This window comes from Abramis brama, assembly GCF_963993115.1.
Source record: "Abramis brama genome assembly, chromosome: 9".
NCBI lineage: Eukaryota > Metazoa > Chordata > Actinopteri > Cypriniformes > Leuciscidae > Abramis > Abramis brama.
Genome location: NC_139971.1, coordinates 1323069 through 1450000, shown reverse-complemented (window position 1 = coordinate 1450000; position 126932 = coordinate 1323069). Strand labels below are relative to the sequence as shown.

Genomic DNA, 126932 nt, shown 5'->3' with positions numbered 1-126932 from the left:
GATTCAGAATCAGAAAGAGCTTTAAAGAAAGAAAGAGCCATTTCATTTGTAAAAAAAAAAAATTATCTTACAAATTATCAAATGCATCACAATCTTATATATAAAATGTAATATATTATATAAAATTATTGTACATAATTTGCTGGGAAAAGAGATATATATATATATATATATATACACACACACTCACCTAAAGGATTATTAGGAACACCTGTTCAATTTCTCATTAATGCAATTATCTAATCAACCAATCACATGGCAGTTGCTTCAATGCATTTAGGGATGTGGTCCTGGTCAAGACAATCTCCTGAACTCCAAACTGAATGTCAGAATGGGAAAGAAAGGTGATTTAAGCAATTTTGAGCGTGGCATGGTTGTTGGTGCCAGACGGGCCGGTCTGAGTATTTCACAATCTGCTCAGTTACTGGGATTTTCACACACAACCATTTCTAGGGTTTACAAAGAATGGTGTGAAAAGGGAAAAACATCCAGTATGCGGCAGTCCTGTGGGCGAAAATGCCTTGTTGATGCTAGAGGTCAGAGGAGAATGGGCCGACTGATTCAAGCTGATAGAAGAGCAACTTTGACTGAAATAACCACTCGTTACAACCGAGGTATGCAGCAAAGCATTTGTGAAGCCACAACACGCACAACCTTGAGGCGGATGGGCTACAACAGCAGAAGACCCCACCGGGTACCACTCATCTCCACTACAAATAGGAAAAAGAGGCTACAATTTGCACGAGCTCACCAAAATTGGACAGTTGAAGACTGGAAAAATGTTGCCTGGTCTGATGAGTCTCGATTTCTGTTGAGACATTCAGATGGTAGAGTCAGAATTTGGCGTAAACAGAATGAGAACATGGATCCATCATGCCTTGTTACCACTGTGCAGGCTGGTGGTGGTGGTGTAATGGTGTGGGGGATGTTTTCTTGGCACACTTTAGGCCCCTTAGTGCCAATTGGGCATCGTTTAAATGCCACGGCCTACCTGAGCATTGTTTCTGACCATGTCCATCCCTTTATGACCACCATGTACCCATCCTCTGATGGCTACTTCCAGCAGGATAATGCACCATGTCACAAAGCTCGAATCATTTCAAATTGGTTTCTTGAACATGACGATGAGTTCACTGTACTAAAATGGCCCCCACAGTCACCAGATCTCAACCCAATAGAGCATCTTTGGGATGTGGTGGAACGGGAGCTTCGTGTCCTGGATGTGCATCCCACAAATCTCCATCAACTGCAAGATGCTATCCTATCAATATGGGCCAACATTTCTAAAGAATGCTTTCAGCACCTTGTTGAATCAATGCCACGTAGAATTAAGGCAGTTCTGAAGGCGAAAGGGGGTCAAACACAGTATTAGTATGGTGTTCCTAATAATCCTTTAGGTGAGTGTATATGCAGGGAGAGAGAGTTATTACTATGACTATTACTAAATTAATGCTATAAATTCAATAACATTTCATATATATATATATATATATATATATATATATATATATATATATATATATATATATATAAAATTGATCATTGATAAAGATGATAAAAACTAAGCAGGTCCTACTATAGCTACTGAACTTCTACATGTAATAAATGTTCAGTTCAGTAAATGTGTCAGGGTTTTACAGAGGATGCAGACAAGATGATAAAGTTAGTAGTTTATTTTCAGGAAGTGTGGAGATGCAGACAGATGGTGAGTAACAGAAACACAGAATAACAGTGGATGCTTAGCTGGTTGGTAATGTCCTTGTCTTTCTTTCTCTTTGCAGATGATGTCGGGCTGAAGGCAGAACAGGATGGCAGGCAGGACGGATTGGAGAGGATGAAATGACAGGTAGGAATCCAGGTAAGTGTTCAGAAGTCTGTGGGTCATGTTAAGGTGAACATCGACGAGACCAGACAAGGAGTGAAGGGAGAGTGCTGAATATAAAGGGTGGTTAATGAGGGAGTGCAGGTGATGATGATTGGTGATTGCGTGAGTGAGTGCAGGTGTGCGCCACGGAGGATTCTGGGGAATGAAGTGCACACACAGATGAAGGCAGAGGAACGTGACCGTGACAAAATGTTGCTCACTGAAATTAATTTTACTGTAGATTCTGATCCATCCAAAATAATTATTTGCCAAATAAAGTTTTATTATCATTTTATTTACTTTTTACAGCTTTGTAGCCCGTTTTGTACCCGTCCTCAAGTGTCACGCTGCGAATAATGATGTTCTTCCTCAGTGTTTCTGTCTTGTTTTCCAGCACATTAAATCAAGATACATTTACTGGAGAAGAAGAATGACTGAAGATATTAAGACTTGTTTTCTGAAACGTGTCAAAATTAATAGAGCAGTTGCTTAAAACAAGAACAAATATCTGAAAAATAATCTTGTTTTCCTTTGAATTAAGATTATTTGTCGTCACAGATTAGTTCCTTAGCACAAACTCCCACAGTTTTGATTATTAGTATTATTTTAAATAAAAGTAATAGTTCTCCTCATCTTCATTCAGGAATAGAGCGTGTTTTGCAGCGCAGTGTTAAGCCGAGCCTCGCCTGCGTGTGTGTGTCACTGCAGGACAGAAGTGAGCTCCTCAAGCCTTCAGTCTGAGGTTTGATCTCATCACTCGCTCAGCTCCGGCCGTGAGGAAGACTGGACTCGGTCCAGGAGCGGAGCAAACACGTAACTCACCTCAAGATTGGCAAGACAGTGGAGAGACGAGAAACACCGAGCCCGATCTGAAGGACGTTCCCTGACCCAGCGCTGAGCTTCATTACCGTCCCCTAATGAGATCCAGAAGTTCAAAATCAATTCAAGATCAAGACTGGCGTGAAATATGTTAATATCACATTAATATCTCTGGTGTATGACAGACCAAATCCTTCACAATCCCATTCCTTTAAAGGATTAGTTCACTTCAGAATTAATTCATTACTCTCCTCCTCGTCATCCAAGATGTTCATGTCTTTCTTTCTTCAGTGGAAAAGAAATGAAGTTTTTTGAGGAAAACATTCCAGGATTTTTCTCCATATAGTGTCTTCAATGGGGTCCAACGGGTCGAAGGTCCAGATGTGAGTTTCACCTTGACCTTTCAACCTGATTATGTAATGTGTGTCGCATCACAGCTAGTGCAAGATGAGCATTTGTAGATAAAAAGTATAAATGTTATGATTTTTATAAAATGTCCGCTGGTTTGTCTAGATAAGACTCTTATTCCTCGGCTGGATCGTGTCGAGACTTTGAAGCTGCACTGAAACTCACATCTGGACCTTCGACCCGTTGGACCCCATTGAAGACACTATATGGAGAAAATCATGGAATGATTTCCTCAAAAACCTTCATTTCTTTCCCACTGAAGAAAGAAAGACATGAACATCTTGGATGATGAGGGGGAGAGAACATTATCAGGAGATTTTTATTCTGAAGTGAACGACTCTTTAATCTCACTCTGTGTGATTCCTGTATTCTCTTCAGTCCATCAGTGAGACTCAAGAACCTCCCAGGATTGATAGGAAAAATACTGTGAGATTAAACCGGGAAACTTGACAGTTAACTGGCTAAAATGTTGCTACTTGTTTCAGAACGTTCAAAAGTAACATTCCCATAATGTTTGAAGAATGATACAATGTTCACATAACGTTCAGAGGACATTCAGAAACAACATTTAGATTCTTGGAACAAATATACAATAAATAAATAGAAATAATAGATTTTGGAAAAAGTTTGTAACCAAATAGTTTTAGTGCACATTGACTTCCACTGTATGGGGAATCAAAACTCTGAGACATTTCTCTAAATATCTTCTTTTGTCCTCCAGAGAAGAAAGAGGTTTGAATGGTTTGAGTTTGAGATGAAGGAGAACACAAGGAGAACTCAATCCGCTGGTCGGGATCGCGAGTGATTTACAGCCGTGACACTGAGATGTGCATGAGCTAATGTCAAAGTTCACGCAGGGTTCAACGGCCAAAAACTAAATCCATTTCCTTATTCAATTATGTTGCTTCTCCTTCATCCGCGTCTAAAACCCGTGATTGAGGTTTGGATTGTAATCATGTGTGAATGTTTTATGTTTTGTGATTAATTTACTAGCAGTTAAATTGTATAATTCATTCTTATAGATAATATTTTCCTTTTATTGTGCTGTAATATCAGCCGATATTAGACCGAACACTATAGAGAGAAAAGCCAGGCTTCGTCTGAGATGAACATTAATAAACATTCAGCGTGATCATTGATCCGTCGTCTGACTTACACAAGGACATGATGTGGCTGATCCAGAAACTCGTCAGACTCGTGTAAATCATTTTGTGCTTTGCCTTTATTCTCGGCTCCAGACAATTATGATTTTTTTATGTAGTGTTTTTAAGGCTTCTGTTCCCTGTCCTTGACCTCTGCTGTCCGCCGGCCCTGTAAAACTGCACTTACAACACTAACGGTCTCCATTCTGGCATTTCCACAGAGATAAATGCTCTCTATGAATCCAGCGGACTTGTAAAAATTTTACAGGTTGTATAAGAATGTGTAATAGGCCGATGCTAGAGCTCAGTTCTGCATGCTGTGAACATTAAACACGTTCTTTCACCTTCAGAACGGGACAACACAAGTCTTTCAGAACATCCTTAACCAAATGTTCAATGAGCACGTGACCCTTTGTGACAACATGCCCCAGTTGCAATAGGCTATAAGGGGTGCATTGTCAAAATAGAGATCTCAAACCACTATTTTGGCAAAAAAAAATATATATTGTAAAGGATAAACAAACTCGTGACACCCTAACCTGATCCTGCTGGTGTTTTACTGCAGGTGTGGGGTCAGGGCGGGTCAAAGGTCACGGCTCGGGTGGAAGGCAGGTCACTCGCTCTGACCTCTGACCTCCTCAGATGACGTTTCCTACATCACCTCTTCTCTTCTCTCTCCAGCTTCACATTTTGAGTTCAGGAACACAGTGAGACATTCTGAACGGGACATCGTGGCAGTTCTAGAATAAAAGTACGTGCCGCAGCGAACAGATGGACTTTAGTGTCAAAGTGACTTGTAATAAGGTGCATAAATCATATTAGTGGCAAAAATACCAGTTTTACTTGCAATATTGGGTAAAACTGAATAGACTAATTAATGTCCCTAATGCCCCAGACAGCAACACACTGTAGTCCGGCCCACATCTGGGACACATCTGGGACACGACACTCTGTTGCCGTCGGGGAAATCATAATGTAAAAAATATTTCCAGATAAATGGGGGCATCTGGAGGGTGTAGTTATTAATATCACATCATCAGCCGTTCATGTGTGTCATAATGACTTCAGATGAATGTCATGGAGCTGTGATTGATTTATAATTACTGTAAGAGAATGTTGCTGATTGCAGAGGAGATTCCGTCTCACGTTTCTGATGTTATAATGATCATTGGTCTCTGTAAAATATCTGTGAAATGTATAAATGTAAAATGCATTGCTTTTATAGTGTTATGAAACGATTGCTAGAAGGTTTACAAAGAAAATCACACAAACAGCCGTAGGCAAAGTAACTTATAATGAGGTCCATAAATCATCATAGTGGCAAAAATAACCGTTTTACTAACAGAACCCATGTGGAAGAATATATGTCCACGACGCAAATTATAATGTAAGTGGTTTAACAATATGTGTGTTCGGGCATCTGGAGGGTGTAGTGATTAATATTTAGCATTTTACAGACTAGGAAGAAGCATAGCAGTGTTTTCTCCAGTTAAGTCTCTATTGATTAGTGCAGTAAGGCTCTTTGGAAGACGCGTTCTCTTTATGTTCAGATCCCTAAACTAACACTATCAGTGTCCTCGTCTCTTCCCTCGCTCCGGTCAGAAGCCTGTCTTCTCCAGCAGATCTCCTCATGTAATCAGAGAGCTCGGGGTAAGGACACCCGTGAGGTTTGATGTGTGTGAGAGATTTAAACAGTCGTCTCCGGCTCCATCCAATCACACACACATGCTGATTTATCACTGAATGAACTCGAATCTCAGAGGATCTGACGTTGTGTTTGACATTATGTTGACATGCAGGAGAGTTTAGTTTTCTGCACAGCACAATATGACTGAAGCCCAGTTTATTTAATTGTGCCATCAATGGTCTGTTATTATATCAGCTGTAATCCTTATTGCAACAAATACAGTTACAATTACAAGAGCTATGTTGCATTGACAATGTATAAGAGCCTTAAGGTGACATATTATGCCCCTTTTCACAAGATGTAATATAAATCTATGGTGTCTGTGAAATTTCAGCTAAAAATTCCCCCCAGATCATTTATTACTGTATAGCTTGTCAAATGTACCCTTTATGTGCGTAAAAACGCGCTGTTTTTGTGTGTGTCCCTTTAAATGCAAATGAGCCGCTGCTCCGCCTCCGTTCAGAAGAGGGCGGAGCCTTCTTAGGAGTTTGGAGTATAGGTGTGACATCAGTAGCGAACAGCCAATCACATGCTGAGGAACAGTGAAATAGCTGTCTATGAAATAAGTCTTAGATGTGAAAAACTCAGAAAACCAACTTGAATGCGCAGTGTCACGGAGTCATCAGTAACACCTGCCACACCATCAGCGTCCAATCAGCCGACTCCGCCCATCCGCTCGTCATCACCAGAGTACTGACTCACCACACCTGCACCACCACCCATAAAAACCCACACATCCCTTCACTCATTGTCTGGTCTCGTCAGAGATACACCCGACTCTCTTTGCTCTTATATACTTATATACACCCGACTGTCTTTGCTCTTATATACTTATATACACCCGACTGTCTTTGTCTCATCTGAATACCCGAACTCTGATCTGTCTTCAGCCTACTGCCATCTGTCATCCGTGACCGGTCTGTTCCTCCTGAGTCCTCCCGTATTCAGTACAGCAAGTATCCCAGAAATACCATCTTTACATCCCTCTCAGAACAGCCATTTCTCTGCAAGCTTGTGCTCATCCATCTCCTGTCTTCTGTTTGCAAATAAATATCAACTGACCCTTTTATCCCGTTGTCTCTCTCTTCTGTCCGTGACACGCAGATTATATATCACATAATTCAGACTTTATAACTTGCAATTCTGATGGAAAAAGTCAGAACTGTGAGATGAAATGTCACAATAACCTTTTATCTTTTTATTCCATGGCAGAAGCAACACTGTAAAAGAAATTCCGGTATTTACGGTAAAAAACTGGCAGCTCAGGTCACCAGAAGTTTACCGTAAAAAATACGGTAGGAACATTTTAGATTTTACAGATTTAAGTTAAATTGACAGTAAAAAGGCGTATTTCATTATCTGATGTAATGTTAATTTACCAACCTACTGTAATACTTATATCTGTTTTGTACCACTGTAACACACTGACAACGACCAATCACAGCGATGATAAGAGTCACATGATCAATCAAAGCTCATCACAAGCAGCTTTTACACAACCTGAGAGGGACTATACTAATATATAGAAGCTGCACAGTGTCATTCACACACACACTAAACACTATCACGGTAACACACCTGACATTTAAAAAATGCAATAAACATTTAACAACATCAGATGTAACATAAAACTCTAATGTACACAACTGTTTAGAAAAAACTAAGAAGAAACATATTTTCAACAAAAATACATCAAATGTGACGTGTCACGCAGGGAATTCTGGGATTGTCAATTTACAGTTTTTACTGTAAATTATACAATTACTTGTTTTTACGTGCACTTACAAAAACAGTGTTTAACGGTGTTTTACTGTAAAATTACTGCAGCTATTACAGTTATTCACCGTAATACGGAAACTTTCTGTTTTAACCATTTAACAGTTTTTCACCATAGCATTCTTACAGTCTTTTACCGTTAAAATCACAATAATCTTTTACAGTGAAGCTTCTACAGTTTCATATTAGTAGAATATGCTGCAATGTGTGTGAGAGCTCATGCTCATATATACAGTAGTACAGTAATACAGTAAACACTTCTGTCCTGTGCTGATGATGAACATCCAGAACTGAGATATGAAGAACACTGCTAATGCTCTAATGCTTTTCAGGGACATTATCATTGTCCAGAGCATTTCATTGGACAAAAAGTCATCAATAGTTTCGGTGTTTATTTTGAGTCATCAGCCACGCTAAAGGTTTACATTTGCTAAAATTTGTAATGAACTTTCAGGAGTATTCCAGCGGACAGGGAATGTCCTCTCGAAGTTACGCTAGAAGAACTGAACACCGCAGATCTCGATGTTGAAGACCTGGCAGAGTTTAAGCAACAGGACGTTTAGCATGTGTTTCTCTCGTTCACAGAGCATGTGTGAGGCGACTGATCTGAGAACTGCTGCTGTTGCAGAGTGTGTTTCAGCGCTAGATATATCAACCGGGCAGTTCATTACCTCGAGTGCTCCTGATCCTGAGCTATTGATGAAAGCCTGAGATCTGACCCGGGACGGGAACATCCGCGCTCTCCCGCACTGTACAGTTCTCTCTGTGTGCACATGCATCTTTATGATTCGATCGGGGGACTGAAGTTAAAATAGATTATGTGATCAATAAAGACAATATGCATACTGGCGGATAAGCAGCATGTGTGTATGATTACAGTCAGATAATAATCGATGGACAGCAGCAGTGATGATCGAGTGAGGTGATGATGGTCTCTGGTGCTCTTCGCTCATTTTTGGCCGAAAAATATTACATTTGTTTTTTTTTTAGAAATTCTTTCTTCAACGGAATGGTACGAAACTTGGTAAAGGTTTTGGCGCTTGCTGTGTGAACACACAAAAAAATCATGGACATGATTCAAACAGGTTAAATGGTCCTGAAATAAATCGTCACACTTCTGAGATGAGTTTCCTCTAGTGGAAGCGTTTGGTACTGCAGCCGAACAAACTCACTGAGAGATCATTTACTGAGATATCAGGCTCAAAACACAAGTTGTTTTATGGCTTTGGTTTTCTCACAGTTTTAGAGTAAAACACAGTTTTGAAAATTTAGATTTCATAAAAAATTTAAAATAGTATTTTTCCAAATGTTTAATAACAATAAACATAAAATTATGTAACTTTTTTTAAGTTAACTTTTTACTTTTTTACTTCAGCAATAATCTGCCAAGTGTCATCTTTGAGAAGAGATCAAACTGAAGCCTGTGCTTTAAAGCATTCAAGATTTAACACAGTTTAAGTTGGAAATTTAATATGCCCAAAAAGTGAATAAATGGATTATAAATACAGCGTAAATATAATTTAGTATAATAAAATCCCCTAAAAATATTATATAAACAATAAATAAAAAACATTATCGAACTAAAATATAGTACATTAATTTTTATTGAAATAAAAATGTTAATTTGTGTAATTTCTGACCGACAGGCGACGAGGGTTCAGAGAGAGAGACATGCAGACAGACGTACAGAAGTGGTTCAGTATAACCAGTCAAACATTCTCATTCTGCTGGTAAAAGCGTGATTATCTATTCATTTCTTAACCCCAAACGTCTTACATTCCCCTTTAAATTTGAAGCGCACTGATCTGGTGAAGATTCACGCGGAGAGCTTTGGAAAGTTTGAGACGTAACGTGTGCAGAGACGCACTGAATGAACTGAGGTCGTAATCTCCTAATAACTCTTCTGCAAGTGTCCACTGAAGCCCACTTCATATTTCTTAAGGTCCACTATTACATCTGTTCTTCTCACCTGTCTGATCATGATTAAAGCCCTCATCTACATCTCTCCTCTGCGCCGGAGATGGATGGAGCCATTAGGCCTTTAACGGGTTTAAAGATTACGACTGAAACACACTGATGAGACGCTCCGTCTGATGAAGCTCTCATGACCCGAAGAACCTCCTGAGATTCTACGCGATGTGGACCTGCCGATGAATATAATGAAATTCACAATTTGCGCAATTAAAACATGAATAATTGTAATTATGTTCATGAGATCATGCATTCTCCTTTTGCCATTCTAATTGCATAATAATTAAAATATTTAATATAAGGTTATAGTATATTTTTAATCATGTTTTATTCATAATTAATAATATTTTTTATTTTATCTTATTTTATTTATTTTATTGCAGTAATACTGGAAAAGTCGTGAAACTGCAGATTCTATGAAACTGTTATGTGTGACATTTTAAAGTCATTTCAGAGGATTTTTATCCAGAGTTTCTGGCTAGAAGATCATGGTTTGTTCGAGGTCCTGATCCATAATCCTGTGTTGTGTTGTAATGGTCTGTGTGTGTGTTGTGTTGTAATGGTCTGTGTGTGTGTTGTGTTGTGTTGTAATGGTCTGTGTGTTGTAATGGTATGTGTGTTGTGTTGTGTTGTGTTGTGTGTGTGTGTGTGTGTGTGTGTGTGTGTTGTGTTGTGTTGTGTTGTGTTGTAATGGTCTGTGTGTTGTGTTGTGTTGTAATGGTCTCTGTGTTGTAATGGTATGTGTGTTGTGTTGTGTTGTGTTGTAATGGTGTGTTGTGTTGTGTTGTAATGGTCTGTGTGTTGTGTTGTGTTGTAATGGTCTGTGTGTGTGTTGTGTTGTGTTGTGTTGTGTTGTAATGGTCTGTGTGTTGTAATGGTCTGTGTGTTGTGTTGTGTTGTAATGGTCTGTGTGTGTGTTGTGTTGTGTTGTGTTGTAATGGTCTGTGTGTTGTAATGGTCTGTGTGGGTTGTGTTGTGTTGTAATGGTCTGTGTGTGTGTTGTGTTGTGTTGTGTTGTGTTGTGTTGTGTTGTAATGGTCTGTGTGTTGTAATGGTCTGTGTGTGTGTTGTGTTGTAATGGTCTGTGTGTGTTGTGTTGTAATTTTCTGTTATTAACAGGCCTGTAAAGTGTATTCTACTGGTCATAATTCTGTGCTGTTTTTTCATTGCTGCAGATTAACTGACACACTGAGCCTCAATCAATCTCTCAGCGCTGAAGTGTAAAACACACGCGTGTGTGTGTGTGTGTGTGTATTGGACCCTATACTGATTTTCACATTGACAGAGTTATGGACAGAAAACACTGAGTCTGAGATATTCTCCAAAGCTCTTCTTTTGTTGCTCACAGAAGAGAGAGTCACACTGGATCGACACTAGCGTGAATAAACGACTGATTTTTGGATAAACTGTCCTTTTAAAATTAAATAAGAATTGGCTTCTGTTTCTATTTTGTTCTAAATTAAATTAAGCTTTTATAGACCAAATCAGAAATGTCCCATAAAATCTTCAGTCTTTAGAAAATATGTATTTCTGCAGCCGATACTTCTAAGGCATGACCCTTAAACGCAAAACTGACTTTAAAAAATGAAGCTAAAAACTGACAGCTAGTATAGCCCCGGTGTCCTGAGCGGCGGAGACGCGCAGAGTGTGTGTGAGTGTGTGTGTGTGTGTGTGAGGCTGATGCAGGAGAGAGTCTCTGGATGCCTCGCACGAGACACACGCGCTGCCGGTTCCGTGGATCATCATCTTCATCATCTTCATCTTCATCAGTGTGTTTGCTCTGTGTTGTGAACTTCTGCTCCTGATCGCGATGTTTGAACGCGACGGAAGAGCCGCGACGCGTCAGGAAAACACGCGCTCGAGCATGACGCGCGCGCTGCCCGTTCTCCTGTGCGTGTTCACGCTCATCAGAAGTAAGTGCTTTACCTTCAGTTACTGTTAAACGCGCTTGCTTTGGCTTTAGAAATGTCTTTTTCCTGAGTTATTGCTGTTTGTAGAATTGTGTGACGACGTGATTGTTGATTTACTGGGATGCCAAGATCATTCAAATGATGCGCGTTCTGCTTAAAACACTACCATTCCTGTTTGCTTGTTTGTTTGACCGGATGCTTTTGAGCATGGCATCTTGCACTGTTTTTTATTTTTTTTTTATTATTTCTTTTTTTTTAATAATTTTTTTTTTTTTTTAGGTTTGTCATTAAAATGATGTGCACTCGCATGAGATGAAGACGAGATGAAGAGTTTTAGAAAAGTCTGTTTTTATTCTACACGGTCGCTCCCATATTGAGGTCACATGACATGACCATGCCATCCAGTTGAGTTACTAATATTCATGACAATCATAATGATGTTTATTTTACCGCACATTCAACTATAGTGTAGTAGCCTACAAGACACTTTACGAAAGGTCAAAGTAGCTACTTTATAAGTATAAATATAAAACCTAATGATTGACACAAAGTCCAGTGTTATGAAAACGTTATTACTGACCGTTTTTAAAACATTTTAAATGGTGTAGGATTTTGCACCAGTTGCATGGCCCTGATTATTAAATGAATATCAGCCATATATGAGTGAAACGCTTCAGGAACAAAAACAAATGTGGGCGGGGCTTGATTGTGTCTGTGGGGAATTGATTGGCTGGTTGGATGGTTGTGGTTTGCTATTGGCTGATCTCATGTGAGTGACAGGTTGCCCCGCCCTCGTCATCAGAAAAGAGATGCTGCTGTTATTCTGATTCAAGATTATTAACACAATAATCATGTGCACCAATAAATCATTTACAATAAACACTGCAATATTCCATAAAACGTGATTTCACAGTGACTTTAAGATGTCAGTCTGTTATAGTGATGAGAGTGAGGGCCGTTTGTCTGTTCGCTGCTCAGTTGTGTGTGTTCAGTCTCTTCTCTCGTAAAACACTTTCACACATCTGACATCCGTGTTCTCTGGCCTCATCACGGCCTGAACGGTGTATTAGCACTGGAGCGTTTGAGTGTTGGAGGATCAGTGCCGTCCTTCATGTTCGTCAGCAGAGCCGGCGTGGCTGGGCTTGGGCCGTGTTCCTCTGCTGTTGGGTTCTGGGTAAAGCTCACGCGAGAGGAGCAGTGAAGCCACGGCTCAGGGCGACTGCACTGTGAAAGATGTTAGGTGCTGTTTAGGCTACTTAAAAAATGATGGTAACACAATGAATTTAATATTTTTAGTGAAATTAGCTTTTTATATTATAAGTTGATTCTCAAAAGTATGTGATTTAGAGTGAATGGAAATGACTTGTTTATATTTGACTGAGTTATATTGTACATTTAATAGACTGCTAACACAGGTTCCTGCACTGGCATTAGCAACATGATTCACTGTATTATACATGAGTCATTCCACGAAACCGGTACGATTTGAGTCCCTCTGAAGTTTTTAAGTGTATTTTACCTATTGGGTCACCAAAATCTATTCTTAAAAGCTTTTTGTATCAATTGAAATGTCTCCTTTAATAAAGTTTAAAAATAATGACATACATATTATCTTTATATTAGAAATTATCTTGTTTTTCAGTTGACACCACCTATTTTGTCATGTCCCTCATGGCCTTCTTTGAAAGTGTACTTGGAATATGAATAATATAATTAGAAAAAAGTCCATACATTTTGCCATTCCCATGAATATCTATCTGTGCTTTTTTGCTGGTAATGTTTTTTTTCTAAGTAAATTCATGATTATTTATTAAAATCACATTATTTAGTTCCGTCCCTCAGTAATCCCTCAACCCCGTTACACAAACCATTCTCCCCCATAAAACTAATGAACAGATCCTTATATGTGACATCAATAACATGAATTAACATCATAGAAGTCTTCTGAACAACACTGTGTGTAGACACAGGCAAGTTACCACCTTCTTTTATAACTATAACTTATTTAGAATCTGATATTGTGGTCGTCAAGCTCAACGACTCAACCCCGTTACATCAAATAAAGATAGAATTCTATTACTTGTGAAAATTATCTTTGTTATTTCAAAAATATACATGATTTATTAATACAATGAATGCCATGTACTCTCTTGTTGTTCACTACATGTAGAGCAGTGGCCATTTTCAAGCAAAAAATCACAACCCCGTCACACTCAACCCCGTTACTTTTTTGCCACGAAGCGCGCGCACATGCAAAAAAACACACAAAAACATGTTCGCACAGACACACAAACACATCAAAAAAGCACACAAGTAATATGTTTTATTTTGATGACCTATTTAGTCAGTTTATAATGTTCTAATGTATTTAAAGTTATTGTTGTTTTTCCTGCAGTCGGGTTAATAAAACTGAGTTGCAATTGCAATTTATATGTTGTTTTTCTTGGTTACATAATGAAATACAGTGGTCATAGAAAATCTTTCAGTGAATTTGAGAAAAAAACAACGATGTATATGTTTAGCTGTATTTGTCTCTTCAACCCCGTTACCATCTTCAACCCTGTTAATCTTAGTCTCAACCCCGTCACACCTACATTTCTATTAATTTTTTTTTAAGTTTATGAATAAGTAATTTAATGTTTGTTGAACTTAGTCAGAAATGTTCAGAGCAATCATAAGAATACTGATTTTAGTTAAAATTCTGAAGTTAAGCCACATCTTTGATCAAAAATGATGAGGTTGCTGTCACAAAAAGTGCCCATTTCAGGCTTTAGTATAGCATAAGTGTAAAATTATATGTAAATTTTACATTTACAATTACTGAATTAGTGTGAGGGACATATGATTAGGAAAATGTTGATTTCATTACAAATATATTTTATAATCATATTCAGAGAGCTCCCATAGTGTCCATAACGGGGTTGAAGACTAATAGTGCCCATATCTTAAAATAATTACCAATAATAATAGGGATTTGATGCCTGAGGTGGGAAAATATGATTTTCTGGAAGTTAAACATGTAATTAATATTGTGGGTTGTTCAGAAAAGTAATACATAAAAGTAAAAAATCCAAAAATGTGTTTGTCCAAATCGTACCGGTTTCGTGGAATGACTCACATGCAGTTATTCACAATCTGACCATAAGTTCTATGGTTACAATCAAAACTTCAACATAGCAGAAACTCTTCCAAATGTCAAAAATAACTGAGCATTAAACATTAACTGGTGTTTCCCTTGACTCAAAAACACATAAAATAACACTTAATATCAATATTTACTCTCCATTTCCAGCCATATGCAAAGCATGCTGGGAACTAACAACGGTGTCTCTAATTAAAACCACATAATTGAAGTAATTCTCTTAAAATAAATAGGTAGCCTTTTTTCCTTAATTTTATCAGCTTAATCGGTTCCTCAATTCAAGCCTCAAAACTGCAAAACAGATTTCTTGAAGAAATTAGGAAAATGTATCTCTTGGTTTATTAGTGAAATGTTCTCGATATTTTCTGAACCAACATTTTCTTAATAAAATATACACAATATTTTTAATTATCACCTTAATGTTTTTTATGAAAATTACAAGACCCATGTTTCAATTTTCACAGTGTGTGTGTTACTGAGCGGCGTGAGAAGTGTGATCACACACTGATGCTCAAACACACACTGATAAACACACACTGATGCTCAAACACACACTGATGCTCAAACACACACTGATAAACACACACTGATGCTCAAACACACACTGATGTTCAAACACACACTGATGTTCAAACACACACACACACACACACACACACAGCTCATCACTCTTTCGGAATGACAGTGTTGCCGGAGTTTATATGACTTTTTATCTCTAAATATTGGATAAGATAAACATGGTAAAAAGAGTTGAGGATCTGGTATTTTGTATGCTTCTAGTTTTAGTCGTATAATAACTCTGCTTGGTAGTTGTGAAAAGTATAACACACAAAATATGTGACCATTATAGTGGCTTGGGTTACAGCACTTTAAAGTCACCATGTGATCAAAATGTTCAATTTATGTTTTTTTTATGGAATACTGCAGTGTTTAATGTAAATGATTTATCGGTGCACATGATTATTAAGTTAATAATCTTGAATCAGAATAACAGCTGCATCTCTTCTCTTCTCTGATGACGAGGGCGGGGCAACCTGTCACTCACATGAGATCAGCCAATAGCAAACCAGAGCCATCCAATCATCCAATCAGTTCCCCACAGACACAATCAAGCCCCGCCCATATTTGTTCTTGTTCCTGAAGCGTTTCACTCGGAAATATTATATAACATATATTATAATGAATAATTAGGGACCCTATGAAGGATCCAGTGTTTCTGCATCTGGTTTTGCTGGTTCTGTCACTGTAAACCAGCGTCAACGTTTATTCCTGTTTGTTCCTTTGGGCCTGCGGTTCCTTTCTCCTGCTGTGTTTCATCAATCACATTACAACGAGAGTGCTTACAGTGTAGCTCTGGGTGTTTCTAATTAATGCAGATCACTGCTCATTAATATTAATTCATCATGATTAAAGCTTCAAGACTCAGCAATACACACGTGTGTTTTATACCGCATTAACCGAGCGAGTTACACACACACTCTTTAGAGCCGCGTGATCCACAAGTGTAAAGCGCATCAGAAACTTCAGGGATCTGTAATAAATATTCATTTTATTAGAAGCCAATAAAAGCTCATTTGAGTGTTCCTGCAGTGCCAATCAGACGTGCCAAACAGAACACTGCGTCAGCATTATTTATATCAGTGCATATTTACAAAGAATCTGTTTGCACATGAGTTTTCAACTACTAATTAATTGTTACAGTGATACACTGGATGCATGAAAGAAGATTCATTATTTTCAGTTATTTTAGGGCTTTTTTTGCTTTATTCAGAATCAGATTGCAGACAATATATATACAGTGAGGAAAATAAATTTGAACACCCTGCTATTTTGCAAGTTCTCCCTCTTAGAAATCATGGAGGGGTCTGAAATTGTCATCGTAGGTGCATGTCCACTGTGAGAGACATAATCTAAAAAATAAAAATCCAGAAATCACAATGTATGATTTTTTAACTATTTATTTGTATGATACAGCTGCAAATAAGTATTTGAACACCTGAGAAAATCAATGTTAATATTTGGTACAGTAGCCTTTGTTTGCAATTACAGAGGTCAAACGTTTCCTGTAGTTTTTCACCAGGTTTGCACACACTGCAGGAGGGATTTTGGCCCACTCCTCCACACAGATCTTCTCTAGATCAGTCAGGTTTCTGGGCTGTCGCTGAGAAACACGGAGTTTGAGCTCCCTCCAAAGATTCTCTATTGGGTTTAGGTCTGGAGACTGGCTAGGCCACGCCAGAACCTTGATATGCTTCTTACAGAGCCACTCCTTGGTTATCCTGGCTGTGTGCTTCGGGTCATTGTCATGTTGGAAGACCCAGCCTCGACCCATCTTCAATGCTCTAACTGAGGGAAGGAGGTTGTTCCCCAAAATCTCGCAATACATGGCCCCGGTCATCCTCTCCTTAATACAGTGCAGTCGCCCTGTCCCATGTGCAGAAAAACACCCCCAAAGCATGATGCTACCACCCCCATGCTTCACAGTAGGGATGGTGTTCTTGGGATGGTACTCATCATTCTTCTTCCTCCAAACACGTTTAGTGGAATTATGACCAAAAAGTTCTATTTTGGTCTCATCTGACCACATGACTTTCTCCCATGACTCCTCTGGATCATCCAAATGGTCATTGGCAAACTTAAGACGAGCCTTGACATGTGCTGGTTTAAGCAGGGGAACCTTCCGTGCCATGCATGATTTCAAACCATGACGTCTTAGTGTATTACCAACAGTAACCTTGGAAACGGTGGTCCCAGCTCTTTTCAGGTCATTGACCAGCTCCTCCCGTGTAGTTCTGGGCTGATTTCTCACCTTTCTTAGGATCATTGAGACCCCACGAGGTGAGATCTTGCATGGAGCCCCAGTCCGAGGGAGATTGACAGTCATGTTTAGCTTCTTCCATTTTCTAATGATTGCTCCAACAATGGACCTTTTTTCACCAAGCTGCTTGGCAATTTCCCCGTAGCCCTTTCCAGGCTTGTGGAGGTGTACAATTTTGTCTCTAGTGTCTTTGGACAGCTCTTTGGTCTTGGCCATGTTAGTAGTTGGATTCTTACTGATTGTATGGGGTGGACAGGTGTCTTTATGCAGCTAACGACCTCAAACAGGTGCATCTAATTTAGGATAATAAATGGAGTGGAGGTGGACATTTTAAAGGCAGACTAACAGGTCTTTGAGGGTCAGAATTCTAGCTGATAGACAGGTGTTCAAATACTTATTTGCAGCTGTATCATACAAATAAATAGTTAAAAAATCATATATTGTGATTTCTGGATTTTTTTTTTTAGATTATGTCTCTCACAGTGGACATGCACCTACGATGACAATTTCAGACCCCTCCATGATTTCCAAGTGGGAGAACTTGCAAAATAGCAGGGTGTTCAAATACTTATTTTCCTCACTGTATATATCTATCTATATCTATATCTATATCTATATCTATATCTATCTATATCTATCTATATCTATATCTATATCTATATCTATATCTATATCTATATCTATATATACAGTGCAATGCATAAGTTAATACACCCATGCTAAAGTTGACTAAAAAGAGGAATAAAAAATCATATTTTGGAAATTGAACTTAATGCCTTAATTTAAAAAATTAGGAAAAATCCAACCTTTTAGGACACCAATTTTCTTTGTGAATGAATAATGTATCGTAAATAAATAAATGTTCTTCCTTAAAATACATGGTGCATAAGTGTGTACACCCCTATGTTAAATTCCCATAGAGGCAGGCAGATTTTTATTTTTAAGTATTTTTTTTTAAATTAATTTTTAGGATACTATGCATCCTGATAAAGTTCCCTTGGCCTTTGGAATTAAAATAGCCCCACATCATCACATAGCATTCACCATACCTAGAGATTGGCATGGGGTACTTTCCATAAGATCATCTCTCAATGCAAATCAAACTAGCTTTTAGGCTAACTGAAATAAAATCATGCCAATCTCTAGGTATGGTGAATGCTATGTGATGATGTGGGGCTATTTTAATTCCAGAGGCCAAGGGAACTTTTTCAACTTTAGCATGGGTGCATTAACTTATGCATTGCACTGTATATCTCTATATATCTATATATATATATATCAAATCAAATCAAATCAAGTATATTTGTATAGCGCTTTTCACAATACAGATTGTATCAAAGCAGCTTCACAGTATTAAATTAAAATAAAATAATACAACAAGGTTTGTTTCTAGTGGAATTTATTGATTGATAGAATAAAATTAAATATCCCCAAAATATCCCCAACTGAGCAAGCCAAAGGCAACAGTGGCAAGGAACCGAAAAAACTCCATCAAGTGACCTAATGGTGTCCTAAAACTCCATCAGGTGACCCAATGGAGAAAAAAAAAAACCTTGGGAGAACCCAGGCTCAGTCGGGGGCCAGTTCTCCTCTGGCATTTATGAACTAGAGGCCGGATTGTAGTTTGAACTGTAAGATTAACAATATTATATGAATGCCTGGCCGAAAAGATGCGTCTTTAATCTAGTTTTAAACTGGGAGAGCGAGTCTGAGCAACGAACAGTATCAGGAAGACTATTCCAGAGTTTCGGAGCCAAATGTGAAAATGCTCTCCCTCCTTTGGTGGATCTGGATATCCTAGGTATGACCAAAAGCCTCGAATTTATTGATCTTAAAGAGCGCGATGGATTATAGGGCGATAGAAGATCCGTTAAATAGACTGGAGCTAAACCATTTAGGGCTTTATAAGTCAGTAGCAATAACTTATAATTAATACGGAACTTTATAGGTAGCCAATGTAGTGATGATAAAATCGGTGTTATATGATCATATATTTATATTTTATATAGAGAGAGCGGCAGTGGCTCAGTGGTTCATGTAGGTTGTCTACAAACCGAAAGGTTGGTGGTTCAATCCCCGGTTCCACTTGACCAAGTGTCGAGGTGTCCATGAGCAAGACACCTAACCCCAGCAGCTCCCGACGAGCTGGATGGCGCCTTGCATGGCTGACACTGCCGTCGGTGTATGAATGGGTGAATGTGAGGCAATGTAAAGCGCATAGGTCTGTGAAAGCGCTATATAAATGCAGTCCATTTACCATATATATATATATACACATATTATTAATAATTTATTTTATATATATTTTTATTCATGTCCATTATCCCAACAGGAACGTTCTGTCAAGGTTCTCTCAAAGTTATGAACAAACGTTATTCCAATAACGTTAATAGAACATTGATTCAGAATTATATAGTCTTTAATAATGTTCTCTAAACATTTGCACAAAAACATTTATACATCGTTCATGCAACATTTTTTATAAATAATTTTAGTTGGATGTTCGTCTAACGTTTTTTTAAATGTTTCTACGTGTTTTCAAAAGTAACGTTCCATAATGTTTGAAGAATGATAAAGTGGAATGTTTGTTACAGTTTTTTTTATTCGCTTTGGTACTATTTTCACAAGTTAGGTGTACATTTTCAAAACTCTTGGTACAAAAATCCAAACTGATCACACTTGTAACACAGCTAGTCATTCTTTCAAAACCTGATGTAATGCTTTCATTCAGTTGCACATGTTTTCAGTCCACATAATCATTGTTTCAAACACAAGATTATTGTAATATGTAATGAGAACATTTGGTTTAATCACAGAAACACAACAGTATGATCTTCTTTCAATTTAGTACTTTTAACAATCAGCTCATTCAACAGCAAACAATGCAAGATACATGTTTCAAATCACGGTTGTTGCTGAATTAATTACAGTAATACAGGCTACAGTTGCCACATTAGAAAATACACGTGCATAAACTTATGAACTGAATCCATAATGTTTGTAATAGTATCTATCCAGTGTGTTATCAAAAGCTGTGATGAAGCACAGCAATGATGTTCTGTGCTAGAACAGAGTTTGCTGGCAATGAATACAGTAAATGATTTTGACTATTTGACTGAATACTGTAATGGACATTTACAGATGAAGGTTGAGTTACAGTAATGTAACAGCCATGTCTCCACCATGTTTACAGTATCACATAGCATACATACTGTAATGTAAAATACTGTATTTGATGCCATCTTTCTCCCTTCTACTGATATATCTCTGATCAATCTGATGTTTTACAGTCATTGACTGTTTCCTCTCCCTTATACTCTATTCTGCTTTACAGTATTTGCACAAATGGCAAATTTCTCTGTATCTTTCGCTCTCACACACACACAGAGACACACACACACACACACACACACATGCGTGTCCTTTGAACATCATGGTGGTCATTATCTATAAATCACTTATGTAAAAATAATTCATTACATTTGGTTATCCATATCAGAAAATGCAAACAAGTTCTATAGAGATTGTGTATTGAATCAATATCTATAGAAATCTATAGGTGTACCAAATGATTCATTGATTAACCATTAAGATCGTTTGGATTAAATCATAGACAAATGTATTAAACTGAACAAGAAGAGATGCAAATCAAAAGTTTGATAGTAGGAGCTTTATGAAGGGGAGTTAGTGTGAATGAAACATTTATGTAGATGAAACACTTATTTTGTGTTGTGAAAAGAATACTTTGTGATTTTGAGTATTGTACTAACACAACTGAAAACATGATGAAATGTTTGAAAAAAGTGCACTTTTGATGATCTGTTGTGATATTAGCACTAGGAGTTTTGAAAATGTACACCTAACTTGTGAAAATAGTACCAAAGCGAATAAAAAAAACGCCTCGGTTACGACTGTAACCTCGGTTCCCTGAAGAGGGAACGAGCGTTGCGTCGAGTTTGACGCTATGGGAACGCTTTGCGTGATGACGTCTTGAAGCACATGTAAAATCAGTCCAATGGTGTGGCGGAACGTCAGAGGCGGGTGACGTCACGTACCAGGAAGCTATAAAAGCCGGCCCGAAACAGAAAACGAAAGCTTCGTAAAGTCTGAAGTCGTGTTGACAGGCATGAAGGAGATATGGCAAGGTGACGCAACGCTCGTTCCCTCTTCAGGGAACCGAGGTTACAGTCGTAACCGAGGCGTTCCCTTTCAAGGGAACTCGCGTTGCGTCGAGTTTGACGCTATGGGAACGTCTATACCAACGCCTCCATAGCTACAAATGTCTGTCCTGTGTGAAATCTGGTGAGCAGCACTAGGAAGACAAAACATGAGACCCTGGAGCAGAGTCTAGATCCAGAGAGTAGAACCTGACGAAAGTGTGCGGTGAGGACCAGCCTGCCGCATCACAAACGTCCTGTAACGAAACTCCTGATATAAGGGCCTTAGAGGCCGCCATACTCCTCGTAGAGTGCGACCGGACAGCCAAAGGAGAAGGCTGTCCAGCCGCCTCATAAGCAAGTGAGATAGTCTCAACCACCCACTGCTCATCCTTTGCTTAGACACTGGACCTCCCTTGTTAGGGGAGCAAATGTCACTTTTACGCCACAGGGCAGCTCTGTGGACATACGCGTCTAACGCCCGAACAGGGCAAAGCAAATTATTAGCCTCCTGGTCTGATTTCGAAAGGGAGGAGGACCTCCAAGTGCCACGAGGGAAACGAGATACCAAAGGGGTCTTTCCCCACAGACATTCCACCCAAAGGACTGTGGTAAGCACCTACGGCCGCCACATAAACCTTTAAAGTGGACGGGGTCAGACCTGCAGTGAACCGGTCCTGCAGGAACTCCAGAACTGTACCAATTGGGCAGTTGACTGGATCCAACCGACGGTCACTACACAAAGAGGTGAATACTCTCCAGTTCAGGGCATAAAGTTTCCTCGTGGAGGGAGCTCTGGACTGTAGAATGGTCTCAACAACCTCAGTTGAGAGACCTGACTCTATGAGCTGGGCCCCCTCAGAGGCCAAGCCCATAGGTTCCACAGTTCTGGGCGGGGGTGAAATATCGAGCCCTCCGCCTGGGACAGAAGGTCCCTCCTGACGGGTAGCTCCAGAGGAGGCCCGTCGAGGAGCGACACAAGATCGGGAAACCATACTCTGCCCGGCCAGCGCGGGGCTATAAGAAGCAGGCAAACCCGGTCCCTGCGAACTCTCTCCAGAACTCCCGGGAGCAGAGCAACTGGGGGAAAAGCGTACAGACGTAGCCTCGGCCACGTCTGCACCATAGCATCCAGTCCAAAGGAGCTGGATGCGTGAGGGAGAACCAAAGTGGACAGTGAGACGTCTCTCGAGACGCAAACAGACCCACTTATAATTTCCATATCAGCTCCACCACCTCGGGGGTGGAGCCACCATTCCCCGGGCCTCGGCCCCTGTCTCGACAGAGTGTCTGCTCCTATATTCTGGACCCCGGGGATGTAGGCTGCCTTGAGTGACAGCAACTTCCCCTGGGACCACAAGAGGATATGGCGTGCCAGCGCAAACCCCCTTGATATAGGCGACTACCGACGTGTTGTCCGTATGTACTACACATGGTGTCCCCTGAGACCTGTGATAAAGCTCCTCAGAGCCCGGAAGACAGCTAACATCTCTAGGCTATAGAATGCCAGGAACGATGATGGTCTTCCCACAGACCTTGAGATGAGCGACCCTCAGGATCGCTCCCCAACCCGTGAGGGAAGCATCCGTCGTTAGCAGTTTGCGACGACAAGGAGCTCCCAGCACTGGGCCCTGGGACAGGAACCAAGGTTTCTTCCACATAACCAAGGCACGTAGGCATCACCGCGTGACCTTGATTGTGCGAAATGGGTTGCCCCTCGGGAAAAAACCCTCTGGTCCTGAGCCACCACTGCAGGGGCCTCATGTGCAGCAGTCCAAAAGGTATCCCGTTGGAAGCTGCTGCCATGAGACCCAACAGTCTCTGGAACTGTTTGACAGTGAGTAGCTGGCCTAGCTTTACACTTCTCACAGCTGCCAGGATCGAAGCGTGGCGATGACAGGCGCGCCTGCATCGACACTGAATCCCAAACCACGCCTAAAAAAGTGGTCCTCTAAAATAGAGAAGCACACTCTTCTTGGCGTTCAGCCGTAACCCCAACTCTTTCATATGGGCGAGAACAACATCTCGATGTTGAACCGCCATCTAATGCGACTGAGCTAAAATCAACCAATCGTCAATGTAGTTCGTGATGCGAATACCAGAGGCGCCAGAGCTGCATCCACGCATTTGGTGAAAGTGCGGGGTGATAAAGCCAGGCCGAATGGAAGAACTCGATATTGGTATGCTTTGCCCCCGAAAGCAAACCTCAGGAACTTCCAATGACACGGACGGATGGAAATATGCGTCCTTGAGGTCTATCGTGACAAACCAGTCCTCGGACTAATCTGTGGCACGATTGTCTCAATGTTAACATTTTGAACTTGAGCTGCATGACAACTCGAAGACCTAAAATGGGACGCAATCCCCCGTCCTACTTTGGAACTATGAAGTACCGGCTGTAAAACCCGGTTTCCCTGTTGGAGGGAGGTACATATTCTATGGCCCCTTTCTCTAACAGAGTGTTTACTTCCTGTTCCATAACCAGAACCTGCTCGGGGCCCACCATTGTGGGCAGGACCCCCATAAACCGCGGTGGGCGTTACTAGAATTGTATCTAATACCCTTTTTCCACGGTCTGCAGGACCCAACGAGAAACATTTGACAGTAGCTTCCACGCTGTCAAAGATTCTACTAGAGGTACCAGTCTCTCGAGACTGGTTTCTGGATTTTGTTGCTGTTGAGTTGTCGGTTCGTCGCCCTGTAACGGCGCACCGGCAGGGAACGACCGAACAGACTGCTCTAGCACCCTCCTCAGAGGGGGCGGGCATCCCGAGGCCACTACGTTTCCGGGTGGACCTTGAGATATGTGCTCGCCGGAGACCGCTGCGCCCTGTAACACCGGAGGCGGCAGGGTTGGCAGAACGGTCCCCTGAGGGCACCGAAGAGAGACGGCACCGTATTTTTCTCCTGCTGTTGAGCAGTCGGTTCGTCGCCCTGTAACGGCGCACCGGCAGGGAACGACCAAACAGACTGCTCTAGCACCCTCCTCAGAGGGGGCGGGCATCCCGAGGCCACTACGTTTCCGGGTGGACCTTGAGATATGTGCTCGCCGGAGACCGCTGCGCCCTGTAACGCCGGAGGCGGCAGGGTTGGCAGAACGGTCCCCTGAGGGCACCGAAGAGAGACGGGCACCGTGAAAAGAGGTGTTAACCGCTCTGCTTCGGGGGGACTACCCTCATTTGTCCTGAGCCCTCAGACATCAGGACTTTTTCCCAGCAGCCTTCTTGGCGGTAATAACGGTCCGCAGATCCGTTTTACCCCTCGAAGACTGCTGGGTTTGAGAGCGCCCTCCGTGTCCCCGAGATTTTTGTGGGGGAGCACGGGAGGAAACGCTCTGTTTCTGAGTGGCGCGGTGCTCAGCGCTCTTTTTAGAGGAGTGAGGCTGCTCCCGCTCAGCAGCCTCATAGAAAGAACGGCGGGGGAGAAGTTTCTGAAGTGCAGCTGCCTGTTTTGAAGCTTCTTGTGACTTCGCTACAGCACTATTAACTGCGTCTCCAAATAACCCTTGCGTGGATACTGGTGCATCTAAAAGAACATGTTTTTCTTTGTCCTTTATGTCACTTAAGTTGAGCCACAGATGCCTCTCAGTGGCCACCAGGGCTGCCATAGAGCGGCCGATGGATTTAGCCGTCTCCTTGGTGGCCCTGAGAGACAAATCCGTGGCTCTACGCAGTTCAGACACCGTATCAGCACTAATACCCCCGCCCTCCTCAAAATCACCCAATAACTCAGCCTGGTAAGCCTGCATTATGGACATTGTATGTAAACACGCTGCAGCTTGACCGGCGGCGGCATAAGCTTTATGAACCAGGGAAGAAGTAACTTTTACTGGCTTGGATGGAAGTGCAGGAGCCTTCAGAGAAGATGCCGTTGCTGGAGAGAGATAGCTCGCGAGCGTCTCTTCCACCTTCGGCATCTCCCCATAACCATGCTCTTTATAATTGTGAATGGATGAATAGTGTGATGTTTGTGCAGTATACACTCGATATGACACTGGTTTCGCCCACGATCTCGACACCTCGGTGTGGAGATCGGGGAAAAACGGCAGGCTCCTGCGCTGGGGCTGCGCACGAGATGGCAGGAAGCGTTCGTCGAGCTTACTTTTCGAACGAACGTCCTGCCTATCTTCTGGCCACTCAATAGACAGTCTGTCAACAGCTCTAGTAATGACATCGAGCAGTTCCTCAAACGCATGAGACTGAGGTGGCGAATCCTCAGACTCAGCTACAATACTCACAACATCCAACTCCTCAGAGCTGGATAGTTGCAGTACTGGTACCTCTATCGGGGGGGAAGAAACCGCAGCGCGTGCTTCCACACCCTGATAAGAGGCACTGGATCTATCAGACGGATGCTGAGATAAGGCAGAGCTCGTCTCAACATCCACTGATAAATCCATCTGTGAACCCCAGGTCTGAGATCGACGCCGTGCCTCGGCAGCGGCGGGACCCGAGCCCTGGGGAGCGTGGTCGGGATTGAACCGAGCCAAGCGGGATCGGAGCGTACGCAATGGAAGCGCACAGCAATGCACACAGTCACCACCCTCGAGTGCTGACTGGGCATGCTCCTCTCCCAAACAAACAACACAAAGAGTGTGTGTGTCACCTCCCGTTAAATAACGCGGGCAGGGATGGACACACACTCTAAACTGCTGCTCGCTCGCCATACTGAATATATATATATATGATATAGACAGACAACACCAAATATACAGACAGATTTCACACAGAGCGCAACTGAAGACTCAGAAAGCTTTCGTTTTCTGTTTCGGGCCGGCTTTTATAGCTTCCTGGTACGTGACGTCACCCGCCTCTGACGTTCCGCCACACCATTGGACTGATTTTACATGTGCTTCAAGACGTCATCACGCAAAGCGTTCCCATAGCGTCAAACTCGACGCAACGCGAGTTCCCTTGAAAGGGAACTAATATTTTCTCTCATGTTCACATAACCAGAAAAAACATTTTCAAAACATTTAAAAAAAACTGGATGTTTTTGTGATGAGAAATAAGCAGAAGTGGTTTCTTTGCATTGCTGAGAGAGAGAGAGCATCATGATCCCACAGAACACACATCTGGCTTTTACAGTTTGCTTTGAGAATCTTCTTGTTATTTGATGTGTGATGATGATGATGATGATGATGATGACGATGGCGATGATGATGATGATGATGATGATGAAGAAGATGATGACCGTCGACTCGTTGATTGTTTTATGTTCTTCATATATATGTGTGTGAAGTTTGCCAGCTGATTCGGTTCTGCTGACTCGGGTCATAAACTATCGGCTGTTACAGTTTTTTTCAACTGTTTACTCACATTTTCAAAACTTTGCCTCTTTTTATCAAAACTTTACACACAAATCCAAGAATTGCACACACAAAATGTAAATTGCCTCACATCTCTTGCAAAATGAAGCACTTGCAAACACCTTTGCCATAATATTATATTTTTGGATATGTCATATACACACAGTTATTCAAAACCTAAAGCTCTTCTTTCATGAGCTCATATATACATTTACAAGATTGAAAGTAATTGGCTGAGAGATGTTGAAAAAGTTCTGTTGACTCGGCGGGTAATAAACTATCGGCTGTTAAAAACACCTTCTCAAGCCTGTGTGTGTGTGCGTGCGTGTGTGTGTGTGTGTGCAGGTGGAGCGTGTGCAGACTCAGAGGAGCGTCTGATGAACTGTGTGTGTGTGTGTGTGTGTGTGTGTGTGTGTCAAGTCAAGTCACCTTTATTTATATAGCGCTTTTTACAATACAGATTGTCTCAAAGCAGCTGCACATTGATACCATGAAAATAATACAACAAAGTTTGTTTCTAGAATAAAATTGTGTCATCGTCCACCTTAAGTAAGGCAGATCAATAATATTGTTGAATATTAAATGTCCCCAACTACGCAAGCCAAAAGCCAAGGCAACAGTGGCAAGGAACCAAAACTCCATCAGTGACAGAATGGAGAAAAAAACCTTGGGAGAACCCAGACTCAGTCGCTCAGTTCTCCTCTGGCCAACGAGCGAACAGTGTATGATTATGATCCAGGCAGCGTTACAGGTCAGAGGTCAGATTGGTCGTGTCGATAAGGCCTTCACAGGGCTGATGAGGCTGGCACTTCAGGATGCGTCATGGATGGGTCCGGGCGCAGGTCCTTCATCAGATCTGGATACGGCCTGGATCCGGCGGACTGCGGTAAACCTCGGATAAACAGAGAGACTAATATTAGCGTAGATGCCATTCTTCTTATGATGTAACGAGTACATCAGGATTTATGGGAAGTGTTCCCGGTTCCGGCTGATCTAATCTATGCAGCCTAACATTGAATTATAGAAGTCTATAATGTGTTATGTGAATGCTAGGTCAAAGAGATGTGTCTTTAGTCTAGCTTTGAACTGACAGAGTGTGTCTGCTTCCCGGACAATGTTAGGAAGACTGTTCCAAAGTTTTGGTGCTAAATAGGAGAAGGATCTACCGCCAGCAGTCGATTTAGATATTCTAGGTATTATCAACTGGCCGGAATTTTGAGATCGCAATAGACGTGAAGGACTATAATGCGATAAGAGCTCGCTCAAGCACTGCGGAGCTAAGCCATTTAGTGCTTTGTAAGTAATCAGCAATATTTTAAAATTTATACGATGTTTAATAGGGAGCCAGTGCAGTGTTGACAGAACCGGGCTAATATGGTCATACTTCCTGGTTCTGGTAAGAACTCGAGCTGCTGCGTTTTGGACCAGCTGTAGTTTGTTTATTAAGCGTGCAGGGCAACCACCCAGTAGAGCATTACAATAATCTAGCCTTGATGTCATGAACTCATGGACTAATTGTTCTGCATTTGTCGATGAGAGAATATGACGTAATTTAGATATATTTTTAAGATGGAAAAATGCAGTTTTACAGATACTAGACATGTGACTTTCAAATGAAAGATTGGTATCAAAGAGCACACACACACACACACCCAGGTTCCTAACCGACGACGAAGACTTAACAGAGCAGCCATCAAGTGTTAGACAGTATTCTAGGTTATTACGTGAGGAAGTTTTTTGTCCCATAATTAGAATCTCTGTTTTTTTTTCAGAATTCAGTAGTAGGAAATTACTAGTCATCCAATTTTTTATATCAGCTTTGCATTCCGTTAATTTTGTGAAATATAGAAATATAGAGCTGAGTATCATCAGCATAACAGTGAAAACTAATGCCATGCTTCCTAATGATATCTCCTAATGGTAGCATGTACAGAGTGAACAGCAGCGGTCCTAGTACTGAGCCTTGAGGTACGCCATACTGAACTTGTGATCGATGAGACATCTCTTCATTTACTGCTACAAACTGATAACGGTCAGATAAGTGTGATTTAAACCATGCTAATGCAATAATGCCACTAATGCCAACATCATGTTCGAGTCTATTTAAAAGAATGTTGTGGTCAATGGTGTCAAATGCAGCACTAAGATCGAGTAACACTAATAGAGAGATACAACCACGATCGAATGATTAGAGCAAATCATTTGTGACTCTAATGAGAGCTGTCTCAGTACTATGGTACGGTCTAAATCCTGACTGGAAATCCTCACAGATATCATTTCTTTCTAGAAAGGAACATAGTTGTGAGGATACCGCCTTTTCTAGTATCTTTGACAGAAAAGGTAGATTCGAGATCGGCCTGTAATTGACTAATTCTGAACGATCAAGTTGTGTTTTTTTTAACAAGCGGTTTAATCATAGCCAGCTTAAAAGTTTTTGGTACGTATCCTAGAGACAAAGATGAATTAATGATATTAAGAAGAGGATCTATGACCTCTGGGAGCATCTCTTTCAGTAGCTTAGTCGGTATAGGGTCTAACATACATGTTGTTGATTTAGATGATATAACGAGTTTAACAAATTCTTCCTCTCCTATAGCAATGAATGAATCATTTTTTTCCTCAGGGAGACTACAATGCACTGCCTGATGCAATACTGTAGTAGACGGTTGCATAGTTATAATTTTGTCCTTGATATTATCAATCTTATAAGTGAAGAAGTTCATAAAGTCATTACTGCTGTGTTGCTTGGAAACGTCTGGGCTTGAAGCTTTATTTTTAGCCACTGTTTCAAATAAATAAATAGGGTTTTGTTTATTTTCTTCTAATAGGGTTGAAAAATAAGCAGATCTAGCAGCTTTTAAAGCCTCTCTGTATGCAATCGAACTCTCTTTCCATGAAATCCGAAATACCTCTAGTTTTGTTTTCTATCAGTTTTTTCTTCCAATTTTTCTGGCTCCTCTCTTAAGGGCCCGAGTGTGCTCGTTGTACCACGGCCAAGGGCGTAGATTTGGTTTGAACATTGGGGGGGTTGAAGTTTGGGTATGCCTCCTGATGCCTCCTTTTCATGTGATCATGGTATAAATATTGGGGGGGTTGTAATGCATATTTTTAAATATTGGGGGGTTTATCTCCCCCCCAACCCCCCCACAAATTACGCCCCTGACCACGGCGTTGGACTATTTTCTTTAATCTTCTTTAAGCGCAACGGATCAACTGTGTCTAAAGTGCTGGAAAAGAGAGAGTTAAAAGTTTCTGTCGCAATATCGAGTTCTTCTAAGCTATCTGGGATGCTGAGATGATGAAACTGATCAGGAAGATTATTAATAAAGCAATCTTTAGTGGCAGAAGTGATAGGTCTAACATATTTGTAACACGGAGTCGGCTTTGCAGCCTTGGCTAAATGAAGTTTACATGAGACTAGATAATGATCTGAGATGTCATCGCTCTGCTGCAGAATTTCAACAGCATCAGCATTGATTCCGTGTGATAATATTAGATCTAGAGTATGATTACGACAATGAGTAGGTCCTGACACATGTTGTCTAACTCCAGTAGAGTTCAGAATGTCTTTAAATGCCAATCCCAATGCATCTTTTTCGTTATCTACATGTATATTAAAATCACCAACAATTAGTACTTTATCTGCAGCCAGAACTAACTCTGATAGAAAGTCAGCAAATTCTTTGATACAATCTATAAAAATATATAGTGTAAACGATAAATCACATTTGAGATTTGTGCTGGCTACTGTATACAGGCCACCTGTATACAGTAGCCAGCACAAATCTCAACTGTGATTTATCACTTACACTATATATTGCTATATTAAGCACCAACACTTCAAAATAATTATATTTGAAACTAGACTTCTTAGTAATTCTAAAAATATTACTATAAATTACAGCAACACCTCCCCCTTTGCCTTTCAGATGAGGTTCATGTTTATAACAGTAATCTTGCGGGGTTGACTCATTTAAAGTAATGTAATCGTTTGGTTTCTTTTTTTTTTCTTTTTTTTTGGTGTCCTGTCCAGCATTAAAGCAAGCAGAATGGTGGTCTGTATGCCATGTTGTGCTAAGCAGATTTGTTTTGCCAAGAGTAGCTTTATGAATGATAAGGCTCCCCTTGATGTTAAGTCTATTTTATTTTATTTTTGATGCTTGTTTGTAGATAAGCTTTACATAATATTGCTGGACCTGACGGAAAGATAAAGTGAAAAGAAGATAGAAAGTGGACAGGGATTGAAAGAGAAAGGGGGAGTAGAGAGACAAAAGGGAGGGATACACCAAGCGGCCAACTACTACACCTGTTGAGACACACAAAAAAAAGACCAACGCCCGGCCCCGGCCGGAGAGTAGGCTCACAATCCTAAGATGCACACAAAGATCGTTTGGTTTTAGCCAGGTTTCTGTCAAACACAGCACATCTAGATTATAGTCTGTAATCATATCATTAACAATAAGTGCTTTTGGAGTAAGCGATCGAATATTCAGCAACCCAAGCTTTATCATTTGCTCATTTGAATTATATCTGTTTTTAATTTGTTGAACATCAAATAAATTTTTACCCTTAGATGGGTTTGGAAGTTTTTTGTATTTCCTAATTCGAGGAACAGACACAGTCTCTATATGATGATATCTAGGTGAAAGAGGCTCTATGTGATGGGATTTATCTGACCTTGGTGACGTGAGGCCGCTAGCAGACGGTCGGTTTAGCCAGTCTGTCTCCTTCCTGACCTGAGCCCCAGATTGTCATGTTTGAGCTCTAAGACTATGTGCCATATTACTAGAGAGAAGAGCAGCACCATCCCAGGACGGATGAATACCATCTCTTTTCAACAGGTCAGGTCTGCCCCAAAAACTTTTCCAATTGTCTATGAATTCTATGTTATTTTGCGGACACCACTTAGACAACCAGCCATTGAGTGAGGACAATCTACTAACTATCTCATCACTCCTGCAAATAGGAAGGGGGCCAGAGCAAATTACAGTGCCTGACATCGTACTTGCGAGTTCACACACCTCTTTAACATTAATTTTGGTGATCTCCGACTGGCGGAGTCAAACATCATTAGTGCCGACGTGAATAATAATCTTAGAGAATTTACGATTAGCATTAGCCAGCACTTAGTCAGGCGCTCTGGCTCCTGGCAAACATGTGACTATGGTGGCTGTTGCCTCTATTTTCACGTTCCGTGTAATAGAATCGCCAATAACTAGGGCACAATCAACAGGATTCTCAATGGGTGTTTCACTGAGAGGGGAGAATCTATTTGAAGTTGCAATAGGAACGGAAGAGCGATGTTTTGTCCCGTGACTACAGCGCCTCACGTAAAAATAAGAGGAGAATAAGAATATGTAACAATAAGAATATGTAACAATAAAAAGTGCAAGTAACAATAAGATGTGTGTGTGTGTGTGTGTGTGTGTGTGTGTGTGCAGGTGGAGCGTGTGCAGACTCAGAGGAGCGTCTGATGAACTGGCTGCTGGGTAAAGAGCGCTATAACAAGCTGATCCGGCCGGCGCTGAACCGCAGCGAGAGAGTGACGGTGGTCCTGCAGGTTTCTCTGGCGCAGCTCATCAGTGTGGTGAACTAACACTCCCTCACTCACTCCACAGCACGACACAGGGAGATCTGTGTGTTTCAGTGTGGTGAACTAACACTCCCTCACTCACTCCACAGCACGACACAGGGAGATCTGTGTGTTTCAGTGTGGTGAACTAACACTCCCTCACTCACTCCACAGCATGACACAGGGAGATCTGTGTGTTATAGTGTGTTACAGAGTCAAGTTTTAATCATCAGTGTGGTGAACTAACACTCCCTCACTCCACACATGGACATCTGTGTGTTTCAGTGTGTTTCAGTGTGTTACAGTGTGTTTCAGTGTGTTACAGTGTGTTTCAGTGTTACAGTGTGTTACAGTGTGTTTCAGTGTGTTACAGTGTGTTACAGTTTCAGTGTGTTACAGTGTTACAGTGTGTTACAGTGTGTTTCAGTGTTACAGTGTGTTTCAGTGTGTTACAGTGTGTTACAGTGTGTTTCAGTGTGTTACAGTGTTACAGTGTTACAGTGTGTTACAGTGTGTTTCAGTGTGTTACAGTGTGTTTCAGTGTGTGTCAGTGTGTTTCAGTGTGTTTCAGTGTGTTTCAGTGTTACAGTGTGTTTCAGTGTGTTACAGAGTGTTTCAGAGTGTTACAGTGTGTTGCAGTGTGTTACAGTGTGTTGCAGTGTGTTACAGTGTGTTGCAGTGTGTTACAGTGTGTTTCAGTGTGTTTCAGTGTGTTACAGTGTGTTTGTGTGTTTCAGTGTGTTACAGTGTGTTACAGTGTGTTCAGTGTGTTCAGTGTTACAGTGTGTTTCAGTGTTACAGTGTGTTTCAGTGTGTTACAGTGTGTGTCAGTGTGTTACAGTGTGTGTCAGTGTGTTTCAGTGTTACAGTGTGTTTCAGTGTGTTACAGAGTGTTTCAGAGTGTTACAGTGTGTTTCAGTGTGTTACAGTGGCCCTCATTTATCAAAAGTGCGTACACCAAATTTCCAGCGTACACCTGGCGTACACCCAAAACCACGGTGACTCTGAGATTTATCAATATGGACGTTGGCGTACGGCACGCTCAAATCCTACGCCAGCTCAGGAGGTGGTGTACGCACGTTTTGAGTGCGGGAATGCGCAGAAAAACAATTCCTAACACTACAAAACGCACTGACAAACTAAAAGATATGATATATTATGACCCACTGTAAAAAACAACAACAACATAGTAATTATAAATGTCAGTGTTTATTTTTGTGCAACATGGACTTCAATGTTTAATTTGTGTGACTTTACCAAAGCATTTGAATTGTAGGCATATGTATTCCTTCAGTTGCGAGCCTGTGCGCTTTACCTGACGTTTCAAACCTTGTTTATACTTTCGCCTGGCTCCGCAGCGCGAGTCTCCGCAGACTGCGCGCGCACCTCCCCAAACGGACGAGGCGTTTATACTCGACGCGCTCGCCATTGTACTATTCTTTGAAACGATTGTTAGGCCAGGGTTAGGCTCGGCCGGTATGCACGGACTGGGTTTAGTAATGAAAGGCTTTCAATGACCAAAAAAATAATTCAGACTGACAAAATAATAAAAATGAAATTCTTCTTTTAAATAATAATAATAATAATACAAATAATAATAATAACGACATTCTTCTTCTAAATAACAATAAGCGTCATTTTTAATAAAAATCTAGAAATCAATTTAGTTTCTTTCCACTTCCCTGGTTTCGCTTTCTCTTTCTCAAAGAAGTTTCTCTTCTTTGCCGTCTTCCGTGTGTCCATGGCGTAAAATGAGGGCGTGGGGGGAGCGGAGACTTGAATATATAGGGGCGTGTTATTCTAATGACGATCGTTTTCAGCCGCGGCATTTATCAAGGGCAGGTATTGCGTACACCTGGATTTCAAAGGTACGCACAGCTTCATAAATCAGGCGATGAGAGAAGTGTAAGCATAATCTTACGCCAATATATACGCCCGTTTCTACGCAAGATTGATAAATGAGGGCCAGTGTGTTTCAATGTGTTTCAGTGTGTTTCAGTGTGTTTGTGTGTTACAGTGTGTTTCAGTGTGTTACAGTGTGTTACATTGTTACAGTGTGTTTCAGTGTGTTACAGTGTGTTTCAGTGTGTTTCAGTGTGTTACAGTGTGTTTCAGTGTGTTACAGTGTGTTTCAGTGTGTTTCAGTGTTACAGTGTGTTTCAGTGTGTTACAGAGTGTTTCAGAGTGTTACAGTGTGTTTCAGTGTGTTACAGTGTGTTACAGTGTGTTTCAGTGTGTTACAGTGTGTTTCAGTGTGTTACAGTGTGTTACAGTGTGTTTGTTTCAGTGTGTTACAGTGTGTTTCAGTGTGTTACAGTGTGTTTGTGTGTTTCAGTGTGTTACAGTGTGTTTCAGTGTATTACAGTGTTACAGTGTGTTTCAGTGTGTTTGTGTGTTTCAGTGTGTTACAGTGTGTTACAGTGTGTTTCAGTGTGTTACAGTGTGTTTCAGTGTGTGTGTGTGTGTGTGTGTGTGTGTGTGTGCGTGCGTGTGTGTGTGTGTGTGTGTGTGTGTGTGTGTGTGTGTTACAGTGTGTTTCAGTGTGTTTCAGTGTGTTACAGTGTGTTTCAATGTGTTACAGTGTGTTACAGTGTGTTACATAGTGTTTCAGTGTGTTACAGTGTGTTTCAGTGTGTTTCAGAGTGTTAAGCCCAATTTATACTTCTGCGTCGAACTCACGCCGTAGCTACGTCGTAGGCTGTGTGTAGCGCGCGTACCCTTCGGCGTACCCTGACGTGCACCTCTCCAAAAATGTAACAACGCGTCAAGTCTACGCGGACGCAAGCGCTGTGATTGGTCTGCTAGGACCGCTCCCTCGGGTTTCACATGCTCCCTCTGCGCGCGTGAACGCGGACAACGACGCAGAAGTATAAATGAAAACCAACGCGTTGCCTACAGCGTAGAGGCTCCGGCGTAGGTCCGACGCAGAAGTATAAATCAGCCTTTACAGTGTTACAGTGTGTTTCAGTGTGTTACAGTGTGTTACATTGTTACAGTGTGTTTCAGTGTGTTACAGTGTGTTTCAGTGTGTTTCAGTGTGTTACAGTGTGTTTCAGTGTGTTACAGTGTGTTTCAGTGTGTTACAGTGTGTTACAGTGTGTTTCAGTGTTACAGTGTGTTTCAGTGTGTTACAGAGTGTTTCAGAGTGTTACAGTGTGTTTCAGTGTGTTACAGTGTGTTACAGTGTGTTTCAGTGTGTTACAGTGTGTTTCAGTGTGTTACAGTGTGTTACAGTGTGTTTGTTTCAGTGTGTTACAGTGTGTTTGTGTGTTTCAGTGTGTTACAGTGTGTTTCAGTGTATTACAGTATGTTACAGTGTGTTTCAGTGTGTTTGTGTGTTACAGTGTGTTTCAGTGTGTTTCAGTGTGTTACAGTGTGTTACAGTGTGTTTCAGTGTGTTACAGTGTGTTACAGTGTTACAGTGTGTTTCAGTGTGTGTGTGTGTGTGTGTGTGTTACAGTGTGTGTGTGTGTTACAGTGTGTTTCAGTGTGTTTCAGAGTGTTTCAGTGTGTTTCAGTGTGTTTCAGTGTGTTACAGTGTGTTACAGTGTGTTTCAGAGTGTTACAGTGTGTTTCAGTGTGTTACAGAGTGTTACAGTGTGTTTCAGTGTGTTTCAGTGTGTTACAGTGTGTTTCAGTGTTACAGTGTGTTGCAGTATGTTTCAGAGTGTTACAGTGTTACAGTGTGTTACAGTGTGTTTCAGTGTGTTACAGAGTGTTTCAGAGTGTTTCGGTGTTACAGTGTGTTTCAGAGTGTTTCAGAGTCAACTGTTAATCAGTCGTGAGCTCATACAGACACAGATACTGATACTTTCATTCACGAAACATTTGAGGTCTGGCAAATAAAGAACATTTCTTTGAGCACACCAGTAATATTGAATATGTCCTGATGAAATATCTAATTGTGTTTACAGTAGACTTATTTTAGCATCAATGATGTGGTATCATAGTTTTGGTTTTTAATATTGCCTGTTTTCACTTTAATTTGAGTTATTTTTAGTAAATTTTGTTGTGTTTATTAGTTTTGTTATTAAACGTGTCTATAGTTTTTATTAATTGTTATTTATTAGTTTTAGAAGTTTAACAGTGTTTTTTTATACTATTGTAGTTTTTATTAATATTTTTTTATACATTTTTATTTTAATATTCTCTAAAATACAAAAAAAAATCGTTTTTAACAATTTGTATTTCAGTTTTCATTTTAGTTATTTTAGTACATCAGGTTAAACTCAATTAAAATATATTAATTAATTATGATAAATTAAGTTTTTATATTTTATTTTATTTCAAGTAACAGTTTTAGTTAACTATAACTATCACAACCCATTAGTTGCAATCCAGGTTTAAATGTACGGTAATGATTTTGATCAAATAATGATTATGTCTAAAGACATTTCTGTGTCACTTCAAAATCACTGCATCTTCACTCTCAAAAGTCCTCTTTCTGCTTTCTTTGCTTTCAGAATGAAAGGGAGCAGATCATGACGACGAACGTCTGGCTCACTCAGGTCAGTGTCGATCATTCCTCAGGTCTCGTGAGCTCAGTGTCCTTCAGCCGGTCCCGGATCCGTCCTCTGTGTTCACTCACGTCCGCTCGGCACACTCATAACACACTGTGTAATTATGGCTAGTCTGAGCCAGGGAAAGCTCATATATGAAGTAATAAGACTTATTATCAATGTAATGTGCAGAACTGGAATGATTACCGTCTGTCGTGGGACCCGGCTGAGTACGAGGGAATCGACAAGCTCCGGATCCCGTCAAGACACATCTGGCTCCCGGATATCGTTCTGTACAACAAGTGAGTGAACGCCTGAAGGTTATCAATCAGAGAAAGATCCTTACTGTCACTTTACATCCGTTTACTGCGTCCTTGCTGAATAAAAGTATTATTATTATTATGCCCGTTCACTGAATCGTTCTGCAATCATGAGACATTTATCCATATATAGGTCCTTTTTGACACAAAGTGTTCTTTAAAATTGAGCCAAGAGTTCTATATAGAACGTTTTCCCTAAGAGTGTATATAATGCTCTAGAACATTAAACATGATTCATTATCAAATGAATCGCATGTGTTGTTTGATGTTCACTGTCATGTATGAAAGGCACAATATGTCAGTTTTCGCCACTAGATGTCTGATGTTTTTGATCAAATAAATGCAGAAGAGACTTACTTGTTGATTATTCCAAACGTTTGACCGCAAGAGTATATGTATTTTAATATATGTAATAATAAATTGTTATTTTATATATAAATAATGATTTTGTTTTAAATATATAGCCTACATGCATATGTATACAACATTATTATACACAGCACACACACATATATTTTGTAAACACAAACTTTTATTTTGGATGCAATTAATCGCGATTAATCATTGCGCAGCACTAATTTCAATATATGTAATAATAATTGCAAGTAGAATGCCCGTTCAGTAGTAACACATGTAATGTGTTGTGTGTGTTCCCCAGTGCTGACGGCACGTACGAGGTGACGGTCTTCACCAACGCAATCGTCCTGTTTAACGGCAGCATCGCATGGCTCCCCCCCGCCATATACAAGAGCGCCTGTAAGATCGAGGTCAAGCACTTTCCCTTCGACCAGCAGAACTGCACTCTGAAGTTCCGGTCCTGGACGTACGATCACACTGAGATCGACCTGGTCCTGAAGACCGCGGTGGCCAGTATGGACGACTTCACTCCCAGTGGAGAGTGGGATATTCTGGCTCTGCCGGGCCGGAGGACGGTCAGCGATCTGGACCCGACCTACGTGGACCTGACCTACGACTTCATCATCAAGCGCAAGCCTCTGTTCTACACGATTAACCTGATCATCCCGTGCGTGCTCATCACCTCGCTGGCCATCCTGGTGTTTTACCTTCCCTCGGACTGTGGAGAAAAGATGACGCTGTGCATCTCAGTTCTGCTGGCGCTCACCGTATTCCTCCTGCTGATCTCCAAGATCGTGCCGCCCACTTCACTAGACGTTCCTTTGATTGGGAAGTACCTGATGTTCACCATGGTGCTGGTCACGTTCTCCATCATCACGAGTGTGTGTGTGTTGAACGTGCACCATCGTTCCCCGAGCACACACAGCATGCCGGCGTGGGTCAAGCTGGTGTTCCTGGTCCGGCTCCCGGCGCTGCTGTTCATGCAGAGACCCCGAGGGAACTCGACTCGTGGGAACCGGCGTCTGCCTGACCACACCCTGGTAAAAACAGAAATATGCTAAATATACTTGCAGGCAGACTAATTCTGTATACTTCAAGATATGATGCCTATCACTGTATTCATATATAAGCTCCTTCAGTATTATCAACAGCTATCGTGTTTCTCAGGAACTAATTACCCTCCTCTATACTAGCGGCCAGACTAATTCAGTATACTTCAAGTGTGTTAATCAGGGTTTGAAAATAACAGCCGCCAAATGCGGGTAAAAATCAACAGTGGCGGCTAACGCTGTCAAATCACGAGCCAATTTGGCGTGTTACTTATTATATTTACTCACTTTTCTGGGGAAGTTCGTGTAAGCCAAATCTGCGCAGATTTAGCACAAATACTCGTGAGTCATCATGATATATTAAATACAGCAAATTGTGCAGAATCTGCTCAGATCTGGCTTACTTGAACACACACGTCACTACACAACAAATAACGGCGAATAACATTGAAGCAATAGCGAAAATTTATAAAATTTGGTAAACAGAAAAGACATTGTTATTTTCCAACATCCTAAAAAATGTATGTTCTTTGTACTATATTGATCTGTCCACCTAAAACACTTTTTTGGTGATGAGGATGAAAGAAGAAGAGGAAGAGGAGATGCTGGATGACAGGATTTTCTTTGAATAAGAAATGAATGTATGAAATCCAAATTTTATTATATATATATATAAGCTGTGACGTAGTTAATCTGCTTGATTTCTTTATTTTATTTTATTTTTTATTGTTTGGCTAGTAGAGGTTCTGAATGGCCGGTAACTTAAGAATTTAGAAGCCAAATTGGCCAGTGAGTGAAAAAGTTAATTTCAAACCCTGGTGTTAATGATTAGTTAAATTTAAGTGTGCTATTTTGGAACAACTAATTTTGTACTAAGTATATTCTAGTTGTAATTAAATTGTAGTAAAGCATAACTTTAAGTGTATTTAGTGTACTTTTTTGTGCTAAATTGGAACAATTCAAGTATACTTAGTATACTTTAAGTAAAAGCCTGTGTAGGGACCAGTGGCGGACTGGGACAATAATTCAGGCCGGGAATTTGACTCCACTGCCAGGCCACCTCTGCTGCTGCAGTCACCACCACCCTATTCATGTAATCTACTGGACTGATAAACTTGTAGGCTAACCCTATTAATGTACCAGGTAGACTACCAGATGCAATATAAATGAATAAAAAAATAACCCTTAAAAACTCACTAGGAATACACCATTTATACTACCAAACCAATGACAAATAGAAAATTGGCTTTTTAAAAGAGATAATAAGAGACACATTCACATGTTGAAATATTTACATTTTATGTATTTTCAGTGCTCAAAAGGGGTGGGCGATATGGCAAAAATATAATATCACAATTTTTTTCAGAAAAATCACGATTCACGATTTTATCACGATTCTTTTTTTAATGTTGGTTTTACTATTTTGTGACTGAGCATTACAGCCAAACTAATGTCCATATTTTAAAAACAAAGCCTTAGGTAACAAAATATAAAATAAAAAAGAATAGCAGACAGGGGCGAAGATATTTTTTTGTCATTTTCTTTGTTATTAAATATTAAGATCAAAGATACACATTACTCATACACAACTTAATATACAAATTAAATAAACATTTGCTTTATGTTTTCAGCTACAGTAGGTGTATTTAACAGTAGCATTGAAGAAAATAATTAAAATAACAAAAATAACAAATATGAAAATAAAACAAAACATAGACTTCACTGTATAAATTATACATTGATACTTATTAAAGCTACTATTAAAAATTATCAGTCAGGAGCAGTGAGTGATTTTCTCTTTGCATTTTGTTGTTTTTTAACATTAAAGGGATAGTTCTCCTAAAAATGCTATTTGTCATAAGTTACTCTCTCAAGTTGTTTTAAACTCGAATAAGTTTCTTTCTTTTGTTGAAAATAAAAGTTATTTGGAAGAATGTGGGTAACCAAACAGTTGATGTACCCCAGTGACTTCCATAGTATATTTTTCTCCTATGGAAGTCAATGGGGACCAGCTACTGTTTGGATAGCCACATTCTTCAAAATATTAATATTAGAAAAATATTAGAAAATATTAAAAGGAAATTAATACAGGTTTGGAATAACATTAGAGTGCGTAAATAATGAGAGAATTTTTATTTTGGGGTGAACTATCCCTTTAAGGAGAAGCGGCATCGTGTTTACTATTACTACTGTCTCTTTAAGAGTTGCGCGCGACGCGTCTATTATACACGCATTTGACAAGCAGATTTTCTCTAAATTTTCTCAAGTTTGCGTTCACTTTAGACATAACCGACTTTGTTTATGTAAACCTTGTGTGTATTTGACAGTATTAGCACAATAAGACTCAAAGGATAACTTTGTCCAGTATCCAGGCGCTGGTAGACAGGCTTTTAGTGCATGTGAACTTCACATGTACGCGCTGAGAAACGCACACGTTAGAACAGCGCATCAGCACGCGAATTAAATGTTTAACCGACAAGGCATTAAAGCACATGCAAATTATGAACTTTTGTAAACTGCAGTGTCCCGTTCCGCAGCGTGTACGTCGCGTTGTTCAGGATGTTGGGACAGAGGCGCCAGAACAGCAACTGATAGAATGCACCACGATTCTACGATATTTCTTCAAAAGCAGATCATGGAGACATTTTAATCGTCCACGATCAAAAATCGTCATATCGCACACCCCAATGCCAAATTATTATAAATATAATGTAAATGTAATCTTGACCGACCTGTTCCCTTACTGGCGAACATGGCTGGGATTTTGCAGCAGCTTGCTGCGTCTGCATTCGTAGTTGCACACCAGCCTATCACATGCCAGGCTGATGGTCTGCACAGCGGCAGCCGGCAGGCCAGAACGACCGTCAGGCCACCGGGAAATGTCCCGGTGCTCCCGATGGCCAGTCCGCCCCTGGTAGGGACTAATTACATGCTTGATTAGTGATATTAAAGTGTACTTTATTTGAGTTACAAGTACATTACAAATTCATTACGAGTGTCTTCGAAACATTCAAGCAATATACCATAAGTGTATTATATTTGAGTAAAAAGTACATGCTCAGTAATACCTCTGACTTACTCCAAACACTACAAATTGCACTTTGTCTTCAATAACAAATGCACATTAATAAACAAATAATACTTAGCTGTACTTTGTACAATATACTATCGTATACTATAATGTATTCTGATATATACTTTCAATGCATTGTTACAATGATCATTTCCAGCACACAGTTAAAAATATACCTAAGATATGCAAATAAATACACTTTTTAAAAAATAAACAGAATTTTCACTTCAAGTGTATTTTTCTCAAATATATTTTTAGAAAATATGCTAAAGTAAAATTATGTTAAAGTGTGTTAAAAGTTGTATTGTGGAAATATGTAAAAGCATGATGCTAATATACTATTCTAGCTTGATATCATGAATACATGAACTAACTGTTCCGCATTTGTCATCGAAAGCATATGACATCATATAGATATATTTTCAAGATGGAAGAATGTGGTTTTATAGATACTAGAAACGTGACTTTCAAACGAAAGATTGGTAACAAACAGCACACCCATTTGCGACCCAATGTACTATTGAAAAAGGGAGTTATTTCAAATACAGTAAAGTATACTTTTTTTCTCCAGGGCAGGTCTCTGTTGGGTCTCAGATGCGTAGCTCCTGGTAAATCCAGCATGTCCTCGTCTGCGTCTGCGCTGCTGGCTTCGACTCTCTCGTCACCGGGACACTTTTACAACAAGGGCCCTCAAACGCACTACAGCTCCGGCTCTCGGAGAGGAGACCCACGGGCCTGTGGCTCACAGGACCTGAGAGGGAACAGGCCGGCTGCAGACTGGGGATCTGAGGTTCAGGAGGCTGTCGATGGCGTTCGCTACGTGGCCGATCACATGATGGGAAATGATGATGATCAAAGCGTGAGTGACTTTATCTTCCCAGATACATTATTGTTTAAAGAAAGTCTCTTCTGCTCACCAAGGCTGCATTTATTTGATCAAATGTAAATCAGCTGTTTTCTATGTGAGTATATAGTAAATTATATAGAATTTATAGTAAATAGTAAATATATAGTCCAGTCTTCAGTGTCACATCCTTCAGAAATCATTCTAATATGATGATTTGATGCTCAAGAAACATTTATGATTATTATCAATGTTGAGAACTATGGAAGCTTGTTTCCGCCACAGAATGAAAAAATTAAAAAGGTAATTACGACTTTTTTTCTCGAAATTGTGAGTTATAAAGTTAGAATTGCGTGATATAAAGGCGCAATTGCGAGTTATAAAGGTAGAATTGTGTGATATAAAGGCGCAATTGTGAGTTACAAAGTTAGAATTGCGTGATATAAAGGCGCAATTGTGAGTTACAAAGTTAGAATTGCGTGATATAAAGGCGCAATTGTGAGTTACAAAGTTAGAATTGCGTGATATAAAGTTGCAATTGTGAGTTACAAAGTTAGAATTGCGTGATATAAAGTTGCAATTGCGAGTTACAAAGTTAGAATTGCGTGATATAAAGGTGCAATTGTGAGTTACAAAGTTAGAATTGCGTGATATAAAGTTGCAATTGTGAGTTATAAAGTTAGAATTGCGTGATATAAAGGCGCAATTGTGAGTTACAAAGTTAGAGTTGCGTGATATAAAGGTGCAATTGTGAGTTACAAAGTTAGAGTTGCGTGATATAAAGGGGCAATTGTGAGTTATAAAGTCAGAATTGCGTGATATAAAGGCGCCATTGCGAGTTATAACGTTAGAATTGCGTGATATAAAGGTGCAATTGTGAGTTACAAAGTTAGAATTGCGTGATATAAAGGCGCAATTGCGAGTTATAAAGTTAGAATTGCGTGATATAAAGGTGCAATTGCGAGTTACAAAGTTAGAATTGCGTGATATAAAGGCGCAATTGCGAGTTACAAAGTTAGAATTGCGTGATATAAAGGCGCAATTGCGAGTTACAAAGTTAGAGTTGCGTGATATAAAGGCGCAATTGTGAGTTATAAAGTCAGAATTGCGTGATATAAAGGCGCCATTGCGAGTTATAACGTTAGAATTGCGTGATATAAAGGTGCAATTGTGAGTTACAAAGTTAGAATTGCGTGATATAAAGGCGCAATTGCGAGTTATAAAGTTAGAATTGCGTGATATAAAGGTGCAATTGCGAGTTACAAAGTTAGAATTGCGTGATATAAAGGCGCAATTGTGAGTTATAAAGTTAGAATTGCGTGATATAAAGGCGCAATTGCGAGTTATAAAGGTAGAATTGTGTGATATAAAGGCGCAATTGTGAGTTACAAAGTTAGAATTGCGTGATATAAAGGTGCAATTGTGAGTTACAAAGTTAGAATTGCGTGATATAAAGGTGCAATTGCGAGTTACAAAGTTAGAATTGCGTGATATAAAGGCGCAATTGCGAGTTACAAAGTTAGAATTGCGTGATATAAAGGTGCAATTGTGAGTTATAAAGTTAGAATTGCGTGATATAAAGGCGCAATTGTGAAGTTATAAAGTTAGAATTGCGTGATATAAAGGCGCAATTGCGAGTTATAAAGTTAGAATTGCGTGATATAAAGGTGCAATTGTGAGTTACAAAGTTAGAATTGCGTGATATAAAGGCGCAATTGCGAGTTACAAAGTTAGAATTGCGTGATATAAAGGTGCAATTGCGAGTTATAAAGTCAGAATTGCGTAATATAAAGGTGCAATTGTGAGTTACAAAGTTAGAATTGCGTGATATAAAGGCGCAATTGTGAAGTTATAAAGTCAGAATTGCGTGATATAAAGGTGCAATTGTGAGTTACAAAGTTAGAATTGCGTGATATAAAGGCGCAATTGCGAGTTACAAAGTTAGAATTGCGTGATATAAAGGTGCAATTGTGAGTTACAAAGTTAGAATTGCGTGATATAAAGGTGCAATTGCGAGTTATAAAGTTAGAATTGCGTGATATAAAGGTGTAATTGCGAGTTATAAAGTTAGAATTGCGTGATATAAAGGTGCAATTGTGAGTTACAAAGTTAGAATTGCGTGATATAAAGGTGCAATTGCGAGTTATGAAGTTAGAATTGCGTGATATAAAGGTGCAATTGTGAGTTACGAAGTCAGAATTGCGTGATATAAAGGCGCAATTGCGAGTTACAAAGTCAGAATTGCATGATATAAAGGTGCAATTGCGAGTTACAAAGTCAGAATAGCGTGATATAAAGGCGCAATTGTGAGTTACGAAGTCAGAATTGCGTAATATAAAGGTGCAATTGTGAGTTACGAAGTTAGAATTGCGTGATATAAAGGCGCAATTGTGAAGTTATAAAGTCAGAATTGCGTGATATAAAGGTGCAATTGTGAGTTATAAAGTTAGAATTGCGTGATATAAAGGCGCAATTGCGAGTTACAAAGTTAGAATTGCGTGATATAAAGGCGCAATTGCGAGTTACAAAGTTAGAATTGCGTGATATAAAGGTGCAATTGTGAGTTACAAAGTTAGAATTGCGTGATATAAAGGTGCAATTGCGAGTTATAAAGTTAGAATTGCGTGATATAAAGGTGTAATTGCGAGTTATAAAGTTAGAATTGCGTGATATAAAGGTGCAATTGCGAGTTATAAAGTTAGAATTGCGTGATATAAAGGTGCAATTGTGAGTTACGAAGTCAGAATTGCGTGATATAAAGGCGCAATTGCGAGTTACAAAGTCAGAATTGCATGATATAAAGTCGCAATTGTGAGTTACAAAGTTAGAATTGCGTGATATAAAGGTGCAATTGCGAGTTATAAAGTTAGAATTGCGTGATATAAAGGTGTAATTGCGAGTTATAAAGTTAGAATTGCGTGATATAAAGGTGCAATTGCGAGTTATAAAGTTAGAATTGCGTGATATAAAGGTGCAATTGTGAGTTACGAAGTCAGAATTGCGTGATATAAAGGCGCAATTGCGAGTTACAAAGTCAGAATTGCATGATATAAAGGTGCAATTGCGAGTTACAAAGTCAGAATTGCGTGATATAAAGGCGCAATTGTGAGTTACGAAGTCAGAATTGCGTGATATAAAGGCGCAATTGCGAGTTATAAAGTTAGAATTGCGTTGTAACGAGTTCAAATAATAAGGAAGGAAGAGGACAGGGTCGGCTTAACTGAGACTCGTGTTTTATTCTCTTTTTCCACAATCAAAACAAAAGTCACGCGTTACAGCGCATCAAAATACTCAGTCCAACACAATAAATGATACTGCTCTCCAGAGCATTCACACACACAAGTCCTCAGTTCATCTCTCTCTCTCTTGGTCTCGTTTCCCGGTGGCTTTATCTCTCCATGTCTCTCCATGCCAATTACTGAAACAAGACACAGGTGTTTGTCATATACACTTGACCCACTTACAAGCCGCTTGTCTCCCGGCTCTCTCTCCTGTCACAGACCTCTCTAAACCACGCCCCCCTCGCCACATCCCCCTTTGGATACTTTGGATACAGGCTATAAGGGGATCTGCCAGTACCCTTTCGTTAAATCCAGTGTCAAATAAAACTCAGCGGTGCCTAGCTGATCAAGCAATTCATCAACCCGCGGCATTGGATATGCGTTGAATTTCGACACAGCATTTACTTTGCGATAATCCACGCAGAATTGGACAGAGCCGTCCGTTTTAGGCACTAAAACTATCGGGCTCGCCCAATCACTGTCGGATTCTTCTACTACCCCCATATCGAGCATCGCCTCTAGTTCGGTCTGAACCGCCTTTTTCTTGTGTTCAGGTAAGCGATACGGCTGGATACTGCGCACCACCATGCCCGACTCGGTCTCAGTATGGTGCTGAATGAGATTCGTTCGACCGGGTAGCGGCGGGAACATGTCGGCAAACTCTGCCTGCAACCTGAATATGATCTCCTCCAGGGGCCAGAGATTGAACCTTGGTGCTCACTTCTGGCCCGACATTCTCCACTAACTGTCGTCGCCAGCATCGCCGACTCCGCCTCTCTCCATTTTTTAAGGAGGTTGAGGTGATAAATTTGACATGCTCCGCTCCTATCCAACCGAACTACCTCATAATTATGAATACCTCATAATACCTCTCCAATTCGCTGAGGGTTCTTGCCACTTCGCAAGTAATTTAGAACTCGAAGTTGGAAGCAATACAAGGACTTACATTTTTAATGTGCGATTAAATCGTTCCACCAGGCCGTCAGTTTGTGGTTGATAGACGAATAGGCGAATTGATTTAATTCCCAATAATTCGTAAAGTTTGCGTAATGTATGTGACATAAACGCCGTGCCCTGATCAGTGAGGATCTCTTTCGGGGTCTATACTCGGGAGATTAAACGAACACTCTTGGCAGTCTTCTGCGGAGCGCCACTGCCTCGGGGTATCATGTTGCATAGTCCACTATCACTAATGCAAAGCGATGCCCACGTGCCGATCATTCTAATGGCCCGATGAGGTCCATCCCAATTCTTTTGAAGGGGTCCTGCATTAGAGGAAGAGATCGCAAAGGCGCTTTTGGGGAGGCCGGGCGGATTTACCAGATGACACTCATGCCATGCCGCGCACGACCTGCGCACGCTCTCGTGAATGCCCGGCCAAAATAATCGGGTCATGAGACGATTTAGTGTCGTTGCTTGTCCTTAATGTCCAGCCATGGAATAACAATGAGCCGCCTGGGAAAGCATTTCCCGACAGCTTTTTGGCACTAATAACTGGGTTGTATTTTGTTTGGTCTGAGTGTCTTTGAAAATAGCAAAATATGGATAGGAAAGCGGACAAGCAGAATGGAGAGGTTGACCGTCGATAGAACGGACCTGTTCAATAAAAAAAATGTACGACTAATCCTGATATTGTTCCAGGGGAAAATCATCGCGCTCAGAGAGGATCAGCCTCTCAGTTGTTCTCTGTTCCCCTGGTTCAACTCTCGGAGGTCCCGGTTCAGCCTCTCCCACCTGCACAGACGACCCCTTTTCCTGCTTTTTCTTCCCACAATAGACATCCGCACATAAATATCCCAGTAATTCAGTAAAAGCAGGCCAATTTGTTCCCAAAATTAGCGGATGTCAGAGGTGCGGGTTAACTGCCACCTCTACACTGTGCTTTTGTTGCCATCTTTTCAGTGGAAACACAATTAGCAAACAGAGGTTACATTCATGCTTTAGCCAAAGCACATCGATCGTGTCCTTAAATCAATGCTGGAGGAGTGAGAGAGAGAGAGAGAGAGAGAGAGAGAGAGAGAGAGAGAGAGAGAGAGAGAGAGAGAGAGAGAGAGATATGCTTGTTCAATAGCAGTTGCTCAGCACTTGTTGACACTCGCATTCTCATTCTCCCTTGTTCTGTTTCCTCGTCGCTCATTAGTGGTCATTAACTGTATTAATGAGGTTTTCTCTGTCTAGGTCATCGAGGACTGGAAGTATGTGGCCATGGTGGTGGATCGCTTGTTTCTGTGGATCTTCGTGATCGTGTGTGTGGTGGGAACTCTGGGTCTGTTCCTCCAGCCGCTCTTCCAGAACCAGGGCGTTCCCATCCAGGAGAACCCCAAACGGGACGGCATATGAGGAACTCACACTCTCTGTGACACAACTCTGAGACTTTATTCTGACTGAGTGTCTGAGAGTGAACTGATTTCCACTATTGTAATCTGTAGAGTGTTTTCCTCAGATCGGGAATCATCTGACCCAGAAGACGACAGTATTGAAGCTCAGATGCACTAGTGGCACTAAATGGAATTGCAGAAATTATGATTGTTTTCATACAGGTTTCACTCCCCTTGTCTGCCATTGGTCAGATAAAGCAGTTAACCCCACCCACCGACTCACACTACTGGTTGAGCCATTGTTGGTCACTTTTTTTCACTTTCAAGGAAATAAGCCTACAAATGGCCCATTTAGTCTCTGCATATTAAAATGGGATAAGATTATTTTGATGTGAACAGAAATTAAACACTTTTAATGATCCTAAATGTGTTTACACTGAAACAAATGGGTGTTTTGGTGATTTACTTTACTAAGAAATTACTAGTTAATTTCACAAATAATTACAAAGAAACGGCAAGCAAGACATTGAATTAAATTGGCTTTTTTTAAGTAGACTGAAATCGTATTTTCCAATAGTCTTAATAGTCTTTAATTTACAATTTTGAAAAATCATTTTACAGTGTTGCACCTTGTAACTCCTTCTGTTCTATCAGGGCTCCTTTAGGCTTGAAATTAATTGTAGAAGTAACAAAACACCTGAATCTCATCAATAAGACCATATATTCACTGGGTTTATGAGACAAGTGGTGTGTATTAAACAACCACACACACACACACACACACACACACACACACACACACAGACAGACACACACACACACACACACACACACACACACACACACACACAGGTTCTGAGAATGTTTTTTGGGGGCAGGTTTACATACAATGTTTTCTCTTTCTGGGATCTCTTCTTGTTTTCAGAGTTAAGACTGTGCTTTGTTTTTTCTTTCCACTTTTTGTGCATCTACAGACTTTTCATTTACTGTAATACCACACATTTTGTCTTATGGACCGAGTTATTCTTTATTTATAATGAGATGAAGGATGTGCACTGTTTGAATTTTGTTGTGTCCATAATGCATGCTGTTAATGATGAGATTCATGTGTTCTGTCAGATTTATTTGTGGAATGTAACTTGTGCAATCCATTATAAACTGAAAAGAAGCCTGTGGAAACGGTAAAACTTGCATCTGATACAAGTGTTCTTTATAGAAAAACAAGACTGTCCATGTCCATTATGGGAAAGTCTTATTTAAATAAAACTAAAATCTTATATAGGCTATGTGTGTATGCTTTAGTTGGAAAGGAAGGAAGACCTACTCACCATCATTTAATTTCCGATGTCAGCGGGAGTGTGTTCTGCACACAAGCTTTATCAGTTTTATTCCTCTTCTTCTGTATTTGAGAGCTGACCTGAAATGGACTCATGAAGTGAACAGTGTTGCAACATCAGTGTGTACAGCGCCACCTGTTGGCCATAGCAGATCTCTGGACAGAATGCTGTGTTTGAGGGTCATAACCCAGACAGACTGCAATGCATCATTCATAGTGCAAAATACCTCATCTTTTCATACAGTGCAAATCACCAGCGCTTACTCTTAAGTGTAGGAGATTTTATATTTCCCGCAGCTCTTTGAAACACAAGGATGGAGAAGATTAGGATAACGATGATAGGGACGTTATCTCATATAATACTAGACTGAGACTGAGACAGAGCAAAGTGAATGTAGTTGTGACACCGCTATAGGAGATTAGCTTTATACATGTGTTCAGCTATTCTTTGCTTTGCAGGATCATCTTCTGTTGGATTAGAGCCATTCCAAGTTTTTTGATATATCAGTTGGACTTTAATATAAAAAGGTTAAAAAAAACAAACGTTCTCAAACAATATTAAATGTTCTCTCCATGGTAAACTTATATAAAATCCTCCTGTACTTTCTCTTGTAAGTCATAGTCTGATGCGTTGCGTTTTTGGCTTATCAAGTTAAATTTAGTTTTAAAAACGCGAATTTTCGTCTCAACGAATATAATTGCTACTGGTGAATATAATAATATAAACTTATCTTTACCATGCTGGACAAACCTGAAGTTACACCCAAAGAAAGAACTCGTTTCCATCCTGGAGAGTGACTGACAGCTGCTCTCTCTCTCTCTCTCTCTCTCTCTATCTCTCTCTCTCTCACACACACACACACGCACGCACACACACACTATCTCTCTCTCTCTCACACACACACACACACGCACACTCTCTCTCTCTCCCTCTCTCTCTCTCTCTCTCTCTCCCTCTTTCTCTCTCTGCGCGCTCACGCTGCGCGCGCACTGGACTCTCCTGATTATTATCAGCATTATTCTCCGGACTGTACAATGAAAGCCAGAGCGATCCTACTTTTCCACACTTGCTACTTTCTATTTTTTCTTCTGTCAGGTGAGTAAAACACACCTAATGCCCTAACCCGAATGTTCGGATACTTGTTGCTGTTTATTGGGATATTTTGTGTATGCTGTCTGTGAGCGACTCAAGTGTAATTTTCAAGAGAGCACATGAGACAGAGAATGGCAACAGACGAGTCAGCTTATTTACTGAGCGTCATGCCCAAAATGTGTGTGTTTCGTGTAGTTTGGATTTTTAACCATTAAACATTTCCACTGGTCGTTTCTCGAAATACACGTTAACCTTTTTTGTGACAACAACATTCCCCAATATGTTTTCACACTGTATGCGGTAAATTGTCACAATAAAAACAGATTTTTTTTTTTTTTTTTGGGAACATCTTTTCGGCTTAATAAAGATACTAAACTGGAAAATTATCTTTCTTCATCATCAGATTATTATTATTTTTTTAAAATTCTTTATCATTCACTATTCATAGTGCAGTTTGACATTAGTAAAATTCAAAAAATATTTATGCATGCATTTACGTCTCACAACAAATCAAATCTGAAGTTTTCACAACATTTGATTACTTGTAATCAGGGTTATATGATCTTCAAGATAAAGGTTTCAAGACGATTTCTACAATGTTTGAAACTTTGTTACTGCTTCCACAATATCGAGCGCTTTGCTGCATTCCTCATTTGAGTCAGATCTGCTAAATGAATGTAAGTTGAGTAGTGCGTGTTCAGCAGCCTCAGATCCTACAAGTAAAGCACTGTAGTTTATTATCCTCTGCTGGCTCATCATGTGCTGTAATGAAGTCTGTCTCTGGCCAGATTCAGGGGTCTCCAGCTCTGATCATGAGCACAGGCTGTTCTCCATCATCTTCTCCAGTTATAACCAGTACATCAGACCAGTGGAGAACGTGTCCGACCCGGTCGTGGTTCAGTTTGAGGTGTCCATGTCACAGCTAGTCAAAGTGGTGAGTATCTGCTTCTGTTCGTGTCTTTCAGGGAAGAGTTTCCATCAGTCATGATGAGTCTGCGTCTAATTCAAAGAGCAAGTGCTTTTCACTCCAGAAGCCTTGACCTCTGACCTCTGACCTCAGGCATGCATGAATCTGTCAGTGTGAGCGAGCTCGTGATTTAATCTCCTCATCTAACCTGCAGTGTGACCCCCACATCTCACTTCTTTTAATACAGTTTCTATCAAGCTGTTTTTCCTTCTTTCTTTTCTCTAGATCGTGTAATTCGACTTGATGATGCATCTGTAATGTAGAATGGAGTGAGCTAGCCAAAAAAAGAGGCATTTTCACAATTTCTGTGAATCCAGTCATGTCTGTTTGTTTTGCTTTAAGGTTTTTAGGGAGGAAATTTCATGCATTTTGGGTTTGAAGCACAAACAACAACACAAATAACAACGAATGAGTTAAGTGTTATATCGCAGAGGACGTCTGCCAGCAACATTAGTGGACTGATTTTTTATTTTGACGTTCGATTGGATGAAACATTTTGGCTCTTATTGTAATAGATGATGTATCATGTAATGCACAAGTTGTCCGTTTTATTGGTCATAAATTAAGTTTCAACAAATCAAAATGGTTTCATTATCTGTGTTTCCATCCAAAGTTGTGAATTTAACTTGTGCACAATATTGGAATATTGCAAAACCACCAAACCAACATTTGAGATGCTGCGATGCGATTGGTCCGCTGGTTTGTCCAATTATCCAATCACAGCCTCGGCTGAGTTTCCTGTTGCACATTGAGGGATTTATTCAGTAGTATTTCCATTGCAGTTTATGTGCATGTCTTCTTATCAGATTAAAAACTGATCTGCCTCAATTGTGTGTGTACATGTATTATGGGCATTTATGCACATCTTGGCATTTCCATCCAGTGTTTTTTTTAGGCAATATCCCAAAATGTGCATTAAAATAGGTGGATGGAAACATAGCTTTTGATTGTGAGTGTCCAGCTTATTTGAGCATTAAAAACAATCCCGTGGAAACATGATTTGCTCTGCACAGCCAGCGTGTGTTCTCCGACAGCTGGGGGTCTCGTGTGCATCATGAAGCACCTCGAGGCGAAGGGACTCAGGTGTTCCTCGAAGAGCAGCCCGTCTGTGAGACACGCCTGGAGAATGATTGCTTATGACAGCATGTGTCTTCTTTAAGCTCTGAAATATTAATCTAGAGCCGTCTTGTATTTCCCGCAGGTGATTTCTCTGAGACTCTCTGTTCCTCTTTCCACAGGATGAGGTGAACCAGATTATGGAGACCAATCTTTGGCTGAGACATGTAAGCTCATGCTTTATTCATGCACATCCAATGGCCATTGATTCATTTAGATCACTCAACACAGTTTCATTCGCTGTCTTTGGGGTCACTGTTTAAAATGATTGGTACAGGAATAAAGATGTGAGCTTCTCCTGTAAAAATGACTGTTCAAATATGAATCATGAACAGATCTTTTAATAGATAATAATAGGTAAAACCCAAGTTAATGGTGCTCAAAAGTTCCATTAAGGCAAGTCTGTCCACTTTATTGATAATTCAGATTCAGACTGATAATGCATTTCAGATCAGCAATACAATGTGTTCGATTTACAAACCATGCATAAATAGTAAAAACCGGAAATCTGTTTTTAAAAGTCCAAATGATGTTATTTGAATAAATAGGGAAAAGAGGCTGGAGTCACTTTAAGAAGTGAGCGGTGATGTCAACAAGCAAAGTTGGCCGAAAACTATGACTATGATTACCTAATGATGATCAACCTAAAATTCTAGCATAGTTCCTGACAATACATGTGTTCTGTGGCTTGCTTTAAAACACTGAAGATTGTGTATAATGAAACCGAGTTGATTGGGATCTTATAAAGTGTTGAGCTTGAGCTCTGAAAGCTTTGGACATTTTCTTTGTGTTGAAGTGCATCTTAAATATTGCGCATCAGTTTGTAGATTGGCATAAAAAAGGCTGCTGCTGCTGATGATGATGATGATGATGATGATGATTTTGCATCTTAGCTCATTTGGTGATTGCAGAAAATCGGAACTTAAATTGATTACATTTACTCTGAATGTGTTTAAAGAAAATATTTTTTTATTTTAGTATGATTGTTGCAATGAATGTCTTTAATACATTTTTCAATTATATTATAATTCTAACCACTATTAAATTTGAAATATGCAAATATATTAGTCCAAACTCATTATTACTGCTTTATAAGTTTCTTTATAAGAATTCATCCTTCTGTCAGAAGATTAATAATGGTTTACATAGACAGATAGACACCAGGGGCCGTATTCACAAAGCATTTTATCTTACCACTAGGAGTACTCCTAAATCGCACTAAAAGATTTTAGTCCATTCGTATTTCACTTTCAAAATAGAGCTAAGAGTATCTTCAGAGCCTGAGTTTTGATATTCCTTCTCCAGATTAGCTAGTTCAGCCTCAATATCAGTGTGATGCCTGATCCTGGCCCTTTTGCGAGAAGACTGATACGAGATAATGTGCCCTCTTATCACGGCTTTAAACGACTCCCACAAAGTAGAATCAGAGACAGCGCCGTTGTCATTAGTGAGCATAAAATCAACAATTTTGGTTGATATATAGCCACTGAACGTGTCATCTAGATATAGAGAAGGGTTGAATTTCCAGCTATATTGAGGGGCATAAAGTTTAAAGTCAATCACCAATGAAAGGGGCGCATGGTCGGAAATTAAGATACTGTGGTAAGTTGAGCTTATTACATTTGAAATAAGTCTGGAGTCAACCAGCATATAATCAATTCTAGTGAAACTGCCATGCACGGGGGAGAAAAAAGAACATTTCTTTTCTAGGGGCTGCTGGTGCCTCCATATGTCAACCAAATCTAAAGAATTGGCAAGGTTATTGAGAACAGAGACCGATTTCAATAATGGGGCCACGGATGAGGAGGACCTATCCAATAGCAGATCAAAATAGCAATTAAAGTCGCCGCCGATAATTATGTTGAAATCATTGTATTCTGTGACAAGGTTGAATATTTTACAGAAAAAATCGGGGTTATCGAAATTTGGGGGATAAATGTTTAAGAGGACTAAAGGGACTAAGTTAACCGTACCCGTAACAAGTATGAACCTCCCACCTGGATCGGTAGTCTGGGATTTGAATACAAATGGGATGGTTCTGCGAACAAGAATGGCAACTCCCCTCGCCTTGGAGGAAAAGGTGGACTGGTACACCTGTGACACCCACGCAGATCTTAAGCGCCTCTGCTCTGAAGGCTGAATATGGGTCTCCTGTAAAAATACAATATCAGACGACAGGGACTTCAAATGTGAAAATACTTTACCTCGTTTAAGAGCCCTGCCCATACCCCTACAATTCCAAGTGGTAAAAGTGATGTGACTCATCCCTGATCTAAGTGAATAAATGACATATATCTATGCGGAGGGACATAGGGTGAAGTTGGACACGTGACATACAAAGGGCTGGCAAAACAAAGCATAATAAAAAAAAGACAGATAAAGAAAAACAAATAAAAACCCCAAAAGACCCAAACCCGCTAAAAGAACTAAGCGGTACATCCCACTAACTAACAAGGAGGCAGCCGGGTAACAGAGCCCGCCAAATTACACACAAAAAAAGGCCCACTTACCACGGGGCCCTGTGCGCATCTCCAACACATTAACAAGTGGTTAAATTGCACCCACAAATAGTACTCAGTAAGCGATATTCAGAACACACGCTTGGTGAGATGTAAATAACAAGAGGAAGGGTATAAACGGTTCAGCATAGAACATCAAACTTAAGAAAATAAGGAGAAAATACCACAGAGAAGTGTGTGTATATAAGAAAAGATAAGCGCATAAATTAATAAACATAGCTGGGAGTGTCAATCAGTAAAATCGAAGGTAAAAAAAATAAAAAATAAAATTATAGTAACAATTTTAAAAAAAAATATCATAATAAAATAAAAAAATAAAAAATGAATGAAATTGTCCCAGACTCCCAGATATAGATTTGTGTACCCGAAAAGGACACTGTGTGAAACGCTATTTAAATACATGACGTTACTATGCTGCATCAACGACCAACTGAAAGTAAAAGTTAAACCTGAACCTTTATCAATACGTGGAATAGGAAAATATCCAGAGCGAGAAAAAATATATATATGTGCATATAACCTATGTATAACGATAGATATACATATATATATACATACACAATAATAATAACCTATGATATATAGGATTTAAGAGTCATTCGCTGGGCCTAAAGAGTTGGCAAACCGTTCAGCATCAGCTGGAGACGCAAACATCTTCGTTGTGTTATTGTAGTCGACGTGGAGCTTGGCTGGAAAACGCAGGGAACATTTAGCACCAGCTTCGGTTAGCCGCTTCCTCACGCTTGTATAGGCTTGCCGCTGTGCCGAGACCTCCGCCGTGTAGTCAGGGAAGATAGAGACTCTCTCACCGTGATAGTACAGGGGTGCTTGTTGACGGCTGAGTCGCAGTATGTCGAGCACGTCCCGATCGTTGTGGACCTTGGCGATGATAATCCGGGGTCGCTCGTTAGGTTGAGGCTTCGGTCTCAGGCTACGGTGGGCGCGGTCTATTTTTACAGGTCTGCTAAAGTTATCCTGGCCGAGTAACTCTGGAATCAGCTTAGAAACAAAGTCAGTAGGGCTGCCTTTCTCTTCCCCTTCTTTAATGCCCACAATCCTAACATTGAGTCTGCGAGAGCGACCCTCCAAGTCGTTCACTTTCGCCCTGAGGAGACCGTTAGCCACCTGTAGCTCGCTGCACGTAACTTCCAGAGCTGTTATGCGGCTGTCACTGGCTGACAAGGCTTCGTCGAAATCATCAAAGCGGCGCTCGGTTTCCTGGTTTTTTTTCTGAAGCGATGATAGCGTTACTTCAATTGCGTCGAGAAGGCCCTCCAGAGATTTCTTTAGGGCATCCATGAGAGAGGTGATTTTCGCTAGCTCAGCCCCATGGCTAGCAATACCAGCTAGTATCGCATCGTTGCTAGCGGCCGACGAGCTCGTCTTGGATGTATCCCTCTGACTATCGTCTTTCTTAGGCATGTTGGCATAAAACCACTCCGACAGGTTACAGCACAGTTTAAGGGCAAATCAGCGTAAAATAGAGTTAAAGTGCAATAATATGAAAGTAAAATTAAGGAGATGTCACGGAGCACTCCGAAAACACGTCTACTCCGTTACTGCGCACGAGCGCCCCCCCGAGAAGAACATTTTAATTTGATTCACAATGAAACGTTACAATTAGTTTACATGCAATGAGTAGCCTAGTTTTGGTTGTTGTTGGTGGCGTTATTGCATCCCTAGTTATGCCTACAATGCAAAATTGTTCCCTCGCGATTGGAAGCTCCTGTAGCCGCCGCATACGCATTTCAAAACATCGCAACGTGAAATGCCACAAAAAGCGGTTTGTGAAGGTCTTAGTGAGTTAGGAGTCCTCTCGACTTCTTTTAAGCTGTCCCAGGCTTAGGTGCTACTTTTAGGGCTAAAATGCTTCGTGAATTACTCTTTAGAAAAAAAAAATTAGGAGTCCTAAAGTTACGAGTGACACGCCCATTATTTTAAGGAGTTGCTCCTAAATTCGCCAGTTAGGAGCTACTTTTAGCCTTAAAATTCTTTGTGAATACGGCCCCAGGTGAAGAAGTAAACATTCTCCAGGACACGATGACGAGAGGATTGTGATCTCAGTAATGTTGATTCCCAGATGTCTAATTGTCTAATATTTTAATTAAATGAAGACTGGAAATGCTCTACTTAAACAAGACAGCTTAAGATTGCCAGAAATGAAGGAAGTGCATCTCATAATTTGTTGAGTGATTATGCGAAGAGGATTTTTGAAAAATCTCTGTCCAAGAAAAAACTACGACAGCGAAGATGGCCAACTCAAATTAAGCAAGATCGACCTCATGTTAAATCTTCTGGAGATAATCGTGCCGGTCATTAACGTCTGATTGGTCAAGATAATCTAATTTAATACATAGTTCATTCTCCTGGGTGGAAAGTCTTACAAAATATTTTAGCAACTGACCTAGACAATAGAAATAACTATAAAACTCTGCATCGATTAACAGTGTCAGACATATTAAAAGTGGCAAACGGGATCGTCTATCCTTTTCTTTTATTACTGTATGTCCTTTCTGCAAAGACAGGGTTTTGCTGTTGCTCTGAAACGACCTGGAGAATAACAAATGAGAGGATGGCTTATAGCCATGTCTTTGAAACACACTTAATATCTTAATGTCAAACGATCCGCCGCTGTTCCTCGGCCAGAACCCAGCAGTCCTTCAGCAAACTCCGCTGGTTTAAGTTCTCTGGGGAAACGATATTACTCAGCAAATACTTTGGAAGGAATTTAAAATGCATGCTTTAAAATATAAAACATACTTTAAAAAAAAAACAAAAAAACTTGTATATAGGTTTTTAAATTGCTATTTTATACTATTTCAACTTGTTACTTGCCATGAAAATAGCCAAGGATCTTCCTGAACATCTGTAGTGATTTATTTAGTCTGTGAGTTTGCTGTTGCCTTGGAATACTAAATGTAAATCAGCATTATACACTAGTCTGATGCACATATAATGTTCTCAAATGTTCAAAACATGCTTTTTCTTGGTTATATGAAACATTCCATTGTATCATTCTTCAATCATTATGGGAACGTCACTTTTGAATGTGAACGTTCTGAAACAAGTAACATTTAGAAATAAACTATAAGATGAAGATCCAACTAAAATGTTTCAGGAAAAAACCTTCCATGAACGATGTATAAATAATGTTTTTGTTCTAACGTTTTGAGAACGTTATTAAAGACCAGATAACTTGTATTAATGTTACTGGAAGAATGTTTGATCATAACTTTGAGAGAACATTTCCTGATATTGTGTGCATAAAAAACCCTCTGAACTCTTTCTAATCTCCATAGATTTGGAATGATTATAAGCTGAGGTGGAATCCCAAGGATTTCGGAGGGGTCGAGTTTATCCGTGTTCCCTCCAAGAAGATTTGGAAGCCGGACATTGTGTTGTACAACAAGTAAGTGTGCCGGATCCGTTCTGCTCCTCGTTTCATTATTACGGATTTCAGTCCTTCATAGGGGTGTAACGAGACCCTCATGATCACGATTCCATACATATCACGATATTATTGCGATACTCTAAGACATATGCTGAAAGGTTAACAAAAGAATAACTGTGGATTAAAATGCTAAATTTAATATTACATTGTGTGTGTAAATGAATATTCTTGGACTTGGTGCTGAAACCCAAAGCACAGGACATTAGAGACTCCAGAATAACAATATTCATGATTCTGAAGCTGAAAACACAGAATTATTTTAGATGAATATGCTTGATCTCTGTCACTGACTAGATATATTTGAAATTATGTAGGACACTTTTTACTGGTAACATCAGACATTTGGCATTTTCAGGACCCACAAATATTGCATTATTCTACATTATACTCTACATTATTTATAGTAGTTTAATGTAGTACTGACACTAAAACTCTGAAAACTTGAATTTTTTCTCACACAGTAATGTTCATTTTGGGTGAACTATACACAATACATATAGTTGCATTTCAGTATTGCGATATACTGCGACACCCCTCGTCCTTCACGGTGTGTCTCTGTTTCCGAAACCGCAGTGCAGTGGGAGATTTCCAGGTGGACGATAAAACGAAAGCTCTTCTGCGCTACAACGGAGACGTGACCTGGATCCCACCGGCCATCTTTAAAAGCTCCTGCAAGATCGACGTCACATACTTCCCGTTCGACTACCAGAACTGCACCATGAAGTTCGGCTCGTGGACCTACGACAAGGCCAAGATCGACCTGGTGCTCATCGGATCCACCATCAACCTGAATGATTTCTGGGAAAGCGGAGAGTGGACGATCATCGACGCGCCCGGATACAAACACGACATCAAGTATAACTGCTGCGAGGAGATCTACACGGACATCACGTACTCGCTCTACATCCGCCGCCTGCCTCTGTTCTACACCATCAACATGATCATTCCCTGTTTGCTCATCTCCTTCCTCACGGTCCTGGTGTTCTACCTTCCCTCGGACTGCGGCGAGAAGATCACGCTGTGCATCTCCGTCCTGCTCTCGCTCACGGTGTTCCTGCTGGTGATCACCGAAACCATCCCGTCCACGTCTCTCGTCATCCCTCTGATCGGAGAGTACCTTCTGTTCACCATGATCTTCGTCACGCTCTCCATCGTGATCACGGTGTTCGTGCTGAACGTGCACTACCGCACGCCGAAGACACACACCATGCCGGGTTGGGTGAGGCGGGTCTTCCTGGGTTTGCTCCCGCGGGTCATGTTCATGACGAGGCCTGGGATAGACCCGGAGAGACCCGGGAGACCCGAGAGACCCGAGAGACCCGGTGCTCTTCACGCTCCAGCTTCCCCTGGTGAAAAACATATATGCTAAGTATACTTGCAGTCAGATTAATTTAGTATACTTCAAGTGTGTTAATGATTAGTTAAATTGAAGTGTGCTCTTTTGAAACAACTAATTTTGTACTAAGTATATTTTAGTTGTAATTAAATTGTAGCAAAGCATAACTTTAAGTGTACTTTTGTGTGCCAAACTGGAACAATTTCAAGTATACTTAGTATACTTTAAGTAAAAGCCTGTGTAGGGACTAATTACATGCTTGATTAGTGAAATTAAAGTGTACTTTATTTGAGTTACAAGTACATTACAAATTCATTACGAGTGTCTTCGAAACATTCAAGCAATATACCATAAGTGTATTATATTTGAGTAAAAAGTACATGCTCATTAATACCTTTGGCTTATTCCAAACACTACAAATTGCACTTTGTCTTCAATAACAAATGCACATTAATAAACAAATATTAATTAGCTGTACTTTGTACAATATACTATTGTATACTATAATGTATTTTGGAATATACTTTCAATACATTGTTACAATGATCATTTCCAGCACCGATAAAATATATTTTTAAGTAAAGTTTAAATAAATACACTTTTAAAAAATAAACAGAATTTTCATTTCAAGTAATATTTTTCTAAAATATATTGGTTTAGAAAATGTACTAAAGTACAATTATTTTAAAGTGTGTTAAAAGTTGTATTTTGAAAACAGATAAAAGCATGATGCTAATATACTTTTAATATATTTAAAGATAGCACCAATTTTTGTTAGTATATTTGCAATGTACTATTGAAAAGGGGAATATATTTCAAATACAATAAAGCAAGCTTTAATTTGTGGCTCGCATGGCGGTGAATAACACGTGACATGATCATGCAGTCAATATAAAGATCTTTCATAAAAACATTAAAAACAAGTAGGGTTATATATTCTGGGATGAATATATTCTAGAAATCCTGCTTTTTTTGTCATTAAGGGAAGCATCATGTCTCAGTAACAAATCTGACCTAAATCATAAAGAATGATTTTTTCTGCCCTTTTGTATTTACTGCATTGCATATTGTATGTTCAGGGATGACAGATTGATAAGCAGAAATGGTATTTATGTCTGGATGTAACTTTTGACACTTTGCGATGAAAATGTCTCTCCTACTGACAGTAGGTGAAGAATAATGAAGACCACTGCAATAAAGTATACCTTTCCGTCACTAGGGTCCACCAAAGCTCGCCGTCCTCATCTGCTCCTGTGCTCCACTGAGCTCCACAACCTGGCCGAGGCGTCTGGGTTTCTGCGTGGAGAATGCAGATGTACGTGTTGCTGGAATCATCACGGCACCAGCGAAGCGGGAGAAGATGCCGGAGCGAGTCCCGGTTCCAGCTCCCAGTCCTCGGATGGGTTTCTGTGCGCGTCGACTCTCTCGCCACGGGTCCGAGACGCCATCGAGAGCGTCAAGTATATCGCAGAATACATGAGGCTTCAGAACGAGGCCAAGGAGGTGAGAGAACTGCTGCTGAACCATGTACATTCAGCCAAGCGAGGCGTCTTTTGACTAGTTTTAACCCTGGAAAATATTTGCATTTATGCATTTGACATTATATTTCATTAAAGGTATCATTTTAATGCATTCCATGGAAGTTAAACAAACTTGCCGTCACTAACACCTAGGGCTGCACGATTATGACAAAAATCTAAATTGTTGATTATTCCTTTGAAATTGTAATTATGATTATCACAATTTACATTGACTGATGTTTTGAATAGCTTTATACCAGTGGTTCTCAACTGGTTTGGCTATGGGACCCACATTTTCCCATGGTCATCAAGCCAAGACCCCCTTTATTAGGAATTATATATATATATATATATCTACAGTTGTCAACATTTGAAGTGGACCAAAAAGGTTCATCACAGTTGTCCTAAGGCATGAACGGGTATTGTTCAAAATTCATGTATAACTTTGATGAAAGGACTTCAAATGTTGACTACTGTATATATATATATATATATATATATATATATATATATATATATATATATATATATATATATATATATAGGCCTATTATAATAAATTTGTTTACACAAAAATTGTTGACACACACACACACAAGTACTGTCCCCCTTTACTGAACATACACATCCATTTTAAGAATATGACTAATACTGATAAATAAACAGCAGGCCTGTTGTTGTGTTGTTTGTCTTTATTGCTGTTATATCCACTTTATTAACAACTCTCTCAACTACAGGATCGCTCTCCTGACTCTCGCGATCACTCCTCTCTTCCCAACCCCGTTCTCACGATATCACTACACTACATCCCTCCCTTTGTTAATATTAGAGAACTTAAATACTACAAAATAACAAATTACCCTTTGTTTTAACAGCTTTGTTACTCTGAATACTGCTATATTGTTTCAAGCCAAACTGACTAACCTGTCAACAAACATACTCAAACATTTACATAATCATGTCCTTGAAACGAGAGGTTTCTTAACCACTCGAAGGCTTGCTACAGGTGTCTGGCACTGAAACAGAAGAACTCTGAGGCTCTTTTGAGAAATCTGACTTGATCGCTGTCTCTTGAGTTCCTTGATTGCTTTGTTTTTCTCCAGCTGACTGGGAACATGACGAATGTGCTTCACATTTCTCACAATCCTATAGAGCCATCCTCTACATTGACCATTTCAAAGGAATTGCCCGATGTGTGCTTCAAAATGAGTTTCTCTATACTCAGAGTCCAGCTTACCTTCTTCCATACTCGCCACATATACAATGTCTCCCAACTTAAAGTTGTGTTCCTTGGCTCATCTTGTCACGTCTGCGTACTGTTTCATTTTCTCATTGTACCTTTTATGATGACTTTCAGTGTCTTTTGTTTCTCTTTTGTCTGTGATGAGACTAGGCAATTTCGTACGCACATCTCGCCCAAACATCAGATAAGCCGGTGTCTCACCCGATCCTCTATGTGGTGTAGATCGACAGGCAAGAAGAATCTTTGAGAGATCTTCACTCCAATTCCTTCCCTCACTTTTAGCTGCTTTGAAGGCTTTCTTCAAGTAACGATGAAATCTTTCTATTTTACCATTAGTTTTGGGGTAGAAAGGTGAGGCCTTGATGTGCTTGACTCCACTAGTTCTCAGAAATGCCTCGAAGATGTTTCCGACAAACTGCTTCCCGTTGTCAGTCACTACTTCCAAAGGATACCCAAAGCGGGCAAATATTTTCATCATTTCCTTGGTAACGGTCTTGGAAGTTATATCAACAATGATTACTGCTTCAGGGTATGACGTGTAGTAGTCTATAACAGTAAGTATATAGACATTCTGAATAGGACCCACCAAATCAACACCTATCTTGGTCCTCGGTCTAGGTGGTAGTTCTAATGGATGCAGTGGGTGATCTTCATGCAAGGGTTGATTCAGAACACATGCATTACAGTTTTTGACCATTCTTTTGACCTCCATGTCCATATCAGGCCAATAGAATTTGCTTCTCAAGAATAGCCTTATGCGAATTACACCTTGATGTGTCTCGTGTGCAATTTTCAAAGCTTGCTGGACCAGTGCGGAAGGAAGAACTATCCTCTGTTCCCGCAGCAGAAGACCATCATGGGTTGACAACTCGTCCGAGCAGCGTTTGTATGAATGTAGGCTTTCAGGAATTGTAGTGGGCCATTGTCCTGTCTCCACTATGGAAATCAGTTGCGTCAAGGTAGTATCATTCATTGTAGCTCTTTTAAGTTCCTCAAGAGTCAAGGATGGTACATCCATCATATTTACAGACAACACTATGTCCATATACGTGTCCATGTAACTGTTGTCCTCAGTTTCCGGTAAAGGAAGTCTAGAAAGTGAGTCTGCATCCTTGTCTTTACCTGCAATGTGTTCAATCTTGTAGTCATATGGATACGGTCTCAGTCCAAGTCTTTGTATTCTAGGAGGCAGAAACTTTGACTTCTCTGGATTGAGCATATAAATGAGAGGTCGATGATCCGTTTGAAGAGTAAATCTGCCTCCCCACAAATACACTCGCACCCAAACGCCCCCTAGGGCTTCCCGCTCTATCTGAGAGTAACGTCTTTCTGTGGGTGTTGGAGAGCGGCTCGCATATGCTACAGGTTTCTTAGCTCCATCTTCTTGTGTCTGAAGCAAAACTGCTCCAAGTCCGACTGGACTTGCATCACTGATCACAACTGTTGGAGCATTTATGTTGAAGTATGCTAGGCCTGGCTCACTAGTTAATTCTTTTTTCAGTCTTTTAAATGCATTTTCTGCTTCAGATGACCACTGCCACTCTTGTCCTTGTCTGGTCAATTTTCGGAGAGGCTCAGACAGATTTGCATAATTGAGAACAAGCATAATCAAAAATCCACAAGTGCCTAGGAATGAAGGTCTGGGAGCGTTACAAACTGCTTCAACCTTTTGTGGATCTGGTTTTCTGGTATGCTTCAGGAGCACTGGACAATCCTTTACGGGCATCCAGTTTTGCGAACACCTTTGCTCCCTGCATTACTTGCCGTATACTGTCTATTGTTGGTACTGGGTGTCTTTCTCTTACCTTAAAGCTCTTACCTTAAAGCTTGAGCTACAGGTTCATTTACAGATATTTTATGGCTGTAATCTTTGATTTGTCCCAGTCCTTTAAACAGACACTGATATTCAGCTTCAAGTTTCAAAAATCTCTCTGACGAATTTTCAGTTGCACTGTCCTGGTCTGTGGTATTCAGGATCTTTAAGTCAAAGCATGACCGCCATCCTAACAGTGGCTCTACATTTCCTTTTATTACAAAAATGTCATCCTTCATGACATTATCCTTCCATTGGAAATGTGCTCCAAAAAATCCCCCACAGTGGAGAGAGTGCATCTGTGCATAAGCGTAACATTTTCTCTTGGTTTGTTTAAGGCGAGACACGGCAGGCAAAAACATTGTTGTTTTTTTCACTGGTCAATTTTGAGATTTTGGACTATTTGTCTTCAATAACATGTCTTCTTTCAGACTGGTGGTGAAAAAAGTCAGAAATACACATTTAGGAATTTATTTTACTACACTTTGTCTATTTGCGTCTGTAGATTTCTCCTAAATTCAACAAAAGTTGGCGTAAATCCTCCCGCTGCTCCGCCATCGCTGTCTGCACACTGTCATCACACACACCGTTGGAAAGCTCTCTCTCTCCTGTACAATGCTGTCAGATCCAAATATGGTCATTTCCTTTTTATCAGCAACCAATCGTGAAAGTACAATGGGGCATTTTACTCTAAAAGCGAAATCTCATTGGCTGATGTCAATTTCTGACAACGTGATTCGTTCAGATGCATCACGTGACGTGCTCTGACATTTCCACAGTGTGTTTTTGACTGTTTTTCACTGGGGTTCTGTTCAGTTGAAGGCCATAAATGCTATGTTATATAAGTTTTGATGTGTTTTAGGTGGTTTGTATTGTTGATTGCTAATGATTTGATAAGATATTTTCTCTGTAAATAGTTGTTTCCACTAAAAAAGTATGAATTTTTACAATACAAATCTTTAAAGGCCGTTTTCTCAAAATGTTTTTTTTCTCATACTCTGAGCCAGAAATCTCCACTTCAGCAGCACTTACATAAACCAAACTTTCCAGTTGTATTCCTATCTATATTCTTAAGGTTTTTACAGAGGGGTTTGTTCATATATCGTTCAGATTCTGATTTATACAACATTTTATACCTACAAACGGGGCGAAACTGGATTTGTTTGGCTGTTGACAGTCTTTTCTGAATTGAATTGTCATTTACAGCTCTGACCTGTCTTTGGCCTTTTATCTGTCATTTTTATGCTCCTGTGAGTTATTTTTCTTTCTGCAAACATGTGCATGATAACCGGTTTTTCTGCATACAGGCAGATTGCTGATTTTGCCCCACAGTCTTTATGTGTTGTCATCCACATCTATAACACTTGGCGTCACTGCTGTTCTTTTCAGATCGCCCTCTGCTGGCATTTTGCGGTTTCGCTTTTGCATTAGGAGCTCTTGTACCCTTCGTGAAATGAACGTGATTGTCTTTTTCTTTGGTGTTGTTTTCTGAAAGAACTTTAGACTCCGCTTGGGCTGATTCAGAAATTCTAGCAACAGTTAATGCTCTTTCCAACGTAAGCCCTTCTTCCTGCAACAGTTTATCTCTTAATCGTCTATGTGCACATTTCTCTACGAGTTGATCTCGTATCATATCATGTTCTGAGGCTCCGAACTTACAAGATTTGTCCAGTTCCCTTAACGTGTTCACAAATGTGTCAATCGTTTCATCCTGTAGTTGAGATCTCAGTCTGAATTTGTGTCTTTCTAGCTCAACATTTTTCCGTGGAGTAAAGTAAGCATCCAGTGCAGCTGCAGTCTCCGCTCATGAATCTTTAGGACCCGGGAGATCCCAGAGAAAACTCCTCTGCACTGGAGCACCAATGCAATGCAAAAAAGTAGTGCGTCTTACCTCATCAGCAGCATTGATGGTTCCACTGGCCAACTCAAAGAAACTATAAGAGTCTTTCCACGTTACATGCTCGTAGTTTCTTTTGTGCTTTATATTTAGTGAAGTGATATACAGCGTGTGCAATTGAAGAGTGTGTGCTACTAGCGCAGGATAACGACTGACAGGACAGTTAAGCTCGTTTTTCTGAGGTGAGAGACTCTTTATTTCAGCGAACACTAACGTCACCGGTAGTTCCTATTGTGCTGGTTCTCTGAAGTAATCGTGGTTTGCCTCTCACAATGTAACATGCTCTAAACACACACACATGCTCTAAACACACATGCTCTAAACACACATGCTCTAAACACACACACATGCTCTAAACACACATGCTCTAAACACACACACATGCTCTAAACACACATGCTCTAAACACACACACATGCTCTAAACACACACACATGCTCTAAACACACATGCTCTAAACACAAACACATGCTCTAAACACACATGCTCTAAACACACACACATGCTCTAAACACACACACACATGCTCTAAACACACACACATGCTCTAAACACACATGCTCTAAACACACACACATGCTCTAAACACACACACATGCTCTAAACACACACACATGCTCTAAACACACACACATGCTCTAAACACACATGCTCTAAACACACACACATGCTCTAAACACACACACGCTCTAAACACACATGCTCTAAACACACACATGCTCTAAACACACACACATGCTCTAAACACACATGCTCTAAACACACACACATGCTCTAAACACACACACATGCTCTAAACACACATGCTCTAAACACACACACATGCTCTAAACACACACACACACACACACATGCTCTAAACACACACACATGCTCTAAACACACATGCTCTAAACACACACACATGCTCTAAACACACACACACATGCTCTAAACACACACACATGCTCTAAACACACACATGCTTTAAACACACATGCTCTAAACACACACACATGCTCTAAACACACACACATGCTTTAAACACACACACATGCTCTAAACACACATCCTCTAAACACATACACATGCTCTAAACACACACACATGCTCTAAACACACACATGCTCTAAACACACACACATGCTCTAAACACACATGCTCTAAACACACACACATGCTCTAAACACACACACATGCTCTAAACACACATGCTCTAAACACACACACATGCTCTAAACACACACACACACACACATGCTCTAAACACACACACATGCTCTAAACACACATGCTCTAAACACACACACATGCTCTAAACACACACACACATGCTCTAAACACACACACATGCTCTAAACACACACATGCTTTAAACACACATGCTCTAAACACACACACATGCTCTAAACACACACACATGCTTTAAACACACACACATGCTCTAAACACACATCCTCTAAACACATACACATGCTCTAAACACACACACATGCTCTAAACACACACATGCTCTAAACACACACACATGCTCTAAACACACATCCTCTAAACACACACACATGCTCTAAACACACATCCTCTAAACACATCCTCTAAACACACACACATGCTCTAAACACACATCCTCTAAACACACACACATGCTCTAAACACACACACATGCTCTAAACACACATGCTCTAAACACACACACATGCTCTAAACACACACACATGCTTTAAACACACACACATGCTCTAAACACACATCCTCTAAACACATACACATGCTCTAAACACACACACATGCTCTAAACACACACATGCTCTAAACACACACACATGCTCTAAACACACATCCTCTAAACACACACACATGCTCTAAACACACATCCTCTAAACACATCCTCTAAACACACACACATGCTCTAAACACACATCCTCTAAACACACACACATGCTCTAAACACACACACATGCTCTAAACACACATGCTCTAAACACACACACATGCTCTAAACACACACACATGCTTTAAACACACACACATGCTCTAAACACACATCCTCTAAACACATACACATGCTCTAAACACACACACATGCTCTAAACACACACATGCTCTAAACACACACACATGCTCTAAACACACATCCTCTAAACACACACACATGCTCTAAACACACATCCTCTAAACACATCCTCTAAACACACACACATGCTCTAAACACACATCCTCTAAACACACACACATGCTCTAAACACACACACATGCTCTAAACACACATGCTCTAAACACACACACATGCTTTAAACACACATGGCTATGAATGATTATGTAATCGTGGCATCCGTTCTCATAATCACGATTAGAAATTCGATTAATTGTGCAGCTCTACTAACACCATGTTTTATTGTTTGAGCCACTGGAACATATGAAATGGAATAATAGTCAGTTTATTGAACTTTTAGACAATATAAAAAAAAAAAAAAAATATCTAAAAATGTACAGATGCGTTTTGTGTTGAGTATCATATTTGATGCATCAGGCTTTTATGGCTCATATAGTCTGATATAGTGAGAATATGGAGGAAGAAAACCCAAGTTTTATTCAAAAGCCCAAACTGAGCAACAATATGCAATTTTGCAACAATATGCAGATGCTGATATTTATATGAAATTCTGATGCTTGTAAATCAAGGAGATCCTTATAACAGTTACAGCAGATGCTGACATAAAATGCATATAAATATCAATATTTGCCAGTAAGATGATATTTAATGCTTAATTTTATGTTCAAAGCTCTGTAGTTTTAAAACATATAATGCAATGATGATTGAGAGATGAACTAATTCCTCAAAAGCCTGATTATCATATTTTAGATACTCATGATTTTTATAAGAAATGATGATGGATAATCAAGTAAACCTCAGTTGCTTCCGTCCAGTTGAAATATTACTAACAATATCAGTCATTCTTACTTTTACAGTGCAGTTTTGACAGCAGAAAGACACGTGCAGCACAAGCTGAAGGAGGACGTTTTGTACAATTATATTAAAATACTTTAACTTGATAAAAAAAGTCTAAATAATCAGACGACAGAAGGACTATGAGATTGTGTGCGACAGGTTTTCCTGAGGCCTTGGAGTTTTGATTATCAAATATGATGCATTACTTTAATGTCCTGCTCTTCCGACTCTGGTCTCCACAGGTCCAGGATGACTGGAAGTATGTTGCCATGGTGATTGACCGGATCTTCCTGTGGGTGTTCGTGCTGGTGTGTATTCTGGGAACGGCCGGACTCTTTCTCCAGCCGCTCCTGTTGGCCGAGGACATGTGACGCAGACTTTACATCGCAACATTTTGATAGTCGGAATCTAATTTTAGCAACCCTAGCAATGCATTTTTTACATATTTATATCATGCTTCGTTTAGAGCTGAATGAAAGGACAGTTTGCTGGACCTCTAAGGGTTAAATGGATCTACATCATGGACTTCAGGAAGGTTTCTCTGCACCCACCCCAAAGTCATGCAACCCTGTTACCTTAAACAAGGCTAAAAACAGTGTCTTAAAAGAATAATTCACCCAAAAATGGACATTTATTTGCCCTCGAGTTGTTCATAACACACGTCAGCATTTTTTCTTTTGTGGTTCCAGAAATTTTGTATTTACAAAAATTCTCACAGTTTTTTCCATAGTTCATATACCTGCAAAATACGGAAGCTCGTTTCCACCACGAAATAAAAAATAATTGCAACTTTTTATCTGACAATTCTGACTTTTTTTTTTTCTCTTGATTGTTTTCTCAGAATTGTTTTTGTGTGTGTGTTTTGTATTTTAAGTCAGAATTGCCAGATAAAAATTCATATTTTTTATTTTATTTTGTGGTAATGGGTTTCCACACCAAAATAGCATAAAGGTAGTCTGTACAACTTGTGCTGTGTTAAACAGTGTCATGATGAAAAGTCATGATGAACAGACTAAATCTGAAGCTGTAATCGAGGACCGTCCGCTCCGGTTAGAGATTCGTGTCCTCGTGATGAAACGAGCTGTGAAGATTCCTCAGAGATTCTGTTTTGGTCTTCCAGGGAAAATTAACAGCATACAGGGTTTTTTTAATATATATTTATTATCCCTTTAAAGTGTATTCAAATGTGACAACTCGAGATATGGCTGCTGTTTTTTGTCATTTATGATCATTTTGTTACATTATTAAAAAAAAATAATCTAACAAAAAAAACCTGTCAGACTTTTTTTACTTTTTTTTTTATTTTTACTTTTTTTATAGACTTAGAAAAAGTCAAATCTCTTTGTATTCACACTTACTTTCAGCGCCACCTAGTGGTTACTTTGAGCAAGTCCCAGGGAACTAGTCCATATGACTTGGCCATTACTGATAAAGTCAGTGAATAAATATGTTGCAATTCAGTAATGGGTATCTAAAACTATCAATGCAATCCTATGTTGTTTTCCCAACATGTAATAATTGCCTGTTCACTGTACATGTTAATATATTCTTAATGTATAATGTAAAACTTTGATGCACATTTCCAACAATCCTGCAAATAAAGAAACACTGAGAACTATGAACATCATCTGTTCTTCTGTCAACGAAGTTGTTCTTGTGAGAATTATGTATTTCACACTCATATCTGCCTTTGGCTGCATTGATATCGACCACATCTTTCTAACGCAACCTATTAATAATAGCAGCAGTGTGTTGTATTGAATTACATCTTCATATGTACATCCCTACCGAGGATAATTCAAGGGTTTCTCAGTTTACAAGGTTTTTTTTCAACTGTTTACACACATTTTCAAAACTTTGCCTGTTTTTTTTCCTCAAAACTTTACACACATACAAGAATTGCACACACAGAATGCAAAATGCCTCACATCTCTTGCAAAATGAAGCACTGCATTCAGAATATCACAAACTCATCTCAAAAGCAAATATTTGTCGTACGTTCCACCTTTGCCGTAATATTATATTTCTGGATATATCATTTACACACACAGTTATTCAAAACCTAAAGCTCTTCTTTCATGAGCTCCTATTTCTGTACAAGATTGAAAGTATCTGACAGAGAGATGCTGAAAAATTAATGGTAAACACAAAAGCAAGATTGAAACCAAACTTCTTCTTTTTTTTCTTTTTTTTTACTGTAAGCATTTGTGGTTGTGAATATGATATTACACAGTCCGAAAAACCTATAACTAGACCTTTGACCTGTTTATAGGCCTATTCTAAAGCCATGGCTGGTGTTCAGTAAAGCAGTGAGTGTTTGTTTGTGTGTGTGTGTGTGTGTGTGTGTGTGTGTGTGTGTGTGTGTGTGTCTGCAAAAAGTGTTTTATGAAATTGAAAACTGAGTCGAAGGCCGAGAATGAGTGTATGGTTTTGCAGATTTGGTGTGTGGATCTGGTGTTTGAGTGTCAGGTTTCAGAAATTGTGTGACAAGTGAGGATTTTGTGTTTAAGCAGTTGAAAAAAACCTGTTAAAAGGGGGTTATGATCCACCTTCAGGCCCTTCATGATAAACGCAAATGTTCAGCAAGATGAAGATTTTACATGAAAACATTCACATGTTAACATTTGCACACCGACAAAACAGGTTTTTCCCTCCCTTCAGTTGCTAACTTTATTACACATCTTAGTATACTTATGTTGACAACATTTGACTAAATAACCGAGATCATGCTTGCGATGTAAATGACATAATAAGTTTATGCAGGGCACTAGAGGGAAGACCATCGGCTCTCGAAGTCAGTCGAGTCTCCTTCATTTATACAGCGCTTTAACAATATAGATGTTTCACAGCAGCTTTACAGTGATAATAGGAGATTACAGTAACAGAGATAGTTTTGGCTTTACAGCAGCTCTAGAATAAAGTTATTGTCCAGATAAAGTTAGTTTTTGATCTAAGGCCTCGTTTACACAGCAGGTCTTTATGCCCAATTTTGATTTGTTACCTTTATCCGATTTTTTTGACCATCCGTTTACACGTTCTTTCAACTGTGACCCACATCCGATTCATGCGTTTACACTTGCCATACTATCTGAAACATCGCGCATGCTTAAAGGGTTAAATTCTCTTGCACAGATGGGCGGACGCAAGTTCGCCAAACATCACCATGATTTTGAGGCGAAGGAGGACGAAAAGTGCCATTATTGCACATATGCTTTAGTTATTGTGTGTGAGAGAGATCTCAGGACTGGTGGGAGCATTCTGTGTTTAAATATTGGCTTTAACGAGGAGCAGTGGGTTCGAAATTTTGTTGTGTACAACAATATGTTGTGTCAACGTTTTTTCACATTCCTCTCCTACGACGACACAATGTTTCGTCGGGACATCCGTCCCTTTGCAGACGCACGTCGGGGGTCTCTTACGAGAGGTCTCTCGTACTGCGTTGAAAACGCTAGGGGAAAAACTCTTTTTCACGAAATACTGAAGCAAAAAATTATCCTTTAATTTTGAAATAATGTAAAGCGCATTGCAGCAGCACGCAGCCATGGGCGAGACGGCTCGCTCGCTCATTGGCTGCTCTGCGGCAACTGCATAAGCCTATCGAGCGAGGCCTGTGGTGACGTCCTTCGACTGCCGTTCCTGCTGCGCTTTCCGGCGCCCATATCCTTTTTCTGTTTACTCTCTGTGTGTGTGTGTGTTCGCCTGCGACATACACTCGTAAAAGAGCTCGCGTCTTTTTCAAGATGCCTTCAAAATGCGGCTCGTGCCGAGCCCCACTCAGCGAGGGAGACCGTCACGTCATCTGTGTCTCCTGCCTGGGTGAAGACCATGCAGCGCTCGCGCTCGCTGACGGCGGCTGCCCTCACTGCGAGCTTATGCCTATGGTGACTCTGAGGACTCGCCTGGCAGTATTCTCCGAGCCTGCATCTCCCGCTGTACTGCCGCGCCGTAAGAAGCGCCGCTCTCAGCGGGTCCCGGAGCCTTCTCCAACCCGACTAAGCTCGCCGGTTCGCCCGCCTGCTTCACCGGTTTCGCCTGGATCACTTCCTGGTGCTCAGCGACCGCTGTCTGCCGCCGCTTCAGCAGAGGAAGCTGATTCTAAAGCCGCGTCGGGGGATGATGACTCGTGCTCTCTGTTAGCCTCGGGCAGTGAAGACTGGGCGAGCTCTGCGGATCTCGCGCTTCCTGCCCATACACCTAGCAGAAGAGCTAACATCGAGAGGGAGCTGATGCGTGTACTCTCGCTGGCCGCGGCGAGCCTCGGCCTTGAGTGGTCCGCTCCGGAGCCCCCTTCTCGGACTCGACTGGATGGTAGCTTTCTCCCTGGTGAGCGCACTTCTCCGGAATCCAAGCCTGCCCCCTTTCTTCCTGAGCTTCATGAAGAAGTTGCGAAGGCTTGGAGCGCTCCCTTCTCAGCTCGAACACGTTCGTCTGTCTCACCAGCATTCGCTACGCTAGACGATGCTAAAAACAGAGGCTACCATTCGCTTCCGCCGGTGGAACAGGCGATAGCGACCCATCTTTGCCCGCCCTCTGCTGGACGGCGGACGAAACCGGTGTTGCCATCCAAAGCCTGCCGCATGACGTCGACGCTGCTCGCGCGAATCTTCTCCGCCGCTGGGCAAGCCGCGTCTGCACTACACACCATGGCTACACTGCAGATCTTTCAGGGAGATCTTCTCCGTCGACTGGATGAGATGGGACCTGACGCGATCTGCCTCTCGGACTTAAGGAGCGCTTCGGATCTTTCTCTCCGCGCTACTAAGTCCGCTGCACAGGCCATGGGACGGTGTATGGCTTCCGCCACTGTAGCTGAGAGACATCTGTGGCTAACGCTCTCAGATATGGCTGATTCTGAGCGCACCGCGTTCCTCGACGCCCCACTATCTTCTGCCGGCCTCTTCGGATCCTCTGTCAACGAGTTCGTAGAGAGATTCGCCGAGGTCCAGAAAGCGTCTCAAGCCTTTAAGCACTTCCTCCCGAAGCGCTCTAGCTCTTCAGCGAGCCGTGCTAAACCGGCCCCACGGAGCTCTCAGCCACAGCCTCCCCCTCCTGCTGCTTCGTCGCAACACCGACAGCAACGCAGCTCGAGGCCCCGCTCTCGCTCTGCCAACCGTCGCCCCGCTCCCCGTGGGCCGCGGCCGAGGATTGTGGTGAAACCGGAAGCCCCGAAGACATCCTAGCGTGCCTAGGAAAGCGCCGGTGTGTGAGTCCCGCTGCGGCCGGACTCTCACCCAAGCGCGCCGCTGTTTCAGTCCCAGGAATTGCAACTGTCTCAGCGTCTTCTGCAACGCGCAAGCCCGTACAGTTGCCCGCTTGCCTGCACACAAAAGCCGTTTTTACGGCTACCCAGATAAATCCTGTAAAGAGTGTATTTTCTGGTATTCCGGCCACGGCCGATGGTGCAATAAATGTAGCGCTGATGTCCACTCCTATGTGCCCATCCCTACACACAAGCACAGCCCTTCACACAGGGCGCGCACCCATAAAATCGACTCAGGTCGATCGCGCAAACAACATAGTAAACGTGCCCACTTCCCAGTGCCCACAAACACTATGTCACACATGTCACAGGGTTTCTGTAAAAACGAAACCTGTGCGCGCTCGCTCTGCCCAGGCAGACAGCGCATCCAAAGCAGTAAATGTGCCCGCTTCCCCGTGCCCACACTTACTCACAGACACCATGAGTCCTCCGGGACCCGCTCAGCCCTCCCTCACTCGGTTAAGCACCGTAGTCGGGTTGAGGACGAGCGCTCTGCCCGCTGTGATCAGCGCGCCCCCCGCCCCGAGTCTCGCGGGCATCCCGCCTATGCTGCAGCACACCGAAGCACCTCTGTCGCCCAGCGAACAGAGCGCGCTTCGCATCCAGCCCTTAGCCATCCATGCGGACGCATGGGCAGTGCTTCCAGGGGTTTCGGAATGGGTGCTAGGCATTATAAAGAAAGGCTACTCGCTACAGTTTTATCGACGTCTTCGCCGCTTCACAGCGCGCGTCGAGACTACGGTGAATTCAGAAGTAGCACACCTACTTCGCGCCGAAATATCAAAACTGTTGAGCAAAGGGGCTATAGAGCCTGTGTCTCAGGCTCAAAGCGAAGAGGGGCTGTACAGCAGATATTTTCTGGTTCCCAAGAAAGACGGGGGTTTCAGACCCATACTGGATCTAAGACGGCTGAACAAAGCATTAATGAAACGCAGTTTCAGAATGCTCACGACCAGGAAAATCCTCGCGCAAATTCGCAGAGGAGACTGGTTCATGTCGATAGATCTGAAGGACGCGTATTTTCAAATACAGATAGCGTCGCGTCACAGGCGATACTTGAGGTTCGCTTTCGAGGGCCAGGCATACCAGTATACAGTCCTGCCGTTCGGCTTATCCCTGGCACCCCGTACATTTACGAAGTGCATGGACGCAGCGCTCGCGCCTCTCAGACTCAGAGGCATGCGAGTTCTGAACTATTTGGACGACTGGCTGATTCTAGCTCAATCGCGATCAGAGCTCGTGGAGCACAGGACCATTTTACTCGATCACCTCGAGAATCTTGGTCTCAGAGTCAACTGGACGAAGAGTTCGCTGAACCCCAGTCAAACGACTTCGTTTCTGGGCACAGTTCTGGACTCACAGTCTATGATAGCGCGGCTGTCACCACAGCGCGTGCTAGACATTCAGCGCACGGCGAAACTTTTTCGCTGCGGCGCGACCGTCACGCTCAGGAAATTTCAGAGGATGCTAGGTCTTATGGCCTCAGCATCATCAGTTCTCCAGCTGGGCTTGCTCCGCATGCGCCCTCTGCAGTTCTGGTTGAAAGAGCGGGTACCGCGCAGAGCGTGGGCATCCGGTTGGCTGCGTCTCAGGGTCAATCAGAGCTGTGTGAAAGCTCTAAAGCCTTGGAAGTCGAGCGACTGGTACCAATCAGGTGTAAGCCTGGGGACTTCCTCGAGAGTGTTAGTGGTGTCGACAGACGCCTCCACATCGGGATGGGGAGCGCTGCTCGAGGGCAGAGCGTTTTTCGGCCTATGGTCAGAACGCGAAAAGCTCCAACATATCAACTGCCTGGAAAGGATGGCAGTGGACAACGCGCTGACGCGTTTTCGTCCCCAAATCAAGGACCAACACGTCTTAGTCCGTTCGGACAACATGTCTGTGGTGTCCTATATAAATCGCCAGGGCGGTCTCACATCCTTAAACCTGTACAGGCTGGCGGAACGCCTCCTTTTATGGGCTCAGCGCAACTTGCGCTCGCTGAGAGCAGTGCATGTGCCAGGGATCCAGAATCTGGGTCCAGACAGACTGTCCAGGAACAACATTCCTACGAGCGAATGGTCTCTACACCCGCAAACAGTCCGCTGTTGTGGGAGAGATTCGGCAGAGCGGAGGTGGACCTGTTCGCGTCCCACGAAAACGCTCACTGCCCCGCGTTCTTTTCCAAGAGGGAGAGCGCGCTGTCCCGAACGTGGCCGCGCTGTCCGCTCTATGCTTTTCCCCCCGTCTCCCTCCTGCCTCAGGTGTTAGAACGGATCAGGGAAACGAAATGCTCAGTGCTGCTCGTAGCGCCGCTCTGGATGAACCAGCCGTGGTTTCCAGTCCTGATGCAGCTAGCAGACACTGCCCCGTGGCCAGTGCCATTGAGGAGGGACCTCCTCTCGCAGGCCAGGGGTTCGATTTGGCATCCTCACCCGGAGTTGTGGTCCCTCCACGTGTGGGCGCTCAACGGATACCCGCTGATCTCTCAGTAAGGGTGCTAGACACTATCACTCAGGCTAGAGCACCGTCAACCAGACGGCTTTACGCCTCAAAGTGGTCAGTATTCTCCAGCTGGTGCACAGCTCGGGGTTTTTCACCCCTCGATTGTGAGGTGACGGAGGTTCTCTCCTTCCTACAGGAGCTGTTGGATAAGGGCAGAGCCCCTTCCACGCTCAAAGTCTATGTGGCGGCTATTACAGCGTTCTCTGAAACAACGCTTGGTCAGTCATTAGGGAGGAACGATCTAGTCATCCGCTTCCTCAGGGGAGCGAGGAGGCTGAATCCTCCCAGACCTCCTTCAGTCCCTATGTGGGACCTCTCTACAGTTTTGGAGGCCATGAAAGGTGCCCCTTTCGAGCCCATCCAAACGGCTAGCCTCAAACATCTGTCATTCAAGACAGTGTTTCTGTTGGCTCTCGCTTCAGTTAAGCGCGTAGGTGACCTGCACGCGCTCTCAGTGAGCGCGCCGTGCTTAGAGTTTGGGCCAGGTGACTCGAGAGTCATACTCAAACCTAGGCATGGTTATGTGCCAAAATCCCTCAACACACCGTTTCGGGCTCAGGTTATCTCCCTGTCTGCCCTGCCGGTGTCAGACGAGGAAGGGGACTCAAGTTTTCTCTGCCCTGTAAGGACCCTGAGAGCTTATGTGTCTCGCTCTTCTGTCTTTAGACAGACTGAGCAGCTATTTGTCTCGTTCAGTGGACGTTCCAAGGGAATGGCTGTTTCGAAACAAAGCCTGTCCAGATGGATAGTCGATGCTATAGCGCTAGCTTACACTGCCAAGGGTCTTCAATGCCCGTTGGGTGTCAGAGCGCATTCCACGAGAGGCGTTGCCTCATCGTGGGCTTGGTCTAGTGGGATTTCCTTACAAGACATATGTATGGCGGCAGGCTGGGCCTCGCCGTCTACATTTATTAGGTTTTATAACCTAGAGGTCCCCGCTCTACAGGCTAAGCTATTGTCAGTTTAATCAAATCAGTGGTCTGATTAGGTCGCTGAGGCCGCGAGCGCAGTGCGCTACCGGCTATCATTTGGGCAGTATTGCGTAAGACCCACATATTCCCACATTAGTTCAGGCTCCCCGCCTTGTCTATGTGATGTCATGTTACTGCGTCAGTGGACGTCACCATATAAGGGCAGAAGGGTTCCCTTTTCTGTTCCAGGACTTTCTGTGAGTCCCTCTAGTGATTTATGCTTGATAAATCCTGGGTTCCAGGTTTATGGGTGATTAATCACAGTACGCACGGCGTTTTGCACTGGTTCCCCTAGCGTTTTCAACGCAGTACGAGAGACCTCTCGTAAGAGAACGTACTCGGTTACTAACGTAACCTCGGTTCTCTCTAGAAGAGGGAACGAGTACTGCGTTTTCTGGCCGTGCGTACGGTTCACTCTGGTTCGCTTCGGCGATGAATAAAATCAGTGAATCAGCCTTTTCGAGCTCCTTTTATAGGACTAAGCCACGCCCGTTTCGGCGGGAAGTGGCGAGGAGGGCGCGAAGCGCCCTCATTGGCCTGACGTCACCACAGGCCTCGCTCGATAGGCTTATGCAGTTGCCGCAGAGCAGCCAATGAGCGAGCGAGCCGTCTCGCCCATGGCTGCGTGCTGCTGCAATGCGCTTTACATTATTTCAAAATTAAAGGATAATTTTTTGCTTAAGTATTTCGTGAAAAAGAGTTTTTCCCCTAGCGTTTTCAACGCAGTACTCGTTCCCTCTTCTAGAGAGAACCGAGGTTACGTTAGTAACCGAGTACGTTTCTCTCGTCATTACACCGCGGAGACGTTGCCTAATGCCTCAGAAAAAACGATCTGCCTGTTTACATGACAGTCGCTTTGGCACATATCCGATTTATTTCCATATATGAATGAGGCCTGAAACCGATCTCGAAATATCCGAATGCATGCGTTTTTTTCCTGTTTACACTGTCATAGAACACATCGGATCTGTGTCACATATGAGCGAAAAATCGGAATTGGGTCACATTTCACTGACAGTGTAAACGAGGCCTATGTCACATCAGATGTACTTTGAAATAGGCATTAAAGTACAAAAACTTATGCAATAATGTTGAAGCTGTTTTCAGTCTGTCCTGCCCAAGCATAACTAACAGCGCAACTTGTGCTGCCTCCCAATTCGCCTACATACATTACGCCCTAAAAGTATAAACGCAAATGTTCGGCAAGATGAAGATTTTACATGGAAACATTGAATATGCCTTTTAACATCAGATGTGAACATTTGCACACCGACAAAACAAGTTTTTCCCTCCCTTCAGTTGCTAATTTTAGTACTCATCTTAGTATACTTATACTGGCATGTTGACAAAATTTGACTTAATAACCGAGATCATGCTTGCGATGTAAATTACATAATAAGTTTATGCTATAATAAGCATGTACTCGTTTTGTGAAGAAAAAGTACATACTTTTGAGTGTAGCAAAAGAGTAGGCAAGCTTTGGGACACACTACTTCATCATCTTTAACGGACAGATCTGTCGCCGTAAACTGCCCTGTCAATCATCTTATCACAGTTAAAATCCTCCATTCAATCTAATTTAATTTCCTACCGTTTCGGAGATAAATGTAGTTGCACGTTCATCTGCAGTCGTGGGTCTTTCATGCGGAGACTCTCCTCGTGTGTTTGCAATTTGAATATAATGATACATTTAAAAGTTAATGGCTAAAAGTCATATGCAAATTCATTAACTGAAACTAAATAGTCATAAACTGTTTGTGATATGGAGGAACTATATTGGACTGCAAATTTTGTTAAAACACAAATTTAGTTAATTCTGCAACTTCATATTTAGCCAAATGTATTGCTTGATTCTTATTAAGAAACATTCTTTGATAGAACTGTACATTAAGTGCCTCAAACCACATAATAGTTTACAGAGGTTTTTAGTCAAGGAGTTTTATTGGAAATCTTTCCTTTCAGAGATGTGTATGCATGTAAAGCTTTAAGAAAGAACAGTATTGTGTTCTGATCCTGGATGCTGCCTTTTGTGATTTTCACTTTATGAACTTTATCAAATGCTTTGCTCAGTCAGCAGAATTCTCTTAATCAGAATCCCAGCGTCTGCCCTCAGGCTGGAACCGGTCTGATGAGGATTTCACAATGTGCTATAAATTATACAACTGTCGCACTCCTTCTTGAGATCATGAAACAACATTAATGAGCTGAACTAATCAATACATCGTTAACAACAATGAGGAGACACAACCTTGAAAAAATTTAACAATACTATTGTTTAGTAAAAAAAAGAAGTAAATGCACACTGTAGTAGATTAACATTAGATGACTTGGAACCTTTAAGCATAATCAAACATGGATTTTTGCTTGATTATTAAGCTTAAACATTGAATGATTGATGCATAATTCTAGGTTGGTGTGTAAAACAATAAGATCATGCATTATGATTGTTTTTATATTCTAACTTGCCAACCAGGAGCTCAGCTGTACAAGCTCAAAATGTTGGATTTGTGCGTCAGTCCTGGCATGGACCTGACAATGTCTATCATGAACTGCTCTTGATTTGGTTCATTTAGTAGTTTAATACAATTTAACAAAATGAAAAAAAAAAAAAAAAAAAAAATAGAAACTACAGCTCCTGATTGCAGGAATGCTTATAATCAATTCTTGGTAGTAACTGATTACATGTAATCTATATTACGTGATCAGATTACAGAAATTAAGCACTTGTAATTAGAGTATATTGCATTTTAAAATACTCATAAATCAGACTACAGTTACTTTTTTATTGATTACATGATAACTTAATATTAGCAAAATGAAAATATTTATTAAGAATACTTTTATTCTCCCTAATTATTTTTTTATCATTACATTTTCCTTTCTTAAAAAGAAAAAGCCTATACATGTTCAGAAAGCCTTTCAGTTTTGTGCAATTCAGGGGACTTTAATTATATACAGTTCCTTTCCAAACACTAGTTTGAGAAATCCTGACATAATGTACTGTTTAATGCACTTGTTATTATTTTTTTCCCCCAATAATTTTAGATATTATTCAAGTTAATGCTAGAAACAAGTTAGGTCAAAAGTAATCTAAAAGTAATAAAAGTAGTCAGATTATATTACCTAAAATGTGTAATGTAATAGATTTTTATCATGTAATTTGTTTTCAGTAATGGACTACAATTTGTAAGTAATCTACCAAGAACTGCTTGTAACTAAAACTCTGACAGCAGGCGAAATATCATTTTTTATGCAGAACGCCGATGCACAATGTGGCTTTGGGCAAAACTGTTGCAAAAACGCAAATAATACTATCCATCATAGCTTGAAATTTTTGCTAAGCTGAAATGAACCCATTATGCAATTTTGAAATGCCTTGTGGCTAAAAGTGCCCTGAAGACTGAACCACTCCCACCCACAGAGAGTATAAAACCCAAGACCACCACCTACACTCATCCCGAATCGAGAAGATCCACCAGTGCATCAGTTCATCTTCCTGAATGGCCGACAACATGAGCTTTGAGTTTCATTCAACGTTCCAGTCAAGCTTCCAGACTTTCTCCGGCTTTGTGAGTGATCCCTCAGACTTTCATGCACTCCTGACTTATACTAGCCTTTCTGCATTGTTTTATACTAACCTTTCTACATTGTTTTCTTTTGTGCATTTTCATTGTATATTTGAGTCAGTTGTACATTGTGAACTTTACCATAACATACAGAATACTTTTTTTACTATGCAGAGCGTCCCCTACGAGAGTCCTATCTCTGGAGGACTGAAAGCTGGGAAAGCCATCTGCATTCAGGGAACTGTTCCCTCTGGAACTGATAGGTGAATCTTTCTTTTCAAGACTAGAGAAAAGAAATGCAATTTTGTTTGAGTAACTAGTTCACTTCACACTGTTTATAATCATTGCAGCTTTGAGGTGAATCTGAAGTGTGGGAAGTCTGAAAGAGATGACATTGCCTTTCAAATCAGACCCCAGTTTAGAAGCAACTGCATAGTCCTAAACAGCCAGCAAAATGGATCTTGGGGAAAAGAGGAGAAACTGGGATTACCTTTAAAGCAGGGGAGCAGCTTTGATCTGGTCATTGCCGTAAATTCTGAAAATTATCAGGTTTGTTTTAATGTTTTGAATCTATTCAATGGGTACATTGTGCAAAGGCTAAAAGAAATAGGATAAGAAATCTGAACATAGTAATTTTCAATCTGAAGGTGTATTTGAGTGGATGTGAAGTTGGCCGATTTCAGCATCGTATATCTCTGGAACGCGTCATCGCTCTGAGTGTTGCAGGAAAGGTTTCTTTAACCAACGTGGTGTTCACTGAGGTGAGTGAGTGATCCTCCTCTTTTTACAGAATTTAGTTGTCATTACTCAAGCACAGGCTTTCCTGTTATTTTGGCATTAGGCTATAATACCGAAGACAGATAAATGCTTCAGTATGCTGATTGTGTCCTCAAGTACGTGACTGTTGCAGCAATCCTGCAGTATGCGATACAAAATAAAAAAAATATTATAAATTGATTTGCAATATGCAAGAGTACTCTATAACTACAATTGGAAGAGTACCTGGAATATTTTTTCAAAAATTCATGTCACTGTAGGACCACTTGAATAAGAGAAAGCAATGGATTTTAAAGTGTGTGAAAAAAAAAAAAAATATCACGTGACATTATACAAATGTTTGTGTTATTCAACTCTTACAATCTAGCTTTTAGAGAGCTGGGCTGGATCCTCCATATTTCGGCAGGGCGGAGGTTTGATCAACTTGCAGGATGAGACTATGACTTTTGATGAACAATCATTTGTGCTAAATGGAAGCTCGGCTTTGATGGGCACCAAATACAATCAGTCATCTTTCCAAACAACGACTGAACATTCATTAAGCAACCCAGTCCAAAATCCTGTGAGTAGTAGAAACTTTACAGAACTAAGTAACACAATAAAGTGCAAGCACTAAAAGAGACATCGGTGAATAAAAATTGTCAATCTCCCAAGACAAACTTTTACATTGCAGTTTCGTTATTTTTGATGCCTCTTTAAAGGGGGGGTGAAATGCTCATTTTCATTCAATCTCCTGTTAATCTTGAGTACCTATAGAGTAGTATTGCATCCTTCATATTTCCAAAAAGTCTTTAGTTTTATTATATTTATAAAAGAAAGATAGGCTGTACCGAGTCTTTCCGGAAAAAAACGAGCGGCTGGAGGCGGGCCGTGTGGGCGAAGCTAAAGCTGTGCTGACGCACCGATAGCTAACAACACACAGAGACATTTGAAGCAGTTTTACTCACCGCCTGCGACAGTGAACCTTTATCATTGCGACTGCTCGATCCTTAAGCATTAGACGATCTGCAAATCCGTCGATCTGGGCTTTGTTTATAAAACAATCATCGTCGAAATGCAGGGAACAAACAGTCTTAAACAACTCCGTTGATGCTCAGGAAAAACAAACTCATCCACTGGTCCCTTAACGCCGGGTTCTTTGGGAATCTGTGCAGGGTTGTCTTGCCCTGGCAACCAAAAACACACTTCTTTGGTGACACTGACTTCCCAAAAGCCGAGCAGAGCGCTTTGATGGCGTACTGCTTTCGCTCTCTTGCTCTGGTCTACGCGCGTGCGCGCCCACGCTCTTCCGGGAGAAGTGCCCTTAGGACCCATATAAGGAAATTCCGCCCCAGCTGACGTCACACAGACCCATACTGGAAAAAATGGAAAAAACACTGGACAAACCGGAAGGACCATTTTTGGCACAGAAATACTCCTTCAAACGTACAATTTAATTTTTGAAACTTTGTCCATGTTTAGCATGGGAATCCAACTCTTTAACAGTGTAAAAAACTCAGTATGCATGAAATAGCATTTCACCCCCCCTTTAAAGGTTCAAAACCTGCCATTAGATTCTAGTCAATATAGTATATTTTCTTGTTCTTACTGCAGAGCCTTCCTTATGTGGGTCCAATTTCAGGAGGACTGAGAGAAGGAATGGCCTTCTACTTGCAGGGAGTTGTTCACACTAATGCTGCCGGGTAAAGAATCGTTTTGCTGGATAATTTGGACAAAACCAATCACTGTTATTTGGAATCAGTTGCTTTAACGCTTCAACTTCAATGCAGGTTTGGAATCAATTTTAAGACCGGGAAGTCTGACACTGATGACACTGCTTTCCACTTCAACCCTCAAATGGGCCGGAACGTGGCCATGAACAGCTTCAGGAACCGAGCATGGGAAAGTGAGGAAAGTTTCTCTGACAACCCCTTTAAAAAGGGAGAAGCTTTTGAGATGTTCACTGTCATCAAATCCGAAGGATATCAGGTATGTGCTTTGAAACACAAAACTCATTGCGCACCCCTAAAAGAAATCTAGGAACTTGTCCTCACACAGGTTGTGTTGTTTTGGATCATCAGATATACGTGAATGGCAAGGAGCAGCACACATTCAAGCACCGTATACCGCTGGGAAAAGTGTCAGCATTAAAGATCAATGGAGATGTTTCCGTGAACCTTTTTGGCTTCATACAAGTAAGTTACTTTTTCATCAGCTGATATAATATTGCAGAATGAATGATACTGTGTCAGAATCCAGTAAGAATGAAGTGGAAAGTAAAGAGCTTTCTAAATACACTCTCTCTTTAGGACTGGAGTACATCCTCATTTGTTACTAAAGTCAAGTCAAAAATCATCAGTTTGGGCAGCTCATGTGGGGAACGTTCCACCATACAGTCAGAGATCTTGCAGCCAGTCCAAAACCCTGTGAGTGACCGTTCCATTCCAGTGACTTCTGAATGCACAACAAAGTGCAAGCACTTAATGAAACAACAGTGCATGAGAACTGCTTCTCCCAAGAGAAATTGTCTCACCATAGTTTCAGGATTATGATGATCACTTTTTAAACAATGAAATTCGAAATGTCCCATTTCAGTGAGTTTAAAAACCTGCCAGAAGAATCTAGTCAATATAGGATAATGCCTATTTTCTTGTTCTTACTGCAGAGCCTTCCTTATGTGGGTCCAATTTCAGGAGGACTGAGAGAAGGAATGGCCTTCTACTTGCAGGGAGTTGTTCACACTAATGCTGCCGGGTAAAGAATCGTTTTGCTGGATAATTTGGACAAAACCAATCACTGTTATTTGGAATCAGTTTCTTTAACGCTTCAACTTCAATGCAGGTTTGGAATCAATTTTAAGACCGGGAAGTCTGACACTGATGACATTGCTTTCCACTTCAACCCTCAAATGGGCCGGAACGTGGCCATGAACAGCTTCAGGAACCGAGCATGGGAAAGTGAGGAAAGTTTCTCTGACAACCCCTTTAAAAAGGGAGAAGCTTTTGAGATGTTCACTGTCATCAAATCCGAAGGATATCAGGTATGTGCTTTGAAACACAAAACTCATTGCGCACCCCTAAAAGAAATCTAGGAACTTGTCCTCACACAGGTTGTGTTGTTTTGGATCATCAGATATACGTGAATGGCAAGGAGCAGCACACATTCAAGCACCGTATACCGCTGGGAAAAGTGTCAGCATTAAAGATCAATGGAGATGTTTCTGTGAACCTTTTTGGCTTCCTACAAGTAAGTTACTTTTTCATCAGCTGATATAATATTGCAGAATGAATGATACTGTGTCAGAATCCAGTAAGAATGAAGTGGAAAGTAAAGAGCTTTCTAAATACACTCTCTCTTTAGGACTGGAGTACATCCTCATTTGTTACTAAAGTCAAGTCAAAAATCATCAGTTTGGGCAGCTCATGTGGGGAACGTTCCACCATACAGTCAGAGATCTTGCAGCCAGTCCAAAACCCTGTGAGTGACCGTTCCATTCCAGTGACTTCTGAATGCACAACAAAGTGCAAGCACTTAATGAAACAACAGTGCATGAGAACTGCTTCTCCCAAGAGAAATTGTCTCACCATAGTTTCAGGATTATGATGATCACTTTTTAAACAATGAAATTCTAAATGTCCCATTTCAGTGAGTTTAAAAACCTGCCAGAAGAATCTAGTCAATAAAGGATAATGCCTATTTTCTTGTTCTTACTGCAGAGCCTTCCTTATGTGGGTCCAATTTCAGGAGGACTGAGAGAAGGAATGGCCTTCTACTTGCAGGGAGTTGTTCACACTAATGCTGCCGGGTAAAGAATCGTTTTGCTGGATAATTTGGACAAAACTAATCACTGTTATTTGGAATCAGTTGCTTTAACGCTTCAACTTCAATGCAGGTTTGTAATCAATTTCAAGACCGGGCAGTCTGACACTGATGACACTGCTTTCCACTTCAACCCTCAAATGGGCCGGAAAGTGGCCATGAACAGCTTCAGGAACGGAGGATGGGAAAGTGAGGAAAGTTTCTCTGACAACCCCTTTAAAAAGGGAGAAGCTTTTGAGATGTTGACTGTCATCAAATCCGAAGGATATCAGGTATGTGCTTTGAAACACAAAACTCATTGCGCACCCCTAAAAGAAATCTAGGAACTTGTCCTCACACAGGTTGTGTTGTTTTGGATCATCAGATATACGTGAATGGCAAGGAGCAGCACACATTCAAGCACCGTATACCGCTGGGAAAAGTGTCAGCATTAAAGATCAATGGAGATGTTTCCGTGAAACTTTTGGGCTTCATACAAGTAAGTTACATTTCCTACAGCTGTGGAAATATTGCAGCATTACTGAAACTTTGTCAGAATCCAGTGAGAATGACGTGAAAAGTAAAGAGCTTTCTAAATACACTCTCTCTGTTCCCTCATTAGAACTGGAGCACATCTTCATTTCCTACAGAAGTTACAACAAAAATCATCAGTTTGGGCAGCTCACGTGGGGAACGTTTCACCGTACAGTCAGAGATCTTGCAGCCAGTCCAAAACCCTGTGAGTGACCGTACCATTCCAGTGACTTCTGAATGCACAACAAAGTGCAAGCACTTAATGAAACAACAGTGCATGAGAACTGCTTCTCCCAAGAGAAATTGTCTCACTATAGTTTCAGGATTACGATGATCACTTTTTAAACAATGAAATTCTAAATGTCCCATTTTAGTGAGTTTAAAAACCTGCCAGAAGAATCTAGTCAATATAGGATAATGCCTATTTTCTTGTTCTTACTGCAGAGCCTTCCTTATGTGGGTCCAATTTCAGGAGGACTGAGAGAAGGAATGGCCTTCTACTTGCAGGGAGTTGTTCACACTAATGCTGCCGGGTAAAGAATCGTTTTGCTGGATAATTTGTACAAAACCAATCACTGTTATTTGGAATCAGTTGCTTTAACGCTTCAACTTCAATGCAGGTTTGTAATCAATTTTAAGACCGGGCAGTCTGACACTGATGACACTGCTTTCCACTTCAACACTCGAATGGGCCAGAACGTGGCCATAAACAGCTTCAGGAACGGAGGATGGGATAGTGAGGAAAGTTTCTCTGACAACCCCTTTAAAAAGGGAGAAGCTTTTGAGATGCTCACTGTCATCAAATCCGAAGGATATCAGGTATGTGCTTTGAAACACAAAACTCATTGCGCACCCCTAAAAGAAATCTGGGAACTTGTCCTCACACAGGTTGTGTTGTTTTGGATCATCAGATATATGTGAATGGCAAGGAGCAGCACACATTCAAGCACCGTATACCGCTGGGAAAAGTGTCAGCATTAAAGATCAATGGAGATGTTTCCGTGAAACTTTTTGGCTTCATACAAGTAAGTTACATTTCCTACAGCTGTGGAAATATTGCAGCATTACTGAAACTTTGTCAGAATCCAGTGAGAATGACGTGAAAAGTAAAGAGCTTTCTAAATACACTCTCTCTGTTCCCTCATTAGAACTGGAGCACATCTTCATTTCCTACAGAAGTTACAACAAAAATCATCAGTTTGGGCAGCTCACGTGGGGAACGTTTCACCGTACAGTCAGAGATCTTGCAGCCAGTCCAAAACCCTGTGAGTGACCGTACCATTCCAGTGACTTCTGAATGCAATACAAAGTGCAAGCACTTAACGAAACAACAGTGCATGAGAACTGCTTCTCCCAAGAGAAATTGTCTCACCATAGTTTCAGGATTACGATGATCACTTTTTAAACAATGAAATTCGAAATGTCCCATTTCAGTGAGTTTAAAAACCTGCCAGAAGAATCTAGTCAATATAGGATAATGCCTATTTTCTTGTTCTTACTGCAGAGCCTTCCGTATGTGGGTCCAATTTCAGGAGGACTGAGAGAAGGAATGGCCTTCTACTTGCAGGGAGTTGTTCACACTAATGCTGCCGGGTAAAGAATCGTTTTGCTGGATAATTTGGACAAAACCAATCACTGTTATTTGGAATCAGTTGCTTTAACGCTTCAACTTCAATGCAGGTTTGTAATCAATTTTAAGACCGGGCAGTCTGACACTGATGACACTGCTTTCCACTTCAACACTCGAATGGGCCAGAAAGTGGCCATAAACAGCTTCAGGAACGGAGGATGGGAAAGTGAGGAAAGTTTCTCTGACAACCCCTTTAAAAAGGGAGAAGCTTTTGAGATGTTCACTGTCATCAAATCCGAAGGATATCAGGTATGTGCTTTGAAACACAAAACTCATTGCGCACCCCTAAAAGAAATCTAGGAACTTGTCCTCACACAGGTTGTGTTGTTTTGGATCATCAGATATACGTGAATGGCAAGGAGCAGCACACATTCAAGCACCGTATACCGCTGGGAAAAGTGTCAGCATTAAAGATCAATGGAGATGTTTCCGTAAAACTTTTTGGCTTCATACAAGTAAGTTACATTTCCTACAGCTGTGGAAATATTGCAGCATTACTGAAACTTTGTCAGAATCCAGTGAGAATGACGTGAAAAGTAAAGAGCTTTCTAAATACACTCTCTCTGTTCCCTCATTAGAACTGGAGCACATCTTCATTTCCTACAGAAGTTACAACAAAAATCATCAGTTTGGGCAGCTCACGTGGGGAACGTTTCACCGTACAGTCAGAGATCTTGCAGCCAGTCCAAAACCCTGTGAGTGACCGTACCATTCCAGTGACTTCTGAATGCACAACAAAGTGCAAGCACTTAATGAAACAACAGTGCATGAGAACTGCTTCTCCCAAGAGAAATTGTCTTACCATAGTTTCAGGATTACGATGATCACTTTTTAAACAATGAAATTCGAAATGTCCCATTTCAGTGAGTTTAAAAACCTGCCAGAAGAATCTAGTCAATATAGGATAATGCCTATTTTCTTGTTCTTACTGCAGAGCCTTCCTTATGTGGGTCCAATTTCAGGAGGACTGAGAGAAGGAATGGCCTTCTACTTGCAGGGAGTTGTTCACACTAATGCTGCCGGGTAAAGAATCGTTTTGCTGGATAATTTGGACAAAACCAATCACTGTTATTTGGAATCAGTTGCTTTAACGCTTCACAACTTCAATGCAGGTTTGTAATCAATTTTAAGACCGGGCAGTCTGACACTGATGACACTGCTTTCCACTTCAACACTCGAATGGGCCAGAACGTGGCCATAAACAGCTTCAGGAATGGAGGATGGGAAAGTGAGGAAAGTTTCTCTGACAACCCCTTTAAAAAGGGAGAAGCTTTTGAGATGTTCACTGTCATCAAATCCGAAGGATATCAGGTATGTGCTTTGAAACACAAAACTCATTGCGCACCCCTAAAAGAAATCTAGGAACTTGTCCTCACACAGGTTGTGTTGTTTTGGATCATCAGATATATGTGAATGGCAAGGAGCAGCACACATTCAAGCACCGTATACCGCTGGGAAAAGTGTCAGCATTAAAGATCAATGGAGATGTTTCCGTGAAACTTTTTGGCTTCATACAAGTAAGTTACATTTCCTACAGCTGTGGAAATATTGCAGCATTACTGAAACTTTGTCAGAATCCAGTGAGAATGACGTGAAAAGTAAAGAGCTTTCTAAATACACTCTCTCTGTTCCCTCATTAGAACTGGAGCACATCTTCATTTCCTACAGAAGTTACAACAAAAATCATCAGTTTGGGCAGCTCACGTGGGGAACGTTTCACCGTACAGTCAGAGATCTTGCAGCCAGTCCAAAACCCTGTGAGTGACCGTACCATTCCAGTGACTTCTGAATGCAATACAAAGTGCAAGCACTTAACGAAACAACAGTGCATGAGAACTGCTTCTCCCAAGAGAAATTGTCTCACCATAGTTTCAGGATTACGATGATCACTTTTTAAACAATGAAATTCGAAATGTCCCATTTCAGTGAGTTTAAAAACCTGCCAGAAGAATCTAGTCAATATAGGATAATGCCTATTTTCTTGTTCTTACTGCAGAGCCTTCCGTATGTGGGTCCAATTTCAGGAGGACTGAGAGAAGGAATGGCCTTCTACTTGCAGGGAGTTGTTCACACTAATGCTGCCGGGTAAAGAATCGTTTTGCTGGATAATTTGGACAAAACCAATCACTGTTATTTGGAATCAGTTGCTTTAACGCTTCAACTTCAATGCAGGTTTGTAATCAATTTCAAGACCGGGCAGTCTGACACTGATGACACTGCTTTCCACTTCAACACTCGAATGGGCCAGAAAGTGGCCATAAACAGCTTCAGGAACGGAGGATGGGAAAGTGAGGAAAGTTTCTCTGACAACCCCTTTAAAAAGGGAGAAGCTTTTGAGATGTTCACTGTCATCAAATCCGAAGGATATCAGGTATGTGCTTTGAAACACAAAACTCATTGCGCACCCCTAAAAGAAATCTAGGAACTTGTCCTCACACAGGTTGTGTTGTTTTGGATCATCAGATATACGTGAATGGCAAGGAGCAGCACACATTCAAGCACCGTATACCGCTGGGAAAAGTGTCAGCATTAAAGATCAATGGAGATGTTTCCGTGAACCTTTTTGGCTTCATACAAGTAAGTTACATTTCCTACAGCTGTGGAAATATTGCAGTATTACTTTGAAACTTTGTCAGAATCCAGTGAGAATGACGTGAAAAGTAAAGAGCTTTCTAAATACACTCTCTCTGTTCCCTCATTAGAACTGGAGCACATCTTCATTTCCTACAGAAGTTACAACAAAAATCATCAGTTTGGGCAGCTCATGTGGGGAACGTTTCACCGTACAGTCAGAGATCTTGCAGCCAGTCCAAAACCCTGTGAGTGACCGTACCATTCCAGTGACTTCTGAATGCAATACAAAGTGCAAGCACTTAACGAAACAACAGTGCATGAGAACTGTTTCTCCCAAGAGAAATTGTCTCACCATAGTTTCAGGATTATGATGATCACTTTTTAAACAATGAAATTCGAAATGTCCCATTTCAGTGAGTTTAAAAACCTGCCAGAAGAATCTAGTCAATATAGGATAATGCCTATTTTCTTGTTCTTACTGCAGAGCCTTCCGTATGTGGGTCCAATTTCAGGAGGACTGAGAGAAGGAATGGCCTTCTACTTGCAGGGAGTTGTTCACACTAATGCTGCCGGGTAAAGAATCGTTTTGCTGGATAATTTGGACAAAACCAATCACTGTTATTTGGAATCAGTTGCTTTAACGCTTCAACTTCAATGCAGGTTTGTAATCAATTTTAAGACCGGGCAGTCTGACACTGATGACACTGCTTTCCACTTCAACACTCGAATGGGCCAGAAAGTGGCCATAAACAGCTTCAGGAACGGAGGATGGGAAAGTGAGGAAAGTTTCTCTGACAACCCCTTTAAAAAGGGAGAAGCTTTTGAGATGTTCACTGTCATCAAATCCGAAGGATATCAGGTATGTGCTTTGAAACACAAAACTCATTGCGCACCCCTAAAAGAAATCTAGGAACTTGTCCTCACACAGGTTGTGTTGTTTTGGATCATCAGATATACGTGAATGGCAAGGAGCAGCACACATTCAAGCACCGTATACCGCTGGGAAAAGTGTCAGCATTAAAGATCAATGGAGATGTTTCCGTGAAACTTTTTGGCTTCATACAAGTAAGTTACATTTCCTACAGCTGTGGAAATATTGCAGCATTACTGAAACTTTGTCAGAATCCAGTGAGAATGACGTGAAAAGTAAAGAGCTTTCTAAATACATCCTCTCTGTTCCCTCATTAGAACTGGAGCACATCTTCATTTCCTACAGAAGTTACAACAAAAATCATCAGTTTGGGCAGCTCACGTGGGGAACGTTTCACCGTACAGTCAGAGATCTTGCAGCCAGTCCAAAACCCTGTGAGTGACCGTACCATTCCAGTGACTTCTGAATGCACAACAAAGTGCAAGCACTTAATGAAACAACAGTGCATGAGAACTGCTTCTCCCAAGAGAAATTGTCTCACTATAGTTTCAGGATTACGATGATCACTTTTTAAACAATGAAATTCTAAATGTCCCATTTTAGTGAGTTTAAAAACCTGCCAGAAGAATCTAGTCAATATAGGATAATTCCTATTTTCTTGTTCTTACTGCAGAGCCTTCCTTATGTGGGTCCAATTTCAGGAGGACTGAGAGAAGGAATGGCCTTCTACTTGCAGGGAGTTGTTCACACTAATGCTGCCGGGTAAAGAATCGTTTTGCTGGATAATTTGGACAAAACCAATCACTGTTATTTGGAATCAGTTGCTTTAACGCTTCAACTTCAATGCAGGTTTGTAATCAATTTCAAGACCGGGCAGTCTGACACTGATGACACTGCTTTCCACTTCAACCCTCGAATGGGCCAGAAAGTGGCCATAAACAGCTTCAGGAACGGAGGATGGGAAAGTGAGGAAAGTTTCTCTGACAACCCCTTTAAAAAGGGAGAAGCTTTTGAGATGTTGACTGTCATCAAATCCGAAGGATATCAGGTATGTGCTTTGAAACACAAAACTCATTGCGCACCCCTAAAAAAAATCTAGGAACTTGTCCTCACACAGGTTGTGTTGTTTTGGATCATCAGATATACGTGAATGGCAAGGAGCAGCACACATTCAAGCACCGTATACCGCTGGGAAAAGTGTCAGCATTAAAGATCAATGGAGATGTTTCCGTGAACCTTTTTGGCTTCATACAAGTAAGTTACATTTCCTACAGCTGTGGAAATATTGCAGTATTACTTTGAAACTTTGTCAGAATCCAGTGAGAATGACGTGAAAAGTAAAGAGCTTTCTAAATACACTCTCTCTGTTCCCTCATTAGAACTGGAGCACATCTTCATTTCCTACAGAAGTTACAACAAAAATCATCAGTTTGGGCAGCTCACGTGGGGAACGTTTCACCGTACAGTCAGAGATCTTGCAGCCAGTCCAAAACCCTGTGAGTGACCGTACCATTCCAGTGACTTCTGAATGCAATACAAAGTGCAAGTACTTAACGAAACAACAGTGCATGAGAACTGCTTCTCCCAAGAGAAATTGTCTCACCATAGTTTCAGGATTACGATGATCACTTTTTAAACAATGAAATTCGAAATGTCCCATTTCAGTGAGTTTAAGAACCTGCCAGAAGAATCTAGTCAATATAGGATAATGCCTATTTTCTTGTTCTTACTGCAGAGCCTTCCTTATGTGGGTCCAATTTCAGGAGGACTGAGAGAAGGAATGGCCTTCTACTTGCAGGGAGTTGTTCACACTAATGCTGCCGGGTAAAGAATCGTTTTGCTGGATAATTTGGACAAAACCAATCACTGTTATTTGGAATCAGTTGCTTTAACGCTTCAACTTCAATGCAGGTTTGTAATCAATTTTAAGACCGGGCAGTCTGACACTGATGACACTGCTTTCCACTTCAACACTCGAATGGGCCAGAAAGTGGCCATAAACAGCTTCAGGAATGGAGGATGGGAAAGTGAGGAAAGTTTCTCTGACAACCCCTTTAAAAAGGGAGAAGCTTTTGAGATGTTCACTGTCATCAAATCCGAAGGATATCAGGTATGTGCTTTGAAACACAAAACTCATTGCGCACCCCTAAAAGAAATCTAGGAACTTGTCCTCACACAGGTTGTGTTGTTTTGGATCATCAGATATACGTGAATGGCAAGGAGCAGCACACATTCAAGCACCGTATACCGCTGGGAAAAGTGTCAGCATTAAAGATCAATGGAGATGTTTCCGTGAAACTTTTTGGCTTCATACAAGTAAGTTACATTTCCTACAGCTGTGGAAATATTGCAGCATTACTGAAACTTTGTCAGAATCCAGTGAGAATGACGTGAAAAGAGCTTTCTAAATACACTCTCTCTGTTCCCTCATTAGAACTGGAGCACATCTTCATTTCCTACAGAAGTTACAACAAAAATCATCAGTTTGGGCAGCTCACGTGGGGAACGTTTCACCGTACAGTCAGAGATCTTGCAGCCAGTCCAAAACCCTGTGAGTGACCGTACCATTCCAGTGACTTCTGAATGCACAACAAAGTGCAAGCACTTAACGAAACAACAGTGCATGAGAACTGCTTCTCCCAAGAGAAATTGTCTCACTATAGTTTCAGGATTACGATGATCACTTTTTAAACAATGAAATTCTAAATGTCCCATTTTAGTGAGTTTAAAAACCTGCCAGAAGAATCTAGTCAATATAGGATAATGCCTATTTTCTTGTTCTTACTGCAGAGCCTTCCTTATGTGGGTCCAATTTCAGGAGGACTGAAAGAAGGAATGGCCTTCTACTTGCAGGGAGTTGTTCACACTAATGCTGCCGGGTAAAGAATCGTTTTGCTGGATAATTTGGACAAAACCAATCACTGTTATTTGGAATCAGTTGCTCTAACACTTCAACTTCAATGCAGGTTTGTAATCAATTTCAAGACCGGGCAGTCTGACACTGATGACACTGCTTTCCACTTCAACCCTCGAATGGGCCAGAAAGTGGCCATAAACAGCTTCAGGAACGGAGGATGGGAAAGTGAGGAAAGTTTCTCTGACAACCCCTTTAAAAAGGGAGAAGCTTTTGAGATGTTCACTGTCATCAAATCCGAAGGATATCAGGTATGTGCTTTGAAACACAAAACTCATTGCGCACCCCTAAAAGAAATCTAGGAACTTGTCCTCACACAGGTTGTGTTGTTTTGGATCATCAGATATACGTGAATGGCAAGGAGCAGCACACATTCAAGCACCGTATACCGCTGGGAAAAGTGTCAGCATTAAAGATCAATGGAGATGTTTCCGTGAAACTTTTTGGCTTCATACAAGTAAGTTACATTTCCTACAGCTGTGGAAATATTGCAGTATTACTTTGAAACTTTGTCAGAATCCAGTGAGAATGACGTGAAAAGTAAAGAGCTTTCTAAATACACTCTCTCTGTTCCCTCATTAGAACTGGAGCACATCTTCATTTCCTACAGAAGTTACAACAAAAATCATCAGTTTGGGCAGCTCACGTGGGGAACGTTTCACCGTACAGTCAGAGATCTTGCAGCCAGTCCAAAACCCTGTGAGTGACCGTACCATTCCAGTGACTTCTGAATGCACAACAAAGTGCAAGCACTTAATGAAACAACAGTGCATGAGAACTGCTTCTCCCAAGAGAAATTGTCTTACCATAGTTTCAGGATTATGATGATCACATTTTAAACAATGAAATTCTAAATGTCCCATTTCAGTGAGTTTAAAAACCTGCCAGAAGAATCTAGTCAATATAGGATAATGCCTATTTTCTTGTTCTTACTGCAGAGCCTTCCTTATGTGGGTCCAATTTCAGGAGGACTGAGAGAAGGAATGGCCTTCTACTTGCAGGGAGTTGTTCACACTAATGCTGCCGGGTAAAGAATCGTTTTGCTGGATAATTTGGACAAAACCAATCACTGTTATTTGGAATCAGTTGCTTTAACGCTTCAACTTCAATGCAGGTTTGGAATCAATTTCAAGACCGGGCAGTCTGACACTGATGACATTGCTTTCCACTTCAACACTCGAATGGGCCAGAAAGTGGCCATAAACAGCTTCAGGAACGGAGGATGGGAAAGTGAGGAAAGTTTCTCTGACAACCCCTTTAAAAAGGGAGAAGCTTTTGAGATGTTCACTGTCATCAAATCCGAAGGATATCAGGTATGTGCTTTGAAACACAAAACTCATTGCGCACCCCTAAAAGAAATCTAGGAACTTGTCCTCACACAGGTTGTGTTGTTTTGGATCATCAGATATACGTGAATGGCAAGGAGCAGCACACATTCAAGCACCGTATACCGCTGGGAAAAGTGTCAACATTAAAGATCAATGGAGATGTTTCCGTGAACCTTTTTGGCTTCATACAAGTAAGTTACATTTCCTACAGCTGTGGAAATATTGCAGCATTACTGAAACTTTGTCAGAATCCAGTGAGAATGACGTGAAAAGTAAAGAGCTTTCTAAATACACTCTCTCTGTTCCCTCATTAGAACTGGAGCACATCTTCATTTCCTACAGAAGTTACAACAAAAATCATCAGTTTGGGCAGCTCACGTGGGGAACGTTTCACCGTACAGTCAGAGATCTTGCAGCCAGTCCAAAACCCTGTGAGTGACCGTACCATTCCAGTGACTTCTGAATGCACAACAAAGTGCAAGCACTTAATGAAACAACAGTGCATGAGAACTGCTTCTCCCAAGAGAAATTGTCTTACCATAGTTTCAGGATTATGATGATCACTTTTTAAACAATGAAATTCTAAATGTCCCATTTCAGTGAGCAGGCTCGGGGTGGGTAATCGAGAGAATAGGGAGAATTCCCGGTGGGCCGCTTCACTTTTGGGCCGGTCGAGGATTTTATTTTATTTTTTTTCACATTTGTCACGTTAGTTACATCAAGCTACAAATGTTCCGCATTCTGACACCGCAGCGCGCAGCCTCTGCATGGGTTGTACCATGTGAGGGAGTTCTCCCCTCCCCTCCTATAGAGTTGGTTGGGTCCATAGCCCGTCTTTTCCAAAACGTTTTCTCAGGTAGGCTACCGCGGCACCGCCTATACCGATAGCTGGGCCGGCCCTACCGTAACGGTACGCGTCAGGGAGGATGGATGGGAGGAAGAGGCCAGGAGGTATGGAAGCTTGTTTCCGCCACAGAATAAAACATTTTAAAAGATAATTGCGACTTTTTATCTCACAATTGCGAGTTTACATCTCGCAATTCTGAATTTATTTCTCAGAATTGCGAGATATAAAGTCAGAATTGCGTGTTATAAAGTCAGAATTGCGTGTTATAAAGTCAGAATTGCGAGAAATAAAGTCAGAATTGCGTGAAATAAAGTCGCAATTGCGTGTTATAAAGTCAGAATTGCAAGATATAAAGTCAGAATTGCGTGAAATAAAGTCGCAATTGCTTCTTATAAAGTCTAAGTGAATTATTATTTAACCTTTACATTATTTGTTGAACCATGGTATTAATACAAACTACACAATAGTAAGAGCTGAACTGTTGCTTCATTTATCCAATTTGGAAAAAGTGCTAATTTGGAATTCCACCATGGAAAAAGTGGGCCGGTCTTGGGCCTGAAACTCCCAGGCTGAAAAGTGGCCCCACTCCGGCCCTGTCAGTGAGTTTAAAAACCTGCCAGAAGAATCTAGTCAATATAGGATAATGCCCATTTTCTTGTTCTTACTGCAGAGCCTTCCATATGTGGGTCCAATTTCAGGAGGACTGAGAGAAGGAATGGCCTTCTACTTGCAGGGAGTTGTTCACACTAATGCTGCCGGGTAAAGAATCGTTTTGCTGGATAATTTGGACAAAACCAATCACTGTTATTTGGAATCAGTTGCTTTAACGCTTCAACTTCAATGCAGGTTTGGAATCAATTTCAAGACCGGGCAGTCTGACACTGATGACACTGCTTTCCACTTCAACCCTCGAATGGGCCAGAAAGTGGCCATAAACAGCTTCAGGAACGGAGGATGGGAAAGTGAGGAAAGTTTCTCTGACAACCCCTTTAAAAAGGGAGAAGCTTTTGAGATGTTGACTGTCATCAAATCCGAAGGATATCAGGTATGTGCTTTGAAACACAAAACTCATTGCGCACCCCTAAAAGAAATCTAGGAACTTGTCCTCACACAGGTTGTGTTGTTTTGGATCATCAGATATACGTGAATGGCAAGGAGCAGCACACATTCAAGCACCGTATACCGCTGGGAAAAGTGTCAGCATTAAAGATTAATGGAGATGTTTCCGTGAACCTTTTTGGCTTCATACAAGTAAGTTACATTTCCTACAGCTGTGGAAATATTGCAGTATTACTGAAACTTTGTCAGAATCCAGTGAGAATGACGTGAAAAGTAAAGAGCTTTCTAAATACACTCTCTCTGTTCCCTCATTAGAACTGGAGCACATCTTCATTTCCTACAGAAGTTATAACAAAAATCATCAGTTTGGGCAGCTCACGTGGGGAACGTTTCACCGTACAGTCAGAGATCTTGCAGCCAGTCCAAAACCCTGTGAGTGACCGTACCATTCCAGTGACTTCTGAATGCAATACAAAGTGCAAGCACTTAATGAAACAACAGTGCATGAGAACTGCTTCTCCCAAGAGAAATTGTCTCACCATAGTTTCAGGATTACGATGATCACTTTTTAAACAATGAAATTCTAAATGTCCCATTTCAGTGAGTTTAAAAACCTGCCAGAAGAATCTAGTCAATATAGGATAATGCCTATTTTCTTGTTCTTACTGCAGAGCCTTCCATATGTGGGTCCAATTTCAGGAGGACTGAGAGAAGGAATGGCCTTCTACTTGCAGGGAGTTGTTCACACTAATGCTGCCGGGTAAAGAATCGTTTTGCTGGATAATTTGGACAAAACCAATCACTGTTATTTGGAATCAGTTGCTTTAACGCTTCAACTTCAATGCAGGTTTGGAATCAATTTCAAGACCGGGCAGTCTGACACTGATGACACTGCTTTCCACTTCAACACTCGAATGGGCCAGAAAGTGGCCATAAACAGCTTCAGGAACGGAGGATGGGAAAGTGAGGAAAGTTTCTCTGACAACCCCTTTAAAAAGGGAGAAGCTTTTGAGATGTTGACTGTCATCAAATCCGAAGGATATCAGGTATGTGCTTTGAAACACAAAACTCATTGCGCACCCCTAAAAGAAATCTAGGAACTTGTCCTCACACAGGTTGTGTTGTTTTGGATCATCAGATATACGTGAATGGCAAGGAGCAGCACACATTCAAGCACCGTATACCGCTGGGAAAAGTGTCAGCATTAAAGATCAATGGAGATGTTTCCGTGAACCTTTTTGGCTTCATACAAGTAAGTTACATTTCCTACAGCTGTGGAAATATTGCAGTATTACTTTGAAACTTTGTCAGAATCCAGTGAGAATGACGTGAAAAGAGCTTTCTAAATACACTCTCTCTGTTCCCTCATTAGAACTGGAGCACATCTTCATTTCCTACAGAAGTTACAACAAAAATCATCAGTTTGGGCAGCTCACGTGGGGAACGTTTCACCGTACAGTCAGAGATCTTGCAGCCAGTCCAAAACCCTGTGAGTGACCGTACCATTCCAGTGACTTCTGAATGCAATACAAAGTGCAAGCACTTAATGAAACAACAGTGCATGAGAACTGCTTCTCCCAAGAGAAATTGTCTCACTATAGTTTCAGGATTACGATGATCACTTTTTAAACAATGAAATTCTAAATGTCCCATTTTAATGAGTTTAAAAACCTGCCAGAAGAATCTAGTCAATATAGGATAATGCCTATTTTCTTGTTCTTACTGCAGAGCCTTCCGTATGTGGGTCCAATTTCAGGAGGACTGAGAGAAGGAATGGCCTTCTACTTGCAGGGAGTTGTTCACACTAATGCTGCCGGGTAAAGAATCGTTTTGCTGGATAATTTGGACAAAACCAATCACTGTTATTTGGAATCAGTTGCTTTAACGCTTCAACTTCAATGCAGGTTTGTAATCAATTTCAAGACCGGGCAGTCTGACACTGATGACACTGCTTTCCACTTCAACCCTCGAATGGGCCAGAAAGTGGCCATAAACAGCTTCAGGAACGGAGGATGGGAAAGTGAGGAAAGTTTCTCTGACAACCCCTTTAAAAAGGGAGAAGCTTTTGAGATGTTCACTGTCATCAAATCCGAAGGATATCAGGTATGTGCTTTGAAACACAAAACTCATTGCGCACCCCTAAAAGAAATCTAGGAACTTGTCCTCACACAGGTTGTGTTGTTTTGGATCATCAGATATACGTGAATGGCAAGGAGCAGCACACATTCAAGCACCGTATACCGCTGGGAAAAGTGTCAGCATTAAAGATCAATGGAGATGTTTCCGTGAAACTTTTTGGCTTCATACAAGTAAGTTACATTTCCTACAGCTGTGGAAATATTGCAGCATTACTGAAACTTTGTCAGAATCCAGTGAGAATGACGTGAAAAGTAAAGAGCTTTCTAAATACATCCTCTCTGTTCCCTCATTAGAACTGGAGCACATCTTCATTTCCTACAGAAGTTACAACAAAAATCATCAGTTTGGGCAGCTCACGTGGGGAACGTTTCACCGTACAGTCAGAGATCTTGCAGCCAGTCCAAAACCCTGTGAGTGACCGTACCATTCCAGTGACTTCTGAATGCACAACAAAGTGCAAGCACTTAATGAAACAACAGTGCATGAGAACTGCTTCTCCCAAGAGAAATTGTCTTACCATAGTTTCAGGATTATGATGATCACTTTTTAAACAATGAAATTCTAAATGTCCCATTTCAGTGAGCAGGCTCGGGGTGGGTAATCGAGAGAATAGGGAGAATTCCCGGTGGGCCGCTTCACTTTTGGGCCGGTCGAGGATTTTTTTTTTTTTTTTTTTACATTTGTCACGTTAGTTACATCAAGCTACAAATGTTCCGCATTCTGACACCGCAGCGCGCAGCCTCTGCATGGGTTGTACCATGTGAGGGAGTTCTCCCCTCCCCTCCTATAGAGTTGGTTGGGTCCATAGCCCGTCTTTTCCAAAACGTTTTCTCAGGTAGGCTACCGCGGCACCGCCTATACCGATAGCTGGGCCGGCCCTACCGTAACGGTACGCGTCAGGGAGGATGGATGGGAGGAAGAGGCCAGGAGGTATGGAAGCTTGTTTCCGCCACAGAATAAAACATTTTAAAAGATAATTGCGACTTTTTATCTCACAATTGCGAGTTTACATCTCGCAATTCTGAATTTATTTCTCAGAATTGCGAGATATAAAGTCAGAATTGCGTGAAATAAAGTCGCAATTGCGTGTTATAAAGTCAGAATTGCGTGTTATAAAGTCAGAATTGCGAGAAATAAAGTCAGAATTGCGTGAAATAAAGTCGCAATTGCGTGTTATAAAGTCAGAATTGCAAGATATAAAGTCAGAATTGCGTGAAATAAAGTCACAATTGCTTCTTATAAAGTCTAAGTGAATTATTATTTAACCTTTACATTATTTGTTGAACCATGGTATTAATACAAACTACACAATAGTAAGAGCTGAACTGTTGCTTCATTTATCCAATTTGGAAAAAGTGCTAATTTGGAATTCCACCATGGAAAAAGTGGGCCGGTCTTGGGCCTGAAACTCCCGGGCTGAAAAGTGGCCCCACTCCGGCCCTGTCAGTGAGTTTAAAAACCTGCCAGAAGAATCTAGTCAATATAGGATAATGCCTATTTTCTTGTTCTTACTGCAGAGCCTTCCTTATGTGGGTCCAATTTCAGGAGGACTGAGAGAAGGAATGGCCTTCTACTTGCAGGGAGTTGTTCACACTAATGCTGCCGGGTAAAGAATCGTTTTGCTGGATAATTTGGACAAAACCAATCACTGTTATTTGGAATCAGTTGCTTTAACGCTTCAACTTCAATGCAGGTTTGGAATCAATTTCAAGACCGGGCAGTCTGACACTGATGACACTGCTTTCCACTTCAACCCTCGAATGGGCCAGAAAGTGGCCATAAACAGCTTCAGGAACGGAGGATGGGAAAGTGAGGAAAGTTTCTCTGACAACCCCTTTAAAAAGGGAGAAGCTTTTGAGATGTTGACTGTCATCAAATCCGAAGGATATCAGGTATGTGCTTTGAAACACAAAACTCATTGCGCACCCCTAAAAGAAATCTAGGAACTTGTCCTCACACAGGTTGTGTTGTTTTGGATCATCAGATATACGTGAATGGCAAGGAGCAGCACACATTCAAGCACCGTATACCGCTGGGAAAAGTGTCAGCATTAAAGATTAATGGAGATGTTTCCGTGAACCTTTTTGGCTTCATACAAGTAAGTTACATTTCCTACAGCTGTGGAAATATTGCAGTATTACTGAAACTTTGTCAGAATCCAGTGAGAATGACGTGAAAAGTAAAGAGCTTTCTAAATACACTCTCTCTGTTCCCTCATTAGAACTGGAGCACATCTTCATTTCCTACAGAAGTTACAACAAAAATCATCAGTTTGGGCAGCTCACGTGGGGAACGTTTCACCGTACAGTCAGAGATCTTGCAGCCAGTCCAAAACCCTGTGAGTGACCGTACCATTCCAGTGACTTCTGAATGCAATACAAAGTGCAAGCACTTAATGAAACAACAGTGCATGAGAACTGCTTCTCCCAAGAGAAATTGTCTCACCATAGTTTCAGGATTACGATGATCACTTTTTAAACAATGAAATTCTAAATGTCCCATTTCAGTGAGTTTAAAAACCTGCCAGAAGAATCTAGTCAATATAGGATAATGCCTATTTTCTTGTTCTTACTGCAGAGCCTTCCTTATGTGGGTCCAATTTCAGGAGGACTGAGAGAAGGAATGGCCTTCTACTTGCAGGGAGTTGTTCACACTAATGCTGCCGGGTAAAGAATCGTTTTGCTGGATAATTTGGACAAAACCAATCACTGTTATTTGGAATCAGTTGCTTTAACGCTTCAACTTCAATGCAGGTTTGTAATCAATTTCAAGACCGGGCAGTCTGACACTGATGACACTGCTTTCCACTTCAACACTCGAATGGGCCAGAAAGTGGCCATAAACAGCTTCAGGAACGGAGGATGGGAAAGTGAGGAAAGTTTCTCTGACAACCCCTTTAAAAAGGGAGAAGCTTTTGAGATGTTGACTGTCATCAAATCCGAAGGATATCAGGTATGTGCTTTGAAACACAAAACTCATTGCGCACCCCTAAAAGAAATCTAGGAACTTGTCCTCACACAGGTTGTGTTGTTTTGGATCATCAGATATACGTGAATGGCAAGGAGCAGCACACATTCAAGCACCGTATACCGCTGGGAAAAGTGTCAGCATTAAAGATCAATGGAGATGTTTCCGTGAACCTTTTTGGCTTCATACAAGTAAGTTACATTTCCTACAGCTGTGGAAATATTGCAGTATTACTTTGAAACTTTGTCAGAATCCAGTGAGAATGACGTGAAAAGAGCTTTCTAAATACACTCTCTCTGTTCCCTCATTAGAACTGGAGCACATCTTCATTTCCTACAGAAGTTACAACAAAAATCATCAGTTTGGGCAGCTCACGTGGGGAACGTTTCACCGTACAGTCAGAGATCTTGCAGCCAGTCCAAAACCCTGTGAGTGACCGTACCATTCCAGTGACTTCTGAATGCAATACAAAGTGCAAGCACTTAATGAAACAACAGTGCATGAGAACTGCTTCTCCCAAGAGAAATTGTCTCACTATAGTTTCAGGATTACGATGATCACTTTTTAAACAATGAAATTCTAAATGTCCCATTTTAATGAGTTTAAAAACCTGCCAGAAGAATCTAGTCAATATAGGATAATGCCTATTTTCTTGTTCTTACTGCAGAGCCTTCCGTATGTGGGTCCAATTTCAGGAGGACTGAGAGAAGGAATGGCCTTCTACTTGCAGGGAGTTGTTCACACTAATGCTGCCGGGTAAAGAATCGTTTTGCTGGATAATTTGGACAAAACCAATCACTGTTATTTGGAATCAGTTGCTTTAACGCTTCAACTTCAATGCAGGTTTGTAATCAATTTCAAGACCGGGCAGTCTGACACTGATGACACTGCTTTCCACTTCAACCCTCGAATGGGCCAGAAAGTGGCCATAAACAGCTTCAGGAACGGAGGATGGGAAAGTGAGGAAAGTTTCTCTGACAACCCCTTTAAAAAGGGAGAAGCTTTTGAGATGTTCACTGTCATCAAATCCGAAGGATATCAGGTATGTGCTTTGAAACACAAAACTCATTGCGCACCCCTAAAAGAAATCTAGGAACTTGTCCTCACACAGGTTGTGTTGTTTTGGATCATCAGATATACGTGAATGGCAAGGAGCAGCACACATTCAAGCACCGTATACCGCTGGGAAAAGTGTCAGCATTAAAGATCAATGGAGATGTTTCCGTGAAACTTTTTGGCTTCATACAAGTAAGTTACATTTCCTACAGCTGTGGAAATATTGCAGCATTACTGAAACTTTGTCAGAATCCAGTGAGAATGACGTGAAAAGTAAAGAGCTTTCTAAATACATCCTCTCTGTTCCCTCATTAGAACTGGAGCACATCTTCATTTCCTACAGAAGTTACAACAAAAATCATCAGTTTGGGCAGCTCACGTGGGGAACGTTTCACCGTACAGTCAGAGATCTTGCAGCCAGTCCAAAACCCTGTGAGTGACCGTACCATTCCAGTGACTTCTGAATGCACAACAAAGTGCAAGCACTTAATGAAACAACAGTGCATGAGAACTGCTTCTCCCAAGAGAAATTGTCTTACCATAGTTTCAGGATTATGATGATCACTTTTTAAACAATGAAATTCTAAATGTCCCATTTCAGTGAGCAGGCTCGGGGTGGGTAATCGAGAGAATAGGGAGAATTCCCGGTGGGCCGCTTCACTTTTGGGCCGGTCGAGGATTTTTTATTTTTATTTTTTACATTTGTCACGTTAGTTACATCAAGCTACAAATGTTCCGCATTCTGACACCGCAGCGCGCAGCCTCTGCATGGGTTGTACCATGTGAGGGAGTTCTCCCCTCCCCTCCTATAGAGTTGGTTGGGTCCATAGCCCGTCTTTTCCAAAACGTTTTCTCAGGTAGGCTACCGCGGCACCGCCTATACCGATAGCTGGGCCGGCCCTACCGTAACGGTACGCGTCAGGGAGGATGGATGGGAGGAAGAGGCCAGGAGGTATGGAAGCTTGTTTCCGCCACAGAATAAAACATTTTAAAAGATAATGGCGACTTTTTATCTCACAATTGCGAGTTTACATCTCGCAATTCTGAATTTATTTCTCAGAATTGCGAGATATAAAGTCAGAATTGCGTGAAATAAAGTCGCAATTGCGTGTTATAAAGTCAGAATTGCGTGTTATAAAGTCAGAATTGCGAGAAATAAAGTCAGAATTGCGTGAAATAAAGTCGCAATTGCGTGTTATAAAGTCAGAATTGCAAGATATAAAGTCAGAATTGCGTGAAATAAAGTCGCAATTGCTTCTTATAAAGTCTAAGTGAATTATTATTTAACCTTTACATTATTTGTTGAACCATGGTATTAATACAAACTACACAATAGTAAGAGCTGAACTGTTGCTTCATTTATCCAATTTGGAAAAAGTGCTAATTTGGAATTCCACCATGGAAAAAGTGGGCCGGTCTTGGGCCTGAAACTCCCGGGCTGAAAAGTGGCCCCACTCCGGCCCTGTCAGTGAGTTTAAAAACCTGCCAGAAGAATCTAGTCAATATAGGATAATGCCTATTTTCTTGTTCTTACTGCAGAGCCTTCCTTATGTGGGTCCAATTTCAGGAGGACTGAGAGAAGGAATGGCCTTCTACTTGCAGGGAGTTGTTCACACTAATGCTGCCGGGTAAAGAATCGTTTTGCTGGATAATTTGGACAAAACCAATCACTGTTATTTGGAATCAGTTGCTTTAACGCTTCAACTTCAATGCAGGTTTGGAATCAATTTCAAGACCGGGCAGTCTGACACTGATGACACTGCTTTCCACTTCAACACTCGAATGGGCCAGAAAGTGGCCATAAACAGCTTCAGGAACGGAGGATGGGAAAGTGAGGAAAGTTTCTCTGACAACCCCTTTAAAAAGGGAGAAGCTTTTGAGATGTTGACTGTCATCAAATCCGAAGGATATCAGGTATGTGCTTTGAAACACAAAACTCATTGCGCACCCCTAAAAGAAATCTAGGAACTTGTCCTCACACAGGTTGTGTTGTTTTGGATCATCAGATATACGTGAATGGCAAGGAGCAGCACACATTCAAGCACCGTATACCGCTGGGAAAAGTGTCAGCATTAAAGATTAATGGAGATGTTTCCGTGAACCTTTTTGGCTTCATACAAGTAAGTTACATTTCCTACAGCTGTGGAAATATTGCAGTATTACTGAAACTTTGTCAGAATCCAGTGAGAATGACGTGAAAAGTAAAGAGCTTTCTAAATACACTCTCTCTGTTCCCTCATTAGAACTGGAGCACATCTTCATTTCCTACAGAAGTTACAACAAAAATCATCAGTTTGGGCAGCTCACGTGGGGAACGTTTCACCGTACAGTCAGAGATCTTGCAGCCAGTCCAAAACCCTGTGAGTGACCGTACCATTCCAGTGACTTCTGAATGCAATACAAAGTGCAAGCACTTAATGAAACAACAGTGCATGAGAACTGCTTCTCCCAAGAGAAATTGTCTCACCATAGTTTCAGGATTATGATGATCACTTTTTAAACAATGAAATTCTAAATGTCCCATTTCAGTGAGCAGGCTCGGGGTGGGTAATCGGGAGAATCGGGAGAATTCCCGGTGGGCCGCTTCACTTTTGGGCCGGTCGAGGATTTTTTTTTATTATTTTTTTCACATTTGTCACGTTAGTTACATCAAGCTACAAATGTTCCGCATTCTGACACCGCAGCGCGCAGCCTCTGCATGGGTTGTACCATGTGAGGGAGTTCTCCCCTCCCCTCCTATAGAGTTGGTTGGGTCCATAGCCCGTCTTTTCCAAAACGTTTTCTCAGGTAGGCACCGCCTATACCGATAGCTGGGCCGGCCCTACCGTAACGGTACGCGTCAGGGAGGATGGATGGGAGGAAGAGGCCAGGAGGTATGGAAGCTTGTTTCCGCCACAGAATAAAACATTTTAAAAGATAATTGCGACTTTTTATCTCACAATTGCGAGTTTACATCTCGCAATTCTGACTTTATTTCTCAGAATTGCGAGATATAAAGTCAGAATTGTGTGAAATAAAGTCGCAATTGCGTGTTATAAAGTCAGAATTGCAAGATATAAAGTCAGAATTGCGTGAAATAAAGTCACAATTGCTTCTTATAAAGTCTAAGTGAATTATTATTTAACCTTTACATTATTTGTTGAACCATGGTATTAATACAAACTACACAATAGTAAGAGCTGAACTGTTGCTTCATTTATCCAATTTGGAAAAAGTGCTAATTTGGAATTCCACCATGGAAAAAGTGGGCCGGTCTTGGGCCTGAAACTCCCGGGCTGAAAAGTGGCCCCACTCCGGCCCTGTCAGTGAGTTTAAAAACCTGCCAGAAGAATCTAGTCAATATAGGATAATGCCTATTTTCTTGTTCTTACTGCAGAGCCTTCCTTATGTGGGTCCAATTTCAGGAGGACTGAGAGAAGGAATGGCCTTCTACTTGCAGGGAGTTGTTCACACTAATGCTGCCGGGTAAAGAATCGTTTTGCTGGATAATTTGGACAAAACCAATCACTGTTATTTGGAATCAGTTGCTTTAACGCTTCAACTTCAATGCAGGTTTGGAATCAATTTCAAGACCGGGCAGTCTGACACTGATGACACTGCTTTCCACTTCAACCCTCGAATGGGCCAGAAAGTGGCCATAAACAGCTTCAGGAACGGAGGATGGGAAAGTGAGGAAAGTTTCTCTGACAACCCCTTTAAAAAGGGAGAAGCTTTTGAGATGTTGACTGTCATCAAATCCGAAGGATATCAGGTATGTGCTTTGAAACACAAAACTCATTGCGCACCCCTAAAAGAAATCTAGGAACTTGTCCTCACACAGGTTGTGTTGTTTTGGATCATCAGATATACGTGAATGGCAAGGAGCAGCACACATTCAAGCACCGTATACCGCTGGGAAAAGTGTCAGCATTAAAGATCAATGGAGATGTTTCCGTGAACCTTTTTGGCTCCATACAAGTAAGTTACATTTCCTACAGCTGTGGAAATATTGCAGCATTACTGAAACTTTGTCAGAATCCAGTGAGAATGACGTGAAAAGTAAAGAGCTTTCTAAATACACTCTCTCTGTTCCCTCATTAGAACTGGAGCACATCTTCATTTCCTACAGAAGTTACAACAAAAATCATCAGTTTGGGCAGCTCACGTGGGGAATGTTCCACCGTACAGTCAGAGATCTTGCAGCCAGTCCAAAACCCTGTGAGTGACCGTACCATTCCAGTGACTTCTGAATGCAATACAAAGTGCAAGCACTTAATGAAACAACAGTGCATGAGAACTGCTTCTCCCAAGAGAAATTGTCTCACCATAGTTTCAGGATTATGATGATCACTTTTTAAACAATGAAATTCTAAATGTCCCATTTCAGTGAGCAGGCTCGGGGTGGGTAATCGGGAGAATCGGGAGAATTCCCGGTGGGCCGCTTCACTTTTGGGCCGGTCGAGGATTTATTTATTTTATTTTTTTTACATTTGTCACGTTAGTTACATCCGGCTACACACGTTCCGCATTCTGACACCGCAGCGCGCAGCCTCTGCATGGGTTGTACCATGTGAGGGAGTTCTCCCCTCCCCTCCTATAGAGTTGGTTGGGTCCATAGCCCGTCTTTTCCAAAACGTTTTCTCAGGTAGGCTACCGCGGCACCGCCTATACCGATAGCTGGGCCGGCCCTACCGTAACGGTACGCGTCAGGGAGGATGGATGGGAGGAAGAGGCCAGGAGGTATGGAAGCTTGTTTCCGCCACAGAATAAAACATTTTAAAAGATAATTGCGACTTTTTATCTCACAATTGCGAGTTTACATCTCGCAATTCTGACTTTATTTCTCAGAATTGCGAGATATAAAGTCAGAATTGTGTGAAATAAAGTCGCAATTGCGTGTTATAAAGTCAGAATTGCAAGATATAAAGTCAGAATTGCGTGAAATAAAGTCACAATTGCTTCTTATAAAGTCTAAGTGAATTATTATTTAACCTTTACATTATTTGTTGAACCATGGTATTAATACAAACTACACAATAGTAAGAGCTGAACTGTTGCTTCATTTATCCAATTTGGAAAAAGTGCTAATTTGGAATTCCACCATGGAAAAAGTGGGCCGGTCTTGGGCCTGAAACTCCCGGGCTGAAAAGTGGCCCCACTCCGGCCCTGTCAGTGAGTTTAAAAACCTGCCAGAAGAATCTAGTCAATATAGGATAATGCCTATTTTCTTGTTCTTACTGCAGAGCCTTCCTTATGTGGGTCCAATTTCAGGAGGACTGAGAGAAGGAATGGCCTTCTACTTGCAGGGAGTTGTTCACACTAATGCTGCCGGGTAAAGAATCGTTTTGCTGGATAATTTGGACAAAACCAATCACTGTTATTTGGAATCAGTTGCTTTAACGCTTCAACTTCAATGCAGGTTTGTAATCAATTTCAAGACCGGGCAGTCTGACACTGATGACACTGCTTTCCACTTCAACCCTCGAATGGGCCAGAAAGTGGCCATAAACAGCTTCAGGAACGGAGGATGGGAAAGTGAGGAAAGTTTCTCTGACAACCCCTTTAAAAAGGGAGAAGCTTTTGAGATGTTGACTGTCATCAAATCCGAAGGATATCAGGTATGTGCTTTGAAACACAAAACTCATTGCGCACCCCTAAAAGAAATCTAGGAACTTGTCCTCACACAGGTTGTGTTGTTTTGGATCATCAGATATACGTGAATGGCAAGGAGCAGCACACATTCAAGCACCGTATACCGCTGGGAAAAGTGTCAGCATTAAAGATCAATGGAGATGTTTCCGTGAACCTTTTTGGCTTCATACAAGTAAGTTACATTTCCTACAGCTGTGGAAATATTGCAGCATTACTGAAACTTTGTCAGAATCCAGTGAGAATGACGTGAAAAGAGCTTTCTAAATACACTCTCTCTGTTCCCTCATTAGAACTGGAGCACATCTTCATTTCCTACAGAAGTTACAACAAAAATCATCAGTTTGGGCAGCTCACGTGGGGAACGTTTCACCGTACAGTCAGAGATCTTGCAGCCAGTCCAAAACCCTGTGAGTGACCGTACCATTCCAGTGACTTCTGAATGCACAACAAAGTGCAAGCACTTAATGAAACAACAGTGCATGAGAACTGCTTCTCCCAAGAGAAATAGTCTCACTATAGTTTCAGGATTACGATGATCACTTTTTAAACAATGAAATTCTAAATGTCCCATTTTAGTGAGTTTAAAAACCTGCCAGAAGAATCTAGTCAATATAGGATAATGCCTATTTTCTTGTTCTTACTGCAGAGCCTTCCTTATGTGGGTCCAATTTCAGGAGGACTGAGAGAAGGAATGGCCTTCTACTTGCAGGGAGTTGTTCACACTAATGCTGCCGGGTAAAGAATCGTTTTGCTGGATAATTTGGACAAAACCAATCACTGTTATTTGGAATCAGTTGCTTTAACGCTTCAACTTCAATGCAGGTTTGGAATCAATTTCAAGACCGGGCAGTCTGACACTGATGACACTGCTTTCCACTTCAACCCTCGAATGGGCCAGAAAGTGGCCATAAACAGCTTCAGGAACGGAGGATGGGAAAGTGAGGAAAGTTTCTCTGACAACCCCTTTAAAAAGGGAGAAGCTTTTGAGATGTTGACTGTCATCAAATCCGAAGGATATCAGGTATGTGCTTTGAAACACAAAACTCATTGCGCACCCCTAAAAGAAATCTAGGAACTTGTCCTCACACAGGTTGTGTTGTTTTGGATCATCAGATATACGTGAATGGCAAGGAGCAGCACACATTCAAGCACCGTATACCGCTGGGAAAAGTGTCAGCATTAAAGATCAATGGAGATGTTTCCGTGAACCTTTTTGGCTTCATACAAGTAAGTTACATTTCCTACAGCTGTGGAAATATTGCAGTATTACTGAAACTTTGTCAGAATCCAGTGAGAATGACGTGAAAAGTAAAGAGCTTTCTAAATACACTCTCTCTGTTCCCTCATTAGAACTGGAGCACATCTTCATTTCCTACAGAAGTTACAACAAAAATCATCAGTTTGGGCAGCTCACGTGGGGAACGTTTCACCGTACAGTCAGAGATCTTGCAGCCAGTCCAAAACCCTGTGAGTGACCGTACCATTCCAGTGACTTCTGAATGCAATACAAAGTGCAAGCACTTAATGAAACAACAGTGCATGAGAACTGCTTCTCCCAAGAGAAATTGTCTCACCATAGTTTCAGGATTACGATGATCACTTTTTAAACAATGAAATTCTAAATGTCCCATTTTAGTGAGTTTAAAAACCTGCCAGAAGAATCTAGTCAATATAGGATAATGCCTATTTTCTTGTTCTTACTGCAGAGCCTTCCTTATGTGGGTCCAATTTCAGGAGGACTGAGAGAAGGAATGGCCTTCTACTTGCAGGGAGTTGTTCACACTAATGCTGCCGGGTAAAGAATCGTTTTGCTGGATAATTTGGACAAAACCAATCACTGTTATTTGGAATCAGTTGCTTTAACGCTTCAACTTCAATGCAGGTTTGGAATCAATTTCAAGACCGGGCAGTCTGACACTGATGACACTGCTTTCCACTTCAACCCTCGAATGGGCCAGAACGTGGCCATAAACAGCTTCAGGAACGGAGGATGGGAAAGTGAGGAAAGTTTCTCTGACAACCCCTTTAAAAAGGGAGAAGCTTTTGAGATGTTCACTGTCATCAAATCCGAAGGATATCAGGTATGTGCTTTGAAACACAAAACTCATTGCGCACCCCTAAAAGAAATCTAGGAACTTGTCCTCACACAGGTTGTGTTGTTTTGGATCATCAGATATACGTGAATGGCAAGGAGCAGCACACATTCAAGCACCGTATACCGCTGGGAAAAGTGTCAGCATTAAAGATCAATGGAGATGTTTCCGTGAACCTTTTTGGCTTCATACAAGTAAGTTACATTTCCTACAGCTGTGGAAATATTGCAGTATTACTGAAACTTTGTCAGAATCCAGTGAGAATGACGTGAAAAGTAAAGAGCTTTCTAAATACACTCTCTCTGTTCCCTCATTAGAACTGGAGCACATCTTCATTTCCTACAGCAGTTACAACAAAAATCATCAGTTTGGGCAGCTCACGTGGGGAACGTTCCACCGTACAGTCAGAGATCTTGCAGCCAGTCCAAAACCCTGTGAGTGACCGTACCATTCCAGTGACTTCTGAATGCACAACAAAGTGCAAGCACTTAATGAAACAACAGTGCATGAGAACTGCTTCTCCCAAGAGAAATTGTCTCACTATAGTTTCAGGATTACGATGATCACTTTTTAAACAATGAAATTCTAAATGTCCCATTTTAGTGAGCAGGCCCGGGGTGGGTAATCGGGAGAATCGGGAGAATTCCCGGTGGGCCGCTTCACTTTTGGGCCGGTCGAGGATTTATTTTTTTTATTTTTTTTACATTTGTCACGTTAGTTACATCAGGCTACAAATGTTCCGCATTCTGACACCGCAGCGCGCAGCCTCTGCATGGGTTGTACCATGTGAGGGAGTTCTCCCCTCCCCTCCTATAGAGTTGGTTGGGTCCATAGCCCGTCTTTTCCAAAACGTTTTCTCAGGTAGGCTACCGCGGCACCGCCTATACCGATAGCTGGGCCGGCCCTACCATAACGGTACGCGTCAGGGAGGATGGATGGGAGGAAGAGGCCAGGAGGTATGGAAGCTTGTTTCCGCCACAGAATAAAACATTTTAAAAGATAATTGCGACTTTTTATCTCACAATTGCGAGTTTACATCTCGCAATTCTGACTTTATTTCTCAGAATTGCGAGATATAAAGTCAGAATTGTGTGAAATAAAGTCGCAATTGCGTGTTATAAAGTCAGAATTGCAAGATATAAAGTCAGAATTGCGTGAAATAAAGTCACAATTGCTTCTTATAAAGTCTAAGTGAATTATTATTTAACCTTTACATTATTTGTTGAACCATGGTATTAATACAAACTACACAATAGTAAGAGCTGAACTGTTGCTTCATTTATCCAATTTGGAAAAAGTGCTAATTTGGAATTCCACCATGGAAAAAGTGGGCCGGTCTTGGGCCTGAAACTCCCGGGCTGAAAAGTGGCCCCACTCCGGCCCTGTCAGTGAGTTTAAAAACCTGCCAGAAGAATCTAGTCAATATAGGATAATGCCTATTTTCTTGTTCTTACTGCAGAGCCTTCCTTATGTGGGTCCAATTTCAGGAGGACTGAGAGAAGGAATGGCCTTCTACTTGCAGGGAGTTGTTCACACTAAAGCTGACGGGTAAAGAATCGTTTTGCTGGATAATTTGGACAAAACCAATCACTGTTATTTGGAATCAGTTGCTTTAACGCTTCAACTTCAATGCAGGTTTGGAATCAATTTCAAGACCGGGCAGTCTGACACTGATGACACTGCTTTCCACTTCAACCCTCGAATGGGCCGGAACGTGGCCATGAACAGCTTCAGGAACGGAGGATGGGAAAGTGAGGAAAGTTTCTCTGACAACCCCTTTAAAAAGGGAGAAGCTTTTGAGATGTTCACTGTCATCAAATCCGAAGGATATCAGGTATGTGCTTTGAAACACAAAACTCATTGCGCACCCCTAAAAGAAATCTAGGAACTTGTCCTCACACAGGTTGTGTTGTTTTGGATCATCAGATATACGTGAATGGCAAGGAGCAGCACACATTCAAGCACCGTATACCGCTGGGAAAAGTGTCAGCATTAAAGATCAATGGAGATGTTTCCGTGAACCTTTTTGGCTTCATACAAGTAAGTTACATTTCCTACAGCTGTGGAAATATTGCAGCATTACTGAAACTTTGTCAGAATCCAATGAGAATGACGTGAAAAGTAAAGAGCTTTCTAAATACATCCTCTCTGTTCCCTCATTAGAACTGGAGCACATCTTCATTTCCTACAGAAGTTACAACAAAAATCATCTGTTTGGGCAGCTCACGTGGGGAACGTTTCACCGTACAGTCAGAGATCTTGCAGCCAGTCCAAAACCCTGTGAGTGACCGTACCATTCCAGTGACTTCTGAATGCACAACAAAGTGCAAGCTCTTAAAGTGATAGTTCACCCGAAAATTATGTCATTTACTCACACTCATGTCATTCAATTTGGACTGATGCCTATTTTCTTGTGTTTACTGCAGAGCCTTCCTTATGTGGGCTCAATTTCTGGAGGACTGAGAGAAGGAATGGCCTTATACGTGCAGGGAATCGTTCCTACTAATGCTGACCAGTAAGTGACAATTCCACTAGTAGTGTATGCAACCAATCCTCAGATATGCACCGAATATGTGTTAGGTATCACCAAACACCACACGATAAGATACGGATTGCAATAAATAGACATAACACAATATATGTCCATGCTTCACAATATTATAATAATATTGATACCTCACCAAACGTGCAAGAGAGGCCCTGCACTAAACATTAAATAATATGCGAATTGTCAAATAATCCTGACTGACGAGAGGTGGAGCTGGGGAGGGAGGAGGGTAATCAGCTCCTGGGAACGCGATAGCTGCTGATAATACTGAAGGAGCTTATATATGTATACAGTGATAGGGCGTCGTATTCCTATAGGTAGACGTGGATCAGCTGAGAGTCAGCTGATGCCAGCTTGACTAACGTGACCTGCCAGAACTGACGCTACGCTTGATTTAATTCAATATAACAGCTGAAGTTTATATAAACCTTCTTTGTTTTCACAGGGTATGTGAACAGGAGCATTTCTCTGGCTGCATTTCAAGAGAATAATTTGAAAATCCTGCATGTCCCCATCTTGATATTCACTCATCAAGTAAATCATTGATTTAAATCTGATCCATTACCACAAATCAAGGTTACTGCTTATATTGCAATGGAAGCAAATAAATCAGATTTTCTTAAACCACACTGCTCTAATGTTGCAAGTTTTGTGTCACAATACGAAACACATTTTAGCTCTGTCACCATATGGACATATAGACACTTGTACTGCATTATATTTATTGCAGGGTTTTTCTTTGAATTTTAAGAGAACTGAAGTCTAATGACAATGTGAGTTGGTTTTTATGCAAACTTTTGGCAAACCATCCTTAAAGTAAACCTTATACAACAATAAAAACATCTTCTTAACTGCATGTTTCACACAGTGACAAGGTGTCCAAAACAACTGAAAACTGACACTTGGAGAGTTTTACATAAATGGCCACAAGGTGGGACTCTTTCCACAGTCTTACAGACAGTGAACGGAGATTATACACCCTTGACACCAGTAGGCTTTTGTCTGAAAGCATTAACGAACTGAGTACAATGTGCTTATTGTTATTACCCACTATAGCTATCATTACCAAAATACAAAGAAAGAGTGATTAATGATTATCCTAGAAATATGTCACTACATCAGAGTGTGAGCCAAGTAAATTAACTATATTGTATCTTTTAAGACTAGTGTTGCTGACCGAGTCCACTTGGTCTGGTCCTCAAGTACAGTATTTGTTCTCTCTCTGGAGTAATAGTTATTGTAGAGTGGTATATAAGTGAATACAAATACAACGTAAAGGTCCCTTTAAAAAAAAAACTGATTTTAAAAGTACATTTTCACATACTTAAAAAAACAGTACTGAACATTATAATAATTTACTTTGAAAGAACATAATTAAGTGTGAACTGAAAGTAATGTTTTTAGACACTTGATTGCATGTTATTGACAATTAAATGCAAATGTATTATAGTTTATATTAAATGCAATCGGCAAGGTGTTTTTTAGGACTTTTGTACATATTTATATGCAAATTCATAATTGCTTCTAGTCTTTGAAATAGGGTTAAAGTGTACTGTTGAATGTACTGACAAGCATTTATGGTAAACTGAAATATACTTTACTTTTTTATTGATACTTGCGTGTCATGCAATTTAGTACATTTCAAATATATTTACTGTAAATGTAATATTGAAGAACACACTACAGTTAAAGGTACACTACATAACTACATTCAAACAAAATTGCATGCATTTTGCAGAAGAACATGGTTCTTTCTCATAACAAAGAAGAGATGGAGATTATACTACTGCTCATAAAACATTTAGGCTTCAGAGATATAACCAGTTTAGATGGAAAGGATCTCAAGCTGACTACTGTAGTGTTATCAACCATAATGAAACGACCCTTCACAATAGATGCTTTGCAGTGAACTCTGTTAGAGAGATACATATGGCAGTTTATCTGTTCAATACAATACCTTACTCCCCTGTGGAGTAATAAAAACACATCAGTTACAACATTTCAAAGCGCTTAAATCTCACCAGCTCCGAAAAGCCAAGCTAATGTTGATTTTTTTTTTTATTACGAGCTCTGTCTCGTTCTCTTTTCTCCAGCAGACTCTCTACCAGACTTGTTTGTTTAAAACGAGTGATTCCCCGGAGAAACCATTGCGTCAGTGTACTTCTTTAAAGTCAGACAAAAGATTATTAAAACAAAGATACTTTAAAGTAAACTTTGTGTAAAGTAAAAGCGTGCTTCAGTGTGTTAAAAAACAGTCATGAAAGAGTGCTCTTTAAGACACCCTTAAGTAGCCCTTTATTTCATTACTCTGTAATACACTCATTAAGGCTACATATTATCAAAGCAATCTTTATGAAGAAAGATAAGATATATGGCAGTGAAACCGCAGTGGTCCACATTACCTCTCACTAAGCAGAACTCTGATCTTTTGCCCTGTGGTTTTCTTACTCTCTCTTGGGCTACCTCTAATGTGATGACATCTATGCCCTGTGAAAACTATTATCTCGGTGTTGCACAGCTAGGAGAGTGGATCATTAGTAATCAGTTTCTTCATGAAGAAAGAGCTCTGCTGATACCAGGATAGATGCAGGGTAAAGGGAAAGTCCACTGATTAGAGACAGTGGAAAAACACTCTGGCGTTGCAGTACTGAATCAGCCCACTAGGGCACTACAGTAGCCGTGACTGTGGCGTATCTGTGAAGATGATGTAACGAGTCTGCAGTAAATCCACACCTAGTGCAAGTCTCATTATAAATCTGATGTCTGCGCCCTCAGCGGCCTGAGACGCTGCAAACTTTTCACCTCATAAATTAGACTCGAGATAAGTGGTTCAATACCTGCCCTCCTGCTTAGAGACTGTAAGATGGCGTTTAGCCTGTCTGAGCCACTCCACTGAATAGGCACCACTGGCAAGAGTTTGATTTACAGAGATCTGTTAGAGAGTGCAGAAACGTCCTTAGTGAATGAGAAAAACAACGGCTGCATCCGAAATCGCATAATTCCCCACTATATAGTAGGCGAAAAACAGTATGTGACAAAAGTAGTATGTCTGAATTCACAGCACTCATAAAAGAGTAGGCAATAAGAACCTGGATGATCTACAGCTTCCGATGAGATTCTGAAGTGTGGATAAGATGAACACTTTACTGTCCCATGAGGCCACGGGGAGGATTTGTGAATGACAGTCAAGCGACACAACTGATGCTGGAAGGTCACATGATAATGACATCATGACTAATGTACGTCCAGATAGGCCTATTTCACAAAAATGGCCGCCGAGACCGGAAGTAGGGTAAACTCTTTTCCGGTGAAAGCACTAGCAGTAGCAGTCGGAGGACAAATGCGGAGACTAAAAGCGGCCAGTCCTGTTGCGTACCTTTTTATGTTTGCACTCATAGAAGAAACAACCCTATTTATAATTGCACAGCTTTTCTTGTGACGAAATGTTGAAAAAGCGCTGGATTTGGGCTACACCGAGAGAAGAGGGGCACTTTTTTGTGTGTTATGCACTTCACGGAGGATGAAGTCCGTGTAACTTACGAGTCTACGAGAGTCCGGTCGTAGATATCTTACACCGCAGGCCGTGCTTTGCAGGTTTTCATGGAACAACTGGGAAGAAGTTAAATCACGCCAGACACAGACGGCAAAAAGACGTGTCTGTGGTGTGAAGGAGGAAGCAGGTGTTGAAAATGGAGTGTTGATGCCGGTTCGGGAGTGATGCCCTGACAAAACATGTTTATATTGCACTTGATTGTTATCTGATTTGCACGTCATGCACTTTTATTTATTATTATTAACTGTTGGCAAATTAAAATTGTTTGTAGAAGTTGTTTTCTGTAACTTTCTTAAAAATGAGTGAACACGGAGCAGTTTTTCCGTGAGCGGGACTGGAAAACCCGGAGTGGATCAGGAGCGGAGTGATAACAGAACGCTTAGAGTGGAGAGAGGAACGTGCTTTTGCTCCACTCCAGGCTTTGATCACATCCCCCTAAGCAGGGGGAATAGCCTCGTCTTTCCCATTCAAACTAAAATTAACACATTACACTATTTGAGAAATTTAAGCATATTTACAGCATTAAAATTATGAACAGTGAATTTAAGATATAAGGACAGGGGGGAACCCTGATATTGACGGAAATCCGTCGTATAACGTTACTCTCGTAGCGACTGAGTAGCAACTTTAATCCCTGTATATATTATGAACTATTTTTTACAGTCTATGATTATGAAGTGTATTATTGAATATAAAATTACATACATTATGATATATTAGTAAATATATGTCTCACATTTTTAAATATATGAAAATTCTTTATGTATTATTCAATATATTGTAATATAATTTTGTAACATCAGTGTAATATCACTCACTTCATTCATGTTTTTAGTCTAACCATTTTTTAATTATTTGCCTTAATTTCATTATTAGACCTACTAGCAACGTTAGGTCAAATTCACTGTAAAGATGTACAATTCTTAGTTTCATTCATGGTGGTTTTCAGCTCCCTGAAAACTATCAACAAAACGGACAACATCTGCTATTCTTACTTTTGTCAGATATATTAATGACAGAGAAAACAAGCTGTTCACAGTCCATTTTGAGAATGAATGGCGATCGTAGCGGGCGGCAGCGCGACCGGAAGTATCGCTACCCTACTTACGGTCTCGGTCGCCATTTTGTGAAATAGGCCTATTACTTTCATAGGCTACTATAGAACATACTTTTTAGCGGCGCAACTAGGGACGCACCGATAAAAATGCTCCTATACCAACAACCGATACCATGCAGCGCGTGTGTCCAGACAAAGAAACAATGACAACAGAGAGTATATAATGGGGATAAAAAAGAAGGCTGTCTATTAAATATATTAACTAAATATAGGAACACCTTTAGCTGTGGTGCACGAGCTCATAAGAGAAAAACGCGAGCGCGCAGTGACAGTCGAGCTAGCACATCACTTTTTTACAGAAGTCAGTGGAAAATTTGTAATTCAGTCGGATGTCAATGGCAAAGAAAGTAAAACGAGACATGTAGCTTATTATTAACGTTAACTGACACGAGAGAGAGAGAGAGAGAGAGAGAATGCTCTTGATTGCTGATCGTTCACTCAGCACGTTATTTTGATTAAAAACTAAAGTGTTTATGTAAGTAAAACATGAACTGTTACCTGATGTATGTAAATTGAGTGGTTCCAAGTTCAAGAAGTTCCATGAACGTAAACATCCAAAGCGCGCCCCCTGAAGACCAGCATGCAAATACTGAATTGAATTGTCTTTCATGTCTTGCGCTTGTACGGACGAATTCACAAAATTATGTAAAAACGTCTGTCTTGGCGAGTATCCTAGTAAACAAAGTCGGCTATAGAGACAGAGCGCAACGCGTCATAATCTGAAGACCACGCCTACCGGGGGGAAAACAGTCCAACGGTCTCCATTGACTTTGCATTGCGAGAGGCTGCCTCCTTGTCATTTCTTACTTCTAACAAAAGACAGAATAATGCCTAAAAGCTGCTATGTGACAAGGTGTACAGCAAACAAGCTAAGAAACCCAGAAATAAGTTTTCATAAGCTGTCGACCACAAAAAACGAGCGTTTGAGGACATAAAGGTGGATACAGGCTGGAACGAATGGGTAAATTGTGGGATCCTGACACTCATTATGCACTAAAAATACACTACGTGTGCAGTAAGTTAAACATTTGGTCACTGGTGAGTCAAATATCCAAATGTCAGTTTTATATATTATATTTCTGTAAGATAAACTATCCTGTGTTGGCGATTAAGCCCAATTTATACTTCTGCGTCGAACTCACACCGTAGCTACGTCCAGGGACGTCACTAGGTTTGGAAGACAGGGGGGGCTTAGCCCCCAGGGTATTTGTAATTTGCGTTTATAGAAAATCTTACAGTGAATTTGAGTAAAAAACAACTATGTATATGTTTAGCTGTATTTGTCTCTTCAACCCTGTTACCATCTTCAACCCTGTTACCCTAGTCTCAACCCCGTCACACCTATATATATATATATATATATATATATATATATATATATATATATATATTTATTTATTTTTTAAGTTTATGAATAGGCCTATGTAATTTAATGTTTGTTGAACTTAGTCAGAAATGTTCAAAGCAATCATAAGAATACTGATTTTAGTTCAAATTCTGAAGTTAAGCCACTTTGATCAAAAATGATAGGGTTGCTGTCACAAAAAGTGCCCATTTCAGGCTTTATAGCATAAGTGTAAAATAATATGTAAATTTTATGGTGCATGGTACAATTTCTGGTAAGCTACGCTTTTTTATTATTTCAATTCAATTATTGTAATTTGATTTAATATTGACTCATTTGGATAAATATTAGGTAGGCTACATAGGCGTTATTTTTTCTCAAGATAAAAACTCACCCAATGCTGTAAACATACAGACAGCCCTATCAGCTGGTAGTATTATTTAAGGTTAAAAATAACTCAAATTAAATATAATGCGTTTTTTTATTATAATAACAACAACTTTATTTAATTATATAAGTAAAAAATATAATAAATATGTAATATAGAACACATATTTAGCAAAATACTCTCTATAGCTCTTTTTTTCTTGCCAACTTGCTAGCCTATATTATGTTCATTAAATGGCTTTCCTGAGGTAAATGTGACATAATTGTTCTCCAGCTATGTTATTGAGCTCTTCACGCTGATAAAAAACACTGATTGATCGATATTATGTATGAGGAATATACATTTCGGTAAGTTGTAGCCAACTACTGTATCTTTCAACAGTGTTCGTGTTTTTTTACTATTAGCTATTAGAGATGATCGGTTCACGTGCCGCTGGGATCTGTCGCGTAACATTTACAAGCGCCAAAACAGTATTTATTGTTTGAATTTCGTAATAAAATTGACAGAATCTGAGAGTTGAGATTCTTTTATATCATAAAGTAACCTGCTCTGTCTAGTCTGTCGGTCTCCGTGTCCTCTTTGCTTCGCGATTTTTCTGTGCGTGAGTAACGTTAAATGGATGTGTGGCGTGAGAGCGTGTGAAAAGTGTCAATTGCGTGTGTCTTGGAGAGCGGGGAGAGTTGGCAGGTCCAACTTCCGACTTTTCGGCTATTTTTTGTAGCTGGATATATCATTTGTTGCGTCTAAATATGAATGAGGATACGGTTATTGATAAATCGAATTGTTATTGTTGTTCTTATTATCATTTAGGGGGGCTTAGGAACATTTTGGGGTAGCTTCAGCCCCCCTAAAATAGGCCTAACGACGTCCCTGGCTACGTCGTAGGCTGTGTGTAGCGCGCGTACCCTGACGTGCACCTCTCCAAAAATGTAACAACGAGTCAACTCTACGCAGACGCAAGCGCTGTGATTGGTCTGCTAGGACCGCTCCCTCGGGTTTCACATGCTCCCTCTGCGCGCGTCAACGCGGACAACGACGCAGAAGTATAAATGAAAACCAACGCGTTGCCTACAGCGTAGAGGCTCCGGCGTAGGTCCGACGCAGAAGTATAAATCAGCCTTTACGGTCTCCTCCAGCGGGCGTACGTTAGTTCTCAGAGGAATGAGACACGTGACGCTCTGTCTAAACTGCCTGTATCCACTTTTATGTCCTTAACACTCGTTTTTTGGGGTCGAGAGCTAATAAAACGTATTTCTGGGTTTCTTAGCTTGTTTGCTGTACACCTTGTCACACAGCAGCTTTTAGGCATTTTTCTGTCTTTTGTTAGAAGCAAGAAATGACAAGGAGGCAGCCTCTCGCAATGCAAAGTCAATGGAGACGTTTTGATTGTTTTCCCCCCCGGGTGTGGGCGTGGCCTAAATACGCTCTGTCTCTATATCTCATATTCAAATGAGGTCAGTGCATTCGGTCTTAAAGGGGCAGTAGTCTAATAAACCTGCTGCTGTGTTTTAATGTTAATCAAACAAAGGACAAAGAAATTACTCACTGCTCTTGACTAAATAGGCTACCCTTTGTAACTTTTCAAAAAGATCCATTTATATTTATTTGTACAGTAATGAATATGCAGTAGTTTTTGTTTTAGTATCAAAATTGACAAAGCATGGAGTTAGTAGATTAACGTTGGAGGATTAGAACTTGAAAAACAGAGTGTACTGACGTCTTTCCGCGGTTAAAACAACATTCCTTCTGATGTTCATTCATGTTTATTTGATGCTATGAATTAACTAGAAGGAAGAGATGATCTGTTCACGAGCAGCTTTACCTGAGCGATCTGTTTAGACACATTAAAGAGCCACAAAACGTTATTTGTTGTTTAAATTTCTTTAAAAAATTACCAAATTTGAAAGTTGAGACTGTTTCATATCCAAAGTAACCTGGTCTGTCCTGCCTGTCAGTGTGTGTGTCCTCTCTGCTCACTGTGTGAGAACATGTGTGGCGTGAGAGGCGTGGCTTGTCACGTTAGCAACAGTAACTAAAGGGGGCGGGTCTTTGCAAATGGTCAATTTGAACTGTACATGACCAATACATTTAAAAATTACAAATGCAGTGAAAATACAGGTATCGGTATGGGACTCGTTCTGGAAAAAGTGGTGTCAGTGCATCCCTAGTCGCAAGCCTCTACAGTGCGAGTAAATGTAAATCACTCGCATATGCGATTAAATCTTCACTCTGGGCGACTAAATAATGTCTATCATTAGCCATTGGCTAATCAATTCTTAGATTTTTTGTTTTTGTTTCTCACAGACATGCAAAGAGAGCGAGAAAGAGAGCGAGAGAGAGAGAGAGAGAGAGAGAGAGAGTCTTACATACCATGCAGAATCGACACGCTATATGTAAACGATAGGCTATTCTTTGTTGTATTTTCATGTCAAAATAATGCAGTTAATTTGGAATTATTCGTCTTTTAAGAACAAGCAGAAGATATGCCGGTTTCTCTGGTTGTGGGCGGAACTAATGCGCAAACGGCTAAATCTCATTGGCTGGAGCTCGTCTATTACCATCCCTGTTTTGATTTCAGCAAATCAGTTCAAGCGAATGCTGACAACGTGATTAATATTCATGAACCCAGCAGCTCATCAATCCTCAGTGCGTTGTATATTGTTATTAGTAGTAGAATTAGTAGTAATCTTTTAATAATAATTACTATTATCTTGTTTTTGTACAGAAACACTGAATGACCAACAATATCTTAAGCACCACCACCAGTCCTAAGTTAAAGGGGTGGTATAATGCCCTTTCACAAGATGTAAAATAAGTCTCTGATGTCCCCAGAGTGTGTGTGTGAAGTTTTAGCTCAAAATACCCCACAGATATTTTTATATAGCATGTTAAAATTATCACTGCATTAGTTACTGCATTAACTGGAACTAATGGGACCTTACTGTAAAGTGTTGATAAAAACGTAGTAAAAAGTGCTGTTCATTGTTAGTTGATGATACCTAATGCATTAACTAATGTTACAGTTTTTCCAATTGCTAACATACAATTTTGCAAACTAGGCTGGTTTTATTAAAATACTTAACACAATTCACAAAACCACACACCCAAACTGCAAAATGAAGCACTGCAACCAAAACTACACATAGCATTAATAAAATCAAACCTTTGCACGAGATGGCACTTCATTCATATTAGCAGATTTGTGTCTGACCAACTACACACTGTTGGGCGTAATGAAGAGCACTCTCATCTTCAGTATGCTTTGCCATGATACTAAAATAGTTCAAATTGTAGACAATTCTTCTGATTGTTCACATGCACAGAAATATTTGCAGAGACACACACATGCTGTTCAAACATTTATTTATTTATTTTTCACCAAACAAGTCAGTGCAACATATGCACAGCAGAAATATTTACACTGGACTGAACACAAATATGCTCACAGAAAACAGTAAACTGAAAAAGACTGAAGTGTTAACAGTTAAGAATTGAGGAGTTTGGTCAGGTGACACATGTATCGGCCAATCAGATCATGTCATTTTGAATGGCAGTGTTTTGAAATGGCAATCATGTGACTTTATGTCAGATTGTTGTGTGTTACGCGTGTTCAGTGCGTTTAAAAAGTGCCATTTTGAATTGTAAAATGTGTGTAAAGCAGAAAATGTGTTTAGACTTTTGGAGAGTTGAGAAGAGGTTTTGCTCTGTGTGTGTCAGTGTAAATAACTGTGCTGTGCGTGTCAGTTTAGTGTGTTAGCAACTGGAAAAAACTGTAATGAACTGAACCTTAGGTAAAGTGTTGCCCTTCTTAAGGACAGTAGTTAAGTAAAACACACTGTTATTATGATCTCTTCTACTTTTTAAAGAGATTCTGCAGGAGAGTTATGAACTGCAGAGGAATCTCTCTCTCCGCTCTCAGACTGTTTCCGGATCCTAATACAGTAAAGCAAACACTGCTGGGCCAAAGTGCACGGTGTGTGACGTGAGTGTATTACTGTAAGAAGTCTTTATAGTCCTGAGTTAACAATTGACTGATCTGCAGCTGTGTGTGTGTGTGTGTGTGTGTGTGTGTGTGTGTGTGTGTGTGTGTGTGTGTGTGTGTGTGTGTGTCCATGTTTGGGTCGTCCCTCTGCTGGTCAATTTCTGTGCTATTTCCTGTCCGCCTCTGACCCAAACACACACACACACACACATGCGTGTGTGAACGATACGCAGCAGCTTAAAAATGTTCCCACAAGCAAACATTCTCTTTCTGAAGAGGTCTAATCACAAACACTATTGTAAAGATTAATGATGTGTAGATTCAGTCTAAAGTTAATGATGCTGAATGCTTAAGAACTTTAATTCAGTATAGAATTTGTCATAACAAATATCTCAGAACGGAAGGGATATATCTGTGTGTGTGTGTGTGTGTGTGTGTGTGTGTGTGTGTGTGTGAGAGAGAGAGAGAAACACTATCACACCTTATTTGGCCTGGAAATTCATTGTCTCGCACACAGTCACCTTCGATTTCTTTCAGGACTTTATATTTTTATTACAGAAAGGTTTGATCTGAGTGACCAAGCAAATGTTGAACTAGTAGAGAGATGAAGAATGACTGTCTAACATCATAGACTAGTTGATTATTATTTATACAAAGGCATTTTACTTTTTAATATTTTTATTATTATCAATAATTTTAATTATTGTCAGTTTAATTTTAATTAATTACATCAACAGTTTTTTTAATTACTGAAGAATATGTAAAAGTATTTGGGGTAAAATTAGGGACTTTTTCATTTGTTGACGTTAGATTCACATGGTCAATATGAAATATTATGTTGGGTGTTCATCACAAAATTTATAATGAAACTATATAAAAATATGATATTAATCATATAATATATAATTTGTTGTTACTGTGAAGTCATTAAATTACTGAGATCTCTCTCAAGCAAGAAGCTTTCATGTGATTATTTTTAAAAATAAGTTAATGCAAATTTTTTATTTAATCAAACTCTGTATTTTTAAAATGAGCAAATTTATATGACATTTATAAACATAATGTGGTAAAATCTTTGTTGAAGTGATTGTTTTGAACTGGAATTAATAAAGGTGTTATAAAGCATAAATGAAATGCATTATGTGTTAAAAATGCATTATAAATGTGTTCATAATGCACGTTATAAACCGTTATGACTGTTCATTAATAATTGCAACCTGAAATACATGAATGAATAGAGAAGTATTATAAGACTTTAAGTAAATTTAGTTAAAGTAATTTGTTTTGCATAACAAAGCATTTGTATCAATACTGCCACCTTATACATTAATATGATTTTTAAACTAAATAAGCTAGTTTTATGATTTCTTTTCCCACAAAATGTGTTTCTGACGCTAGTGTCCTGAAGTCCTGAGTGAACATTATTATGAGGAGATTTTGGGTCAGCAATACTCTCTCTCTCACGGCAGGCAGTTTCTCCCAGTGGACTGTGGATTCCTAATGGAAAAAATAAAAAGGTGGAGTAAAATATATTCATGCCGGTTGTGGTGGAGGGAAATCAATCCTCGGCTCCGGGAGAGAGAGAGATAAGCCCATTAGGACACATGCTGTGAAACTCAGCGTTTTTACCCTGAGTAAAACGCTTTAATGTGCACCATTAACTCATGCATCTGAATATTACATGCTTCCTGCTGTCAGACGGTCATCAAGCACACACTTCATGCAGTCTTCACGTCACTCACAGCGGTTTGGGTTGCACCACACATGAAACTAAAGATGAGACCTTTTGACGTAAGATGTTTGTGTGCACAACATTGAGCAGAACCCATATATATATGCATGTAACAGTTAAATATTATGATCTGGAGTCTCTTACTCATAGACTGTAAAATAAATATGGATGTAGTGTCCGTGACTTGTTTCTGAAGAGCATTTTTGAAGCCTAAAGTGGGCGGAGCCGGTTGTCGCCATCTTGGCAGCATCACT

General features: G+C 40.8%; 3 protein-coding genes across 3 annotated transcripts; all 3 read left to right on the top strand.

Annotated features, from left to right (window-relative positions):
* The first annotated feature begins 11314 nt into the window (after nt 1-11314).
* Nucleotides 11315-49599, top strand: chrnb4 (cholinergic receptor, nicotinic, beta 4 (neuronal)). The gene is made up of 7 exons (XM_084125176.1): nt 11315-11580; nt 32444-32589; nt 37038-37082; nt 37266-37375; nt 38052-38790; nt 42444-42731; nt 48176-49599. Exons 1-7 carry the CDS (start codon nt 11478-11480, stop codon nt 48335-48337), a joined length of 1593 nt encoding a protein of 530 aa, XP_083981302.1. The 5' UTR covers nt 11315-11477; the 3' UTR covers nt 48338-49599.
* A 1034-nt stretch (nt 49600-50633) lies between these two features.
* On the top strand, nt 50634-71161 carry chrna3 (cholinergic receptor, nicotinic, alpha 3). The gene is made up of 7 exons (XM_084124081.1): nt 50634-50747; nt 51533-51678; nt 52950-52994; nt 58646-58755; nt 59371-60146; nt 61353-61636; nt 69778-71161. Exons 1-7 carry the CDS (start codon nt 50687-50689, stop codon nt 69904-69906), a joined length of 1551 nt encoding a protein of 516 aa, XP_083980207.1. The 5' UTR covers nt 50634-50686; the 3' UTR covers nt 69907-71161.
* A 4054-nt stretch (nt 71162-75215) lies between these two features.
* lgals4 (galectin 4) lies at nt 75216-115190 on the top strand (the record flags this gene model as incomplete). The annotated part of the gene is made up of 100 exons (XM_084125147.1): nt 75216-75455; nt 81991-82079; nt 82167-82365; nt 82464-82577; nt 84187-84275; nt 84363-84561; nt 84654-84767; nt 85238-85326; nt 85414-85612; nt 85705-85818; nt 86289-86377; nt 86465-86663; nt 86756-86869; nt 86993-87109; nt 87349-87437; nt 87525-87723; nt 87816-87929; nt 88053-88169; nt 88409-88497; nt 88585-88783; nt 88876-88989; nt 89113-89229; nt 89469-89557; nt 89647-89845; nt 89938-90051; nt 90175-90291; nt 90531-90619; nt 90707-90905; nt 90998-91111; nt 91237-91353; nt 91593-91681; nt 91769-91967; nt 92060-92173; nt 92297-92413; nt 92653-92741; nt 92829-93027; nt 93120-93233; nt 93359-93475; nt 93715-93803; nt 93891-94089; nt 94182-94295; nt 94414-94530; nt 94770-94858; nt 94946-95144; nt 95237-95350; nt 95476-95592; nt 95832-95920; nt 96008-96206; nt 96299-96412; nt 96536-96652; nt 97739-97827; nt 97915-98113; nt 98206-98319; nt 98443-98559; nt 98799-98887; nt 98975-99173; nt 99266-99379; nt 99500-99616; nt 99856-99944; nt 100032-100230; nt 100323-100436; nt 100560-100676; nt 101784-101872; nt 101960-102158; nt 102251-102364; nt 102488-102604; nt 102844-102932; nt 103020-103218; nt 103311-103424; nt 103545-103661; nt 103901-103989; nt 104077-104275; nt 104368-104481; nt 104605-104721; nt 105829-105917; nt 106005-106203; nt 106296-106409; nt 106533-106649; nt 107666-107754; nt 107842-108040; nt 108133-108246; nt 108370-108486; nt 109512-109600; nt 109688-109886; nt 109979-110092; nt 110211-110327; nt 110567-110655; nt 110743-110941; nt 111034-111147; nt 111271-111387; nt 111627-111715; nt 111803-112001; nt 112094-112207; nt 112331-112447; nt 113473-113561; nt 113649-113847; nt 113940-114053; nt 114177-114293; nt 114440-114528; nt 115007-115190. 100 exons carry the CDS (start codon nt 75216-75218, stop codon nt 115050-115052), a joined length of 12999 nt encoding a protein of 4332 aa, XP_083981273.1. The 3' UTR covers nt 115053-115190.
* Nucleotides 115191-126932: the final 11742 nt, after the last annotated feature.

What these genes read in the sequence shown, in the direction of transcription:
- chrnb4 (XM_084125176.1), top strand. Translation starts at nt 11,478, where the DNA reads ATGTTTGAACGCGACGGAAGAGCCGCGACGCGTCAGGAAAACACGCGC. An exon ending in TGGCGCAGCTCATCAGTGTG is followed by an intron (nt 32,590 to 37,037) that starts GTGAACTAACAC and finishes CTTTGCTTTCAG; the next exon opens with AATGAAAGGGAGCAGATCAT. An exon ending in GAAATGATGATGATCAAAGC is followed by an intron (nt 42,732 to 48,175) that starts GTGAGTGACTTT and finishes TTCTCTGTCTAG; the next exon opens with GTCATCGAGGACTGGAAGTA.
- chrna3 (XM_084124081.1), top strand. Translation starts at nt 50,687, where the DNA reads ATGAAAGCCAGAGCGATCCTACTTTTCCACACTTGCTACTTTCTATTT. An exon ending in TCTATTTTTTCTTCTGTCAG is followed by an intron (nt 50,748 to 51,532) that starts GTGAGTAAAACA and finishes GTCTCTGGCCAG; the next exon opens with ATTCAGGGGTCTCCAGCTCT. An exon ending in TCACGCTCCAGCTTCCCCTG is followed by an intron (nt 60,147 to 61,352) that starts GTGAAAAACATA and finishes TTCCGTCACTAG; the next exon opens with GGTCCACCAAAGCTCGCCGT.